Genomic DNA, 124,420 nt, shown 5'->3' on the forward strand with positions numbered 1-124,420 from the left:
CCCGATTTTCCTGCAATTGTTTGCGACTGCATTCGCCACGGCATCGACTTGGCCATGAAAAAGTTTAAACACCTCGCCGGCCAGGGAAATGGGCTACCCCCTCCCCACGGACTCTCCTATTATTAGCTAATAGCCCAACGAGTCGGTTGCCGCCAACTGATTAGCCATTGGCGACCACACCCCGTTTTTCGCCACATGAATGCACGAGGAAAAATATATTTTAAAACTAAATGTGCTATTGCCTAGAACTTTCTATGAGATTTAAACAAGTTTTAGAACGATTAAGATGTGCATTTTATCAATAAATATATATATATATTTTCAAAAGTGTTTATACATATAGCTCATACAAATAGATCACTTTCCTTTCCTTTTTCCCAATGTAACCAACTCATAGCCATCAATTCCCCAGGCGTTGACACCAAACAATTTGTCAAAAGATAATTTGTTGTTGCAGCTACATATGTGGCTATGTGGATAGTAACCCTTCCTTTTCGCCCATTGTGATAAGCGGCTAACGAAGTGTCCATTGTTTGCCTTTGAGCCCGGTCAGAACAACGCCACGCCCACTTGCACTCATTTACCGAGTGCAGCCAACAGATTGTGGGCCATTCAACTCACTTGCAGCTGCCTCGTTAGCCAATTTTCACCTGATTCGTTGCAGCTTTTCGGGGGCCAGTTGCATTCGAAAATGCATAAGGCTAATGAATTCAGATTTTCTGCAGAACTCTCTGCCCCCTGGACAAGTGAACACATCGTTTTCCAGGAAAAACCAATGAGCTGACACACAAACGGTCACAAATTAATGACAGCCAATTGACTTTGCGGTCGAAATGCCAAAAGGGTTGACACATAAATTGATGGATGCAAATTGGAAAACCAAAACAATGACACAAGGAAAATAATATTGTATATTATTGAGCAAAATATGTTTTTAGACAAGATTTATTATAATATCTATAAATATTGGATCAAAATGTATTAACTTAGATCGTAAAATCTTAAAGAAATCTCAATGTTGTATCTTCACATCGAATTATTGCCAATCAGAAGATATATGTAATTTCCTAGAAAACTTTTCTGACTCGCTTCGTTTTTTTTTTTTTTAGATGACAGCTGTGACCCCGTCCCTTTTGAACATTCACATTTTTGGGGTACGCAAATTTCGGTCTATTCCCGTAGTTTATAGGCGGCACTTTGATTGCTTTAAGCGCACAAAACCTATGGTCGTAGCAAATTAATAGATTCATAAAAAACGGGACCGAACGCAAAAGAAAAGATTTCCGATACGTGCGTAGAGAATTGTGAAGACCGCAGAAGGGGAATGAAGAAACGGGAAGAAGATTGTGAGCTCGGTCCATTTTAATTTGTTAATTTACCACCATGTCTGCTTTTTCTGATCTCTTAAAAAAGAAAAAAAAAAATAACTCTGCGGATTGTCTAATTTCAAATAGGCAGATGTCTCAAGGGCTCCAAAATGGGGAGACAGTTTTCAAGGTCCCACTTCCAAGGGCGTCGAAAAAAATGATAAAAGGGGGTACTTTAATAACAAGATTAACTTTATTTGAAACAAATACTTGTGTCAGATTTCAATTTTATTAAATTGTAAAAGCAACTTATTTTCTTTCTTCACATTATAGCATTACGCATTCTGGCTGACATTGTTTGCCCCTAGCATCATTCAGCATGTGAATGATTTATGCACCCGAAATTTAGCCTGCGTCCTCGCCTCAACTCGACGCGACTCCAAACCGAACCAAACCAATCCCATTCAATCCGCATGGCAAATGCGTAGTTACGCATGTGGACAGACTTCAGTTTCCCCCAAACGGGAATGGTCTCCTACGAAATCTGCCCCTCGCACACTTGGCCCCTCCAATTAAATAGCAACAATTTGGCTTTCGTTCTATAATGAAATAGACGGAGCTTCTGAAATGGGCGGTTCCTGGAACTTGAGCGGATGCGTTGATTTATGGCATTCGTTTCTTTCGGCTAGGGGCCAGCATTACGTAAGTTCACAATTGAGCCAATTCCGAAACAGAACGCTCAAAAAGGGGTAAACGCAATCCTGTGGGAAAGTTTTCTTAATTAAAGATGAGGCACTTCACACACAAACGACTATCTTTTTTCCATTTCTATAGGACACAAATTACACAAAGCACCAAAGATATTGACAAAAAAATGAGTTTGAAGAAATTACACTGGCCCAGGATCCATTTTATTTGCACCGATGACGGTCATGGTCTAATTGCGCACCCGAAAGGGTTAAGCAGACATGCAAAATGTTTGATCAAAATGCAGAATGGCATGGGGCGTGCAGCTCGAGGGGGCAACTTCGGAGCAGCCAGGCGCATTAATCCAATTCCGATTGTCACAATGCATGCCCCCCACACAAGAGCGCCAGCGGATGTAACGGTCCGCAAGCAAATGACAAAAAATCGCATGACGCGAAGTTCGTGGAAAGTGCAACAAAGGTCCAACTACCCATTTCTCCTCCCGAATCCGCCGATTTTTTTTTAGCCTACTGCATCTTTTTTTTTGCCACAATAAAATTGCATGACAATGGAGGCGGGCCTGGGAGCAGGTTGCCCAAAACTGAGTCAACTGTTGTTTTATGGCCAGTAATTTCTGAACGCAGGGGTATGATGAACTACTACTAAATGGATATATTCCTCAAGAACCATGTAAATCTTAACGAGTAATGGCCTTTACCTCTGAAACATAACATAAATATCGCCAACAAGTTGACGCGAATTCTTCAGCATTCTCGCTAAACGTTCTACAAGAAACAAGAAACGGTATCAGTTAGTCGAATAATCGTTTACTATACCGACTTGTTGCAACTCTGGCTGGAAAATTGTAAATTAGAGCTGGGGGATATCGGGAGGTGTGGTCTGGAGCCATGTAATTAACCTGCTAAACCGCTGTGACGCCAACCGCCCTGATATTCATGTCGCAGACTGTACATATACATATATACCAAAAAGAAAAGATTGGGGGATACAGAACATCGGCCCTAGCAAACATTTTAAATTGCCATAATAAATGACCAAAAATAAATAAATGCAATTTTAAGGCAGAGTTGTGGGCGGACGGACGGGTGGGTGGGGTTTTTTCCCGGTGGGAGGAGCTCCAACATTTTGTGGAGCTCTTTCTGTATACACATGCCATTTTGCTCTGTATTTGGGGGTTGCTTTCGGGTGAGTGTGTGTATTTCGCAGTCAGAACTTTCATTTTCATTTGCAAAAACCGAGAAAATATAGCAAAAACGGAAAAAACAAAGGAAAATCAGCGGCGCGAATGACGTGGCACAGAACAATTTTCGATATATTTTTTAGTTGAGAGGGAGAAATTGGTTTAAAAAATATCTACAAAATTCCTATGGATCCAGTTGGAGTTGGAATTCTAGCATAAAAAAGTCATCCAGGCATACCAACAGATTAAAAAATAATATTTCTATTTATTCCGCCAGCTCTTATTGATTTTGAACATAGCTAAATAACAAATAATAATACATTTTTATATCGTCTAACACCTTGAAAGTTGTGTAATGCCATAGTGTCATTCTGTTTTTTATACTCTAACATCTTGTCACTATTATCCCTCGCTTTTCCTGGCCTTCACTTTCATTTTATGTCCATAAATGATTGTGTTCTTAACTTTATTAAGTCGTGTAAGCGTCTTATGGCAAAGCAAACACGATTTTGTAGCCAACCCCCACCCACCCCAAGAGGAATTTTATGAGTCACTCGGACGAGCGCAGAAATAAATACGAGCATAAATATGAGCATAAGTATGTTGCCGCAAAGATGAAATCTACGCAACAAAATAACAAAATCGCCTAACAAAGTGCGCAGTAAAAATAAACAGAACCAGGCGATATAATATGCCGATAAGTCGGAAGATCCCCACCAGAAGTTTCTAGTTTCCAGCGATAAAGTGCACCGAAAAAATAGGATTGGAATTTTATCCTTTTATCGATTTTATTTCGATTAGTTTAAAAACTTCGATGTATTTCTGTATTTTTTATTATTTAACACTGTATATTTACAATATTAACAAATATTTTATTTAACACTATAGTTTTTAGATGTGGAAAACTCTTAACAAGAAACACCTTGTGTCTCCCACTTTTACTCTTTTCCTTCTCCCACTTTTACTTCTCCCGCCAACTCACTTTTCTTCTACCACCCACACACACACACACCCATGAAAACGCGACCTCGGATAAGGTAGAGAATGTTCTCAACTTCGACAAAACTCCGCAGAAAAGGAAAGAAATGTGGGAGAGGGAAACGGTTGGCTAAGTGGCAGGGGGACGGGGGAAGGGAGCTAGTGAGAACCGAGCGAAGCCAAATGAATGCGATGAAAAGGAAACCCAAGAGGCGGAAAACAACGCAAAAGCCAGCCTAGGAAAATGGAAAAATGTTTTATGTGCAAATATACATACATACACTCATACAAGCAGAAAGCGAGCATACCAATACAGTTGCGGGCAACAGAATATAGTCTATCCTAAAATCAAATTACAAATGCAAAATAAAATAAAGTAAATAAATGAAATAAATATTCCTATTAACTCAAACACCATTGTATTCCAGAATTCTCCACGCACACAAACAAGGCTCCACAGGAACACGGGGATGGGAAGACGGGAGAAGGAAGAAGAGACAGCAGTTTCCATTTGACGTACTGACGTAATGCGGCAAATGCTGCGCCAAACTCCAATTTATCTCTGTCCCTCTCCCGCTCTGCGTGCACACATAAAACCTGCCCACACCGCCCACTCCTCCCGCTCTCTTTCGCTCCACTTCGACTCAATTCGTGGCCACCAACAATTTTTCAAGGTTTCAAGGCCCCAGTAGCATAGAAAATTCACGATCAAGAACATGGAAAGTTCTGCTCTCTCCCTGCCGCTCTCCCCCGCTCCTTCCCCACACTCTCTTTGGAGTTTTTGGAGTCGAGAGAGCGACACGCGCAAAAATGTTTGCTGAAGGGTGGGGAGAGGAGCCAGGGATTGGGTGAGGGAGAGGCGGGGAGCCGACAAGGGGAGTTGCCAATTGCCTGTGGTGGTGTTTTTGTACGGAGCTTGCGCAGAGAGAGGAACAGAAAGAGAGAGCGAAGGAGCGGGAGAGCAGGAGGAGTGGGGACTGTGTGCTAGAGGGAGAAAGATGATGGAGTTGGTCTGGCCATCCTTCTCGCTCGCTCCTTGGAGATATTACTGCCTTTTGTTGTTGCCCCCTTCCAGAAGAATGGGAAAGTGAGGGAGCAGGAGTGGGAGTGGGCAACTCCCTCCCTGTCCGCCAACGGAGTTTCCAGGGTTTCCAGGATTGAGGTTTATTTATGGCCCACGGCTTTTTGGCCAGCATTTTGATACCACGTGTTTTGTTGGAGTTGCCAGCCAAAAAAAAAAAACAAGGAGTTTGGGCCAACAGGAAAACATTGGCATAGATAATGGCCAAGCGAAAGAGGAAGAGCGTGAGAGGAGGAGCACCGAATAGGACGGGGAGAGTGAACAGGACAACAGTTGCTAAAAAAAGGAAAACAAATGACTCATTTGTTCCTGCCAATTCAAAAGGGAGTGCAAAACAAAATGGTCAGAAGGGAAAATCAATTGAATGGAGCATAAAGGAATAGCAGTTAAAAATATAGTGATATGGGGGGAAGTTGTATAGTCGTGTTTTATAATTCATTTGTTATCGAATTGTATAGATAGTTGGCATTTATGGCAATGCTCATGTTATAATAAAGATATAAAAGTTAGAAAACGCATCCTCACAATTTGTTTTAATTCCACTCTTCTTGTGAAATCTTATTCACTTAATTAAATATGAATACGACCTCATTAAAGGTCTTTGTACTAAAATCAAGATAGAAGTTTAAATGCATTTTTTCAAATAACGAATGCCAAATAGTGTTTTTTTTTTGGTAAACAGAGTTGTTGACAACTGGGACTTTATGTAGACAAACCAGCCCCCAAAGTTTTCGCATAAAAATATGTACAAACCTTTGCGCAATATCCCCCATTCGATATTTCTTTTCCCTGCGAAATAAGAGAAAACAAGAGAAATGTCATTCAATTTCGATACATAGAATGCTGTCACAAAAGCCCCAAGTCCCAAACACGTTTTGGGAATTACATAAGCGAATCTTCGAAGCAGAAAGGGATCCCGGGGGAGGGGGAAGAAGATGACGGTAAGAGTGAAGAGGTGGACTTTTGCGGGACAGGATTATGGGTCGAAAACAGGAAAGCAGGCAAAACAAAAACCGGAAGAACAGGAAAAAGTGGGCGAAATGTCAAAAAGTGGGCAGCACAGATGAGAATAGCGAAAATTCAAAGGGGGGAGGGGCGAATATGAGGCCTGTTCTACTCTTCTGCCCACTCAAGTCTAACTCCGCCGCTTCTTCTGTTTCAAACATCGGAATACACTAAAAATATGCCATAACAATCGTACTTTTCATCATTAAATTCAAACCATCAAAAGGGAATAGGATACAAATTAAAGAATTTTAGTGATGAGTGGAATTTAATCTTCAATAAATCGAAGTCTTCTTCTATAAATACCACCAAATCTCAATAATAATCCTGTTGCTTTCAGTGTAGGAGTTGCAGAAGAAGAAGAGCGAGGGAAGCAATTCGAGAATCTGCTTTCAAGGTCTGTTCTGCAGTGGCAGAATCGCGAGAGAGAGAGGATTGCAGAAGAGAGTGCATAGAAGTTGAATAGCTCGTGGGGAGAGGGACGTGGCGCGGGGTGGGGCACACAAGCACCTTGCACTTGAAAACCGAAGTGCGGGCAGCGCTGCTGCCGTCGACGCCGTCGATGCATTTGTTGTTGTTCTAATGCGCGCGCAACTCTCGCTTCTCTCTCTCTCTTACGCTCCTTCTCATCCACGCTCCTTCGCGGTTGCGGTTGTTGCAACTCCAACTCGAACTGCGGCAGCGACGGCGACTGCGACTACGGCAGCGACTGCGTTTCATTTTCGGCATGTTGCAAATTTCGTTTTCATGCAGCAAATTTCAATTTCATGTTATAAAATCGCTCGATTTGCACTGGTATTAGTGGATCAGCGCGTGTGTGTGTGTGTGTGTGTATTTTTAGCTCTCTGTCAATTTGCCACTTCCTTTTCTTTTTTTTCGCTGCCGGGGTCTGCTTCTTCGCCTCTTCTTCCGCTCTCTTCGCAAATTGATGTTGAAGGTCAGCGTGTTAGCGAAAATTGCATTATATTTGCATGTGTTTCTGTGTTTGGCTTATCAAACTTGGTCACATCGCAATTTCAGGGAGTTTTCGGTCAGTCTGGCAAACAAAAAGTTTGCCAAACTCAAATAAGAAAAACGAGTGGCATGAGATCATCGGTATACAAACGCTCAAACGTGCACAGACATGTGCAAGCCATACAAAATATAATTTTCTAAGGATAAAAACCAAAAGTAAAGCCAAAAAATTACTTTATTTTCAAAGAAACATTGTTAAATTTCAACTTTTTCTTTAAACCGCACTAAGAACTTTGTTTATAATGTGTTTTTAATTTAAAGAGCTGTTTTACAAATAATCGTTAATCTAGATATTTTTAAACTTATTTTTTCCTTAAATTCCTTTCATAATCATGAGAAATGGCGAATTCAAATAGTTTAGGCACTGCGGACGCCATTTGTTAAATTTTTTCATTTTCCTTTTTAGCACTTACTTTTCCGACTTCATTTTCCAGTTTACCTGTTCGTTTTTACCTGGTGAAAACATTTGTTTGGTCTAGAGTGGGCGGAGTCTCTCATTCTACTGACGAATTCAGAGCTGAAATTTATGGAATCTTCTTTGCGGAGCACCCTGTATGTTTATTACCCATACATGTCTGTAGTTGTGTGTACCAGCATAAAAAATAACCCCGAAAATGCTGAACCGAAAAGTGCGTGCGCCTCTTCATCCGCCTCTACTCCTTCCTCTTTTCTGGCTCTTCTCTTTTTACCACCCCCTACCGTTATCCTTGTGGTTGCTGCCACAAAGGACAAATGAAATTTCAGCTCGAATATGCCGTCTCGCTCACTTTCACTTGGCGTCACGGAGAAAGATTCACAAAAGGAGGATTCAGGATAAAGTACAAAGTGGGAGGGAACGTAGAAACCCCCTACTCCCCGAAAATGAACTCGAAAACAAATGGAACTGCCCTTAGGAATGGCACCAAACAAATAAAACATATTTGGTATATATCATTTGACTAAAAGCATTTTTGATATTTATTATATTTGATATGTATATGCCATATATACTCCTTGAAGTGCTTTCATACATTCATGATCATTCCTATAAAGCTAAATTTGATAGTTTAGGACTAACCTTCACTCATTATGTTAAAAATTGATTTAATGAGTATAGAAACGGAACTAATACCTTAAATTAGGCTTCTAAGTATGTATTTGTTACTTTCTTTACCCATAAACTTTATTTCATAGATATCAAGAAAACTCTTGAAATATTTTCCAACTACATACTTTGTATGTAGTTTCCTTGGTTGACATAATGGTTTCAATCCGATTGGAGTGTAGCACATCCGTTCGTTAAGTGGGAATATGTATGTCTATAGGGCGAATGCTGACTTCATTTCGCTTATGTAAGCAGAGCTGCGTGAATCAGACCCACATTGAAGCCCCCAGCCGCCCAAAAGAGGCGCAAAAAGGGACGCAGCCGGAGTTCTGGACCCTTCTGCTGCTTGCCTAACGAATCCACCATCATCTGCATCCGTCGACAAGTGGCAACAAAATGGAGTTTGGGTTATTTTTGGCAACGAAACGAAATTACGACACCCTCCGTCGAGTGAAAAACACGACTCTCTCCGCCGTTTTGTCTCTTTTTATGGCTATATATTTGGCATGTATTATGTTTACCGCTATGTACGAAGTTTGAACGGTTTGAGGTTGAGTCGGGTTGCCATGCCAGTTGAATTTCAAACCCTATTTTGGGTTTCAAAGTTGCTTCCGATTGGATAAACGCGGTAGTATGAGTAATTACAAATAATGCTGCTCTGCCAGAGGAGCGGAGTGATGAAGGAGGGTTTGGATGGATGGAGGAGTACGGGTGGGTGTCGAACACATCTGCCCAAAACACCCTCGGGACTTTTGAAGCGAAGGAACGGCGAAAAACACAAGGAAAGGCCTGCACAAATGGATGGCTATGGCTAAAACGTGGGAGGGAGGAGGTAGGGAATTCGCGTTGGGTTTGCCTATCCATCCGAACGAGTATCTTGCAGATACTCTTACGCCACCGCGAAGTTCCTCCTTCGAAGAAACCGCTTTCACACCCTGGTTAGAAGCCAAACAGGAAGCGAAGAAACACGCAGAAAGTTGCAAAGAACACACACACAGGCATCACTTTAATATTTGAAGTTATGGGACATAAATAAGCAGAAGTTTACCCATTAAAATGGCTTAGAGATCGGAACTTAGAGGCAGTAGCCTAATATAGAAATAATTATGAAATTTCATTTCATTTCATACATAGGTTCATACCTAATTCCTAATTTAAAAACATAACTTAACGACCTGGCAACTCTTTTTTCGGCCCCCAGGGTTGCAGTCCTGCATTGCCATTAATTATGCAAATTAAACTTGATGCGTGTCGCCGAAGAATTATGAGCTCAGCTTTTGCCCGCGGCTTCAGACTCTCTCCTCTTCTCTTCTCCCTTTTCGCTTTGAACACATGCCATCTTCTTCTTCTTATTATTATTATTTTTTCGTTATGCATTGGTCATTAAAATTAGGTCAGAGTCGAAGAGAACACAAAGCGAAATCCTTGAGAATTATAAAGCGGCGATGACAACAACAACAAACTAGTTCGCCCCTCCTTTGTTCTTTTACCCTCTCCACCGACGATCCTTTAGCTAGAACAACAAACAACCTATACATACATAATTACATACATGCATACCTAAATATACTCGTACGTACGATCCTATTACGCAATGGCTGCCGATCTGCCTACCTGACTGACTTAATTATTATATCAGAACCCTCTGGTTCTCTCCCTCCTGCTCGCTCTTCTTCTACCCGGCAGGTCAAAATCGAGAGAAAAAAATGGAAACTGCGCAGTTTGACTCGAAAATAAGTGGAATTGGACCTTGACTTTGCACCGCAGTTACCAAAAGAATAGAACCCCGGATCCTGAGATCCTGAGTCCTATAAGAAAACCCCATCTGGTTGCGAGATCCCTTCCCTTTACCACTTTTCGTTCTACACGTGCCTGTTTTTTGCCATTTCTACCGCTTCTTCTTATTCGTTTTCGCATACTTTTTTTTTTTGCAACACAGCGGGAATTTTTATATGTGTGTATGTACATATATACACAAAGGCGAGGATACAATAAAAAGGCTCTACGTTTGAAAGCTTATTTGGGTTTTGGTGGCAACTTTAATACCCTACAGTCAAAACACAAATAAGTAGTCATAATACAAAAGTTACCTGCGATATTCGTAATCTTAGGACTAATATCAACAATTTAACTATTACAATTATTCATACATATGTACATACTTGTTTCAATTGAAAGCAGTAATAGGTCTGCGTATTCAAGTTTTAATTGGTTGTTTTAATTCAAGGTAGGGTATCTTCAACTCTTTTTCGTTCAATGTTTTAATTCTCTTCCTTTTTGTCTCTGCCACTTTTATTGCCAGCACTCGCATGCATTCATTGTATTTGTATTTTTGTGCAAATGTGCTTGCGAATATATAGGGGATTATATAGATACGTTTGTATGTAAATATATAACAGCAATCGAAGCGTGCGACAGAGAACGGCAGTTCCGACAGAGGGAGATGGAGACATCGAACGGCATTTCCACTTCCACTGGAATTAAAAGATTAGCCACGGAAAGCAAAAGTGCGCTGCAAGTTCGAGTTCCAGCGACTCGGCAACCCTGTTTTCATGTTGTTTACTTTGCCGGTTTCTGGCACAAACACATATGCACGCTCCATGCATGTGGAACAGAGCCAACGCGCTCGACGTTCGCATGGCAACTGCAGTCGAACATGTTGGAGGGGAAACGACCGGCTTCGAACTTGATTCGAACCAGCTTCGAGCCGCAACGAAAGTGAATTTTGGCGAATCATCGAGAGCTCCTAATTGTAAATGAAATGGATGTAAAATCTAAAAATTCTAATAAATAATTAAATTTAGATTATTTAATAATAATCGAATTCATTTAATTTTGGAACCAAAACATAGGGAGAAATATATATTCCTTTTTGGCTATAAAGTTAGAAACATGTTATTATTATTCTTATTAGTTTAAAGAAAATACGGCTTGATAGAAACATTTTCTATGGAAATGAAGCTTATTAACAAAAGTCTAAACTCCTACATATATTTTTAAGACATTTAATCTAATCAAGTATGTAACTGCTATCAAAAGTTCCGTTGTAAAGTGGGAAAATGTACCAAATTCTGGCCTACAGTGGAAAATTCTAGTGAATTAGACACTTTTTTTGTAGCCCCTTCCGCAATTTTCCCCCACCATTTCTCATTTTAGCGCCAAAAATCTGTTCAGTTTTCCACCGAATGAAAAGCGAGCGGTTGGCGGCGGTGGTGGAAAGTGAAAACCAGCCAACCACCACCCACCAACCCCGAAAAACGGAATGAAGAAGTGCGGAAAATCGGAGTGGAGGAAAACTCCAACTTCGCTGCCAATGCCAAGCAGCGACGCCGGCAGCGATGTTCGACGCGCGATGTTCGAACGCGGCGAGCAAGCACAGACCAAAAACAGTTTGAATTTCGCTTTCGATCTGGTTGGTTGTGTTTTTTGGCTTCTCTCTGCGTGCGCCGCTCGTGGTGGGAAAAAACGGAAAACAGGAGAACTAGCAAAACCGAATAAATCGAAGAGGAACACTCCAGTTTACAATTGTCCTGCGACTAAAAACCAATCGGAAATTTACACTATCCTCTAATCCTTTTTGTTTGCCGGCAAAAAAATAAGAGGCGCAAAGAAATAAACGCAGAAAGCGAAGCAAAATGTGAAAAATTGCCGAACATGGCGCCGCGTGTGTGAATGAGAGCGAACGATCGTGTGAGAGGGAGATAGGGACGAAGCGAAGATAAACAATAAAAAAAAAACAATTTTTGATACTTAAAGTTCTACAACAACAATAAACTCAGCTCAGGTACAACAACAAAACAGAAAATTACGCAAAACACAACAGACTGCATTGACGGGAATTTTTCGAAGTATTTTTGATACACACAGCAAGGAGGTGTACAATTTTTAAAGCAATAAGTGAAAGCAATTACCCATCAAGTTAAAAATAATACCAATCTCGGTAGAAACCCACTCGGAAAATCCAACTGAAAACAATTGAAAAAGGCAACCGAAAAGTTAAAACCTAAACAGACTAAATCGCTAAAATAACAAGCATTTACTATACACAAAAAAATTAAATTCCGTATAAAATCAGACTTTTGTCTGCAAAATTTCTAAAAATTTACAAAAACCCACTAAAATTCACGAAAACTCACTGGATCTGCCAAAACCATCAGTTGAAATATATTCTGGAATCGGTTCAAAAATAAATAAATATATGCCAGCAGCATTTATATAGACCGCAAATCGCACCATAAAATCGCGAAAAAATCAACAAGCAATATTTTGAAATTCATAATCGTTGGCAAAATGCTGATTCGAAATAGAGATTGAGGATTCTCGAGGACAGCCAACCCAGCCAACCAACCAAGTTTTTCGCCGCAACGAGTGCATATTAAGAGGAAAAAACACAAATTTATGGCTCCGCGTCGCAACAGCAACATCAGCAGCAGCGGCAACAGCACCCAGCAGCAGCACCAGCAACAGTTGCAGCAGCAGCACCAGACGCAGCAGCATCAACTGCTGCAGTTCTACGCGGAGAACGTGAATTCTTCAGGCGTCCTAATGGCGCCCATGCAGGGAACCGGTGGCGTTGGCGGCGTTGGCGGCGGGGGCATGGTCCACTGCTGCCTGCCCAGCGGAGACTGTCGCAAACTGGACACCCTGATACACCTGAACGAGCTCTCCCTGGCGGACTGCATCCGTGTGCTGTGCAACAACGAGAACTGCAGCGCAGGCCAGTACATGCATCGCGAGTGCTTCGAGTGGTGGGAGGCGAGCGTGCTGCAGGCACTGAAGGCCAACGGTCGTGCTCGATCCTGGTCGGAGCGGCAGCGTCTGCAGCACCTGTGGACCAAGAAGGGCTACGAGCTGGTCCAGAAGGCCTGCAGCTGCAAGTGCGGCAGGGGACAATTGCGCAAGGACCTCGACTGGGTGCCGCCGAGCAGCCAGGGCGTCATATACCTCAACGGGTCTGGCAACCGGCCCACTCTGGCCAATGGCAGCCTCAGCGAGGACGACGACAAGAAGAAGGCCAAGAAGAAGAGGAACCGCAACAACAACAACAACAACGGCGGCGGCGGTGGTGGTGGTGCTGGTGTCAATGGCAACACCAAAACCCCCTTGAGCAACAACAACGGCAACAGCTACGCCGGACTCACGCCCAATCCCAATGTGGGCGTCATAGGGTCGGGTTTGCCCCACAACAACGGCAACACCGCCAGCAATGGCAGCAGTGGCAACAACGGCTCCTCCGGCGTTCTGCAGACCAGTGCGCTGGCCACTTTCAGCAACATCCTCAATACGAACAATGTCCTCGGCCTGGACCTGCGCGCCAGGGCTGGCAGCCTATCCTCCAGTGGAGCTGGCAGTGGATCCACCTCGCCCTCGGACTCCCAGTCCAGTGGCGAGATATCCGTGTCGCCGGTGCAGCAATTGCTGCCACAGCAGCAGCAGCAACAGCAGCAGTCGCTGCTGATCCAGCCTCTGGGTCCAGCTTTCGGCAGCAACCTTTTGCAAAATGGATTGGGCTTGTCCAAGAATCTGCTGATTGCTCCCCAGCAGCAGCAGCAGCAGCAGCTGCAACAACAACAGCAGCAGCAGAATAACCTGCCTGCTTTGGCCAATATCAGCAACTTCAAGCCATTGGCCAGCTACGAGCAGCAGCAACTTGTGCAGCAGCAGAAGAACAAGGAGGTCGAACTCTATTCCGATCGAGTGCGGTAAGTACAAGATATCATCATGATAACCATATAGATTATAAGGAGCTATAGTCTTATTGTCTAGAATTTCATCTTAAATACTTGGTTAACTTGTTTAACAAAGCGAAATTTGTGTGGCGAAATTCCCCAGCATGTGGTTGGGGTACATAAGCGTTTCAATATTTATTCACAAAACTTTTATCAATTACACTGAACGACAAGGGGGGCCTTAATATTTCGAATTTATTTACTGCAGTTGTTATAAGTTTTGTTTAGCTTTTCCTTTGATAAAACTTCCAGTGGCTTCAGGTGTTATCAACAAACATGCCAAATAGATACCAGATTGATACTCTCGTTCCTTTATCGTGTTGCACAGTGTTATCAACAATTGAGGCGTTTGTTTGCCCGTTTTTCGTTCGTTTGCCGGTTCCATAGATTATATAACCTTGACGACTGAACAGCTGCGAAATACAGACAATATTTGCAGAAATATTAAATAAAATGCGCTGGTTTATTCGAGAAATTTGCGAATATTTTCCCCTTAAGGAAGTCGACGATTTGCATCAACTCAGAGGGAATGAATAAAATATTATAATCTTTTGTTTTGTTGCTTTCGGTGGGTCAAGGCTTTCTTTCTTTTATTCTGCTGTAGTTCTTCACTCTTCATTGGCATTCTTTTTACTCATAAATCATAGGCAATGAAAAATTATTGAAATTTATATGCTGCCATATAGCAGCGGACATTTATCGTATGGTATGTTTCCCAGATGTGTTCTTGTTCTTATTTATTTTGTGCCTACTTTTAATATTTCCGTTTCCCAGAGCAGCGAATACTATTATTTATTTCATTGCGATCAAAAAAAAAAAAAAATGCGAATAGGAGAACAACACGAAGAGGAATTAGATCGCTTTTTGTGTTTTTTTTTTTTTTAATGTTGTTGTTTTGAACGCGATCTTCAGGTTTTAAGAATCCCAACCCCTCACCCTCTGTCCATCTCTTTCGCGCGGCAGCTTGCCCTCTCTTTCCAAGCTGAGAACTTTGTTTTGCCTTCTATGGCATAATTCCATTCATTCTTCTGGATTTCGCTCTCTATCTCACTCTCTGTTTTGCACACTTTTCAAGGCCACACTTTTTTTTTTGCATGTCTCTTTTTTTTAACCTAAAATGCGGAATTGCTGTTTTAGCGATAAACAGTAAAATCTGCTTTTTTATAAAAGCTTTTAAGTAAAAGCTATATTTAGTTCGGCCGATCCTTTTCTATTTAAACTATATTAGGGTATCCAAGTTTCGGTGTTCTCTCAATTTCAAATGCAATTTCTTGCCTCTTGCATTCTTTTTTGGTTCCTGCTTATCAGCATTTTTGTGATGATTTGCGTTTAATTCAAAAATAAACGTCCATAAAATTGTTTATCGCCTCTCGTTTTTTTGTATTTCCATTTCTCATTTCTTGTTTTGTTTGCATTTACTGGCGTTTATTTTTAGCGCCACACGCGGCCCATTTTTATTTTATTTAATTTTTGTTGTTGCTGCCATGATAAACAAACTTTGCTGATTCAAAAAGGTGAGCAAAAAAAAATAAGAAAAGAGGAAAGCCAAAAGTTCTTGCCTTTCCCTTTAAATTTGCCGTCTCTGTTTAATGAATGAATGTGTTCGGCTCGTCCCCTCTCTTTCTTACGCTCTTTTAACTTGTTTTGTCTGCCGGCATATTTGTGTTTTCCTCTTTTTTTTTTGTATTTAGCGTCCAATGTCAAGGTTAAGACACATTTTATGTATTCATTTTCGGTGGGTGAATGAGGCGGAAGTCTGTTTGTTTTTGTGCCTCTTCCAGTTTCCCGTCTTTTTTGCAGAAAGCTCTTCCTGCTTGCCTCTCTCTCTCTCTCTATCTCTCATTCTGTCTTTCGTTAGCTGTCTGCAAATACTTTGCCATTCGTAGGCCCAAAACTCTCACGTGGGCGTAGCATTCCACCCCCCTGATTACTTGGATTTTCATCCAATCTGCAAAAAATGCCGCAATACTTTCCCGAAAGTTCGAAAACGCAACAGCAGCGCGCACAACTGCAAATAAATTGCGAAAGGCACGCCGGGAATAGAATAACTACAACAATTTGTGCAACTACAGACTATAAAAACAAAGTAGCAACAAAGTCGGCGTCCTGCATTTGCATACCAAACGCAACGGGTGTCTAAAGGGTGTGACTAGCTGGCTGGCAATTTGAGATGTAACGGAGTAAATTGAGATACATTTAGTTGCTATTTTTAGATACATACATATGTTACCATATCGCAGATACAATGTGATTCTATCAACTAGGTGAAATCATCATCACTAATTATCATAACATAGGAAGGCAGAGGTTCATATTTCTCAGACTGTATCATCAGAACTTAGGGTATTCCGATAGTCGTGTCACCTTAAACCCTCTCTCTATAGTTTTGTTTTGAAAGCCTCAGACAATATGCGCCAATCCCCCTGTTATAAGTGCGGTGATATGGTGTGAAAAACAAAACTATAGCGAAAATTAACAACTTTCGCACGACTTTTGTTGTTCTGACTAAGGCTGCGAGAGTGAGACAGCTGGATGCCGGAAGATTTGAAGGAGCGAGAAAGAGGTAGCGATATAGCCATATCGGTGCATAGTTTATCTGTGGGCCCCGGGGTTTCTGTATTCCGTAGTAAATATGAGTGAATTATAGTCATGAGGCAGAGCGAAAATTTAATTTTAAATTCTGTGTTTGTTTTTCTCGATAGTTCACCCCCCCCCCCCCTCTCGTTTCCATACTCCCCACAGCTGAGTACTAATTGAGCACGTTCCAAAAACTGTCGTCTAGACTTAAAGCATAAAGTTGTTCTGCACTGTAAAATTTTTATTAACGCGGAACCCCATTACACATCCATATCGATGACGTTTGTTTTTCTGTTGTTTTCTGCTGATTGGTGGGCCCCGCGTATTGGAATAGGTTCTGTCTGATTTCTGAATATACTTTTCTATATAGATATGTAAGTAACATACACTGTGTGAGGTTAGGTTTCACTTTTCGCTCGGCGTTGATAAATAAACAAAAGACGACGTCAGCCGAGCATGAAATGAAATGGTGCGACTTGGATCTCGATGGCTATATGTGGGCACATGGCTATGTGGGCACATGTAGGAGGTTACGGGGTTACAAAAGGCACGGGGAAAAATCACTTGGGGTTTTTGGGGATCGTTTAATGGGAGTAGCTTAGAAAGATTATAATAGCAAAGTATACAACATAAAGTTATGGTTCTAAGATGGAAATAAACATTTTCGTAAAGTGTAGTTAATGTATTATATTTACATAGGGGATCCATAAAAGAACGGCGCGGGGAAGGGGCGGCTCAGCAATTAACGACCTTTTTTTTTTTTTGGCAGTCAAATTGAGGAAACATTAAAAGTCGCGCCACATCAGGCACTTTTTGTTCGGCAAAGCTTTGTTTCGGACACGCTGAGTAGTTCCATCGCAACGGGTGACCACTGTGGCAGACTCCCCCACAGAATTCGTAACCGCAACCAAATCTGCAAAACCATTTGCAAATTAAAGCGCATAACGATGTGTGGGCAGATAGAAGAGAAATGTAGGAGAAATGGCGAAGGGTGTGGGGGTGGGTTTGTATGAAAAAGCCACCTAGGGAAAAGGAGTTGTGCAAAAAAGAGTGGGTGGGGGTAGAGAGAACCGGGGAACTACACACCTTTTGTTGAATATCAAATCAAGTATGCATTGCTTACTCGTTTTCCACTTGGTCCTCCGCCCTCACAACCGCAAAAGCTATTAATGAAATCTTTGCCGAAACGACACGCACACTGAAACTTAAATAAACATATGCGCAACACAGGGTAGCGCCTGCACAGTGGTTGCAAACAGATTGGTCACGATATTCATAAATTGATTATATTTAAAATTGAGTATTATAGCTTGGCTGATGTTGAATCAAAATCAGAAAAGTAAATAAAATTCATATGTTTTTAAATTCCATATATTCCTTAAACATACTAGTAGATGTTTTAATATCCACTGTAACTGGTGCATTGCAGCAGTCCGCACACCCACACCTTCTATGGGCGCCCGTCTATCGAACGGCGCATGACTCTCCGGCGGAAAGTTCCCTCGACGTCATTATTGTCGTATTTTCATTGCCAACAGACAATGCCAGGGCAACTCCATCTCCGCCTCTTCCTTTTCGCTCGTTTTTCCCTGGAACCTCCTGCTGTACTTGCCACCCACATCCGTAGCCACATCCATCTGTATGTGGCGCACATGTGTGTGGCTCCATCCGCAGGCTTTTTGCCAACTTTAAAGGCTTCGTTGGCTCAGCAGTTTCCGTCCCTCTCCGCTGCGTTCGCTCTTTCACTCACTCTGTTATGCAGAACTTAAATCTACACGGGAAAATATCGGTGAACCCAAGTTGAAGAAGAAAATTCTGAAGCAATTCACTTCTTCGAAATATTGAAATGAAGGCTATGAAACTTTAAGTCCGTATGTACTATAACTAGTTAAATGCTAAAATTAGTTTTAGATTTGCGTTGAAGTTTGTTAACATGTGATAATCACTCATGTTACCTTTGCCGTTATCTCAGGAACCAGACTCCTTCGTTCAGTGCACTGCTTGCTGCACTGCTTCCCCATTTCAGCCAGCATGATGTCGTCTGTTTGTTCATAAGCCAAGCTTTGGGCGTGTGTGAGTGTTTATCTGTCTGCCTTTTGAATGTGTGTGTGTGTGTGTGTGCTTTTAGGCTTTTGTGTTGGGCCATTCAGCGAAATGAGAAAGAGAACCCCAACTCCTTCTCCCCCCCCGCACTCCGTCGCACTCCACTCGTTGCCACTGCAGGCTGAAATTGCAATCAATATTGTTGTTGTTGTCGAGCAGCTGCCAGACACAAAAATAAAACGCAACGTGCAAAAAATTGCAAAAAGAAGAGTGGAAACAGTAAAAACGAGCCTGGCGAAATGAAAGAGCAAGGAGGATGAAAGGCATGGTAGGGAGTGGGCGGAGGGGGCGTGGATGAACAAGTTGAAAAGCGAAAAGAAAAACAGAAAACAGAACAGGAACGGAGCACAAAACATGAAATGTTTGTGCAAATGAAACAAAACTGTTGTCCTGCTCCTCCTTCTCCCCTCTCACTCGCGCCTTATCTGTTGGTCTCTTTCGGCCCCAGCTGGAGTTCTGATTGGAACGCTCCTGCTGCAGTTGGGATCCTATCGGAGTACACTGTAGGAAAACAATGGCAATGTTTTTCATTTGGGCAATAAAACATAGTTTATTCCAACTTAATACATATTGTTCTTTGGATATGGAAATACTTTGGAAATACTTTGAATATTTTTGCATTGAACTCAAAGTACTTTTCTCCCAGTGCTGTTATGCATTTGTGTGGGAATGTTTGTTTTGTTTCCTATTTGATATCCATTAAAACGATTCCACATTCGGCGTCTGTCTGCTGCCCCTGACCCTGTCATTGAATAAACTCCCTACTTTCTCCCCTTTCTCTTCAGGTCTCCACTTACCCCTATTATTTTGCCCATTCAATCTGATTGTGAATGCATTCGGGCTTTTGTGGGCGTGGTGGCCCCTGAACTGCATGGGGATTTTGTGTTGCATTTGCAATTTGTGTCGCTTGCAGTTCGTTTTCCTCTGCCATTCCGCCGGTTTGTCTTGTTTATTTGTTTATTAGTTGCAATTTTCATTTGGCAAGCGGCTAGATGGACTAAATGGGTGTCGTGGAAGGGGGGGGGAGTGGGGTGTGGGAGAAATTGAAAATTGACAGTCTGGCAGTTTTTGCAACATTTTAACCCTTGCCATATTTCCCATTTTCCCCATTGCCCATTCAACTTCTGACACCTACTCAATCACAGTCTCCTTGGCTTAGTCAGGGAAAACCCTCAATCACTCTCTTATTTTTTCAACCTCCCCCATTTCTCCCCCCCCCCATTCCCCCCCCCCCCATTTCCCCGCTCGAACAGAAGGAGTCAGACAAGAGCAACAAATGAAGCTTAAATTTTAATCGTCACTCTGACGATAATGTTGATGATTCCCCTGCCCCAACAGCGCTTCGTCTTATTTTTTCACGCTTTTCCCTCCTCCTCTTCTGTTCTTCCTCTTCTGCAGTTTCCTTTTCTTCATCTGTACTCCATGCATCCTGTCAAAGGACAGCGTTTCGACGCCGTTCAAAGTCATTTGGTTTTATGATTATTAGCTTGTTTAGTTCTCTCTCTACCATTTGCAATACCCTGTAGCAGCGGTTCAGGAGGAGGGTATATAAGTCTTCCAAAGTTCTCAACTTAAAGAATTTGGAATTCCTTCTGAAGATGGTTAGTTACAAGTTCTTAGTACTTCGTAGCATATTTTATGGGGCTATAATACATCGCCTGGTCAAAATTCACAACGATTGCAGTTGATTCGCGAGATAATAATGCTTTACAGGATATCTTAAGAGTTGTCATGCAATGTCTTAACTTTTTTCTAGTAGCTCAAGCTGGTATTTTTTTTTTGTGTTTTTTCCTTCGTGGGTGCGTGGCTGAAGGCAAACATATTCTTTATGCTTATATAATATCTATTTAGTTGCACTCAGGCAAGTGCTTACCCCGCCCACTTAGTTTGTCCGTTTGTTGCTTGCTTGTTTGTTTGTTGTCTGTGCCCATTTTCGGTCTCTTTCTTCGGCACTACGACTGTCTCTATCACCATCTTCATCTAGCTCCTGCGACACGACCGATTGCGCTTGTTGTGCGATAACCGTTGCCATTTGTATCTTTTCCATCTTTTGGCCATAACAATTTGACGCTTCATGACTTTGGATTGGGACAATATGCCACAGGCGAGCGAAAGAGACGGCGCTAGCGCAAAGGAAAGAGATGCAGATGTTTCGTGTTAACAACAATTGCGTTTTGTTTAATTGAATAAGTGCCTGGGCGGTGCGGCAAATGTCAATGGCTTTCAGCACACGAAAATAAATAAAAAAAAAAAAAATTCGATGCTTGAGGCGTTGATTTGCGGAATTTTGCAGACCAAGAAAGGGTAAAAATAAAATAATGCGAATTAAAGATGGGGAGCCCAGTGGAGGCACAAAGGTCCCGACTTTAGCAGCATGACGAGGACACAAAACGCATTAAAGTCTCTTATTTTCCTTCCCATTCCCATTTTTGGGCGCATGCAACAGCGGCAACATCATTTGCCCCGTTTTTGGGCAATAAAAGCAAATTATTTTTACGATCAAGCCGCCGCAAATAAATAAATGCATTTTTGTAGGTTTCCTTCTGCTGCTGCGCTCCCCCCCCCTTTTTTTTTTGCCTTTTCTCTTTATTTTATTATTGCGAACGCGACGACACCAAATGCATTTTTATGCGTTCGCCTCGGGGCGTGACAGATCATTAGCAGAGGGCCAAAAAATGTGCTTAAAAAAAACGAAGGAAATGGGGAGCAGAAACGAAGCAAAAGAAGCTCGCCAAATTTCTTAATCGCATCACGGAATGGGAAAAAGTGTGCAAAGGAATTGAGCTAATTGCAGGATAATCGGGCGAAATTCATTTCCTGTTGCACAGAAGAACGAAGCAGCAGTAGGGAAAAAAAGAGTGGAGAGTAAGATCCAAATTTCTTGTTGAATGAGCATAGAGTATAGGGTAACTCGCAAGTCTATCAATGGATGTGCACCCATGGAGTGGCAAAAACTTTCTCACGCCATTACATTTTTGCTGCCGAGCAACCCAATCACCGATATTTGTAATTAACAATATATATATAATGCGTGCAACTGTTTGGGGCAACGATCGCAGCCTTTTGATATCCGATGATCGAAGCGGATCGCAACGAAACGAAAGAAATCGGAAGGGGAATGGCTCCATTTCATTGTGTGGCGGCGGCAATTGCTGAAAGGCCCGTTGCACATGCGAAAAATGCAGCATGCATCATCTATTGCAGCATGCCACATCGATCGGCGGCAACATCATCATCGCTATTGGCACAAGCAAGTGAGACAAGTTTATTGAACTTGGGCAGGCGGCGCCAGTGGCAATTAAAATTAAATGTTAAATGTGGCAACAGGAGTGGGGCCAACTAACTCAGCTGTGCCACAGTGTGTGCAACCTTAAGCGGACAAAATGTTGTCGTTGATTCAATTAAAGCCAAAACTAACCAAACCAAAACTAAAAAAAATTGGGCTCGCAGCAAAAGAAAGAGAGCGAGCAAAAAAAGAAAAAAAGAAACACATGTGTGTGCGCTGCTCTTTGCTTTCTGCCTTAAAAAGCTAACTTTCACTTTCTCGAGTGCAACTCCTTTTCTCCCTTCCTCCTCTCCACCCCTCTCCACCAACCGATGACAGCCCCCCAGCAAATGATAATAAAATTGCAACATTTATTGGGGGCTCGCTGTGGGGGATGGGGGTATTTTATCGACAATACGAGCGTTGTCGCGATCAACTTTACTTTCGTTTCGTTTTATTAAAAATGTGAGTGCAATAAAAAAAAATAAACGGCATTTGCCTGAGATTTAAATCAATAAAAAAACATAAATTGAAAACGGTCAAAAGCGAAAGAAAGTGACACTGCAGCGCCGACGGTAAATGAAGAAACCCAGAAAAGAAGAAAACCTATAAATAAATATTTACAGTTCTCGCCAACCGTTGTCCTCGTTCCTGTTTCCCCGCTGACCTGGAAAATCGAAGGCCCTGAATACTAAATAATAATAAGAGGAGCGCCGATGGTTTTTGTAATTGCTCAGACTGATAAAGCAGCAGCTTCCTTTTCTCATTTTTTTTCCTTCTTCTTTTTTTGCTCGTAATTGTGCTGTTGATGTACGAGTTTCGTGCTAAAATTAAGTTTAATACTCTTCAAAGGGGTTTTGTTGACTGAAGTGCCAGTAGATGGTTTTTACACTTTTAGTTCAGTTTCAAATATGTGTGGCATTTGTAAAGCCATGTTGTTGAAATTATATACAATGCCATATTATGTCGAAATATATTGAATTTCAAAGTTTCATATCAATTGGTTGACAAAATGGTCCTGTTAAGGGTATCCCATTCTTCAGACCCAAAAGCGTATCTCTTGAGCCTTCTTGTGTTTATCTTCTTCACTTTCTTTTGTTGCGACTGTTCGAGCCTTTTGCCGTAAAATAAATAAATGCAAAAAATTGTTTACCCTTTGGCCGTTCGGGCAAATGTCCTGCAATAATTTGCAGCATTCGATTCGACTGACGAGTCTCGAGAGTGGGAGAGAGACGGGCTCTGTTGCTGTTGCACATGACCGTGTTGCATGACTTTGTAGTAAACCTGAAATTCAGTTGGAGTTGACTTCGTTTCGTTGTCTCGTTTTTTTTTTACTTGCACTTCTTTTTTGTTTTAACCCGCATCTTGTTTATGCACGCGATAAAATTGTAGTACAAAGAAACCAAGCAGAAATGTTTAAACGTAAATTCAGGCAATAACAAAAGCCTTGAGCCTCCGTTGTCAAGCTGAAGTCTCTTGGCTATAATCTTAAGGTAGCATCTGCTGGCCAAGCTGACATTTAAGTCTTTTTTAATTACATTTGTGGAGCAGCAGGGTGAGGGTTTCTTATCAACAGTTGAACTTGCCAAGGTTTTGGCCTAGGAGCCTGAGTAAAACGAGTTCTGTGTTTAATTGTATTAAGCAAGGTAAATCCTTGAAAAAAATGTGTATATTTAAAATCATGGTAGTAGGGATAGAGCATTTAATAAACATTCAAGCTAATCCCTAATACTTTCCATCAATTCCCAACTAATCCCAAATATATTTCCACATTTCTTTGCAGGTAAGTGAAGAAGTTCCCTGGACGAGCGAGCCACCTTCTCTCAGTTGCAGAGGCCATAAATCGCGGCAAGTGGCAAACGCAGAACTTTAGCTTTACGACCAGGTGGGAGGGTGATTAATGGTGCTGGGAAAGGGGGTGGTGTTTTCCCGGCGAGCAGCTCCCTCAACTCTGAATTATTTGTCGGCGCTTTAAGTTAAACGCTCCCCGTGGCGCCATAAACAAAAAACAAGCGGCTAGCATTTAAGCGCAGTTAAACGGTTCAATGACATAATGAATTTAAACACTAGGAGAAAATGTTGACTAGTTATGCTTACAAATTTCTGATTGAAGGCTTAAAAATAGCAAACTTGGAAAGCGGGGAATGTAATATTTTCTCTCCGTGCAGCAGATGCCTGCAACAAGAAGCTGGCTAACAAAAGAGGATCCTAGGATCCCAGGACTCGTCTGCTGCTTTGCTAATTAGCTGCATTCATAATTTCGTGCACATTATTTACATGCTAAGCAGGCGCAGACAAAAGGAAGGGCGAAAAGAAGGATATGAGGGGGGGGGGTTGGTGGAATTGAAGCTCAGACAGAAGGCAACCGCAATGTGGTTGCCACGCCCACTGGCGTTAGCCCCCTCTTGGCTCATTTACAGTTATGCAGAGCATTCCCTGGCAACTTGGCAAAAAGAACAGAACTCTTACAACTGCGAAAAGAAACGAAAAGAAGGCTAAAAGGCTGAGGGCCAAGAGGTGCCAGCGTGTTGCAAGTGAAAACTTTTTTAATTGAATACATTTTTCAAGTTTATTTTGTATATTGAACCCAAACTGAGCAGCTGAGCGCAAGTTCCTTTTTAAGTGCGGCAAGGCAACGTTGGCTTGCAGTTTACTCACCCTGGGCGCTTCTTTTTTTTTCAAGTGTAAACGACTGCACTTGGCTTAAAGCTGCCTTAAGCTGAAGTTGGATTTTTTTTGTCATTCTCGTTTTCCTAAGGTTTCCCTCACAGCGGGTGGCATTCTTGCAACTCTGTTTTTGTTTCTTTGGTTTCGTGTTTTTCTTGACTTTGACTTTGGTTTTGCTGTAAGCCCTATATTAAATGACTTTTAAGCAGTTTCGTTTTAAAACTCAAGGCATAACTATTTTATTTACACAGTTCTTTTTGTTTAATTCTCTGTAAGGATAACCTTAAACTGATTAGCTTTGAAGTCAGCTGGGTGGCACGAAGTGGTCCATTAAGTCGGATCCCCGCAATCGATAAAATATTTAAATGCCGGCAATCAATTTCCATTTCTCGCTACTCAGAGCGAATTATCCTGGCGCCATCTTGGCAGACACTTTCCGAGAGCCATATCAAGTGGCCCTAGAGGTGCCACAACAAAAGCCACCACAGCGCCCCTCTCGCTGCTGTTTTATATGGCAGATAAGAAGGGGCGTGGCTGGAGCGGGCAGAAGGTCAGACACGCTAATTACCCGATCAACTGTCGTCCTTCCTCTTGGCAAGCAAAGCTCAGAGTGCTCAACTCAACTCGAGCCGGGAGAATTCCGAGTTTTCCAGCCAGACATTTCATTCATTCAACTTTATGGCTGGCTGTCGTCGTCTGGCTAATACGTAACTTTTATTTTTCAATTTTGTCGCAACTCTTTCTCTTTTTGCCCTTGCCGCTGGCTGTTTGGTTTTCATGTTTTGTCAACATTTTTCCGCTTTGTTTGTTTCGTCTGGGTTTTCCTTAATTTTCCCCTGTTTTATTTGTTATCCTTTGGCGAGTTTTATGATTACAGTTGCTGTTGTGCGGCCATTGTGCAGTTGTGCAGTCCGCAAATCAATTTTCCCCTAGTCAATTTCAATTATACAATAATTGTTTATTGTCGTCATTAATTTTGGGTTGTCATCCTCGCTGATTTGCATTTTGCCAATGGAAAAACGGCCGATGAAAATCCAAATCGAATGCGCTGCCTCTATATATATATAAAAAAAAAGTCAAAGCTCAAATTCGGTTTTGTGGCCATAAAAAGCTTTGTTTTTGGCCACTTGGCTGCCAGCTGCCATTTTTCAGTTTTCAACTTTTGGTTTTTCTCATTTTTCGTTCATTACGCGGCCTGTCAAATTAAATTTGACTTGCAGTTGCCAAATTCGTAAGCGCTCAGAAAAATAAAAAAAACGAAGTAAAAATAATACAAAAATATCAGCAAATAAACAGCACACACAAAATGAGAAACAAAAGCGTTTGAAATACAATTCGCAACTGGCTGCGCTTTTGATTTAAGCAAAGTTTATCTTTAGATTTTAATCATTTACTAAGAGGTAGCTTGCTTATAGAACTACTTAAATTTGTAACAAGTGATGATTCAACGCTTTCCTTGTAAGCATTCTTATATTTCACCCCATCCTCCTTCATTTGTTACATTCAATTAACTTGCTGGCCGCTTCGAAATATTACTCATACGCCCGGGTATCCGATCCGCTCGATCGCTGAAATTGGCAATAGAAAAACGCGTTTGAAACTAGTTGTTTATTGTAAAAAAAAAAAAAAATCGAGTTGTGTGCGTAGCTACATACTACCTTTCTCTCTTTTTCTTTAGCCAAATTCAAAGCGATTGCACAGAAAAACGTGCCACGCATTCGAGTGAAGTCAATCACACGCTTTTGTTGTTTTTCTTTATTTATTTATTTATTGCACTGCGAGGTAAATGCACTTTACGCCACGCCCCTTTTTTACCACCTTTTTGTTTTTACCTATTTTTCGCATGTTACAACAAAGAGTTTATCGGCAGATTTTTATGAAATATTCACATTGCATTAGGCGACAATTTATGACTTTTAATTAACCCTCCAAAATAAAAATGTCGTTCAATTTTCCTCAAATTTGCATATTGATGAAAATGTTGATAAAACAAAGAGAATAGTAAATTGAAAAAATGCACAGAAAATGAAATTGAATTTTTTTTGGCAAAAAACTATTGAGCCAAAGCACCATCCATTTAGCTGTCAACTTCTAGTTAGCAAATAACCAGTGGCAAGTGTGAAAAATATTCCAAAATCCAACTAGATAAGCCCACTGGGTGGGTTGGGTGGTAGGAGCAACTAGGAAACCTTGAACGTGCCGCGAATGAATAAAAGACGGCAGAGAGAAATACCAAAACAAAGCAGTCGAACTTAGTGGTCTACCGGCAATGGTGGATTCCCCGTTCCTAGAACCATTTTTAAATACAGATACAGTCAAGCCCATTGAAGTGAATGAAACCTTTCAGCATTAAGAGCTAAAAAAAAAAAACAAACATCGAATATTAAATACTGATTTTATTGAGTGATCCAGAGCTGAAATTTATTCTATATTGGCTATATTATTCTCTCTTAAGCGGCGACTGCATTATTTTTACTTTTCTTGCAACCTTGGGGCTTTGTTTTAGCGGGCATTAAACTACGACTGCGACTATGAGAAAGAGGAGTAGCTACCAGTGAGCGAGTGAGTGAGGGAGATGGGACGAGAGACTATGATATCAGTGTCAATATTACGCTCGTATGCCGTGTAATTCTATTAATTATATTTATAAATTACACGCACACAAAGCGGAGAGAGGCATTGGCACACAGATGCACTGAGATTATTAGGTCATGTATTTAAATTATAATTGAATTATATTTAAATTTATATTACTTAAATTAATGTTTAAAACAGAACAAAAATATAGTCCGATAGGTAAATTCACATGTTTTTTTCTCAGTTCTGATAATCAAAATCAAACTACATTTTGAAATTTAAATAATTAGTTATCACTGGTTTTTCTCAGTGTGCTCTGGCGCACCGCTGCACGAGGCAGTCATTGCAACAGTCCGCTGTTGCTGTCGCCTTTTCGCTGCTTCGCGGTTTTTCAATGGATCTGTCCTTGGCAAAGTGCATTGCCGGCAGAGCAGTCGGCGCCAGCAGAGCGTTGCATTGCGTTCATTCGCCTCGAGTGCAGTTGCAGTTGCAATTGCAATTTTGTTTGCAATTTCGCAGTCACAGCGCTGCCGTGAGTTTGTGCCGCCTGCTTTTGCTTAATTTATTGACTTGGCTGCGGCAATTTATTTGCCAAGCGACTAAAACTTCAATTACGCACGCACTTTCTAAAAATACAGTGTCGAAAAAAAATTAAATGTATTAAGGCGGCGCTGGAAAAACGGCCGAAAATTGTACGGATTGCAGCAAATATTTATGAAACAAACTGCATTTCGTGGTCACAAGGGGCTGGCATTGTTGTGTTCGAGGGCTGTGAAAAGGAAAGTACACAAGCACACGCTAAGTGGGTCACTTGAAAAGATCAGCTGTCACATAAACGAGCATATATGTATATGTACATATGTATGTATATGCTTGCAAGTGAAATTGTAGATCATGCACTCGTATGCATTTGCATGCACAATCCTGATTAGAGAACGCTGTAGATCGATCAGAAGTAGGAAATTATCGGCGATCGTTGTGAAATTCGGTATATTGGTGCTAATAACTTAAACACAGCTGTGTGCACATAGCTAAGTTTTCAGGCTCAAGGCTCGAGCTTGCAACTTGATAAGAAAAGGAGAGCGTTTCGAACAAAGGGGGGCCGGACTTTATCGGCAGCTGGCACTTGAGCAAACATCGTGGTCCGTCGGTCTTATCGGGGCTAAACTTTGACTTTCATTTACAAGATTTTGCATTGAAGAGAAGAATGGAGCCCCTTTCATTAGCCAGCCATTAATGGGAAATTATATTGACAATTGTTCTGCGATTGTTCGATCAATGGGTTTTCATTGTTTGCGCCTGGATTTGCCTGGCTGGCGCCATCTTCTGGTCATTTGGCCTAACCTTTCGCCACGCCCACACGCCCACGCCTATGTCCGCAGAAAATTCGATTATTCACATGAGATAAAGTGACGCGAACAAGTTTTCGGTCAACTTGGCCATTTCAAAATTAATATTCTCACGGCGCCAAGTTTTTGGGTTTCTCTCTGATTTCTGCAGTTTCGTTTTCAATTGCATTTAGCTGTCCGTTGATTTCCTGCTCTGTTTTAAAAGTTCGCTCTCTTGACTTTTTAGTATTTAAACACTGAAAGAAAAAATGGCTTGGATCTTTTCTTTTTTGAATCAATCTGGCGAAACAAAAGAATATGTTTAAAAAGAGGGTTTAATATCATTATATCTATATTAATATATCATTATATATATATATTTTTTTTTTTAATATAATAATTTTTTTCCTTTTACTACTTTATTTTTTGTGTGCACAACAGTTGTTTCTTGTTTATGGCCATCGTCGATTTTTCTCAGTTGATCTTTGACACATTTTGGGGTGCGGCTCCTCCAGCTCCTCCTGTGATATTATTTTGTTGATTTTCTGCTTTTTCGGCTGCTTCGATTTGTTTTTTCCTGCTTGTTTTATTTAATTTTTTTTTTTTGGGGCTGTGAGTAGGTGACTTTTCAGCTGTTTCAGATGTTTATCGCGGCTCTTCATCTTCTTCGAGCGACATGTGCACGTACAACAATTGTATTTATTTTTTTGTGATTTTTCGCCGTGTTTTGTTTGTATTGGCAGCGTGTTGTTCCTTTGTGATGGGCGATTAATTGCATATTAATTTTGTTTATTTTCAAGGGGCTGAGGCAGCGCCGATCTTGGCACGTTTCCTGCGGCAAGTGGGTGAAAAGCAAAAAATTTTAAAAAGGCAAACAAAATCCACATAATAATAGCTAGCATATGAAATCTGCTTAAAATTTCGTGCGCGTGTTGGTAACTTTTTTAAAATTTTATTTTTCGGGCATATCCCCCACAGCGTGAGAACAAAAAACGAAACGACGCTGTCTTGGGTTTTTTAATTAGTTTTTTTTTTTTAGTTCGCCGCACTGCACACCTGTCACCCTGAAACTAAAGTTAATTTCAAAACTGCAGCGCGGCTAAAATGGAAAGCAAATTCGCTTTCAATTTCGAATGCAATCGCCCTGTTGCCATCTCTTTTTGCTTTTGTTCGCCACGCCCACTTTTATGTTCAGTTGGCAGCTGGCAACGACCGTTATTTTTCTATTACCCGTGTTACTTTTTTTCTTTTTGCAACATCATCTTCATTAGCGATCGGTAGCAAAGGCACAGTGGTGCAAGAATTGCAAAATTGGTCATCAATGTTGACTAAGCTCGAGCTACATTTTATGTAGCAATTAACAATTCTCTTTAATTTGCTTAGACTGATTTGTTATAAATTTATTTTTATTTTTATGTACTAAAATATACTTTGTTTTCAATTGGTTTTAGCCCACTGTGCACGTCACTTTTGCTGCTGCTGCTGCTGCTTCTTTTGATCATCTGCTGCTGCTGCAATGGCAAATAAATTCGTTTTTTGTGCCTCTGTTACACGTTACTTAAACAATTGCCTAGTTGTGGTGGCCACTTTTGTTGTTTACTTTGTTTGCTTTGCGCTTTTTGCACAATTCTGCGTTTGTTGAACCTCGTTTGCTGTGTGGCTTTTGCTTTTGCTTTTTGTCTTTCGCTCTGTGTGTGATTGTTGCAAAATTAATTTTTAAGTGTACGAAGTAGAAAGCTCAACAAGTGGGCGTGGACTTTTGCGGGCAATTTGTCCATATGCTGGTTGCTTTTGCCGGCGTCTAATTTGAGTAATTATATTCAAATTTAAGTCGATGTAAATTTCTTACAAAATTATTTGCATTTAAATTGCCTCAGCGGGCATCGCGCGAACTGTACGTCATTGTTAACAATTATTGCGAATTATCTACATCTACATATACATGTGTATATACTAAAATAGGATTTGCTTTTGTATACTATACATATCTCTATATTTTCCTCTTTCTCGAGCTTTAAATGAAACCAAATTAAACTTGTCGCCCACACAATGAAAACGCGTTCTCTTTCCCGCAACCACCCACCCCCACAGCGGATCTCTCTTTCTCTCTATTGATACTGACTCTGAATTGCTGACATCATACTATTATTATGGTTATTGTTGTTGCTGCGTTTAGCTGGAAATTGCAATGCACTTTTAAGTCAACTTGTTGTAGCTCTAACAGTAAAATGGCAAATAGCAATAAAACCAACAACGAATAAAGCTGCTCTATCAAACGAACGAACCATTCGAATGATTCACTCGACAACTTGCTCAACATTTGTGCACAGAAAAATGGGAATTTGAATAATTAGTCAGTTCTAGTATGGAATAACACAGTTATTACAGCAAACAACCAAATCGAACCTTTGGTTAACCGAAGCTTTAAAATTGTATTGGCATTTGTAAATAAAATTTCACTTCTTTGCCAAACGAATTAATGATCCAGTAAAATTAATTACAGTGCATTTGCATCACGTTCTCAAGCGCAAGAAAGCAGCAAATTAGCCGTAATTAATAAAATGTCACTATTCATATCCATAGGATCGATAAACGATCGATCGCAAATGAATCTGAATAGATAGATGGCTTTAATTGAATACCGCAGTAATTAAAAAATATATTCTAGTTGGCGGTGAATTCATCTCATTTGCTTAAATAACAATTAAACGCTCTATAATTTATATGGTTTGCATTAAGTGAGGTCTATTTTTACACCATGCACTTAATAATACATAGGCTATGATGATGATGACATTGTCTGGTGCTCTTGACACTGGTGCCACTAATAGAATCGAATCGATATGCATGGGCGTTTTCCTAGTGTTTAGAATCATTTTCCCCAGATCTCCATTTCTCAATTAGTCATGTCAAGCGGTGCCAGCGAGGTTTATTTACTTATTTATTAATGTTTTATTTTTGTTTTTTTTTTTTTGCCCCAGCCAAGTGTAATAATTTATTAAATATCGCCCTGCCCACTCCTTTGTTTGAGCTCTGCGCATATTCGTTATCTTTTTCCCAGCGGGTTTACTTTCTTATCGCCGGCATACGCGGCGTATGCTTAATGTGAGTGCACTCGGAAATGTTTCCATTGAATGTTCTGTTCCTTTGCGATGGCTTATGTCATTCACGATCTGAGAAGAGATTTCCGCTACATTCCCCAAGGAAATAATTGTTTGTTTCCCATTCGCAGTCTCGACTCGGCCGGCAGCTGTTTTCTGGGCAATTTCTTGTAGCGTTTTATACCCCAAAAAGTAACCCTTTTGTTGTCATAAGTCTGAGCCACATTTATTATGGCCCTAACAGGTAGAGAGAACAGTTCGGTGAAGAAGGAAAGCGAGCTTATAGTCTAGCCCTATCTTAATAAGAAATCTCCCGACCGCATAAATAACACTTAACATGTTGTGGTCTCAACACATTTGGCCCTTAGTAGTCCCTTTCTGTTGTCTCACTGCCCCCCTCGTTCTCCCTCGTTTTTGACCATATTTCATATGAAATTTGTGTGCTTTTTTTTTGGTACCTATTTATATATTTTTTTTACTCTTACAAAAAGGTTGCTGTAATTTGGTTAGAAAGTTGGTCGTGCTCTGCAGATATCTTAGTTGCCAGATCTGCTGTTAGCTTCTAAGGCTTAAATATGTTTTTAGTTAGATTCTGTATCAATAACTAATTTAAACACACCAGAATCTAGTAACTAAGTGGAAAGTTGGAATACCTATTTGTATTCATATTGTGGTGGTTGCTCTCCCCCATTCTATTCTCCCCCATCAAAGTTTGTCAACAGAATGGTGTAAAAAGCCGCCTTTGTAGTTTTGGCAGCAAACATGTTTGGTTTTGGTCTAATTATGCTGCCATGTGGGTTTCGTTGCTGTTGTTGCGTTGTTAAGTGAATTGCCTTTGCCTTGTGACTCGACTAATTTCGTTTGTTTTTACTTTTGGCCGTCCGCTTGCTAATGAATTTTAATTGCAATCTAGCTGGCGGAGGGTATAGTAAATGCACTGTGACCCCTGCGAAAGGGAATTCCCACAATTTTCCGCTGACACGCTGACATTTTCCGCCGTATTTTAGCCCAGAATTTTCACGCCAACGCCCACGTAACAAATTGCGTGGCGATGAGGTGCTGCTGATGATGACTCAGCCCAAAAAGGGGGAGGTGGTTGCTGTTGCCTTATTTTATATACCATGCTTCAATACAATATGCGTTGGCTGACCACAGACAACAATTACACAATTATGCGCGAGAAGCGCGGGGAATGTGCCGTAAAAACCTTGAATTAATTAAAAATCTAAGCCTAAGCTTGGCGGTCATAAATAAGCCCAGACGGTCGGTTGGTCGGTGGCAGTAATATAACAATGCCACTGGCCTGGCCAACAATAATGTTGTTTGCCGTGTTTGCTAGCCACAAGAAGAAAGGCACATGAAAACGATTTTGTAACACACATATGTACATAAGTACGAAACATGATTCAGAAAATATGAGCACATTTTAAGGAGTTTGTCTATTGGATAATTGCAATTAAAGTTTAAGACCGATTTGCTTGGAATGGCGCTGTTTCGTACAGTGCGAGACATGGCTATAAAAACGTTTATGGCTTGCTGATTGACAGTGTGGGCAAACATATCCACCATATTATCTAAAGGATTTCGTTTCACAACACGTTTTTAAGAGGAATAAACTTGTGTACACTTAATTTTTATAATTGAAATATGTTTTTTAAGTTTAACGATAAGAAAGTGCAACAATAACGCTCCATGATGGCTAACAAGGTAAATATGGCGTTTCGAAACCGCTTACAGTTTTCCTACGCACTGTAGTCGTGCTTAATTGAATGCATAAATCAAACGAGTGCATTCATTTAGAGTCCTCAATCCCGCCCCTCGTTGGCATGTCAAGTGTCAGTTGCACAAAACTCTGAAAATGTGGATTGAAAATGGGTGGAGTTCGAATCACCTCGAATCGTGCCTTTGTCTATCGGCATCGGCGTCCCAAAGAAATAGTTAGGCGCACAAAAAACTCAAAAACACACAAAGAAAATAAAAAACAACAAACGTAAATCGACGGAGAACTGAAAAAATATTGCCAATTAGAATTAATGTGGGCACTCGCGATGAGATTTCAGCTTCGCAGACAGACATGTTTCCAATTATTTTTGAATATTTCTCTGCTATTTGCACTTGGCGGTACTCACAGCTAAAAGTAACGAAAAATACATTGATTTATCGAGGAAGTTTGCCGGTCTCAAAGAGTCGCCGCTGACAGCTCAATTTGTCATGAGATACAGATACTGCAGACACGTATCTCAAAGATACACATCGAATCGGTGGCTTTGCGAGCTTGGGCTCGACCTTCTCCCTGGTTGCTATATGCCCAAAGATCTTCCAACTGGTCTTACGCATGGGAGTCTCCCCGAGCATTCCCAGATATTTGCTATCCCCTATTTGAGCCACTCAAATATTTATTGATCACGAATTCCGCGAAGTGCAAACAAACTTCAAAAATTTGACAGATTTGCTGGCAAATTCAGTCAAGGAGAACAGGCTACTCTAATGCCCAAATATTGGGCTTACAGTTTAGATGGCAAAGAAATGATCGTGGATTGTTCTTAAATTAAATACTAAATACCTTACCAACTTACCTACTTACCCTTGTAACTCCAGTAAATACATACATTAGTATGCAAATGTTTTTCTTTCTCACGAAGTTCTTGGGTGTAATTACATGAGTTTGCTCAACGAACTAAGAAAGGCATTAATTTTGCAGAAAATAATATTCAAATGTGTCGTCTGGGCCTGGCTTACACATGTTGTCCATCGATCTGTTCGTCCCTTGCCCCGCTCCTCTATTGAAACATTTGAATACGAAATAAAATGTTAGTGGCTGGCAAAAGTTGGGGCAATTAATTTGACGCCTCTGGAAAAAATGTGTCCCCACATGTGCTGTGTGCTGTGTGTTGTATGTTGTATGTTGTGTGCTGTCTTGCAAAAGAGCCAGCAAATCCATTTTAATTGCAAAAACTGTGCGTGTGGCATGAGAAGCAGTGAAAAGGGATCAAGTCACAGTTGCCGCCTGGCCGGCCTGCTCCACATACATACATATGTATGTATCTGTATGTGCAATGCTACATATGCAGATAGATACTGTGGCAGATCTATGAACTTGCCACCGCAAAACACGCGAACTGCTGCGGTCTAGTTGCTGCTGCCCTCTCCGTTTAGTTTGGCCCCCCGAAACTTGGCAACTTTGCACATTTGCCCCAACAACCAACACTGCATATTTGTCCAAAGTAATGAGACTTTTCACAGCTCTTTTTTCGGTTTTTTTTTTAGTTTTTTTTTGTGTAGCGCAGCGTGAAGTCAAAGTTGTCTCCTAGACAGCCTCGAAATGCATTATGGGAATTTTGTGGCATTTTCATTACCAGCTAACTGCCCTCTCCTCCTCGTTTGCCTCATTTCTCATATGAGTCTGGCTTGTGCAGTATTAGTTTTAATTTGTTTGCGATTAACACGCGAGTGTAGAAAATATTTACAAGTATTATACGTTTATTTTTGTGATTCATATTTGGGTGAGGCTTTAAAACTGGGAGGTGCACGATTAGGTAAGATTAAGAAAGGATTAGATATAGTCTGATTAGCAACCATGACGGTTTTGGGTTAAAATTAAGTCTACAAACATTGACTTGCCATTCAAGCAAAGGGGCGTGAGATATTTTGCCTTTCATCGGTTCGTCTTGATTTTGTTCCAGCTGGAGGAGCCCTAAATTCCTGACCAGCAGCTGCTGACGCTTGCCATTTTTATATGGGGTGCCCCTATCACAATCGCCCTTCCATTCCATGGCTAGACTTTGTTTTATTTCAGTTTCAGTTTCTGCAAACACCTCTTTTTGTGGGCCCCGCCTGACCGCTCGCAATTAATTAGCGGCAATGAGCTGTTGCCTCTGCTGCCTCCAAAGTTTCGGTTTCAGTTCCAGAATTGTAGACTCTACATATATATATATATATCTATCGACTAATGTGCGTCGTTGTTTGTGTTGCTGGCGTTGTTATGTTGTTGTTATGGCTCTCTTTATGCCGCTGCAACATCCACATTATTTGTTCGCTTCTTGTGCTTTTGCTGCTCGGCTGGCCAATGTCTGGCTAATTTTCTATTTATTTGACCACAAACTCAGATGGAGCACCATCCCATTCCACAGCACAGTGCCGCACACACATGGATAAGGCACACTCCGGCTAATTTATGGGTTTCTTGCACTCTTTGCAATGGTCGGGAAAGGCATTAAAGCCTCTATATTCCCCCGACTGTTGGCCCAATGCATTTTGGCCCGGCTTAAAGTTTTAGTTCGTGCCGGAAAGGAGACCGACCGACCAGCGCACCCAGAAGGTGCTGCCCTGTTGCTCTTTCGGAGCTGCAAGATCCTAGAACTAGTTTACTTTCTAGCCACTGTGTTCAACGCTCATCAACCTGATTTACCTATTAAATCATGACTGTGTGCACTGCGAAAAATTACTAATTACTATAAAATAAGATGTCTAGATGTATTATATCAATTTTCATCTGGAAAATACCAAAGTGTATCTCAAATTATAATTTATTACGTACCGTGCATTCAGATTTTGCCATTTGTTTAGTGGCCGTCGACTGTTGGCACACGCCCTCCCCCAACAATTGCTACTGGGCTTAAAGTTCAGGTGGCCAGGTTCAGACCGAGTTCATGCGTTCCACCCCGCTTACTTGGCCTTTGCGGTGGATTCCGATTTGGAATTGCCGTAAAATGACTTTTTGCCATGATTTATGTTACCACGTTGCGCTTCAAGTGCAACAGTTTCTATTTTATTATTGTGAGTTCGTGGTAGTGGTAGTGGGTGATCGAGAAGGTCTGATGCCGTGCAAAAAGCCAGCATGTAACACGATTATACTTATAAACAATTATGGTTTTTATTTAATCTTCATTTCACTACTGAGTATTTCTATGTTCGATCATAACCGAAATCGAAAATGAAAATGATTAGCTTTTGATGTGGGTCGGTCTAGCCTGGCATTTGCTGTTGCTGGGCTGCTGCTTTTTTAATTAGCTCAGCATTGTTTATGCTTATTTCGATTTGTTTCATTTTTCTCCATTACTTTTGCTCCCCCGGTTTTGTATTTTGTATTTTATTAATTAATTTGCCCGCTTCGTACTTGGAACAAAGGCGAATGTGTGGCAAGCAATGGGCTCGTACATATATCGCATCTGTCTGTCTGTTTGTGCAAGATTCAAGCCACAAGACACACAAGACACAACCCACATGATTAACATTTGCTATTTCCATGGATTAAATCAGAGCCTCTTGGCTAAATTTGCGCAATTAAGCGAAGCTAAAGTTTGTTTCCATTTTCCACTGCAATTTGAGATCGTTTGCTAAGATCGAACCGATGCGATAGTCATTTTGGCCGGGTTCAGTTTGCTTTTGCTTTGCTTTGCTGGTTCAACTAAACTGGTTACCGTTTTAAGGCATAAACTACAACAATTAATAACAGCAACAAACGCAGCGGCAGCTTTTCATGGTTTCGCTTAACACAGGCAACTGGAAAATGTTTTAAATATTTAGCATCCATTAATCAATTTGCACTCGCCGCTGATCTTGCGTTGCGATGCGGTCAGTATTTTGCCTGGCTCAGATTTCAGTACAGTAGGCAGTCGTTAAAACGGACTGATTGAGGAAGCAGTTGAACGTAGAAAACAGGGGTTTTTAAATATGCTCACACATAAATAATATCGTTTAGTTTGATAATTTTTTGATTCACCAACTTTATGATGCTTTCTATTACAGGAGAGATTGCATATTATTGCATTGCATTTCATATATGTTTTGTAGTTTTTTTTTTATGTTCACTACATGGAAATGCGCTATATCTTCTCTCTGAAAAATTCGATTTAAATGTTAATAAATTGCTGTGTGATTTTATTTATTTTATTTTATTTATTTATTGGGGGTGCGTGTTTAAAGCCTGGGAAAATATATAAAAAAGTCAAACCGCACCCCCAAGCTAACAAGGTAAAATGAAAAATCATAAAAAAAGGGGAAAATTTGGTAACAGAGAAATGAAAGTCAAATTCGTTTTCTTATTTAATTTGATTTGCCTTTTCGGCGATTTTCATTTCGATTTTGATTCGACTCTTGCGGTGCCAACTTTGCCATTTGAAGTGCTATTTTTTTTTTTTTTTAGCAATTCCAATCTCCTGCTTTGCATTGATTTATCTTTGTTTGGCCTACTGCAGTTTTCGAATATCTACCTCGCTTAGGAAAAAGTTCAATCAAATAAAGGGGCGTGGCCCAAGAAGAAGGAGGGCGGTGGGTTGGCCAGACTTAATCAATAACCAGAAGCAGCAGCAGCAGCTCCAAACAAAGAAATACATATTTATTGCTTTTTATATTTAAAATCGAAATGCAGGTGAGAAGAGGGGCTGGGCTGTGGCCCACAGCCAGTTGTTTATGGGAAAAACGTGAGAAGCGGCTAGTGCACGAAAACTGTGTACGTCGCTCGTCTATTTACATTTGCCATTATTATTATTATTTTTGTTTTCATTTTTTGCATTGGTTGCGCATTTTGGGCAGTGTCTAATTTATCGAGAGGTGTGGTCGCTCCAAAAGGCAACAAATAACAGCAATCGCAATCAAATTATCAAATGTACAAATCTCAACGACAATTTGAAGCGCTTGAAAGAATCGCACGGACAGGTACTGGGGAAATAAAAACATTAAAGATAGACTAGCAATTCTGGCGGCGCCCAGAATTTGGCAATTTATCGATCAATTGCCATGTCGCAGCTGTGACATTTGCTTGGAGGCCACAAAACCCATCGGAAGAAAGAGCTGACCCAAAGAAGCTCCCATCTCCATGCAAATGAAGTTCGAAGATTGTGTTGCTATGGTTAAAACGGCGAAAATAAGATCAGTTCCAATCGCAGAGCAGAGCAAATTTTGGACCGGCGAAACATGGACAAACATGAAAGCCATTAAATTCGACGAGGGCAGCTGCTTGGAGACACGTCTAAATTTAGCGCGGGTCTCGAGATATGAGTATCACATAGAGGGACAGTTGGTATCACAAATATAAGGCTAAAACCATATCAGTGAATGTAATTGATGGGAAAACGTTTTTAATACGATATAAACAGAAGGATGTATACACAATTGTAAATCAATCCATTCAGTACGTTTTCAATATGACTAAATTTCGTACAAAAAATTATCGCCCTCTCACAAATTCGATTTACCCAAATTAAACGATTCTCCATAATCGATTAAGGGCATTTTCGAGTGGTAAATTAAACACTTTCGGCCTTTAAATTATCCAATCACCCGATTATCGATTATGGCCACCGCAGGCTCTCCACATCCGTTGACTTATATTTTTGCCACGCACTGTCAGTGGCCCGCGTTGTATTTGCATAAATTAAACTAATTGGGCGCCAAAGCAAAGTCACCGCAAATGAATTTACATAAACCAATGTATGGAGTGGTGGGGGAGGGGGGGCTTACAGTGGAGCGGGGGATCCACAATCGAAGTTTAAGTGGAGCTCGCTGGCCGTTGTTTTTGTTTTGTGTGCGAGGCAATCCCCGAGACCCGAGACAGAAATTGAAACATTTCACATTTTTAATTTGTACGTGATAGGGCAAATAGTTTTGCCACTTGATGGGCACCCTCCCCCCCTCCCCCCTCTCACTTTGTGGCACGGAAAATTATGCAGCACACAAATCAGCTCCAGTTTTTCCTCCAATTTTTCGAGTTTTCCCCTCTCGACTTGCATTGCATGCTAACGTGGCTGGGCAGACAAATCGACTCTTTTTCTGTCTGGCAGCACTTAGCACGTGATTGAAAATTGCCCGGGAATGAAGTGATTGGGTTTCCACTCCTCCGAGAAGGAAAACAGTGGAATAGTATTCCCTTCTGCAATTCCGATTGCCTGCAATTCATTTACTGCTCTTCCATCGTAGTGATGAATACAAAATATATTTCTCTGTACAAACAATTTGCGGAACTTTGCTCTTTTCGTTTTTCTCTTTGTCTTTGGCATTAAAGGCAAATTTACAAATTAGTGTGAAATTAGGGCCAAAACAGAAAATAGCGTACATAGCGCAAAAACCAACACAAGAGCGCAGAATAAACACTCAAGATCCAGAATTAACGATACCCCTTCGCCTCAGTCGTCGTTTTCGGGATTGTGTTCCCAGAGAAGGCGTCGCCAGTAGAAAAATGCCACTATCCAAAAATAAAGGCTAAAAGCTGAAGGAAATAATTGGTTTGTCAATTGAATTGAATTGGTCAAACAAAACAATCACTTACCTAGGGTGAAGAATACAGGAATCGATTCTAGAGTGCAGAAGCTACAACTTAACGCATAATTGATTATAAAGGGGCTACAAAAGATCAGGTGGATTATATCTGTTACCAGATAGATGATCACCAGAAATTCGATCTGCTGTAAGAGATGATATGGGATCAGAGAGTGGACTTGCGGAAGTGATCACATACCAAGATACTGCTCATCATCAGAAAAATCGATCCAAAAAAGTGCACCATATAGGCAGCTCTGCTAATTACTAACAGACGACCATCTGTTTGTGGGAATATTATAACCAATATATTAACCAATTTATATTCTCTAAATTAGAAGAGAATAAAAGCAGAGCTTACCTCTGCTTACCTTCGCCAACAAAGAACCCCAGGATCGATGCGAAAATCTCGAAAAGCGCCATGAAAAAGCATCCCGCCCGCAGATTCACACAGCAGCAACAGGATTTGAGCCAGGTTCCCCGACATTTCATCTCTTGTTTGACAGCAGGCCAAAGGCCTCGTCAGATCAAAGATCCCATACTAGAAAAGTGCATGTTGCAAAGCGGAAGGTCACACTGCAGCAAAGACTGCTTCAAAGTGCGCCATGGTCACTCTATTTTAGCCACTCCATTTGGCTAGAAAATAGCTTATATGGCACTTCAGTTTCGCTTGTGTATCATTTTTTGTTTTATTTTTTTTTTGTCGGCCATTCAAGGTCAGAGTCAGCTGCTCGCAACATGTGATAATGTTTGGTATTCTAATTTGAAACGCCTTTGTCTTGGCTGCTCAACTCATTTGGCTCATTCAATTTGACAGGCGACGGAAGCGACGCCGCCTATAAATTACAGCGTATTCATGGCTCTCGAATTTTGTTGGTTGGGACCTGGTTTCTGATTCCGCCACTCGGACTTCGCCCAGCTGTGTCTGCACATCACTTTCAGCTCAATTCAAGTCCAAAAATTTCAGACAGGAAGAACCGGCCAGCCCCCAAAATCCAATGCCCATTGATTGTTCCAATGACAGCTATATGCTATAAGCTATATAGCTGGAGCTGACAGGAGGCGGATCTGACTCATGTAGATCTCGAAATGAATGCAAAATTCGTAAAATAATATAGTATCGAAATATGAAACAATCTTACACTCTGCTAAATGAGATGCTTGATTGGAAAAACCGGGGCTGGCTATGAAGTTAACAGTCGAAGTCATTGTAATCAGTCGTGTTGCAAAGTGCTTGTCACTAGCTAGATGATTATTTATTCTACTTACTTGCTTGCCTATTAAAAAACCATTGAATTCGCCTTTGCCAGTGTGATTATAATCCATAATTCGCTGACCAAATTCATGGGCCATCCAAATACGATATTCGATTTTATTCTGGCACGTTGTGCGCCCCAATAAAGAAAGGGGTACACTCATAAAAATTAAGATCGCTCTGATTGGGAGCTCTTGCTAAAGAAAGAGCAGAAAGAGCGCACGTGTTCGGGCCAAAAATGTACAATAATAGGCGGTGAGAAGGCCAGAGCAACGCATTTGGGCCATTAAAATTCATTAGCCGTGCACATCTCGATCTGGAGTGCGAGATCCGATCAATAAAATAAGCAAACAATAAAGAGACCGGGTCGAGCACATTCATTCAATATGAATAGCGATCTGAACGATCTGAACTGACCAGCAGCTGTGTGTGTTTTTTTTTTTCGATTCGAATTAAAATTCATATTGCCCAAATTAGCAGAAATCGCTCGAGGGGCGAAAGTTGTGGGTGGCTTGGTTGGCTGAGGAGTGGAACGCTTGGCTTAATTAACCTTTCGAAATTGAATTTCCTCACCGCTTGTAATTGTTTTAAAAATAAATTACAAATTTGCAGCGCTCTGTTGATTAGCACAAGTCGATGACTAACTCGAAAATGACGCGACATTCGGTCTGCTTTGTTTATGTTATATAATCGAAGTCAAGGTGTAAATAAACAAACAGCGTATTATAGCATTTCTAATGGCTCAGCTTTCGCCTGTTCCAACAAGCAGATAAGGTAGTTTTTGTTGTTGTAGATAAGTTGAAATTCCACACGAGCTAAGTGGGGGGGCCCACCTCCCCCACCCCCCCACGCAAGCTGATAAGAGCTGTAGAAATAAAATTAAAATTTAAATAAACCGAAGGGGGTAAAAAACAAAAAACAAAAAACAAAAAACGAAAAAAAACGAGACAAAGCTAAACGAAATCTATTCAATGTCAAGGTCAACAAATGAATTCGAATGTTTGTCCCATGTCGTTTCTTCTCTCACTGCTTTTGCACATTTTCTGTTTGCTTTCGTTTTTGTTTTTCTTGTTAATTTTATTGTATATTTCTGTATATTTCTGTAGATTTTTTCTTTTTTTTGCCTTATATTGGCCATTGTTGATAACTTTATTTGCGTTTGCTTTTGCTTTGGCCGTAGGCCATATAAAACAAGCTGAAAGAAAAATATGGCAAAAATTCCCAGCGCGCCCCCCCGAAAAAGCTAGAGGGATTTAAAAATAATTTTATTTGTTTTAATTTTATAATGTCATTCCTAAGCTTTTAAGGCCATTTGAGCAACATTTGTTTTTGTTTTTGTTTTTATTTTTCTGACGTCAGTAAAAGTGGGCAAAGTAAATGAAAAGAAATTTCATTATACATGTAGACTATTAGAGAGTCACGTAGCATTCGATTAGTCAGAATAATGCCAAGTTACGTGGCTTGCGGCCAATATAAATATATATATATACAGCAATATTTACATAAGCGCATAGTTTGGCGAGGGAAATCCTTATCGCCATCGCATCCGGCTTGAATTCGAGTTCGAATTCGAATTCGCATTCGAATTGGAGACTGGAGGAATTTCCGCTCGCCTGTCATATTTGCAATTTTCCAGCTGTCAGTGAATTTACATTTTTATTTAGAGGAATTTGTGCATTCACATTTATATGCGCTTATCTATATTTTTTTTCTGATTTATGCATATATTTCTCTACGATTCTTTCCAGCTCCACATCTGGCTGCAATGGGATCTTTTCGCGTCGCCTGGACTTTTCGTCGTTCAATTTGCTGCCAAAGACTCGTTTGAATTCTTATCAAGTCAAGGTGAGTTATGTCCATGAATAAATATGTTTGTATGTAATGCACCAGTCGAATACCTAGGGTATTTACTCGCACACTCATTGACAACGTTGCTTACACACTCATATTGAGAAACCGCAAAGTTGGCTCAACTTGAATCGAATCCGCCCGCTTTCTTGGAAGGACAGGCAAACAAATTTGTATCTGCCTGACTTGACAAACTTGCAATTGGATATGCCTCGGTTTAGAAGTGCAAGTAGATGGTTCTCGACTTGACGGCTTATATTTTCATTGGATTAGATCATTTCCAGCTGGTCAGCAGCAGAGGCTGTCAAGCTGAGCTAGAATTCCCGGAAAATGCAGCGTAGAAATATAGAAATATTCATTGTCTAAGCTGTTTTTTTTTTTTTGCAGTCACATGAGTAGCTAGTGCGACAAAAACAACTCAGAAGCAGTGGACAGAATGGGCTCTAGTACTGTGTATTATTTAAACTATATATATTAATCGAAACAGCGCTATTCTATTTTCTCAGTGCACATCATCTTCGATTGTCAATGAGTGCATTGAAAGTCAATCAAGGGGAAAAGTCTTTGGGCCTGCTGCTTATATTTCAATCTGCGCCGCCCCTCTCATTCAGCTTTTCCAAACCCCCTTCAATCCGAACCCCCCCCCCCCCACATTCTGCTGCATTATTCCCTTCTGTATAGGCTCCTATATTACCCCGATTCCCCTGTGGAATTGTTTCGGATTTCTGTTTACACTCGGTGTAATGCCCAGCCAAACAATTTGATGGTCGTGTGGGAGTAAGGGAGATGAGATGAGATGGTTGGCTCAAGTGTAAGTTGATTTCAATTGTACGCCACTGGCCACTGCACTGAGAAAATTACCACACACAAAAAAAAAAAGAAACAAAAACAGATGTAATAATATCTAGTTCGAAATAAAGTAATGAAATATATTACATTTCTTTCGGTGCCCCCGCCAGTCATTGGATTTCGAGATACCCAAACCCTTCGACGAACTGCACATTGTTGTGGATTATGCTCGGTTGAATCCCATTGTTGGTTGCTGCTGCTCCCTCCGATTGATATATATGATTGGGCTTGTGGTTGAGGCGGGCACACGGCTATTGAACCGAGTAAAACCGATTTGGAGCCGCAGTTCTGGACTGGGAATTGCTTGAAGTGGCAATTAGCGAGCCTCCAAGGCGAGCTGCACCATTTGCGGTTGTCAAACCGAAGCGAACCCATCTCCATCCTGGTCAGAACTCATGAAATCATAGCATATATGTATGTATGTACGTGGCTGCACAAGTCCTTGGAGTGCGCCTTGAATATTTCATAAGCAGCAAGGGCGAATTTGCAGCAGGACAATTGGGGGGAAAATCCTGGAATACACAGCTACCTCCTCACCTGTCTTTTTCGGTTTTCTGCCACCCGGGAGAGCTTTGAATACGTTTTGCGTAGCCAAAAATTGTTGTATCTGGCGAATGTATCTGTATATCTGTATCTGTGCAGCTGGTCTCGCCATTTCCCTTTTGGCCAACTTATGCGATGTCTGCACGCAGCAGCCAAAATGCAGAAAGAGAAGGCATTGTCTGGCAGCGAATTGCTTTTAAAAACTTTACAATTCAATCTCTGGCTGCTCCTTTTTGGCATGCATTCCGAATTGCATTTCGTATTGAATTTATAAATATTTAATGCCATTCAAAACGCCATGCACAAACCGCCGCAGTGAATTTCGTTTTTGTTTAAACAAAGTGTGTCTAGGATTTGACGGTTAGAAGTTTTTAGCCGGGTTTAAAGTACCGAGAAACAGAAATAGAAAACGAAAATTTCAAGTTCGCCCGGCAAAGTTTTTCCTGTTTGCCCAAAGGATTTAGGATCGAGTAATAATCCCCAAGTCAAACAAAACGGATCAGAATCACAAAAAAAATAGTAAAACCGGTTCGCGGTTCGTCATAATTAAGACAAGTCAACTTGTTAATCATCCAGCAATTTGCTGTGCCACTCAATGATTCCCGAAAGGGTTGTTGCAACGCCTCGCTGATTTTTTAATCAGCATATCATAGACTTCTGGGGCTGGGGACTTAACCTTTTTTTTTCCCAATCAGCTGTCGACATTTTGGCTGTCAAGGGATTTGCGTCAGAAAAGAGCGTAAAAAAGCGAGGCAGCAGCTATAATTATAATTAACACACAGCTCCGGGGATTGAACTTCAATTCGAACTGTGCACATCTGCTAATTGTTTCGGTTCTTCCTTAATCCTTTGCTTTCTTTCGCTCTTATATAAATTCATATTTATTTTAGAGGGGCGTGTCCGATGATTCAGGCGAGATCTGCTCTGTTTTCTGCGCGCTTTTTTTTTTTAATATGCCAATCAATCTTTGTCTCTGGCGAACTTTAAGCAAGAAAATAAGTTTTTATATAAATGATTGATGAGCGAGCGCTCCGCCATGTGTGTCTGTCTGTGCTTTTTGCTCCAAAATCGCAATCGCAGTCGGAGTATTTTTTCTTTTTTCAAATTTGAATAGAAATAAATAAATGTTCGTTGCCTGTTTGCGATCATTTTTTTTTCTATTCGCCTTCCTATTGCAAACTGACACCACACATCACGGCATTTCCTTTTGGCTTCTGGCTGGCGGAAATTTTCCCGAGCTGTTGTCAAATTCAAAATTTGAAGGGAAACGACAGGCACTTAATGGTATGGTACACCACTTTTGGATGCTCTTAACAGGAAATTATATACGATGTTTGAAGACTATTGCCAAGTTTCGTTTAAAAGGGGAAATAGTACGGGAATTTAAGGACACATCATTTGGAAATAGTTTGGAAAAAGGGTATCAACTTTGTCTTGTTTTTTTGGTGTGGCGACACTTTTCCAGATTGATGACTGCACATTCTGTGCACCAAGAGTTTTCCGCTGGCAGTTCTTTACCAGTGTCAGCGAATTTTGAACCGAATTCCAGCGGAGGCAAAAATTTCAGTTGATGGGGCGCCACTGGACAGGCCCGAAATTTATGCAGTCTGCCACATAAAAACGCGCTCTCTCAAAGGAGTGCAAAAAATTTGGCATATGCTATTTGGCGGCTGCTACGACCGTCCGTTGTGCAATGTGCAAATTCTGCTCGGAATTAAATTTTATTAAAGCCGGCAAATTTATGCAAAAGTTCTACTCCATCTCAGACATGTCTACGCCCACTCAGGTGCGAGTGGAATTGCTTCGGGCCATGTTTGCCAAAGTTGTTGCCATTGTTGAATTGTGCGCGGATGTTGCTGATGGAGTTTGATGTGCGTCGCTTGACTGCCTTAAACATGACATTTATTGTAACTGTCTTGCGGGGGGCTACGCCACTTTTCCCGCTTTTCCCGCATTTCTGCCCCCACCATAGTTGATGCCACTGCCGCAGTGCACAGAGCGGAAAATTGGAGGAAAGTAATGATTCAAGGTGGCCCCTTTTTGAAGGACAATCTTGTTCGAGTTGAAATTATTGCAGCCTGACTCTATCTTGTTTTGAATAGCACTTTTGTGCATTGGTTTTACTAAGTATCCAACTCCTATTTTCTCAGTGCATTCGCCGATGTTGCTGTTGTCATTTAAGCATTTGATATGCATTGTGTTGTGTCTGTCTGCGTTCGGTTGACTCTGTGTGTGTGTGTGTGTGTGTTTGCCAGACGGCGCCAAACGTCGACAGTCATTGTCATGGCAACATGTTGCAGACACCGCTGCAGTTGCTGCTTGCATTGCTGCTGCAGCGGCCAGACAAACATTGAGTACTCCACTTCATTTATGCCCCACTCACCACCCACCAGCATCCCCTTGATACCCCTGCTTCAGCAACTTGCCCCCTTTTGCTTATCATCCATTTATTTCAATTTCTGCACTTTTGCGTGGTGCAAATTGCACAAAATTTGCTCAAGTGCCTCCAAAGTGCACAATGAAAATGAATAATTATGTGTACGAGTTTTCCTCCTTGTTGCTTCTTATTATCCCCTCTTGTCGTTTGGTATGCTTAATTAAATGCCTTCGAGGCAGTGACAAAAACATATTTCTAATAACTGAGTATACAAATTTACAATTGTGGGCAAGAAAATAATGGTGCTGGCAGAAATTCACTTAGTGAATTATCGTTCGATAATCGAATTTAATGAAAATGATATCGTGATTATTAATCATAATGATTCCTTATGATTATCATTTAACAGGTTTTTTTTTTTTAATTATTGATGAACCTTTATTTCTTATTCCAAAAGAAGCAGTTCATCGACCCAACAGCTTATGGTCTTTTTTCGGTAGTCACTTTTGAATGACATTTTGTGGGGAAAATTTAATTTCAATTTTCCTCATCAACTTATTGCGGTTATGTCTCTTTCGCTCGCCCTCAGGCCATCTCTTTCTGTCGCGCAGCTGTGGTGTGTGTAGGTGATTTGGGCATTTCCCGTCGTTAGGTTTGTCGCCTGGATGAGGCAGGCACAGGATAATGTCTCGGCGCCGTCCTTGTTGCTCTGCAAAAAGGAGACGCAAGGACAAACGGACGGACAGGGACGAAGACATGTACTGACAGACATTGAGAATGATTGAATGAGAGGGGCCCAGAAGACAGAAAGCAGAAGATAGTGAAGACCCAGCGACCGACATTGAAATGTTGTTGAACTTGCCTCGGTTTTCTGCCTCCATAAACAGAGATATGCCAAATGTCAACCCAGGTGGATGTGGATGTGGATGTGGATGTGGATTATGGGAAAGGTGAGGCTGATGAGCAGCGCTCAATGGAGACATCAAGGCTGGCAGTCTGTCCACTGCGTCATCTCGTATTGAATATTTGCCTTATCACTTCGATTAGCTAAAAAAAAAAACACTGAAAATATTTCCAAAATATATGGAAGCAAATGATTCATTCCTTTTCCTAGGAATTTTTTAAATAATAATTGCAGAATTTTCAGAAATGTTCACTTAAGTTGTCATCGATATAATTACAAGCTAATTAGAGTTTTTAAGCCAAGCGATGAGGAAGTTTGCAACAATTACTTAAACAAGTACTTAAATACTTTATACATTTGAAAGCTTAAATGATATTTTATTGAAATCATTTCGAAGCGGACTTGTTCCACAGTGAACTCTCGTTGGCTGCGCTAATTACAACCGCAAATGCTAAAAAGGCGCGCATTAAACAAATTTAAAATGCATTGACTTGCGATGTTAACGAGCACGCACACAGACGCACATTTATTTAACCTAAAAAACGCAAAAACACTTCAAAGTCTGCTGCCCACACATTCAAAACAAAAAAAAAAAAAAAAAAAGCACAAAAAACAAAAAGAAAAAAAAAGCACACATGTCAGCGTCATTTGCATTCGACAATTAAGCATTTGTTTACAATCCACAACAGCAACAATAAAAACAATAACACCAGAGTGAGAAAACCACCAGAAACAACAAAATGTATATATTTTTTTTTTTTATTTATTTTTTAATGTTCATTCCTCGCTTGAGTTAATCTCACACCCACAAAACTTCGACGTTGTCTCGTCTCAATTTTTATGATTTCATTTAGATTTATCGCACACACACACGAAAAGTTGTGCAAATAAAACAACAAAAGCCCGTCTTTGTTTATAACAATTGCACAAATGTTTTTGTAAGTGTATATATTTAGCTCGAGGAGGTGTTGGAATTTTCGTGGCCTTTAAAATCATATAAATTCGAAAATGGTTAAAAGTGCAGCAAGGTCGCTTGACTGACATTTCAATCGAGCTTCCACTTAAATGTATACTTACGTTTTTAAAATATATTCAATATTCGCAGAAAATCAAATTAAAACAATTATCTCTGGCAAGGAAACCGTTTTATTGAATTAATAAAATATTGCATTATTCACTGCAATCAAATTGTTCAGCGAGGCCTTTTTCAACAGACTTTAAATATTTCATATATTTATCACTTGTTTCTTCTGCAATTTTCCGCATTTCTTGTGCATTGTTTTCCCCACTGGAAAGTTAATTGAAATTTTTAAGGCTCGGCCTGGAATTGCAGTTGCAGTTGCAGTTGGAAATTGCAGCTGCCGTCTGAGCCACTGAACCACAACGGGTTGCAATTTTGTTTGATGTTTTTTCGCTGTGTTTTTTAACGCTTCATTTGCCTCGAAGAGCTGGCGAACTGGAGAAATTGGCCAAAATGAGGGGGGAAATGCAATGAGGATGAGGTGCAGTGTCTGCAAATGTAATTTATATGTACGCCACTTTTATTCCTCCTTACTCTCTGCACTGCACTTCACTTCACATCACTTTATTCCACATTTCATTTGTTGTTCGAGTGAATTTCGGGGATTGTTTGCCTTCAAGTCCCGGCAATTGTATGACAGCTGGCTGACTGACATAATGTCCGATTGGCCCGATGCTAATGACGATCATCAGCACTGCAATCATCCTCGTCATTATCATCATCATCATCATCATCATCATCATCATCATCATCATCATCATCATCATCGTGTCGAGCGTTTTCAAGTGTCAGAGATGTCGAGTCGAGCAACTGCAACTGTAGAGCTGAAGCTTATTGAAAATTATTGTAATTCGCCGGAACGTCTGGCCCCAGATTCAATGTATACTATACTCTACTGTGACCATCCTCCCCCCTTGGATCGTCCAGAAAATAAAGAAAATAAAGAAAAAAACATTTTAATTGAATCGATTTCAGCACTGGCGATGACATAATTCCTATGGAGCCACCCTCAGCCAAAGTCGTCGAGTCACCTACATACTACATACATGTCCCCCTTCTTTTGAGCTCTATAAATCTACTAAGTTTGGCGCTAGTTTTAATGCGCCATGTTTTCGATTTTCTAGCTGACTTTGATTTATGCTACATTTTTCTCTTAATTGTTAGCTGGTTTTTCACGCTGGCGAAAATGTGGGGGGGAATGTCAACCGTCAACATATGTGAGCGAAATTCAATTAACATTTTCCTCCTCGACTCGATCACAATTTTGTAGACACAGACAGACACACACAAATGCGATTCGCTTGAGGGCTGCAGTCTTTAGTTTTATTTGCGTTAATGAAAATAAATTGCTTAATTTGTTTAGTAGTATTTGTTTGGTAATGTTTTTTTGCAGCTGCGAAAATAAATTTAAATGTTTTTCGGCTGACATGAGCAGCAGCAACAACAAGAACAAGGCCAGTTGGTGCATAAACAAAAGTAAATGTAAAATGTTAATTATGTTCTTTTTTTTTCTAAGTGCCCAAATTGCAATGACATTCAGCGGTTTTTATTTAACGCCCATAAGTTTTATGTCATAGGTCCTTGGAAAACTTTGTTGCCAAAGATCGCGTTGACTGGCTTTAGCTGATGGCCAAATAATCGAACGATATTTCTGAGCTGCTCTAAGCCGGGCCAAATGCTTTTTATGACCAATTCGCATGCAGCACGACAGGGACAACGTCATTATCCTTGCTCGCCTCATCTGCTTTTATCCATCCAATGTGCGTTGAAATTACCAATTTCTGGCCATAAAATCAAAGAGAGAACAAGTTGGCCATTGTGGCAACCATCCCTGAAACGCTCGCTTTTTATCCCACCAGTTTGCTTGCAACATTTGCAGCACACTTTGGTGTTGCAGTCATAACGATTCTTAAGCTGGCTTTATGCTGGCCATTATCGAAGGATCCTGGTTAAGGGTGCATCCTTGTTGGCTTTCGTTTCAATTTCCTATTTTGTTGACTTTTTTTGTGAATGCTTTTGAAGAGGCCATTATGGTTTTTTTTTTCGGTTTTATTTTAATAATTTGTGTTTAAATTTGTGCGGTTCTTTTGGCAGTTTTTCGATGCTCGTCTGTCTACAAAGTTGCCAATTAGGCGAAAACTTTTTAATAACAGCAGCTGCAGCGGCGACCTGAACTTCTACGCTCCATTTCACTGCCACTTGAAGTTCCCTTTTCCTTGCAACATCGTTTTGCTTTCGTCCAGCCAGTGACCTCGTTCAATTGAGCAATTTTTGTTGCTGCTTTTTTTATTGTATATATATATATGTATATATTTCCTCTTTTTTGCTACTTCGCTTCGCTGAGCAGATCCAACACCTGTCAGCCTCGAAAAAGTAGCAAAAAAAAAAAAGCGCTTTGAACCTGAAAAATGGAAGAAGAAAGTCAGAAAGGGCGATGTTCACACATGAACACGAATATATTTAAAGACTTACAATTTTGGGCTCCGTTCATATCTTATGTAAATGAATCGAGAGCGATAAATTATATTTAGGATTTTGTTATCTAAGGCGACATGGGTGCATTGCTCAAAAACATGTAATTTAAGTGCACACTACATGAGTCAGTCACTTGAGATCGTTCCCCGCCTCCTAAAATAGTCCCTTAGTGGGAGACCACAGATAAGGTCCTCGCCGCTCAAGATAGGCAGATGTGCCCGAGCGTGGGACCTCGATAAGGCGGGGACTATTTACGTAGGCCTCTGCGTAGGCCATTTACTTTAAGATGCGATTCTCATGTCACCTATTTAAACCGAAGATATTTCCAAATAAAATCAGTTTTCTTACAAAAACTCAACGAGTAAAGTCTTCTTATTTGGGATTTTACATTTGGTCAATCGAGCCTTTAATCGACTCTGCAGTTTCCCCCTACCAAAGGTAAGGGACTCAGAGAAAGGCCAGCTCCTTTAAGCATTGCTAAGCTAATCTTGCAGCTAAAGGTAGCAAAAATAAGTGACTCTTGTTTCCCCCTACCAAAGGTAAGGAACAGAGTATAAATATAAAAAGCAAAAAGATACAAAAGAATCTTTTATGTTTTAAAACAAGCACCTTATAGTCTATAGCTAAAGGTTGCTTTGTGTACCATTATAAATTGTGGTAAGGCGTGCTTGAGGCCATACATCAGCAATTGTGAAATTAAAAAGTGCATAACAAAAGTGCCTTATAAATGCTCTAATAGCATTAAATCAGCTCATAAATAGAGTGCAGTGTATATGCCATAAGAGCATAAATTAAATAAAAAGTGCCTGAAAACAGTGCCTTATAAATGCTCTAATAGCATTAAATCAGCTCATAAATAGAGTGCAGTGTATATGCCAAAAGAGCATAAATGCCGAAATAAATGGCTAAAAAACAAAAAATCTGACTGGACTACAAAAATAATAAAACGTGCCAAAAAAAAAAAAAAAAAAATCATCTTTAAACATCGACGGAGCCTTAAAGAAGAGAAGGAAGTCAAATTCAAAGGAGCCTCTACCAGCAGCAGAAGCAGCAACAACAGCAGCAGCAGAAGCAGCAACAACAGCAGCAACAGCAGCAGCAACAACAACGACATCAGCTAAGTCAAAACAAGAATTTTCTGTTTATCCAAACACACATATATATATAAATACATATAAAATACATATACACGTACTATATATATTAAGAAATTACAAAAAATTTTCAAAATGATGTCAGAAAAGACTATTCAATTCCTTAAGAAGCAGTCCGAAATTATTTTGGAAATTAGAAAGTTGGAAGTAAAACCAACATTAACAGATGTAGAAATTCTAAAATTAAATGAGCTTCAAAAATGTTTCATTGCTAATCATAGCAATTTGTTAAAGATCGGCGTTGTCGATCATGAATATTTTAACGCGAAGCAGTATGATTTAATAATGATGGTGTTAGAAAAAATTAAAAATAAAAATGAAAAAATTAAGGGCGAGTCGGTAGAAAACACTTTCCCTAAATCAAACACTGTCCCTAAATCAAACCCTCCCCCTACATTAAACCTTGAAATGCGTGGTCACCCTGAAAAAGAGGGTATAGCACAAAACAACGCTTTAAAAGTAGAGCAGGCATTTCGTAATAATGTTGGCCAATTTCGAGTATATCTAGAAGATACGTCTAAACTAATAGACAGTAGTCCAGATTTCCTTAAAATAAGGAAAAATAAAATTGAATTTTTATGGCATAAAATAGATAACCTGATTGAACAGGTGAATAGTCATTTTGAGAGTTCGCTATTCGAAGAAGAAATTAGCGAACTTGAATTTGACAAACAAAATATTCTTACAGCCATTAATAGTCGACTCAGTGGCACAATAAATAAAGCTGAAATGTCGACGGTTGTTAAGGCGGAGGAGTTACCAACCCTGCCTAAAATACAGATTCCCACCTTCTTTGGTGATTCCAAAGAATGGGATCTTTTTAATGAACTCTTTACAGAGCTCATACATGTGAGAGAGGATCTCAGTCCTTCTCTCAAATTTAATTATCTAAAGTCAGCATTAAAAGGAGAAGCCAGAAATGTGGTTACTCATTTACTGCTCGGCTCTGGAGAAAATTATGAAGCCACTTGGGAGTTTTTGACCAAGCGATATGAGAATAAAAGAAACATATTCTCAGATCATATGAATAGGCTTATGGATATGCCAAATTTAAATTTAGAATCCAATAAGCAAATAAAGACATTTATTGACACGATTAACGAGTCAATTTATATTATAAAATTAAAGGCACAATTACCAGAAGATGTGGATGCAATTTTCGCTCACATAATTCTTCGGAAATTCAATAAAGAATCACTCAATTTATATGAAAGCCATGTTAAAAAGACAAAAGAAATACAGGCACTTTCTGATGTCATGGACTTTTTAGAGCAAAGGCTCAATTCTATATCATCATTCTCACAGGAAGTAAAACCTGTAAAGAAAATGATTAATAATAACAAGAATAAAAATTATAGTGACAATTGTGCATATTGCAAACTACCAGGGCATTATTTAATTCAATGCCATAAATTTAAAATAATGAATCCAGCAGAACGGTCTGACTGGGTAAGAAAAAATGGGATTTGCCTAAGATGTCTGAGGCATCCGTTTGGTAAAAAATGTATAAGCGAGCAGCTTTGTTCGACTTGTCGTAAACCTCACCACACGTTACTTCACTTTGCAGGTCATAATCCAGAAAAAGTGAATACGTGTAGAACAACAGGTCAAGCCTTGTTGGCCACGGCCTTGATTCAAGTAAAGTCGAGGTATGGAGGCTTTGAACAATTAAGAGCATTGATTGATAGTGGCTCTCAAAGCACAATTATTTCAGAAGAGTCTGCACAGATTCTAAAATTGAAAAAATTTCGGTCTCATACTGAAATAAGTGGAGTATCTTCCACAGGAACGTGCATCTCCAAGCACAAAGCGGTTATTTCGATAAGAAATTCTCCGAAAAATTTAGAAATTGAAGCAATTATTCTCCCAAAACTTATGAAGGCACTTCCAGTCAACACGATTAATGTTGATCAGAAAAAATGGAAGAACTTTAAATTAGCCGACCCCGATTTTAATAAACCGGGTCGCATTGATTTAATCATTGGAGCAGACGTATATACTCACATTCTGCAAAATGGAGTTATAAAAATAGACGGTCTCCTTGGGCAAAAAACTGATTTCGGGTGGATAGTTTCTGGATGTAAAAAATCCAAAGGAAAAGAAACCATTGTAGCCACAACAATAGAAATAAAAGAGTTAGATCGCTACTGGGAAGTGGAAGAAGAAGAAAAAGATGATATCGAGTCTGAAATCTGTGAAAATAAATTTATCAAAACGACAAAAAAAGATTCAGATGGGCGATACATTGTGTCAATTCCATTCAAGGAGGATGTCACCTTAGGAGATTCAAAGAAACAAGCGATAGCTCGTTACATGAATCTGGAGAAAAAACTAAAAAGAAATGAAAAACTTAAGGTTGACTACACTAAATTCATGAATGAATACATGGATTTAGGACACATGATTGAAGTGAGTGATGAAGGCAAATATTTTTTACCGCACCAGGCAGTGATTAGAGATTCAAGCCTTACGACCAAATTGAGAGTAGTTTTTGATGCTTCAGCAAAAACTACGAATAACAAAAGTTTGAACGACATAATGTGGGTTGGGCCACGAGTTCAAAAAGATATTTTTGACATTATTATTAAATGGAGAAAATGGGAATTTGTTGTTTCGGCAGACATTGAAAAGATGTACCGACAAATTAAAATAGATAATAATGATCAAAAATATCAATATATTTTATGGAGAAATTCTCCAAAAGAAAAAATTAAAACATATAAATTAACCACAGTCACTTACGGAACTGCATCTGCACCATATTTGGCTACCAGGGTTCTGGTAGATATTGCAGATAAATGTAAAAACCAAGTTATTAGTGCAATAATTAGGAATGATTTCTATATGGATGACCTAATGACTGGAGCTGATTCGGTAGAAGAAGCTAATAAATTAATAACATTAATTCCCCATGAATTGCAGAAAGTTGGATTCAACTTAAGGAAATGGATTTCCAACAATTCCAAAATATTAACCACTGTGGAGGACACAGGGGACAATAAGGTTCTCAATATTATCGAAAATGAATGTGTTAAAACTTTAGGACTAAAATGGGAACCTCAAAAGGATTTATTTAAGTTCAGCGTAAATTGTAATGATGAATCAAAAAATATAAATAAGCGCGTTGTGTTATCAACGCTAGCAAAAATATTTGATCTGTTAGGATGGTTGGCACCAGTCACCGTTTCAGGAAAACTTTTTATTCAAAAACTTTGGATGAATAAAAGTGAATGGGGGCAGGAATTATCCATAGAAGATAAAAATTATTGGGAAAAATATAAAGAAAATTTATTATTGTTAGAGAATATTCGAATCCCAAGGTGGATTAATTCAAACAGTTCTTCAGTCATTCAGATTCACGGATTTGCGGACGCCTCCGAAAAAGCATATGCTGCAGTAGTCTATGCTAAAGTAGGACCTCATGTTAATATAATAGCTAGCAAAAGTAGAGTCAACCCTATAAAAAATAGGAAGACAATTCCCAAACTCGAGCTGTGTGCAGCTCACCTGCTTAGTGAATTAATCCAAAGACTAAAAGGATCAATTGACAATATAATGGAGATCTATGCTTGGAGTGATTCCACGATTACCTTAGCATGGATTAACAGTGGTCAAAGTAAGATCAAATTTATAAAAAGAAGAACGGATGACATTCGAAAATTACAAAATACTGAATGGAATCATGTTAAGTCAGAGGATAATCCAGCAGATTTAGCATCCAGGGGAGTGGATTCTAACCAGTTGATCAACTGTGATCTTTGGGGGAAAGGTGCGAAATGGCTAGCCGACCCAAAAGAACTTTGGCCTCGGCAGCAGTCTGTAGAAGAACCTGTCTTAATAAATACGGTATTACATGACAAAATAGATGATCCTATTTACGAATTGATAGAAAGGTATTCCAGTATAGAAAAACTTATACGTATAATAGCATACATAAATAGATTCGTGCAGATGAAAACAAAAAATAAAGCCTATTCATCAATTATTTCAGTAAAGGAGATAAGAATAGCGGAAACAGTTGTTATTAAGAAACAACAAGAATACCAGTTTAGGCAAGAGATAAAGTGCCTTAAAATCAAAAAGGAAATCAAGACAAATAATAAAATATTGTCATTGAATCCATTTTTGGACAAGGATGGGGTTCTAAGAGTTGGAGGAAGATTGCAAAACTCCAATGCAGAATTTAATGTTAAACATCCAATCATTTTAGAAAAATGCCACCTAACAAGCTTATTAATAAAAAATGCTCATAAGGAAACATTGCATGGAGGGATAAACCTTATGCGAAACTATATCCAAAGAAAGTATTGGATTTTCGGGTTGAAAAATTCGTTGAAAAAGTATTTAAGAGAATGTGTAAAGTGTGCAAGGTATAAACAAAATACAGCTCAGCAAATAATGGGTAACTTGCCAAAATATAGAGTGACGATGACATTCCCGTTTCTTAATACTGGAATAGATTACGCAGGTCCTTATTATGTTAAATGTTCAAAAAATCGTGGCCAAAAAACATTTAAAGGATACGTTGCCGTATTCGTTTCCATGGCCACCAAAGCCATACACTTAGAAATGGTAAGCGATCTAACTTCTGACGCATTTTTAGCAGCACTCAGAAGATTTATTGCTAGACGGGGAAAATGTTCCAATATCTATTCAGACAACGAAACAAATTTTGTAGGAGCTGCAAGAAAATTAGATCAAGAGTTATTTAATGCAATACAAGAAAATATAACGATTACAGCGCAGCTTGAAAAGGACAGGATTGATTGGCATTTTATTCCCCCGGCAGGACCTCACTTCGGAGGTATTTGGGAAGCTGGGGTTAAGTCAATGAAATACCATTTAAAGCGTATAATCGGCGACACTATTTTGACTTACGAAGAAATGTCAACTCTTTTATGTCAAATAGAAGCATGCTTAAATTCAAGGCCATTATACACTATAGTTAGTGAGATGGACCAACAAGAGGTTTTAACACCAGGTCTTTTTTTAATTGGAAGACCACCTTTAGAAATAGTCGAACCAATGGAAGATGAAAAAATCGGAAATTTGGATAGGTGGAGACTTATCCAGAAAATGAGGAAAGATTTCTGGGTTAAGTGGAAAAGTGAATATTTGCATACGCTCCAGCAAAGGAATAAGGTTCCTGTGAATTCAAAAGTCCGTCTGCAATGTACTGGCTCTCAAATTGAATTGTTTGATTTGCCTCAGCAAGGAGTTTTAAGCATTGCGCCATATTGTACGGCAAGAACCGACGATAAAATTCTAGTTGCCCACCATAACATTCAGTCCGAAAGTGAAGAATTATTATCAACACCTTATATAGGAGAAGTTAGTGGAGTGCCGAAGATTATTTGGGATCCGCTGAAACTATCAATATTAAATCATACTGAGGAATTTGAACGATTGAATAATGAAATTAAATTTATGAAAGAGAACCATCAAAAATTGAAAGATTTACATTTCCATCATATTTCCGGACATGCTGGATTAATTATTGCTTTAATACTAATGATAGTATTAATAATATATTTCATACGGAAATGTGCTGTGCAACAAAGAATGCAAGCAATAACCTTTGCAGGTCCGTTGCCAGTACTATAAATATCAATAGTAAATAAACAATAAAATAATATAACAAATAAAAATATACAGTCCACTAATAGAAAATGTACTTCTACATAGAAAAAGCAAAATGTTTAAAATAAGTTAATTGAGTACAAATTGTTGAATTAAAAATAATATAAACCATAATTGTAATCCAATAAAATTAAAAGCCAGAAAAACTAGGCCCATTGAAATCTTAGTTGCAAAATAAATGAACATATATCAAATAAATACAGTCCACTACTGTTATAAATGCAACTAATATACTAATGTACATCTCAGCTTTGCTGGCCCTTTGGCAGAATGTTCACACATGAACACGAATATATTTAAAGACTTACAATTTTGGGCTCCGTTCATATCTTATGTAAATGAATCGAGAGCGATAAATTATATTTAGGATTTTGTTATCTAAGGCGACATGGGTGCATTGCTCAAAAACATGTAATTTAAGTGCACACTACATGAGTCAGTCACTTGAGATCGTTCCCCGCCTCCTAAAATAGTCCCTTAGTGGGAGACCACAGATAAGGTCCTCGCCGCTCAAGATAGGCAGATGTGCCCGAGCGTGGGACCTCGATAAGGCGGGGACTATTTACGTAGGCCTCTGCGTAGGCCATTTACTTTAAGATGCGATTCTCATGTCACCTATTTAAACCGAAGATATTTCCAAATAAAATCAGTTTTCTTACAAAAACTCAACGAGTAAAGTCTTCTTATTTGGGATTTTACAGGCGACCAATCAATTTTATGACAAAGCTACGCCCGTTCCACACTTTTTGGCTTCATTCCGAAATTCCGAATTTAAATATCAAATATTTACAGTTATGGGTATCAGCAGCAGAGGAGGGGCGTGGTGGGGCAAAAAAGGAATATCAACTTTTATTGCCCAGGACCCCGGCTATTTATTGTCTGCCAGTTCAGACACCTTACACCGTATTTACTTTTTATTCTCCCTTTTGATATTAAATTGTGTCTACAGCGAAATGCCATAAAAATCCCACTTAAAGCTCCGACCCCCCGACGCCCTTCGAGCTCCAAAAACTCAGATTTTCCCACGCATATATATATATATATATATAAATAGGGGGCGGCTTTTCTCCCCATCGAATTCGACCTTCGCCTTGAATAATATATAAATGCGTCAGTCTGCTTTTTTGGGGGGTCAGAAAGTCTGCGTGCCGCACACATTTGCCAAATAACTACCCCAGGAGGCGGAAGGGGCGTGCCAGGGGGCGGGAGATAGGTGCAAGGACAAGGTCAAAGCACCCGGCAAAGCTTGGATTCTTTCGTTTCGGGGCAAGGGGACTTTTCGGAGGCATAGGCCTGCGCACGCCCTCAAGTGTGTAGGCACGGTTTATTAACATTCACAAGGAGGTTCTTACACCGTGAGAAAAAGTTGCATCGTCAGCTATTAGGTGAAATGAAAATATGACTACAAACATATATTATTTTCTTATTTTTTTTTACACATTGTATGTATCAATGGGAAAATGTATATTATTTCCTAAAAGAAAACTCTCGCCGGGTTTTTTCAGCGCTGCTTCCTTTTTTCCCACGAAAACAGCCTGTGAGCTTGAGCATTAAAAACGAAAAGCCTGTGCGAGGGGGGGGTTTCCATTGAGAAGGGGCCGGGGTTTCCCGTTCTGCGCCTACGCAAGGGCAAGTGCAAGGACAACCATTTGGTGGGCCAAATGTGGGTGGCGATGCCGGTGGCACTTCAATGCCAGGGCCATTGTCACGGCCATGGCCATGAGAGGAAAAGCCGCAGCCGAAGCCGGCCGGCTTTTCTCTCTCGCCGGGAAAAGCTCACGAGTGGAGGAGCCTTGCGGCTGACTGGATGCCTATGGCGCCTGCGTGGGAACCTATCTATCTCACTTCGCTCGCCTCTCCCGATTGATTTCCCACACTCTCCGAGTCGGGTTTAATGTCCTTTGCAGAGCCGTGTAGAGACAACCGCTGTGCTGCATATTTCAGCGAGGCTCCCAGGGTTTTTCCCAACTTGGAAAATCGAGAAAGTTTCCCGCGAGCGTGTGTGTGTTTGCCTTGGAGCCTCCCGAAAATCCCCCGTGACTAATGTGGCGACTAATGGCGTGCCGCCTGGCGGGTCGCGTTTCGTCCTTTTGGGCCTATCCTTGTCTATTTTTGAAATACTTGGCTTTTTATGGCATACTTTATGGCGTTGGAATTGCTGCGCTTAACATCACCGGCTGACGGCGTGGAGAGGAGAGCAGGTCGCCTGAATTCCCAATGAGTTTCGACTTTCGACTGGGTTTGACCCATGAATCGCATTTTCTAATGCCATTGGGGCGGATTTTTCGTCTGGGCATCTGAGAAATCTTTCACTTTTCAGGAATGTTCGACAAAGATATTTTAATTGCAAAATCAGGGCGTTTGGGGTATTAATTTATGTGATATTTATAGATTGTAAATAATAAATAGACTAGTATTACGTGGAGTACTTCAATTCCTGCTCTTGTAACTGATACTTTCCCATTTCTTCTACCCGACTTTTTGCCATATGGCTGGCTAGAGAAATAAAAAAACAAAATGAAACTACACACGCGACAATCTATCTGCCAGCTTTTTTTCTTCTCATTTCCTTGCAACGTTTGCTCTTTGTCTGCGCTTGTAATGATTAATGTCAAGTTTTTGCTCCTCTTTTTATTATTATTTTTTTTTTTTTATTTTCCTCTCGGCTGGTTGGCAGTTCTGTGTTTGCTGTTTGAGTTTTCATTTTTCAATGTTTGCGTTTTATTTGCACTCGCCGTCTGCAGTTTAATTTCGCTTAATGAAATATTGGGTGACTCATACGGGGACGAAGACGACTACTCATTTAATTGCCTGACATTGGCGAGGAAAGTGAGAGTTACTTGAAGTTGGAGTAATGCATATAAATGTGTTGCACCCCTCGAAAGGAGAAAAAAAAACACAGTTTCTGTGACAAGTCCGCTTACATTTGGCGATGATTAATGGTGCACGTTCGCGTCAGGCGGGATTGCCATTGCGGTTTAAAATAACAGAAAATACTTGGGGAAAAAAAGCGTAAATGATTTTTCACACAAAAAAAAAAAGGGAAAAACAATGGGTTTTCACACCCCCAACCCCTCCAAAGCGTTTTTAAATTAATGAACGCTTGGGCGCAGTTCACATTTCCAGTCTAAACCATTTATTTCGCGGTCACAAAAGTTATTAAAAAAGCATTCGAAGCGATTTCTTTATTATTTTAATATTCCTTTTTGGGGTGTTTATAATTATTTATGAGTTTTTTGTGTGATCACTTAATGATTTTGTCAAACATTTTTGTCATTACTATAAATCGAGGTGAGGATTTGATGACTCGTTGCCGCCGCCTGCTGCACACTGGCAAAAAGGTGGTTGGCCAGAACAATTAATCATTTTGGTCAGTGACCGACCATGTCACAGCCATGTCGGACCTCTTCCTGGGCCCACTTTTATGCGATTTTAATGACTTTTTCCTCCGGCACGGGTTTTCCACGGGTCTCCCTTCCGCCGCTTCCACTTGAGCGACGTCTTCCACTTTGATGCATTTGCAGCTTGTGCAGCTTGTGCCTCTCACCTGAAAGTGCATCCATCATGAATGAATGAATGAATGAGTGAGTGAGTGAGTGAATGAATGTGGAATGAGCTGGGTGGAATCTTAAATGATGAGGGAAGAGGCGTTGGACTGTAAACGTAAAGATTTCCGCCGTTTCTGCTCCAATCTCGTTCTACTTATCGATGGTCTGTGGAATTGCTTTTATGCCCTTCGTTCGTATATTGGAATTATATAGATTGATTTTATTCGATGGAAAAAAATGTGAAGATCATTTGGCCTTAAGTTCCATTATCTTTAAAGTAAATATTTCATAAGAATGAGTACTTCAACGAGTCTCGAATGATAACCCCTTATTATTGTTGTTCATCTGCTGCCTCGGCTGCTCCTTTTGTGTTGTTTGAATATTTCGTGCGATTCGTGTGTTTGGTTCCTTTGGCATTTTGGATGGGAATGTGTTTGCCTTTGAGCTTTTATCCTGGCATCTGGCAAACAGTCGCCTACCCTCCGCCGGGGAACCCCTATCTGCACTTCAAGTCGACAGTCACTTAAATTGCCATTTCAGCAGCTCATTTCTTTGCTTCGGGTTCGTTGTCTCCTGTTTCTCGGTTCACACGTGCAAATCAACAAACGGAATAAAATCGAGGCGCAGTGGCAGGAGCAGTTGGAGGAGCAGCTGGAGGAGCTGCTTCGGTAGTTCAACTGCCATTCATCATACGCACTGTTGTGTTCGAGCAAGCATATAAAAATGTTTTCTTTTTTTTCGGAGGGATTTGGGTAGCTAGCTATTGAAGGCTTTCGTTGCCTTCAAAGATAACAAACGGCAAAAAAGTTGGGATAGAAGTGAACAACAGTCAGGAACTTTAAAGGAAAAACTCGGAAAGACCAGGCTCTGACCACATGCTGTTCTCCATGTTTTTGCCGATGCCTTTTAGTTGTTATCTGCCACAATTTAGTGGCACTTCCTTGCAACATCGTCGCCGGTCACAACAACACAGAAGTTGTAACAAAAACGGGTGCACTGAAAAATGTGAGTTTTGCTATATATTATAAAAAGGATATTTACTTTGGGATTCAGAAACAATTAAGAATGTTAGATACCATGATGAGATCTTCGCCATCTTCAATGATATTTGAACATACTGAATACTGAGATAGTGAGTCCTGATTTCTTCCTGTGCCAAACTACAACAAGCTCATCAAGAACAGGCAGCTACAACAAACCGAGTTCATTGCTCGTTAAGTTATTGTCACCTTTATAGCCGCTCGACCCGACTCAAGTGTCTGGGCCATAGACTCGCCAAGTGCTCACCTTTCCCCATTTCCCATTCTTTTTTTGTTAGTTTTGTGTGCATAAGAAATTTGAAGGACCACCCAGTCTGACCTTTCACTGATAAAGTGCTTGCGGGAAAATTCGATTTTGCAGTGAGTTCTGGAAGTCCACTTCCGCTGGCTGAGAAGCATTTATGTGGCAGCACCTGGACCGGACCGCCACTAAATACAACTAATCCCCAATGTAAACGAAACTAATTCGATTTGGCCAACTCCACAGACCAACTTTGTTCCCCTAATTACATTCTGTTTACTTTGGCAATTAAACTCGGGGATTTACCTCTTTTTTTCCCCATTATTCGAGCAACACACTCGCTACACACTCGTGTGTGCCCATGTGGTGGTGTGCACTCGTTTTTAAGCCACTCGACTCCAACTTTTATTTAATATGCCGGGTATCAACTTGCAAATCAATTTCAATTTCGGCTCCATAAGAAGAACATTGGGCGAATGTCGTTGACATACGCGATTCGGTGGTTCTCCCTCCGATTTATTTTCCTGTCTGCTGGCTTTTTAGTTCACGCGGCACGTAGAAGAAGCGGCGACTCCACTTGACTTGGCCTCGGAATAAATAGTTCAATAATAAATGTGCTGCTCCTGCTCCTCCCACTGCCAGGGATTATTGTTTCAAGCACTGCTTTCGCCAGGAGTGGTGGGTGGGGGTAGAGAATATATATGTATATAAATTGCACCTGTGCCTGACGTGCGTTTTTCACTCAAATTAATTAAAGCTGCCCCTCGGCTTCACTTCACTTTAAGCTCGTGGCAATGACGGGGCAAACGGTGGTGTAGGGAAAACATCGCGGGGGTCGGGAATGCAACTTCCTTTGGCGTGTTTCCGATTGCTTGTTAGACACACTCCAGAGTGCCAGACATGCATTTTTCTACTTAGTTTGCGCGACGACCAGAGGACTTTACACAGAGAGAAAATAGCACATAGTCATGGGACTTAACTAGCTGGGAGAATTATAAGTATTCTGGCTTGTTGCAAGTGCAACTTTGATCCATTACTTAAATAGCATTGAGATATATTTGTTTGCTGTGTAGTTTTCCTTTTCGCTGAATGGTGTTCACATGTCTATAGCTATTTTTATGGCAAACTTTTTATTTGCACCTCATAAAATGCGGTAAATGCGCCGTGCTGTATGCAACACAATGCCAAATAAGTTTTTAGCCATATCCCTGAGCACAAATACACACACATGGCTTTTATGCACATGTGGGTGTATGGGTTTTTGTGTTTCGTGTCGATGTGTGTGGATGTGTGTCTGCCGCAAATGTGATATTTATGACGCTCGCCCAGACAAAGAATCCTTGCCAGCTGCAGGTGCTCCGCTCCTCCGGGGAGGATGAACTGGTATCCGAACGGACCAGAATGAATGGCCAGGGCAAGAACATTTATGGCGAAAAAAATAGAGAAGTTTTCGTTAGTTACGAGGCCAGCCTGGAAAAACTTTCACTGAGCTCTGCTTCATTCTTATTCGTTTATTTCCCGCCGACCTTTGTGGTGGCCTTCGTCGTCGTCTGGACGCTGGTGTAATTAAATTTTAATTTTCCCTCGCCCAGCAAAACAAGCAAATCCCATTTAATTGATATTAATTTCATATGTTTTCTCTCTCGTTGCAGGTAAGTTTATGATTTTACTTCTACCAAATGTTGGTAATGGTCGGTAATCCGTGGTGAGTTGGCCTGTTGCACTGAGTGCTGAAATTTCTAGTTGTTATGCATTTTTTTTTGTATGTAATAAATGCTTATCTCGCATTGGGCATAAATCACTTTTTTTTCCCCCATTATTGGCCTAATCCCCAACGGACGCATTAATTATGATAAAAATTTTGATATTTTTTATAGTTCGAACTTTAAATCTCACAAATAATGGCCTGCGAAATGCCGCACTCAGAGTTAAAGCATTGCTTTTATGCGTTTCGATGTAAAATTAGTTAGTATTCCCAAGAGTTAAGCAAGCACACCTTTTGAAAGGTTTGCACACGTAGCGGGCATTCAAAACTTTTATGGACCGAATTGTGTCACTCTTCGTTTAACCCTCTAGTGCCCCGTCTATGCCACGTTCTTTCGATGTCTTCAATGCGAAATGCAATTTCCTGAGCGCGTAATTTTGGCTTTTTATTTACAACGCATAAATGCGCTTAATAAACACGCTGCACATGGCGAATGTGGCACGTTGCACTGCTGTTTTTGCACATTTGCTGCACTGAAAGAGTTGTAAAACACGGCGAAATGGCCGAGGCGAAGTTCCGCTGCATTAAGTTGGCCAACAATTTGGCCGGAGGGAATGGCAAAAAGTTTATTAGTTGCCTTGCCAGTCAGCCAGCTAGCAGTTTCTTCTAGTTGGTACCTCTGCTCATCGCTCATACGACGTGTTGTCTGTCCTGCGGGCTTGCATACCCTTTCTTTGGGTAGTTTGGACTTAACGTATTGGATAAATGTATCTTAAGGCAAATAAGGTTTGCATCACAATTTGCACAGTTTGCATGGACTTATTTAATAAAATATTCAACAACATTTGTTATTTTTTTTTCTTTTCACTACTTACCTGAAATAGTTTATATATATACAGATTCGCTAGGAACAATATACCCCCATTCAAACCTCCCATTTCCCCAACCATTTAACTTTTAATGCAGCTTCTGTTTTTGCTGCTGGTTTATGTTTGGCGGAGCAAATTTTATTAGCTGCGATGGCCAACACAATGGCTGAATTTGTATGCTTTTATTGCCGCTGTTTGTTTGCGCAGTTCGCTGGAGCTGAAGAGGTGAACAAACCGTTCGTTTTGACTCTGTCCTTACCTGTCCATATATGTATGTATGTGTTCCCTTTGTGGCACCACCTTTTCTGTTTCTAATCCCACTGCTCAGTGTCGCTAACCATTTGCGTCTCGATTCAATTGTTTTCGTCCTTGGGCCTCGGCTTATCTGCGGTGTCGAGTCCTTTATGAAGCTGTCACTTTGATGCCCGCGAACGAACTACGCACTTTTCGAACACCTTCCTCCTTAGAAATCGGAATGTGCTGTCAATCCAACGAACTGCGCATTCAACTTACTGCGAGGAATCCCTTTTCCGAACTGACGACGCAATTTGCCAACTGCGCAGGTTCAGCCTGCTCAAGTTGTACGAAAGTACCCCTATAACTCCAGCCCTATCGTTCAAGAAGTCAGGATCTGGTTGGACAAAAAAACGGGAAACAAAAAAGCGAACAAATAAGGCAAGATCATCGAATAGAAACGGACAAAAGGAATCTGACAAAGGGAATTACATAAGTCTTTTCCAGCTGCCTAAATCCTTTGTCGCAATTGTATTGCAAATCTGTCGTTTCACGGAATGGTATTATTATTTATTACATTATAAATATTGAGAATGTTTGGTTTTTAAATAAAAAACTAACCACAAAAAAGCTACTGTAACTATGGATAGTTATACTATCTATACTTTGAATATTTCATGTTCTATGCTTCAGATGCAAATTCTGTCCAGCTCACTGCATTTTTTTTAGGGGTTGCAACCCTTTTGTGGTTGCACAGTTGCAGTTGCATTCGTCCTTTGCGATGATCCTGTCTGCGTCTGCTTTAATTTGTTACGTTTGAATTGCTGGCAACTCGTTTTTAATTGCCGCACGAGTGGCTGTGTGCAAGTGTTGCAAGTAGTTTGCCTAATTAGTACGGTGCATATTATTCCAGACGTCTGCCACACGATTCCGCATCCGTATAGAAGTATGAAAATAGAATGCAAATATCGATATGGCAGCTTGTGCAGTTTTTCGAGGCTGCCAATTATGGGACTAAGCTGCATTTTGCGGACCAGACAGACGTCGTTCTGGGATTAGCCGTCTGCAATAACAAACCCACCCATCCCTTTCAGTTCTCTAGTTCCTTTGGTTGTATTTTTACTTATTTTTGCCCAACTGCAATCCTGGAAACTTCCCTGAAATTATGAATTTAAATTGCGGCTAATAAATCGCCGCAAATAATCATATTTTTGCCCATTTTTCTTTTACTTTTGCGGTCTTTTCAGAGCCCGGCAACGAGAACGGAATAGGTTGCAAGAAGCCAGGACATCCTTCTGCAAGATTGCAAGTAGTTGATAAAGTGCATTTTATGCTGCTGAAGCTCTGATGCAAATGACACAAACGACAACATTTCAACTTGGTCTGCTTCCTTGGGGACTCCCTACTCCCGACTTAGTACTCCTTTCGTTTTTCCCATTCCGCAGTTTTGCAGTCAAAATAAGTAAAAATGGCCAACGGAGCTACCATCGTTTGGCTTTATGCAAATGCAAAATGGATTTAAATTGGCCAGACAAAGTCCGCTGGGCGATGGCAAAACAAACAAGCAGACTTGCTTTAACTTTTGGCCATTGAAATTGTAGTTTTCAACTGCGAAGCGCTAAAAATGCAATTAAAAGCGAATTATTCCGCCAGGCAGGGAGTCGCCACCAACTCACAAAAACGCCTCTTGCCACTTTAATAATTTCCGAATAACTCTGCCGGGTTTAAAGCGCATTTTTGCCCAATTATGCAGTTTTATTTTTATGTTTTCCAACTACGCAAAAAATATACAATTTCAATTAATTTTAAGCTCTTCTCGCAATCGTTTACCTTTTTTTTCGGATATGAAAATTTGATTTATCAATGGTTTTTGGAGGGATTTAAAGTGAAAGGGTTTGCCTGCCGGGCTCATAATTTGGGTTTAGAGAACATTAGATGGGGATTAAGTTCAGGGTAGCGTGAGTTATTTCCACTAGATGCGACGCCAACCGACTGGAAGAAGAGACAAAAGCAGCAGATACTTAGAGAAATTATTTTATAACCCCCATTTATTCAATTTTCTTTTTTTTTTACTGCGGGAAGTTATTACCACATCCATAAATTCGAATTATATACTTCTGTAATGTCCTTAACGATGCCTAATCCTTTTGAATGGTTAGAAAAGAGCGCATTTGGCGGATGGGTTTGATAATTTTCTTAATGTTTTCCACATCCTCTAGCTGAGTTTCCTCCAGCTCAAGTTTCAGCGATAACTTTGCACGCATATATATGGTATTACCTTTAATTATCCCCCTTTTTTTTCCCCGATTTCTCCACCTCATTGACAATGCACGCCCCCAAAAACCCGAGTCTACCGATCTCAACTGATCCCATTGCCATTTATACTGATAACCACAGCGAATATCTGCCGGGTATCGTTGTAATTCAGACCGAAATTATATGGCCCGAATTCGTTCGGTTTGTCGTCTTAAATTTCCTTCGATTCGGCGGGCGGGCTTCTTTTCGATGAATGAAAAGAGCAAAGACAAAAGCCAAATCCTGATTGTGCAGCTAAAGCTGGAACTGAATGCGAATCCGATTCCAAGTGCCATCTCGGGGAAATAACACTACAAGAAATCTTGCCCATTTTTTCCCATAAACGAGAGCTGAAAATCAACATCCACAATATTCGTATATGAGCGTAATCCACTTAATGTTAATATCTTTGAGTTTTTTAATCTCTCACATCCCGATTTGATTATGTTTTTTCCCCTACGATTAATTGCTATTTTCCCAGTGCAACACAGTTCGCCTTCGGAGATAAAATATCTGAAAGAGTCGAAGAGGCGGAATCGGAATCGGAATCTTTTGCCTCTGTGTGTCCGTTCTACCTGAAGAAGAAGAAGAACTGGTATTCGTGCCGCAGTTGTTTTTCCCCACCTTTTTCGGATCCCAGTTCGCATTTCCCATTGTTCATTGATCTGTCTGCCACCACTCCTTCCAGTTTTTTGTGAAAAGGGTCGTCGGGTTTGGGATGCGTTGACAACCACCAGGCATTCGGCGGCAACCGCAACGAAGATGATGATCAGATTACATAATGTTTTTTTTTTTAAAAGCAAAGTAAAATAAAAAAAAAAAAAAAAAAAAAAAAAAAAAAATCTAGCTGTTAGCGATTAGCTAGTTAGTTGGAGAGCGCTTTTTTTTTTTAGGGCTCCCAATCGGATTTGGGTCATCGAAGACACACGTGTAGGCACGTCGTCCAAATTCCAGCTAATTTCCGCTATCTTCAGCGAGAAGATCGCGTTCTTGTATCTGCCAGATACTTTTTTCACTTCATTTTACATGGGCTGTAACTCATTTCAGCGTATTTATTCTTTCGTCGTCGTGTTGTATCTGCCCGAATATAAATCAAGCAATTGCCCTGGTCACCAGAGACAGAACACATATGTCGTCTTGCCCCTACCGAAAGTTGAGGCGGCACCTTAAGGTCGCCCAGCTTTGTCTGCTATCTGTTATAATTTTATTTTATTTATCGCTGAAATTGAATCGTCTGCAGCAACGGAGACAATGAGACATTAACCCAATAAGCAGGGCGAACAGATGGAAAGGCGAATACTTCTCGATGTGCAAACTCTGTGATTCAGTGCGCGGAGAAAATTGAAAATTCAAGTTGAGCGACTCAGAAATGCGGCAACATTTAAGATGGAAACATGTTTAATTACACCTAAATAGCTAGATACTTGTTGCAAAAATAAAACAATTGCCGTAATATTCGTTATCTGGTTATGTAATCCACTGTCATCAACATTTCATTTTCTTTGTTTCGCATGACAACTTCGCATTAGGGAAGTGCATTATCCAGCCGTCCAATTCTATATGGTCAAAAGTACACAAAAATCTCAATTGAGATGCAAATGAACAGAGAGCCATGTTATTTGCAGTTGTTTTTGTGTTTATTGTTTTAACAATTCAATTTGCATAAAAATTCAGACGAAAATAGAGAGAGATTGAGCCAAATTGCGTCATGGTATTGTTTAATTTATTATATACACGGTGGAAATCACTCTCCCCCTTTCTCGATGAGCTGTGTAGTACGACCCAATTTGCAGCGAACCGCAAATTCCTTGGGGGGATTTCGCAGCTATTTCTACTTGTTGATGGCTCCTCCTTTGCCCCCCCCCCCCGCCCCCACACCAACCCTCCGACTTATTGCTGTTCGGACCGATAAGGTTCAATCAGCTACAACTTGAGCTGCTCAAGGATGCGAGTGCCATAAAATCCCCAACAATATTTACCATAAGTAATAAAAATGCGAGTAAATTGCTTTTTTAAGCTCAAGTAAATCAGAGACTGTGGCCGTACTCGAGAGTCTGGTCTTGCCTTGTCTGGAAGAAAGTTGAGAGACTTGTAAATACCCTATACTCTAGGACTAACAGTGTTAAAGTACATACCTTTCTTTTTTGTGATCCTGACCATGTTAAGCCATGTTAATGAACTAAAAGTTGACATATGGATAGATACATTCGATCATTCGATATCAAGTAAATATTAACGTTTCTATTAGTGTATATACCCAGTACAAATGCCGAGCAAAACCAACAAAAACTCTAAATGGAACAACGCAGCGGCGGCAACAAAGTATTATATGTGTTCGATAAGGGGGCAGTTCGCAAACCCTGAAGGTTGTTCGGACTCAAATATATGTGCTTGCTGTTGCTTATTATATGATATTGTATTGTACTCTACAGTGGGGCACATATCACTAGGCGCACATATGTTTGGCCAGAGTCGTAGTACTCGGTGTAATTTGAATTAGTGGCCATAAACAAACGCGGACGGATGCCATTTGCGATTGTTCATGTGCGGATCGGATCTGCAAGTACTATAGCTATAGCTATGCATATAGCTACATTATGTTGGCCCAGGACGTGACTTATGCGCTTTTCGTATGTACTCGTAGTTGTTTGTTGTTGTGCGGGGGATCGAAAACAAAACCATAAACCTTGTCTGGGGCACATAAAAACATCAAGTTTTCCGCCTGCCAGGGGCGTGGGTGTTTTTCGCGGAAGCGGGGATCTATCTGAATGCGATATATAACACTTAATTTTGGTTTTATGCACTTCTCGCAATTATTGAGTTAGATAATCTGGTTAATTTATTTAAAACCATAAACATGGCAGGCGAGAAAGTGGTTTTCCAGCATCGTTTAATTGTGTCTTTAATGTTGTTAGCATAATTGTTTAGTACCCATATAGTGTGAATATCTATAGAATTTGTGGCATCGTTAAACTAAAATTGTTGTAGTTTTCGTTGCGTTTTTGCATTTCCCGTTCGCTCGCAATAGCAAAACACGCGAGTTCATCGCTCCAATTCAATGAAATGGACTGAACTGCGAAACGGTGGAGGTTACATACCTGTGGATATCTCAACGCAAATATACATGCAAATGATATAAAAAATATATATATGTATATATATTCTGATCTTTGCGATAGTTTGTGCTATTGACTCTTGGCCGAGCTAGCGAATCAGATAGCGAAAACATCATCATCTTCAGTATCCGAAGTGCAGCATTCATTCAGCTGTCTATGTGGATCTTCAGACTTATAGTGCAGGTTATACAAATATGACATAGATATTGTGCAAATCAAAAAAAGTAAATGCAAAACGCAACTATTACCTTTATTTTTAAAACCAAAACAAAGGCCGTGAATCAGCTATTCGATAGATGTATTTACTTAATTATGTCTTAATTATCTAATGATTGGGTGATGACTTCATTACAAAGCACTTAATCGAATAATTAATTAAGCGGTAATTCATTAATCATCTTTTGTGGCGTTAACGATTTAAACTGGCATTCACCCACCCTCAGTGGGAACTATTCGAATGGCCAGCGGTGTTTTTGTTTTTCGGCACATTTTATCGAATTCGAATTTACAATTTTTTCGGTGTGCCAGATCTTTCCATTCAATGCCTCTCTTTCTCCCACATACGAAAAAAAAAAAAACGATGCCAAACATCCGCTGTGCGAAATAAAAAAGGGAATAAAAAGCAGATAAATAGATTAAAAAGGAGAAAAACAATGCAAATTTATGTGAAAAGCATTAGGCATTAAATACATTACAAGTCAGGCAACTAGCGACTAATTACAAATTGTGCCGGCATGTTGCACATTAAAAGCAACAACAATCAGCGAAAAACATCAAAAGCAGCTAGAGAAGCAACAACAACAACATCGCTCTACTCAATGCAATTAGTCAAATTCAGCAGCAGCAGCAGCGGCAACAAAAACAACAGATGACGAATGCTGCGCCGTGTTGTTGTTGCTGCCATTGTTGTTGCACTATTTGATTTGCCATGCGAGCAGCGCTGCCGACGTCGCAGTGGAGCGCAGAGCAGAGGAATGAGTGCAATGCACTCGGTCAGCGTGCGAGAGCGGGACGGGTGGAGCGAGAGAGCGCCAATAGTGTGCGATGGAGCGGGCGATAGATGAAACAGCGATAGTGGGAGGTGAAGGTGGGAGAGCAGCGGCGGAGCTGCGCAGCTAGCTAGTTTACAGCTAGCAAATATACGTGGCTATTATGAATAAAATAATAAGAATAAGAATAATAAGAACTGTGCGAATTCATTGGGACTTTCGCCAGCTACCTAATGAGAAAATGTATTTGTGAGATACATTTAATCTAAGTCTGAATGAAAAGTATCTTCTAGCAGCTCCCCTTCAATTAAGTGGCCACTTTAGCTACTTTTGTAATATATGACAAGAGTGCGGGCAGACCTGCTGTAGTTATAAAACAAAAAGCTAAATTGTTAAGCGCTCTTTTCTCTCGCCTTCTGTGATAATGGCAGCAAAAAAAAAAAAAAATGAGCACAAACGTAGCAACAAAACATTTGACGAGGCGACTGCCCAATAGGAAAAAATGTGCGATAGGTCGGAGTTTTCATGTGTGTGCCGCGTATTTTCCGCTGTCTTTTTTTTTCAGTTTTCAGCTTTGTGCTTCTTTTTTGCATGTTTCTGCTGTTGCTAATTGTTTGCGCTGACTGCAATTTGCATGTGTCGCGATTCGCGAAGTTTATTGACCGCTCGGCGTGGGCAGCTCAGCGGCAGCGACACGGCGACGTTAGCGGCATCGCCTCTGGCAGCACGCCCAACTATTTATAGATAAGAAAATGTGGCAAGCGCAGGCAAAAACAACTGAAAATACACGAAAACTAAAAAATACGAAATACACAAACTCATGAAAAGCGACTAAAACTAAGCTAGTTGCGCAAGCCATTAAAACACTACAAAAAAATTGCATTCGCACGAAGAATTTCACTTGAACAATTCGGGGAAATACGAAATAGAATTCCTAGGAAATCTCTCGCACTTTGCCTGAATTAACATTCCTAATTAATTTTCCACTTTAAATTGTGGAATTACAAATTGTAACAATGAGAAATATAGCAATGCAATTATACAGTATGCGAATTCTTCAGCTATTCGCGATTTCTTAAGTCTTATATTTATGCACTTCTTATGAACTAATACGAATAGTTTTAAAATTTAACGAATTTAAAGACAAAATAAATGTTTTTCTTTTACCAAATTTGGTTACTTTCCGTTGAGAACGATGACATCGTTGAATAAAGTGAAGAAGCTGCAACATGAAATGTTGCTGACCGGATGTTGCACATTGCAGCACGCAGCTGTTGCTCCTCGTTGCTGTTGTTGCAATCATAGCGCAAATGAAGCAAATATTTGCTGTTAACAACTTAATGCGCTTGTCGCCGCCGCCCGCCCCGCCCCCTTTTCCGCTGATTATGCGCCTCAATCAACAGCAGCAGCAGCAGCAACAACTACAAGAACAGCAACATCAGCACTGCTGCTGCTGCACTTCATAATTTCTGCTATCTTGAGCTTCGCTTTTTATTTCAGTTTTAATGCAATTAACTTGGCACTTGTCTGACTTTCCGTCTCTGTCTCACTATGGCTGTCTATCTGTCTGTCTGTCGCCTGTCTATATATATATATATATATATATCTACCTTTTTCCCGCACAGACATCGGTTGACAATATTTCCCCCCTTTTTCAGCCATGTCGAGTGGGCCGGCTGCTTTATGGCCAGCTAATGCTGTTTTTATCTCTTTTTCTTGGCCAAGATTTATTTTATTGTTATTGGAACTTTCAATAAAAGTTGCCCGTCGCCGTGGGCTTTTGCGCGCGAAAGAGAGAGGGCAGCTGTGGCGCAGAAAGAGACAGCGTATGGGAATCTGAGCTGCTTCGCCAGCTGAAGCTGTTTGTCTGATTAATTCGCCATTAAACTGTGATTAATGTTGTTTATTCTGCGCCAACTTATTAGCTAAATGTGTTAATTATGAGTGTCGATTGTTGGGATTACAGCATTAGCGCTTTTTGTTTTGTGTACAATGCAATAGTTTAGTCACGTCAATAATTACAGTTGAATTAGTTTAATGGGCATTTGAGGTATTTTAAAATATATTTATGTAACCTAAACTCCTCTTACAAGACTACATTTATCAGTTTTCAATGCCATTTTCATACTTGCTTCAAATTCTTGCTGTTCAAACCTTAGAGTGTCCACTGTATTTGGCGCTGTAATGTCATAATTAACCGCCAATTATTATTCATATTTGTCGTGTTCGCGATTTTCCCGCCCGCAATCGACAGCAATTATCGCCGTCTGGGAGATCAATGATCAGCATATCACCATATCTCACCCCCGCAGTTAAAATAAAAAAACACGCATTCTGGCAAATGAATTCATGAATAAATCAGACTCATGCTCGAAACTCAGACGCAAATCGTCCTTCACAGCTTGCTGGCAATTTGCATTTGCCTTTTTTGTCGCCGTCGTCGTCGCATTTTCATCACTTTTCACACCAAACATTTAAATGCGAAAATCAATTAAAAATGTTTGCTGCGGGTAAAATGCCATTGAGGGAGGGGGTGTCACACTATCTGTTCTCGAGGTTTTCGTGGTAATGACCGACGAGCGGAGTGTCCATGGCAAAAATGCATAAATAACAAAGGCAAACAGCGGCAAACAAAACGACAGACGATCGAAAGAGATGGCACTACGGGCGGGTGAAAGAGACAGAAATAAACCAAATTGATGAACGTCGAATGTATCATTTTTATAATTTAGTTAAGAAGGATAGAGGTTTTTTTACTTATCACTTCCATTCAAAGTAGTTTGAGGCAAACCCATGCACTATGCACTCGCAATAAGTAATTAAATATTTTAATTAATACATTCCTGAATACACTTGGCAGGGCAGTTATCAGCTATTGGATATATACCCATCTATTGGCAGCATTGAGTTCGGTCACGACTTGGGCGACATGTGACACCCACGGTGAATATAGAGATCGGAGCAGATCGGAGTGCAGCAAATTGCACTTTTTATGTGCTCAGTGTTCTGCTTTTTAGCATTTGTTCTTGAAAAGTTTGCAATGTCTGGCGGCAAATTAATTGCCAGCGTGCTTCGCTTGTGCACTGTACTTATGTTTTTAGCAAGGGGGCGAGGGGGCGTGGCTGCATACATAATTACAGGCGCTGACAAATGGACAGACGACGAGACGGCGAGCAGACGACCAGCAAAGCGAGGCTTGACTGTAATTTGACCTTAATGAGGCTGGTCGCTCGAAATGCATTTTAATTACAAGACACGAATTAATGGCACCTTGTTGTGGGTAATATATTAACTAATGTATTCAGCATTTTACTTATATGGGCAAATATTTAAAAGTTTTTTTATTCAGGAGATAAACTTGGTTGTTTTTAGCTCTTTATAATTTGTACCTAACATACACAAATTTGCATTATAACCTCAAGTGTTTTGTTAATATTATTTCCTTGTTGAAGGAACTGGGTCAATGTCGCGAAATTCCCATCACCGAAGACACTCTTTTAATTTAGACATTTGCCGACATTTATGAGGTGGCCATTAAAATGCTTGCCCGTGTTTGGCCAGCTGATCTGCGATGTAAGCGTTGAATTTATGACGCGCACTGTACGCGCAGCCAAAACAAAACAATTGGCCACAAAATGTGTGTTTACGACGTTCGCTCGGCTAGCAGTTCACTTCTTTTTGGGGTCCTAGACCTATAAAAGTTGGCCATTGGCCATTGGCCATTTGGGTTTCTGGCTATCTCTCGCTGGCCATCTCGCTGCCATGTAGGCTCTGCACATTTGTCAAATTGATTGCGAAATAAATTCGAGTGTGCGATTTCTTCATTAGTCGCCGCCAACTGCAGTTGACATTGTCCAAAGATGATGCATGTGGCAAGTGCCTAGTGGATTGTGGATTGTGGCACACACACGCACACTGAACAGCACGGATAATCTGCATAATTTAATGCTGAATTATAGACTTTGTGTATTCATCGGGGATCCGATAGAGAAGAGGACACTTCACAATTAATGGATAAATAAATTCTGTGCCTATTCAGCCAGCGATTCCTTAAAAGGAGTTTCGCTTTTGTGGGTTAAGCCTTGAATGCTGGCCATGACTATCAGTTTAAAGATGTAATTCGATAGAACTCGGTGGCTTTTAGTAATTCGTTAAGTTTAGCCAGCTAGCAAAGCATACCAAATGTGGAATATATATATATATTTGGGTGGAATGAGCTTATCTTACATACATATAACTAAACTTACCTAATCCCCACAATATGACTTTGAATTAATCACCTTTTTCCCCTTCCCATCTCATTGCAGGTATGTGCCACCACTTCCTATATCGATATCTATAAACTCAATGCAATCGTGAGTATAAAAAAAACGGCGCTTGGTGATAAAACGATGAATCGAGACCGGCTCGTTCGACTTTTAGTATAGTTTTTGTTACCAACACAATAATTCTGGTTCCCATCTGCGGCTAATTTGCATAATAAGCGCACAGCTGTTAATTAATAACGGGCAGCTGGCCGAAAAACAACAATCGTGGACCTTCGGTAGCGGGCAGATCAAAGACAGCGACTTCGAATCGAAATTATGAGAGATTTTCTCTTTAGGCCGCTCATGGGTTAATGCGAACCAATTTGTGTAGGTGGAGTCGCTCCATTAAGCTAAAAACAAAACCAAAAAACCGAGGCATTTCCGTCTTGGGTGAAATAAACGTGGTATTCCTGTGGCAAATCACTTAGCTGACTGCAGACATGCCACGCCCCCCGCCCCGGCAACAGTTTACAAGCTGTAAATTTGGCCAAGCGGCCGTACCAGCTAAACTGGCAATTTTCAAATTTGCGATCATCGACAGGCGCCACCAACGCGCAACATCAACTAGGCACTGAAAAAAATAACTACTAAAAATAGTTAAAAGTATAATATAATAATCTATTAGAGAAGTTGATGAACCAGTTGTTTTAAGTAGGTGTTATATTGAATAACCTTGTAAGTTTTTACTATTTTAATTTTTCCTGAAAGTGCAACATCGCTAGTTGCACGTTGCCGCTGTGCAGTTGCTGCTGCCACCAAAAGCGGCAAATGGCAACATGTTTTGCAATTTTCGCTGCATTTGCAGACAATAAATTGCTGGGCATTTAATTTGGCCATCGCACAAGGTGGAGCTTTTGTGTTGGCTAAAGGGAGCTGAAGGGGAGTGGGAGTGCCCCAAGCCGAGTGGCATGTGCAACAAGCATCGGCTATCTCTGCCTCTCTGTTTGCGCCGAGTAAATTGATTTGTTGCGGCTGCAAAGGCACGCAGTCAATCAAGCGCGAGTGCTACAATCTCTATGAAAAATCTCAGAGCTCCAACCCCAACTTCCCCCCCTATTGCCACCAAGAGAGCTGATTGAAAGGATTGGTGGTGGGGGGGCAAGATGCCACCGGCGCGATAAGAAAATGTTGAGCAACATTGTTGCCAATCGACAAGAAATTGCACTTAAAATTCGCGCGAAAAACTAAATAGAAATAAAACGCTTGTTCAGCGCTTTTTTTGATCCGCTGTCTCGCTAAAAATGTCGAGTGCTGAATGCCAAAGTGAGCTAAGCAGCTGAGTGAATGCTGTGCGATGAAGATTGGGGGTATGTATCTTTATTCATGAGGTTTGCCGGTTTTTTGGGGTCAAAGGTAGGAAAAGATAGAGGCAAATATATTGTAGTAGTATATCAAACTTATAAGTATAGAGTATAAGTATAGTCGAGTATGATAGTTGTATGCCATAAGTAGCCCCATTCATTCTTTGCACTCATTATATATTATAAATAAAATATATACGCGATAGCAGCACTCAGAGTATCTGAATGCCTTAACCCACTCGCTGTTGCAGTTGTCACAGTTATTACGCACAGTTGTAAAGTAAAGTTGGCTCGAAGCCATGAGGCTCTTCATGCTCTTAACCCCCCGCGGCCACCATTAACCCATGAGATCCCCGTGAGTTTTTGGCATCGTGCGGTGTCATAATCGCCCATCGACTCTCTCTCTTCTTTTCTTATTCTCCATCTCGCTCACACACGCAAGTGCATACGCGCCAAACGCCAACACATGCAATTTAGTTGCGCTTGCATTCGCTGCCCCTGCCTCTGCCGCAGTCGACGTCGGCTGTTGTCGTTTGGCCGCCATCGCAGTAATCTAATGTCAGATAGTTTTGCGGTCGCTAACCCGCCTCGCTTCGCCAGCGACGTCGACTGCGGCAGCGACTGCAATTGCAATGGCACACTCAAATTTACGGTTGTGTGTGTGAGGAGAGCGGCAGAAATCGAGAAGTAGCGCAATGCACGCACTCGCATAACGGCATCTCGCTCGCACTCGCGCGTTGTGCAATTAGATGGTGAGCTGATGAATGCAAATTAGAATGAAAAGCGCACAGTGGAGCCAAAAATAAAATATAATATATATCATTGCTAAGTACTATAGTACTTGACATATTAAAGTAACGGAAAGGAAATTAATGAAACTAATGCTGATAACATGGAGGATACTTAATATTTTATGCAACTCAATGTTGCAGGCTGAAATATACTTAAATACTTAATTAAATATATAAGAAATGCGAGCCACTGTGGCATGTCTTGGCTCTCGTGTAAACGATATTTAATCTGCCATTTGGTTGCGCCTGAGCGTCGCTTCGTAAGAATGTGGCTCTAAACCGAAGCCTGGCCATAAAAGCAAACAATTGTTGACATCTGCCACACGCTGCTCTATGGCTCTATGGCATACGTTACGTATGTACCTCTCGAGGAGACCGCCCCTTCCACCCGCTTCCTTTCCGTTTGTCAGCTTGTCAATCAAGTGGTCGTCTTCCACAATTATCCATTCTAATGACAGCGAAAGACAGAGACAGCCAGTTCAAAAGATGGCTTGCACATGTTCGCTTTGACAAAATGCCAACAAAAATGCCAGCCCAGCAGCAGCATATGCGGCACTTAAATAATTCTCGAAAAAGCAGAAACCCGAAAAAAGAAAACTTACAAAAAAAGATGTCAAGATGTTAAAAAAGCTGGGAGAAACAGCAGGAAAAGTCCAGAAGATGTCGACCTACACGCACATTATTTGGTTATTGGCCAATGTGGCCCGTTGTTTGTGTGAAAATATGTCTAAAATAAATAACCAAACAAACAGTGCACAGTGAATAACAGTTTCTAGGGTCTGTAAATATGATGTTCATACAAAAAAAAATCCGTTCCACTATGGGGATTTATTCTCTATTATTAAGCGAATTTATCATGTCGCTCTGATGACAGCAAAAGCGTATCATTTGAGTTTCGAACTGCACACAGCAACCATAAAATAAAAATACATTTTCTGCTTGTGAGGGCCATAAACGCGCAGCAACACCTACTTTTGCTTTCAGCCTTTTTCAGTTAACGTTTTCATAGCTGCCTACACTAACCTATGACAATAATTAGCTGAGTAAACAAAATACAGGGAGATATGGCGCACAAGTAGATATATATATATATATATATTTCTAAAGAGAGATAGAGAAAAGAGCTTTGTTTGTTTAATTTGTGATATTTCGGCAGGACAGCCGCAAAGTAGGCAATGGTAAGGCATTAATTTAAATTGCAGTTCGTTGACTTTCATGCCGCCTGTTTGACTTTGTGCATTTGAATCGACTCTCGGCGCTTTTCCATTTTCATTTTCCATTATCTTGGCCCGCAAAAAAGGTTGTGCAATTTTTCCCCCGGGGACTCAACACCTACCACTTTGAGCTAAGTAAACGTTGGCTGCCGTTGCCATGGCTCGCTGATGAATGGTGTTTGGCCAAGAGCGAAATTATCATCATCAGCGTGGCTCTTAAAGCTTCAAGATGAGCCAGCCGGCCCACGGGACGTATGCGTAATATTTCTCTAAATCGCCTCTAATTAATAATGCAAATCGCTGCCGATCAGCGATAACTTACAGCCAGCTAGTTGCAACAACTCAATTACCCACAGCTGCTGCAGTTTCTTTTCCTCGATTTTTACTTGGGGGCACGAGCGTGTGGCAAGCGTTTTTTATCGCGAAAAGCCGATCGGAAACAACGCCCATAAAGGAGGAGAAAAATACCAAACATTATTTACGATCTCAGCTGAAAATGGTATGTTTGCTGATTTTTTTCAGGCATTGAATGAACTGCATTCGTAAGCACAATACAACTTAATAATATTTTTACATACATTTGCACACACATCTATTATTACAACTTTTATGTTTGTCATGAAACACGTCAATTTCGTTGAATACCAAAACAGCACATGGCTATATCTGCCATCATTATTGCATTTAAGTGAGTGCATTTCCCTTTCTGCTCCAATCAAAAGTGCTTACTCGCTAAATTATGAGGCGTTTTTAATGGCTTCCTTCATTTGCAGTTGCAGATTTTCGCTTTCAGCTCGTAAAGATCGCAACCAATGCCTTTAAATAGCAGGAAGAATAGCAACTGCGGAGTTGCAAGGAGGAGGCGGGATATGGATGTGGGGTAGGGAAATCGCCTCGCAGTCTGCCAAAAGCCAAAAACTTGCACTTCAAGTGAGTCTGCCGATGAGTTGCGTTGAGTTGAGTTCGTCGACGGAGTGTTTTGTGGGCATTTGGCCTTATATTTTGTTCATTCATAAGCGAGCGAGCCGAGCCGGCTGTCGAAACATGCTGATGATGCTGATGTTTGAAGTGCCTTTGATGCTCATTTCGTTGGCGTTGGAGAAATGTAAAATGTATTTTAAAACTGGCAACTGCAGGGTCCGCCTATTGATTTTTACGACCAAGCCAAAGGTAAAGTTCATCGAACTTTCGGCACACACACACACACACACACACACACACACACACACACACACACACAAACACACATGGTTTTGAGTACGAGTTGCTCCTACCTGAAAAAAACGGAAAACGGAAAAAAGCGAACCCTCACATGCATATTTTTTCATTAATTTTGGCCTCGAGTTTAGCGGCAATTAGTCGCATCCGTTGGCTCGCATAAGTAAATAAATTTCGTTTAATTTTATTTTATTTGCTCGTGTTCGTTGGCAAATCTTCAACTCCAGACTTTGTAGAGTCATTGACCAACTTCAGTGGGGTTCAGTGTGGTGTAGCCCAGTCCAGTCCAGTCCATTCCCTGATATATGCCCGTCCCTCTCCCTGCCAAGCTACCCGTCTCTCTTTCTCTAGTGTCCACTTTCTGTTTTTTCATCGGTTTGTAGGGACAGAGGAGCCTTTCATGTCTGTTTAACTTATTTGACATGGGTCGAAAGAACTTCGCGCGTAGAGAGGGAGTTTCTACCCAGTGTCGCTATCTCTTTCTAGACGTCGCACGGCATACCCATCTCTTTCTATTGGTCTCTGTCTCGTGCTTTCTCTTTCCAAAGCCATCCTGGGGCAGTCCATTATGTGCCGGCTTATTTGTTTTAATATTCGCTGCTCGTTTTCTTGCTAGTTTTTGGCCAAAGTCCTTTGCATATCGGGGATAATGGGGTATATATATATATATATATATATAGTATATACTCTGCTGCTGCTCCTTCTTCTTTTGCTCGGCTTATCGTTAACAGCACATTAAAGGATTTCAATGCCTTGGGCTGGTGGCAAACATTTTGTGCACCACAAACATTTTGCTTATTGACTTTGTTGCCACTTTGACGCCTTATCGCCCATCTACATGGCTATATCTTGTAGCTGCTGTCTGGATTTCTGGATGCCCGATGCCAGACAGTGAAGAGGGGGTATTCTATGGGGTGTTGGATGTGGAGGCACCAGGAGAAAACCAGTGGCAGACAAACATTTCCGCTCTGCTGGCCGCCTATGGTCACGTGCCTCTGTCGGATTTAACTTGAGCTTCGATTTAGCTTGTCGGGGTTTTGGTCCCGATTTCACTTCCTTTCGGCCACCAAGGACACGAGTTTCCTGCCGCAAATCAATAAGCTTAAACCTAGAAAGGGAAATATTTTCTAAACTTGATTGATAACTAATTTAATTGTAAGTCAAATGAATTAAAATCTAGTTTAGTTTAGTTCCTCAATTTATAATTTAATCATATACTAGCTTGGTTTAATGGGAAAATCTAGACCATCTACCTCATTCAAGATATTTCTATGGACGCTTAAATTTCATCAAACTAATCCATCAGCAGTTCTATGATGGATCCCGAATACCACCTCCCTCAAACCCCCGTCATTATCTCTTTTGTCTGCAATTCAATCAAAAATTTGCCTTGGCTTTGCGCAAAAACAATTGAGTTTGTCTCGGCTTGAGTGGGCGATGAATTGGCGGCTGGGTTGCCGCTTAAGGATTCTCCTGGCCATCTCCGCAACCTTCCCTCACCCTCACCACCTAAATCCTGGTCACGCCCCAATTGTGTTTTTGGCATTGTCGCGGGCTGTGTCTGACAACAACTCTCGGCAGACGCCACTTGTCACGGGTCCCCCTTTCCGGTTGCTTTCTCTAAAGTTCGGCGGGAGTTTGCTCTGCAAGGATATTCGTCCCCATAGGAAGGTGTCTCTGGTGCACGCAGAAAAATAGAAAGCTTTAAGATATCCCATAGAGTTCTTATCAAGTGCATCTGTTGCATAATAAGTTCGTATTTTCTTCAGTGTAGTTTAGTCCTGCATTTTAAGTGCTGGCAGTGGCTCCTTCTAGGCCACCTTCAGATCCTTAACTTCAATCTGCCCAAACCCATCGCCTGTGTTAATGTCACTTGGCAAACTTTCGCTGCATCGTCGTCGTAGTCGCCGTCATTGTCTCATGTGCCTCCTCTCCTGGAGACATCCGACGTCCTGCCACCCAAAAGCACCCCACCCCCCCTCGATTTGTCCTGGTCGTTATCTATTGCTGGCAACGACAGGCAGCATTGATTTAATGACATTGATGGGGCGCCACTCCCGGCAGACCCGCGTTTGCCCCTACATTACTGCTCTCCTCGGATGCTTTATTTATTGATTTAACTTTGCAATATCGCTGGCATATCCTTTCTATCGTTTTTTCTCTTTCGATTTTTTTTTTTTTTATTTGGCGCACTTAACGCGTTTTTGTATCCTTGAATGGATTTCCTTTTTTATTTCTGCAGCGCCGGCAAAATTTATGCGCTGCCTTTGCTATCAGCCAGCAGCTCCTCTCCTTTGATCCCTAAGCTTCTTTTAAATAAATATCAAAAAAATGGAAAAAGTGCTCAGTTGAGTAGTGCATTGAACTCGTCCTTGCAGCACTCGCTTCTATTGCCTTTTATTGGTTTTTGATTTGTCTTTACCTTCTTGTGAATTTTCCCTTGGCCATTGTTGTGTTGTTTTCTGTTCATTAGCCATAAGCAGCTCAAGTCGAATCATTGCGAATCTCAGCCGGCAAGTGATTGCAAAAATTAATTAACAAAGGGCCACGCCCCATCGACGACGACTGCCTTTGAAAATGCCATGATACGCCCTTTTCATGTCTCGTGTCTGCTGAATTTTTTTGTATGCCCTTTTATTTATTTATTTATTTCGGTATTTCGGGATTCATTTAGGGATTCACTTACTGTCTATCACTGTGTGCTTGTGTAATGAAATTATCCTGCGTGCTTGAAATTCTCTCGTATCCTTATCATCCCACCCCATCCAAGCAAGTTCAAAATTCGTCCTTCAATCCGGTGACTGAGCCTTATGAAAAAATAAAACCCACAGACGAGAGTCGACTGCAATTTAATTACTCTGCGGTTTGCTGTTTGAAAACAGTTAGCGTATATACGAGCTTGTGCGTGTGGCGGGTGTGCTCCTTGGCATACCTGGAAAGCCAGGAATTTGCTTTTCACCAAGGAGTCAAGCACCTGAGAACTCAAACTCAACTGACTGGCCACACACACACACACATGACGTCTGACCAAACAGTGCAATTTGTAAGCATTTTGCCCCAGCTCAACGCAGCTCAAACGTTCATTAGTTTGATTACCCCAAAATGGAGTTGCGAACGGAGGTGAGGAGAACTGGCGGAGTAGAGTCCTGCGGTCCGCCCAAGTATATGCAATGAAAAATTCAGAAACGCAATCAAAAAATTTAGACCGAGTAGCATAGCACTTTGAACTTTAAGTCATTACGAAAAAAAGGACATGAAGGAACAACTTGACAAAAGCTGTGGGCCAGCAAACCAGCGAAAGTTTGGTGCAGAAGCTGTGGAAAATGAGATTTCACTGGAAAATATACTATCTATCTTGAATCCATGAGATTGGGATTGCTTCACCCTTTAATAGAATTTTCTTTGAGTGCATTGCTAACGTTCGTGTTTCTAGCCATGTGCTTTAAATCATTTTCATTTTCAGCTGAGCGCTGTCAGCAGCTGTGGCTGTGTTGTTCCGTTTGGATCCTCTCTTCTGAGGACCTCCGTCTCCATCTGTTCCTTGGTCATTGTCCTGTGCTGATTTCTGTTTTTGGCTGTTCAACTTGGCTGTTCTCCTGCCGTCTGAGACAAGCACTTATCGCACCTTGTTTAGTCAGTTAAACTGTCAACTTGGACGAGCGCAGCTTTTCAACCCCCCAGCCTTTTCACCATTTCCACGCTTTTCTTGATTAATTGCAATTTGTGTGCGCTGTGTTGTTGATGAAGTTTTTAGTGTCCGACAAAGTGCTGTACGTTTAAGGGGAGAGAGGAGGTCCTGGCTAATTATTAATGTAAATGTTTTCACTTTTAATAGAAGTTCAGCCGCGCCCTCTGTCTGGGTCAGTTTTTCTTTCGGGGGGCGGCGTGAAAATGCTGGGTGGCACGCTCTTAATTGCCCCCAAATATGCAGCTTACATGGCCATTGGCCAGCTTTAAATAGTGAATGGTGGAGGGGGGGGGGGGGGGAGACTTTCCATTTCGCTGAAAACCACCTTCGTTTTTCCGTCTGAATTGTGGCGGGTGTCATTATCCTTGCGGCTCATATGCGAGACGACGAGCTTGTGCTCGTGCTCCTTAATTAGAAATGCTAATGAGCCAAAGCTCCCAGCCAAAGCTACTTAGCGATGTTAGTGACACCTTCAAAAGTGATTCAACCGCATGCGAAAGTGAGGATTTTTCGGATTTCGGTGGCACATATAGAGTATAGAGAGCATTGTCTCGGCATTCGTTCCTTTGTGGCACGATTAGCGCTCTTGATGAGCAGCAGAAAAGTTGATATCATCGTCATATCATCACATGAGCTGGAAGCACAGAGATGGGAAGTCTTCGATGCAATTGGGAACTGGAAACAGGGAACTAGGAACTAGGAACTAGGAACTAGAAACTAGGTACTCGGTACTCCAAACTTGGTACTTTATGTTCAGGCATGTGTTATAATTGTAACTACTCCTTATTACGGTTACTCACCTTTGAACTGTAACCAACAGCTTGTGATGCTAACTAAGCCCAGATTGATTAGGTCTTGTGGCAGTAGCTTACCCAAAAATATTTTTGGAACCTAAGCCGCACGTCTTAGTGCCTTTGGAACTGGTTCTCCTTGGTAAAAGTCCTCCAGATCCTCCAGAGTGCCAAATAAGCCCTCATTGAGGTGCAGCCACAAGGACCCTTGTCATTTATTGGCCTTTAAAGCGGCGTCGAGTGCAGTGGCTTCTATCCCTATCTCCGTCTGTCTGTCTGTCCGATTGTTAGCCCGTCTCTTTCTCACGCCCGCCGTCTATCTCTTTCACTTTTGGTTTGTGTGTGTGTGTGTGTGTTATTTTCTGGCTAAAGGACAAAGTGGAATGGGTGTGTGGTGTCGGGGATTGGAGGTTTTTAATGTCGTGTTTATTTTGACATTTTCATTATGTGCGTATCTTGTTTGTGGCAGCGTGACTGTGTGTGTGTGTGTGTGTGTGTGTGTATTCGTTCATTGTCTGCGTCTGGCTGCGTTTTTTATAGTTGCCCCCCCCTCCCCAACACCCGCGCCCATCTTCTTGGTCTTCAACTGAGCTTTTGTTTGGTGTCAAAACCCCCTTTTTAATTATATTATTTGAACCTTTAACCTGGAAATGTTAAAGTTTTCCCGGCGGAGTTGAGTGCATTTGCTTTTTCGGGTGGCTGAGACTTGCATTTGAAATGAAATTCTTAAAACTTTCCTTTCGGAGTTGCCTATCGAGTGTCCTTTTTGGCCAAGAAAGGAACAAGTTTTCCGACTCTTTTGTTTTAATCAAACTTTGGCCGCTTCTCCTTGTTTATTTTTTTGTCGTTGGCAGCTTATAACTTTTCCCTGAGGTTAGAATTTCCACGCTTTTCCTCTTTTGTATTGTAATTAAAATGCAGACGGCTGTCTTTGCTCCTTTTTTTTTTTCTTTATTCCTTTAGTTACTATTTTTGCATTTTTTTTTTGTTAGCCAGCATGGCTGTGTGGCAATTATAAAGATATGCTCCAAATGAGTTCCATTCCGAGCCATTTCTCAGTGCGGCGATAAAAATTACAGCCAATGGATGAAAGGGGGGAAAAACGTTGGAAAAAGTAGGAAAAACGCCCGGAAAAAAGGCAAATTTAATTAGGTTCAACTGCGCTATGCACCCCTTTCTGCGATCAATTGGTGGGCAAATGCAACCGTCTCAGTTTGTTGACTCCCACTTGTCCCTGCTCTTATCTGCTTTCCCATTTTCCCCTTCATTTCCCGCAACTATTTGCACTTCCAAATGGAGGCCTGTCCACGGGCCCGACTATTTCTGTTGTTGACAGCACTTATCGCCTCGAGTTGGAAGAAGTTTAGTTCGGTTGAGGTTCATTGATCCATGGGTGTGATAAGGCACCAGGGAGCTGCATGTGGTGCTTAACCATAGAACTATAGCGATTGCAATAGAAATTGTAAAATAACCTGGTTCTAGTTTTTTTTTTTTTTAATATTAGTTAGTTAAAGGTGTGTGAGAAAGTTAAAAATCCCTTCTTACATTGAGACACCATTCATATATATATACAAACTGCTTTCTTTAATCTTAAACAAGCTTAAATGTAGCAAAACATAACGCATACGCACCGTTGCCAAGTTGATAAGCAGCTAACAAGCGAACTAAAGCAAATAGAAGACCCTCGTCTTTGCAATTATATAAGTGAAGGAGTGAGTTGCATCGCCACGCCAGTCGCAGCGATACATATGTTTGTTTGTTTGCCGTATAGCATCGTGGGGATTAAGTTAAGTGGAAGAAATTACACCGAAGAGGATACACTTGCTCTTTCTCCGCACTCCGCATTTTGCCATGGCTTTCCCCCGGGGAGAAATGGCTTTCAGTTCGTTTAGTTTTGGCTGCTAATGTCGTGGGGATTAAGTTCGAATCAAAGCAATGTACTGTGACTTCGTAAAATGCAGCAGCAGAGAACGGAAGGGAAAAAAAAAACCCAAAACACAGTGCCTTAAAAAATAATTAAACAATTAAGTTAAGCAATAGGGCACCGCCATCATAAAACTATTAACTGCCACCGAATGCATTTAAATTGCCTGCTTAGCGGGAAAAGTGCGGAGGCGTGGAGTACTCGGATCCAATAACCATCAATGTCTGGCGAATGTCTGGGAGATGCCTTTGAAATTTGCTTTTCATATAAAAATAATTGTTATGCCCGAGAATAAAGTTTAAACTGGAGGAGAGCAGCCAACGAAAAGTAAAAAGGGAAGAAAAAAGGGAAAGCAGCCTCGCGGCAGGATGCAGTTCAATAAACTGCGAGAAAAGGCAAAAGTATGCTTCAAGGCGCCAGCTTTTCAGATTGGAAATTGCATTTGTTTTTGCTCTTGCCCTATTCCTTTTCCTTTTCCTTTTGTGGCCCATACATAAACCTCCTCATCTGCTCTCTTAGCCAATCGAAGAAAGCCATTATGCCATAGCACATTGAACGCACGATAAATAACGGCGGACCCCAAGTCCAGTCTATGCCAACAAAAACCATTCGCAGCAAGGACCAATACAATTTATTTGCAAATTGATATTTAAAGGTCAAAAGGATGCTAACCGGCCAAGAGCAGCTTAGGGCCATCCCGAGCACTCGGCTAATGGCTAATGGCGAATGCAAAAGATGCAAAAATCCGTATATCTGGAGGGCAGAGAAATTAAAATTTGTTTTCGAGAGCTTCCAGTGAAAGGAAAATTTTTGCTTATGACGGACGCGGACGGAGGACATCAAAAACTTGGCACAGGATATGTCTTGGAGTTTAAAATGGTGGGGGGGGGGGTTGCGGCCGCAAAAGTTTCTTGAACTCGCAAAAGCGAAGGCAGCTTATCAAAAAAACATTTCGACTGCGCCGCCTAATGAAGTTATAACCCAGACAAACCCTGACTAGATATGCAAAGCCCTTTTCCTCCTCCTCGTTTTTTTTTTACTTTTTTTTTTTTTTTGGTTCTGTGTACTTTTATTTTGCAATTGTGTCGCGCATTTGAATTAAGTGCAAATGACATGAGATTTTCAGGGGAAAACAATGCGGATAGCAGCTGCCTCTTCGGCGCTGCCGCCCCTCGACAAGCTTTTAAGCCACTTCACAGTTGTACAACAGTGAGTGGAGTGGAGTGGAGTGAAGTGCATTTCCACCGACTTTCCACCAACTTCGCTTTTCCCTTCGACTTGGCACTCCTTTTGCTTGTTTTCCCTTCGTTTCAGTTGTGCAGTTTTCATTGTCTGGCTTCGTACTTTTTGAATTTATTGAAATGTTTGTTTGTCTGCCATGCTTTTGGATGTACAGCAAGAAAAAACTTGCATTGATATACTTTAAAATTCAATCTTAATTCAAGTAGATATTTAATGCATTTTGATAGCCAAAATCAATGCTTCTTGATTTTTCTAATTGTATTGTATTGTAATTTCTCGCTGTGTATTTGTTGCTTGGCTGCATTGTTGTTCACCACGCCTCCTCCTTCGTTTTCCCTGAGTCCTGCACAGCTGCGCCTGGCGTTATGCTACGTTTTTTGCTGTTGCATTTGTTGTCGCAAAATATTATTACTCCATTTCATTTACAAAAGTGGCACTGCACCAACTCCCCCATCCACGTAATTCAGCAACTGCAATTCCATTTCATTGTCAGTGTCTTGTGTTTGTTGTCTGTTGTCTGTTTGCCTGGCTGGTTGGTTGATTGGTTTGGGGCAAGTCGTTGGTGGCATTGTTGCTGGCTTGTCATTGGCTTTAGCTCCTAATCCACAGGTCACATCTGGGCCATTGATCAAAGTGTCTTTCTGGGGAGACAGCCAAGTTATTCCACACACTGCTTAAATTAAGCACCTAGCACCACGCCCACCTCGCCAAACAACCAGCCCACCAGCCCACGAGGACCAAGACTCTGGCTGTCAGTTTTGCCGATGACAATTTTCAAATTTATTCTGCCATTTCTTTTGTCTCTGCGATGAAAAACGCCTACGGTTCTTCGCGGGGATAACCATTTAAAGCGCAGACAATTTTTCAATTTCCCCACTCACACGCGCGATTGACAATTGAGAATAAACAGTTTTTCCGGGTTAATAAAATAGTTTTTCCTCGCAGTTACGCCCACAGTGTCTAATGAGGAATTTTCGAGCTCTGAAAATGGTAACTACTGAGGCGATGGAGGCTCACATGTTTGCTTACTGTCTGCACAAACAGGCGGCGAAACACGTTTATTAACTTTTGCATAAAGCTTAAAGGAGCCAAAAAAAAAAATAATCGAGAAAAACAAACAGGAGGGGCGGGAAAGATTCGTCGAGTGAAATATTTATGGGTGGCATTTTTAATGGATTAAGAGCAGTAGTTGCTCCATCGACTTACGTCGGCACTAAGCCAAGAAATGCCATTTAATTTAATGTGTTTATGAAAAGCCCAGCACTAAGGAGGCCCAAACTACTAAGGAGAATCGAAACCGAATTCAATTGAATTGTAGTAGTTTTCTGTGGCCATTGTCTCTGCCTTTTGGGTTTTCGGGGTGTGGCGAGAAAACCCTATTTGATTTGTGGCCCCAGTGAGAGTTTGGGTGTCGGTATTTATGGTCGGGAGGAAGTGCTGCCTTCTGATTTATGCGTCCGAAGGAAGTGACAACTCAATGGCTTCATTAGTGTCCTTCGACGAGGTCTGAACGAAACCCGCGCGAACCGAGGAAAGTGACGTGAGTTTATTGCACTTCGACTTTTGACTTCTGTCAAGAGCTCCATGAAAAGTTGTTGCGCTCTCGCCGCAATAATCTCAAATTCAGCAATAATAATTTCATGCTTATAATTTGTTGGAGTCGCCCGATGCGGTTTTGCCAAAACTTTGCACACGCGATACTCATAAATTATGAAGAGGAGAGGCGAAGGTCCTCAATCCTTTGGCCTCGTCTCTGAGTTCATTCCCTGTTTTTGGCCAACGACCGTCAGCGCAGAAGGAACTCAACTTTACTGCAGGCGGCGGATGAAATTAGCAAATCGTCACGTAGCCAACATGGAGCTGCGGAATGTTTATGGCTTCGGCGGAGAAAAGTTGAGGGATATAACTTAAAATAATATGGAATGGTTAACAAAGCTATGCACAATGTTGATATTAATTATGATTAAAGCTATAGTATCAAGTATTGGTTTAAATCGAAAGGAGTTTGATAAATTTCTCGCTGTGTAGAAGAAAGCCAGGCCAACGTTTTGATGGAATGTGCGCTACATGTGCGTCTGCATCCTTTTTATTCCATTTTTTTTGGCCGTGTTAAGAGCAATAGCAAGGATAAAGATTATTGCTGCAGTTGGCTTTGCTATCTGGTGGGTTATTGTTATTGTTGTCCGTAATCCCAGACGAGCACCATTCACCCACAGATACACGCACATTCTCCTTGAGCAATCAACTTAATTGCTTTAGCAACTCACCCCGAAGATTTTTCGCTGGCTTTCTTTTGTTTAATGAGTGAAAATTGTGCCTCGTATCGCTTACGCTTACGCGACGAATTTCCCCCAATTTCCCCCGACCCAACCGGCAAACAAACACTCATTAATCGAAGCCGTTGTTCTGAAACAATGTTGGGAGTTGATTTTATTGTTGCCAAGATTTATGAGCTCCGTTTCTACCGGGGCCCCCAAGAACTTGACAAACAAACATTGCATTGTGGGCCCCGTGCAAATATTAATTTGTTGATTATTTAGCTTGAGAAAAGAGTGTCATCTTGAATGGAAGTGGGCAGGGAACACAAGTTCTCAACAAATATTGGCATTGGATTCCAAGAGGTTTTAGCGACTGCTCCTTATTATTAAAAGTGCATTAAACCTGTCCCAGAAACAGAAACATTCCTCAGCTGCAATTGATTGGTTCTACGTGTCCTTTGCCTTAATTCCGATACATTCCAATGCCATTCCACTGAATTATTCAACCTGGTCTGGTCTGGTCACAGCCCTGAGTCTGAGTGCTGTTATTCCGTCTGGTCAGGTGCCGGACCATCGTCAATTACCCAAAGAGAGTCACAAATATTCACATTGGGTTAGTTGGCTCTGATTGGCGGCGATGGTGGTGGCTGCAACTATTCCCACCTTAGCCATATTTCGTGGATCCTTTCAACACCTTTTGCCTTTTTGACGGCTTTATTACCAGCCGGTGGAAAATGAAGCGTGCCAGCGTGGGTGGGTTCCTCTGCCGGCTCGCCATATTGATTATCGATTTGGGAATTGGCCTGGACTGTTTGGCTGACTGGCTGACTGGCTGACTTAACATACAGGCCAGGCCAAGACAGACCAGTCAGTCCACACACCTGGCTAGCTGGCTGTGTGTGTGTGTATGTGTGTGTTCATTCAATTTGGGCAACGTGTTAGCCACTTTGGCTTAGACAACACGGAGCGCTATCCGCTCTGTTTTCCCCGGCACGTTTGGATTTTATGGTTCATTTGTTGGCGCTTAGACGCTGGCTGGTTGCTTCGTTTAGTCCCTCGGCAGACATATATTGGGAATGCTCATTGGACACCACCTTCGCGTTGACAGTGGTGGTAACAGCGGTGTCGGGGTAAACGAACCTTGTTTCTAAATTCAATATTTTTGCAGCTGGGCAACATTTAAATTGGGAATAGTCCGTTTAGTCCGTTTCATTGAATCTAGCCTACTAATACACTTTGATTTCCATTTTCCTATATCTTTCAGATTGAGGACGAGGGCAACCACGGCAACGATGAGACGCGCCTGTTCATCCTCTCATCGCTGGCCCAATCCCAGATGAGCCGGGTGGCCTGCATTCTGTGCGAGGAGCCGCTGCTCGTATTCGATCGCTATCCACTGGTTGATGGCTCCTTCTTTCTGAGTCCCAAGCAGCATTCCAGCGGCTGCATCGAGGTGAGTAACGATCCACCAAGTATATACTGTATCTACACTGTCCCACACGCTGGAATTATAATGATTTACTCTTCGCCTTGACACTTGGAGTGGAGCAAGATAAATGTGAACATATATTCCAGCTGCATTTCTTTCTGTGCAGCCATCATTTATGAAACGTCAAATGTGGCGTGGCAACCTCTAGCACACCCACGACCACGACGCAGCTTTCACTCGCCCACGTGCCCCCGAGAACTTTCAGCTGCAATTAGCGGGCGAACTACTCCATCGGCCGCCACTCCCATTTTGCTCATTTTTCCGGCGACCGGGAACTGCAGACAGACCCCGCAATTTATGACCCATTTAAGTCAGCGTAATTACGCCAGCGCCCAAAGACGAGCCGGGAAAAACTGCAGTTTGCAGTTAGCAGTTAGCAGTATGCAGTTTGCCATTTTGCATTTCATATGGAGGGACTGCACGCACGACCTACGCTTCCATGGGCTTTCCCTGGTTTCCCTACGAGAGCTCTGCCTGTCAGTCAGCCAACCAGCCAGTCAGTCGCGCCCCTTTTTTCCCCAACTTCTGGGGGCTTTAAATTAAGCCTGGATTTATAATTCATTGCCAGCTGCCGCTGCTGCTGCCGCTGCTGCTGCTGCTGCAATCGGAATTGGCTCCTTTGTATATGCCTCTTTTCCCTTGACTTTGACTCCAGTGCTCGGCGTGGTCTTCTGTTCATGGGCGGCAGCAGCAATCTCCTGGGCAAGTTTATGCATTTTGCATTTTATTTGAAATTATTATGTCGCGTCGCAGTGGCAGCTCCACTTCCTCGTCCTCGTCCTCCCCCTCTGCTGCCCACGAGTCCTTGGCCCTTTGTTGGAAGGGGGGGGGGGGGGGGCATGCAAGAATGCGCTCAATTCTACGGCCCCTAAGCCCCTCGCTTCCTCGCGCTTTGACAAAAGTGGAAAGTTGATACCCTAACAAAGGGAGCTGTTTGCTAACTGGCGGTTTATTTGACTTGCCAAGCCTTTTGAAGGCCATTTAAATGGAAAAAGTACGTCTAATTTCCTTGCAAGTTTGTTCGCATAAAGAGAGCTGTGTAAAAATGGATCTCTGACAGTCTGTTTGCCTTGAGATATTTGAAGGTATTACTCATGCATAAAACTCCTTTATGTATTCTATATCTTACAAATGCTATTTGTAGAACGTTTACTATTTATTTATTTGGGTTAACTTCTCTAATAGATTCCGTTGCTACATTCAAGTAACTCTAATAAAGCAAATAATTTATTCAAAGTCTTTTCGCAATCGCAAGCGTGCATCCCAACTTTTTGCATAGTGTATTCAGGGGCTTAGAAGCCGCCGTTGCAATTCATTCTTTTCCTGCCATAATTTTTCATTGTTGGTGTGTCTGCTTGGGGGCCCCTGGCCCCTGGGCTCCTGCCTGACTTATGCGGCTGGATCCTGGCCCTTTTTTTGTTGTCCTTTTGTCTGCACCCTTTTCACCGTTTCCGCTTTCTCACACCAGCTCTAACTCCAATCCTCCTTACATTTCCAGGTTAAATACGAGGGACGCACTCTCTACTTGACCTGTGTTTGCATGAGCTGCCTGGACGGAACCTCCAGCAGCCGGGCCATCAACTGCAGGTGAGCATCTGGGAAAGGGGAAATTGTGAAAGGGAAGTCATAAATTAATGATGCATTTGTGCCTTTTGCATCGTTTGCAGATTCTGCAAGGAGCCGTGGGATGGCTCCAGCCTGGTTTTGGGCACCATGTACGCCTACGACATCTTTGCGGCCATGCCCTGTTGCGCCGAGCGGTTCAAGGTGAGTTAATGGCCCAATAATGTTATATTAGTGTTATATTGCAATGGCTTTAAAGGATATATGAATGTGCATGGCAATCGTTTTAATTTTCACCCATTTTCGTCTTCTCCCTCCTCCCATTGCAGTGCAATAACTGCTTCAAGATGCTAATGCATCCGCAGCAGCGTCTGAGCTTCTACAGTGACTACTCGCACGGAGTGACCTGTCCGTATTGCAACACGCAGGACACGCACTTCGTTAAGCCGCTGACCTTCTGCTACGCCAAGACCACGGCGACGCGGCTGCCGACGCTCGCATAACATGAGGCCCCGTTGGAGTCGCCCGTGGGAACAGGTGCCACCACCACTCAGGTGCCAAATGCCCAGGGCTCTCCAACGGCCTCCGGCTGCAGCAGCAACACCATCGCCAGCAAGCAGCCACCGAAGCAGCCGCTCTACAATGCCGCCATCGATTACTCGGCACCGCTGCAGCAGCAAATTAATCCGGACTTGATTGGAGCCCATCCGCATGCCCAGCAGCATCAGCAGCAGGTGCGGCAGCAGCAACAGCAGCAGCAGCAGCAGCAACCACAGCAGCAACAACAACAGCAGCAGCAACAGACACAACAACAACAGTCACAACAACAACAGCAGCAGCAGCAGCAGCAACATCAGCCTGTGGTCAGCACTTTTCAGAGGGGCAACTTCCCTCAACAGTCCCATAAAACCATGAACATGATGGCCATGGCGGATGTGATGAGCAAGTACCAGCAGCAGCAGCACCAACAGCAGCAGCAACAGCGCCAGCAGCAACACAACCTGCAGCCACAGCAGCAACATGCAACGCAGAAAGGACTCGAGGGCCTTCTATTGACCAACACAAACACAAGCAACAACAATAGCAGCAGCAGCAGCAGCAGCAGTATTAGTAACTTAATCATTAGCCATAATTCAGCCAGCAATACAGGCAACAAAATGCAGCCCACTTGGGGCCAGAGTGATGCCATCTCGGCATTGTGGGGCTGCTCCAGCAGCAGCAGCGGCTGCTCCTCGGGCAGTGGATCGCAGCCCTCGTTGAGTCCGACGGCCAGCAGCAATGGCAACGATGGCTCCAAGATGATGTTGTGGGCGGCCCAAAGTTCGCCACAAAATGCTGCAACACTCAGGGATGGATTCAAGGAGTTGCAGCGCCAGCAGCCACCGCAGCAGCAGGTGCCACAGCAACAGCCACATGCAGCCTCGCCCACAGCTTCGCTGACCAGTTCCAGTTCCTCCTCGAACGGATGGAGCGCCTCGCATTATGGCAAGCCCAACATCTGGGAGCTGCCAGGATCCACCGGGCAAAGGACACCGGCCAGCAGCCACGACATCTTCACCGATCTCCTGTGCAACCTGAGCATCAGTCAGGACAACAGCAGCCAGCAGGCCAGCAGCAAGGCTGATGCCTCCGACGTCAGCTCGAATTCCTCCTCGTCGGCCGGGGAACTCCTGGAGGCGGCCAATATCTGGAGGTTTCCAGAGTACGCCAGTAGTCAGCTCTACATGGAGGAGCCAACTGGCGGCGCAGCTGCCTGCATGCAGCTCTTCAACGACTATCTCAACATGAACTAAAACGAAGAATTGGGAGCCACAACAGCCTGCCGCATTTGTTACTCTAGCTAAATTGAAAAACAAAAATTGAGGAAAAAGGAGTAAGCAGGCGGAGGAGAGGCCGTATACGAGCCAACTCTCCTGAAGCGAGTGTTTTAGTTTTTTAAAATCATTTGATTTTTTTTATATACACACACACAACACACATCTAAAACCGAGAGAAAACAAAGCAAACTAAAAACGAATTTCTTGTTATTTTTGTTGAGTTTTTTAGTTCTTTGTTTACACACACCTACCTAAACGAAAAAAAAAGCAATTTTTAGTTTTATTTTATAAAGCAAATTTTTTATACATTTTACCAAAAAAAAAAAAACAAACCGAAACGTAAAACAAAAAAAAAAAAGGAAAAAACGAGTAGAGATATGAAGGGTCAAAAAAAGAAACATTTACATCACGATTGAGGGAAAAGTTTTATTTAGCAAAAATTGAAGGCAGGGCATTAAATTGTTTAAACAAATCATGATAATTGCTGTGCTGCTCAATAACACAAAAAATCATTAAAATAAAAGGAGAAGGAGTAGAGTAGGAGAGTAAAACAGGAAGAGAGATGGGGAGATCATGAAGAAACATTTGCTACAATTTATGAAACGTAAAATTACAAAACCTAAATTTAAAAACAACATAATCGATAAGTTGCACATCTTTACCTAAGCGATTGGTAATTATTCCTAGTTTTAGTAAGCGAAAGGAGAACCTCTGGAACCGATTTAGTTTCTCGCTCCAGTTCATAAAAAAAAGTTCAGTTAGTCCTCAGAGTAATTCAATACACCCTGCAAAGCACCCACCCACCCATAGCAGCCAGGCGGCACATGCAACAAGGTCACCAACACCAACACCACCCCCTTTCAGGAGTATTTCAAGCAGGCGACCCACACCCACGCCCCCAAACTCTTAGTTAAGTCCTCGAAAAAACAAAAATGAAAAGAAAACAAAATATAATACAAATACTTTTGGCGCAGCGTGATCATTAATTATTAAGTCTAAGTGTTAGGTTATAGCGATCTTCTTGTATATGTCTAGGGTTCTTCTCTTTGTCTAAATAGCAGAGCAGCCGTATGTGATGGATCTCTAAAGGTAGAGTGAGGACCCCGCAGGTGCGAGCAAACCACATGCAGGCACTCACTATCGATTTAGTTTAGTAAGTTGTTGTAAGGTCGATTTTTCTAAATTTTAAATATGGTATGCAAGCAAACATCCAACAATTTATAGAGCGGTTCAATGTTTCCTGTTTTGTGTTTATTCCGTGCTTAGAAAAGTCACCAAAATCCTGGGGTATAAGTCCTTCCCAATCTCTCAGTCCCCCCCCAAACCCCCAACCACGAACTCGAAATTGTGAGTATTTAATCGAATTAAAATAAAAAGTCCCCTTTTGTGAAACTGCTTTGGCAGATTAAACCCTAAAATAACTTTCCCGTCTGTGAAATTTTTAATAAAATTGAAAATTAAAAACCAATTGATATGTTCCCGTCTGTGACAAAACTATGCAAGGCAATTCAAATCTTCAGTTTTTCTTCAACATCAATCAACTGTGAATGGAACTCTTAGGTTACCTAAATCTTAAATATTCTGTGAACACTTGAATGTAATTGAAAGTAAAAACCATTTGATATTTACCAACTGTGAAATGTTTAATGAAATTGAAATTAAAACACCTTGATATTACCCTGTGAAGAGAAGTTTAGGCCAGCTAAACCTTAAACAAGATCAGCAGAAACTGTGTTAGATTATCCAGCTTTGGTTCTCTTAATTTCCCGTTTAAAAATGTCGTGAAATTTTAATAAAATTAAAAGTAAAACCCCTTTTGATATGTAGCCCACTGTGAGAAAATGTTTAGGCAGCCTAAACTCAAAATCGATCAGCAGCCGGAGCTGTGTTACCCCATTCCCTGAATCCCTCGAGTTCGTTACGAACTCTTAAATTTAGATCCTCTAAGTTTCGTCAAATCATCTGTGAGCAGAGTGACGGGTCTTTCCCAAACAGCATTCCATTTCGGAATGATGTCGTTGAGAAGACTCGGCACTCTTAAAGAACCTTCACTGTGAGCGTTCGAAAGGACAAAATTTTTGAGAAAAATTCTAAACCCACACAAAATTGTGACTAGGCCAGGCCCAACGAAATCCTTGTGACGCCGGTTGAGAACAAACATTTTCAGAAAATGTCTAAACCACGACCCCAAACCAAAATTGCCTCCACTAAGACAGCCAAAACTGTGACATCCCCAATTTGCTCATACCCTGTGAACATTGAAAATGTATTTGTATCCCTGTGTGTGTTGACCTTCGGAAGGAATACGATTTTTGTGAAAAATGTAAAACCCCAACCCCGAAAGCACTTGTGAATGCTCCTAGAATAAGCGGTAATCTTTCGTTTCAGATTATTTCGGATATTTCTCAGCAGTGTCTGGAATTTTCTTTGAAAAATAATTTGAAAAACCTCCTCGAATAACTGTGAAATCCCCTTCCTTAGATTCCCAACCTCGAACCCTTTTATTATCCCCCTTTGGTGACTTTTGGTGTGGGATCTGCTTGAAATACGAAACCCTGGGGATCGGGAATGGAATCCCAACTTGCATGTGCTGCAGTAATCTTCAGTAATCACAAATCGAACGCCTCCTTTTTGGGCATTTAGCATTGCCGCCATTTTACATACCAAATATAATACACGTTAATTAAACGACAATTTTTTCAGAACGCATGAAGGGACAAACTGAGTGATAGTAAATTTTTTTTTGTAAACAAAACCTACGATAACGAGATGTCTTCGTTATTCCTACTTATATAGAGCTACCTACCGTTAAGTTTATAAGTACATACCCTATACCATATACCCTATACCGTATAAAACGTACACCTAACTAACCTAAATTGATAGAAACTACACTTTTTGGCATTTACTTGAGAGGATTATATATAAGTTTGGCACAGTTATATATAATTTTCGTCTAAATTTAAGGTTTTTAATCTAGCATACATCTACGCGCAGGAGGAAAGAGAGGAAGTGAACTTATTTATAGGCAAGACCCACACACACAAAACATGACACACGACACACAGATACAGATACAGCATATAGTTATATAGATATTTAATTGGAGTAACCCCTAGCCCTACGCTAAACTACACTACAAATTGTATTGGTATAAGTTCTACGCAAGCTAAGCTGCCTTGCACCAAAGGCAGTGGCACCCGCACCACCAACTACTTCGTAAGTCAGCCCGTGTTTTAGTTTGATTCAGTGTTTGTTTTAGTTAAATGTGCTAGGACGGCGCCTCGATCGCGTCCAGTCGAGAGATAAAACCACAAACTTATGCCCACCTCAGCCACCAAGAAAGGATAGAACGAATATAAAGAGAGAGAGCCCCAAACATTAATAGTCAGACTTCCGATCACAACTAACTCTAATGAATCGCAACCACTAGACGGCGAATGAATAACATAGTAGAGGTCTTGAGTCTTTAATGAGGAAGAGAAGGCGATTGAGCGAGAGTAAAACACATTAAAATGTAATTTATATTACCTCCTTAGCAAAAATCAATAACAAATAACGAGTAACAATTAACAAATAACAAATAACAATGTTTTCTTAATGCATATAAACGAACTATGATAAATCAAGGCGAAGTAAAACAAAATATGTACGTTTAAATCAAGTAATCAATTCATAAACAATTAAAAGCAGTTTTTGTTTAGTTCATAATTTGTACTCAAAAAAAAAAAACCAGCACTTTTCATATTTTATGTTCAACAAATGAAATATTTGCGCGCCTTTCCCTTTTGAATCTTTTCGTGATCTTCAGTTACTGAAACATGCCAAAATCCGTGTGTAGAGCCCAGCAGAAGCAGCAGCAAAATGTTTAAACTTTAACCGAAATTCTTAAAAACCAATTTTTGATGGCTCCCTCCGAGCTTTCTCAGATCATCTGATGACGAAATGTACAAATTGGTGAAGTTTAGGCACTTTCAACCGCAGTCCTCATCCGAATTCCCAAGGTCAAGGCAATATAGCGCAGCAGATATTTCCTACAACTACACTACCCAGAGTAATCCCCCCACTTTGTATGCCCCCGCCCCAACCGCCAAATTTTACTGATTGATTTTTTTTTTTTTTTTGTCCATCCGAATGTAATTTTTGTTTATTTTAAATATACACACTTAGCACACTTTTGTTTATGCCTAATTCGTAATGTGTAATATATGTATACTTTGTACCTTTTTATGTTATACACAAGTCCCCATGATGAGAGCCCCATCCATCCCCCCAAGGAATCCACCCCTCGCCCAGTGTTTAATCCCCCTCCCCTCACCAACCCCTACGCTCCTACTCTCCTACACATTTTGGCAATTCAACTTGAATGTCTACTTTTAATGTAATTTAGTTGAATATTTTAGTTGATTTTTATTATTATTATTCGTACTCCGTATGGAAACTAAATAAATTTAATTGTATTTGAATAAAAGAAACGAAACGAAAAAGGAATAAAATTACATTACTTTCTGCTATTATTATTACTACGATTAATATTGAATTTTTGTTGAATTTTCAAATGATTAAATGAAATATTTTTAATAATTTCCATTTCGTTTTATTTTGTCCCCGCCCCTCTTTCATTTGTTTGGTACCCATTCTTTTCGGTTGCAACTGCATTGATAAAGCCCATAAGTGGATAATATAACTAAGTGCCGGACGACAAAACTGCCGACTAGAAGGAGCAGAAACCTTTACCGAAATGTATTGCTTAGCATCTGGTAGGAAAAGCATTCCCGATCCAGTTTCCTCCGATCGCGACTTAGTTTAGCAGCTACCTCAGTTTAGTCACATCGATAGAGTCTTAATTAAACCACACAGTACATAGTTTACTCGACGTAGGAACATGTTAATCGCAGCTTTTAAACAGATAGCTTAGAACGAACACCCAGGGTTGCATGGGAAGAATGCAACGGTTTATTTAGAGACGACCCCACTCCAGTTTCCCGAGTTTGGATTTATACCCCTTCCTTTGCGTTGTTCTTTAGCTAACTTGCTTACTGAGTTACCTGCGTCCCCTGATGCACTAAATCAATTTCTTAGTTGAATTTTGAGTTGAAAGCGCAGAAAGCTGAGATGAGAATGATGATGGTCAATGTTGTAGTCGAATTTTTGTTCACGTTTGTTCTCGTTAAGTTGAAGATTTCATGCCAAAGTACAAACCTTAAATCAATTCTTCGTAATTCCTATCTTCCTATTACCTATCGTAATACATACCTACCTACCTACCCCTACCCCAACCCCTCTACCCAAGGTCCCCACTTTCTTTGAAGTTATACCAAACTGAGTTCGCTTGAGGTCGTCTGCCTCACATCCCAATTGGGCTGCATTTGTTTAGCGTCTAAGTGTATTTTGTATATTATATATATGCTAGCCATATACCATATATTTTATATGGTGGTCAAGAAGATACATATACGCAGGAATACGATCCCCGAGGAAAATTTAGTTGCATTTTTGGCATTTTGCACAGGTTTTGCTAGAAACGAATTTGGTTTACTTACTATAATTCGTATCCGTATTTGCTATTGGCATTGTATTTGAATATTGTATTGGAATTATCCCTAGGGTTACGTAGCATTTAAGCAGCAGCGAGTGCGAGCAGTATAACGAACCGATGTGTGACGAACCGCTGGTTAAGTGGACCAACAGTCGGTTGATCAGATCTTTGGGTCCCCCCAGAGATTCACTATTACTAGGCGTGGGTCCCTCTTAGTGGTGACCCAACGCAAACTGGAGTGTTGAGCAAGCAATACGAGCGAAGGCCCCCAATGGCAGCCAATCTGCGGAAACTGCAAAAGCCCCAACTCGCCGCCTCTGGGCTTTTTGATTTAGCTAATAGGTTATGTAGGAAACACTAACACACACACCACTCCCACTACACTAGACACCACACTATATCTACAACATACAAATATATTATACATCTTTTTTGAGGCGCACTAGTGCTGATGTGGAGTATGAATTGTCGAACAATCGTTGCCATTTATTTCGCTATAAGTCACCAGTCCAAGTCGTGTCTATGTGTTGTACTTAGGTTTTAGCAGTGCCCACGATTCGTTTTTAAACTTATAATCCTCGATGTTGTGTTTTGTTCTCTGTAGGATCATGTATTACCTAGACTAGCACTAAAGCATAGCCTAAGCTTCATGAGCATATAGCATATAGGATATAGCATATGTATGAATGTATATGAGTATTTAATGGGTATAGGGATAAAGCTTAAGATAAAGATACAGATAAAGATAGAAGGCGAAACCGAAGGACTGATCCTGTGCGCGTGTCGTGTGTCGATATTTGAAATGTGATCCAAGACTGACTGACTAAAAACAAACTCCAAGCAAGGCAAGATGAATAACGATAAAGCATAAGTACTATATAGAACATCCAGGCAATTCAGGTATGCGAACTAATCAAGAATTCAAGGACTTCCAGCGAACACAGAGACTAACTACGAAGCAACAAAAGCAAACAGAACTTTCTACCTCATTGTTGAAACGTTTGTAGCCGAGTGTGTGGCTCTTTAGCACCCGACAATACCTCAGATGCAGAACCAAAAAAGATTGAAGATTTGAAGATTGAAATGGGAGAAGAAAGCAGAAGATAGGAGAGAAGGATTCCGAAGTAGAGATGAAGGACTTTCAGTGTAAATTTAATACGTATTACGGTGTAGTAACCATCATCTCCATCTCTATGTCATATACGATATATACGATGTATCTCATCGCCAGTCACGTCAGTCATCACAAACACATACAGAGACAAACGCCACACACACACACACACACACACTGCCACAGTCTCAGGACCTCAATCGTCTCATCGCATTCCATTATCTTAGGGATATATAGTCACACAGTCACGCGTAAGAAGACAACACCAAGGCAAATCAAATCATTCCAATCGAATCATTCGAAACGAATCATTTAGGCTAAGCGAAAGGACGAAGCAGGACAGCCACAAAATAGTTGATAAGCACTACAATTGGCATCATTAACAAACTTAACAATCATTTTGCAACACACTTTTGTTTGGATTCGTATATGCACTTGCATTTGCATTTGGATTCACTTGATTTCCGATTGAAAAGAGCTCCCCGATATGTGATATTTAATTGGTAATTGCAAAATTGAATTTGAAATCGATAGGGAAGAGATGAGATCGCGAAGGAAACTCAACATCTGTGAGCATTGGCTTAGCACTTAAGTTCGAAAGAGATTAAGGATTATATATACGTGTACTTAGATTCGTAAATTCGGATTTGGATTCGGAACACCAACTGTGAGCGCATTAAAGATGAACGAGATCTGAAATCAAATGAACTTTAAGAAAATCATATGTGGTATATTTTTTGGCTTGAAATTTGTAAAATTCGCATAGGAATCGAATTCGATCGTCTATTTTGGATATTGTACGAGTACTTCGGTAAGCTTAGGTTTAGTTCTTCCACAAAATTGAAAAAAAAAAAAACAAAAACAAAGAGAAAATAAAACAAAAAAATACACTTTGAGTCTGCATCACATCTGCTAGGAAACGAAACAATCATGCACTTTTCGATAACTCATAACTGTGACGAAATTTACACGCAATCCAGCATTCGAGACAAGATTACCCTAAGTTAATCAAAATTGACAAGAAACGTTTTTGTGGCTGCCTCGAATAAAAAAGTAAAGTAATCACTCGCTAAGTAGACCGCTTCGGGTCCCCTAAGGACCCCCAGGCATAGATATCTAAGCTCTAGGCTAAGCACGCTTCCCAACTAACTGCCATTGTCCTAAAAAAAGGACAATGGGGTACCAATATTATACTCACTCTCTTAACACACACTCACACACACACACGAATACAAATTAATGGAATAATTACCTCAGATTAGAATTTTTCTAGTTTAATTCTTACAAATATACATATAAATGTTAAATGACGAAAAACCAAATGCAAACTAACGAAAATATTATGAAAATCACTTATACACTCCACAAAAACAAAAAGAAAAAAACGAAAGAGCAAAACGAAACGAGCATTTTTTTAATGGCGAGTTATGAGAAATTTTAATAGTAAAATTCAAGAGCAATTTATTATACAAAGGCAAAGGAAATAAGAAATAATTACCTAAGCAAATACCATACATACATCAAAATGCATGCAATCTCAACTAAACTAAACCAAAAATCAAGTAAACTAAACTAAAGTAAATTAATGCAAACTTTTAATGTTTCCCCGATTAAATATTATAGAGCATACACATATATAAATACTCATTAACATATAGACCAAGAAGAACGCTGCCAAAAAAAAGAATATCAAAGCTGCCACTCCCGCGACTCCCAAAAAAATATTGAAAACCCAGCTCAAAAAAAAAAAAAAACTAAAATATATTCGCTAAAACGAGAGGAGTACCATATTGTAGGGACTTTAGACATGTATATCTTTTAACGTATATTGATCTTGGCTATTATTATTGCATTATTACGCATTACGCACTGCGAGTATCGTATATCGAGTATCTATTATATATGGCATATATTGTATATGAAGTTTTCATTGTACTATTTAATAATCTATTGGAGATTGATCCTTGTATGTTTCGTTATAAGTACTTCATACTCACACCAACATACACTCACTCATACTCACTCACCCACACACACACACACATACATACACGTACACACACCAACACACTGGCACTGGTCATCTCGAAGATCCTTTTCATAATGAAGGGGGGCGGGACGGGAGTCCTGAAACCGCGGCTGGGCGTGGTCGCGCCTACTCACATAGAAGAATTTCTGCTGCTCAGGTAAAGGCGTTGACCACGCCCCGCCCGGCCCAGAACACGCCCACCACCCCCGCCCCTTACCCGAAGGATTACTCGAGGATGCATCGTGCCAAGGATTTTGTGTTAAATTCCGTTTATTTAGTTAAAACTAGTATTCCGTCTCTTTCAAACTTCGAGGCTCAGGAGAAGAAAGTTGGAGGATTGAAGAAAGTGAGATGAGGAGCAGAAAGAGAGCGAGAAGGAGTAGTAGAGCCATAGTGGAATTTTGTTTAAGTTTTTTGTTTCGTTTCTATTATTGAAAAGGAAATTTATGCAAATAATAAGATAATAATATTAATGAAAGTACACTTTACCTTATTTAGATGCAATGAAACTTTAATTCCTTGAATTAGTCAAATTTGATTTTGGACCTGAACAAAAACAAAATACAAAAACCACAAAAAAAAAAATGCAATTACATGTGTAAAGAAATCAAATAAAATACTTACTTAAAATAGACAAATGTGCCGCAGGACGGGGATTTGAGTAGGCTCATCCCGAAAGCGAAGTATCGATACTGAAAATAGATCCCCCTCCTGTTTTGGCACTCCTCCATTTTGGGTTTTGCCTGGAAAGCGATTGTAAAACGAATATTTATTGTGTATCTCTTACTAAGCAAAAAGCGAGCATCCTTTGATTTCCTTGTTGAAAACTAAAGCAAATATACAAAGCGAAGAGCGAGCGGAGAGAAATTACAAAGTAACATTGAACGATACAAAAAACATGAACCTCAGCACTCCTGCATCCTACACAAATGTAACAAAATGCAAAAAAGATAACCCTAAACAAATCCTAGCGAATCAAACGAAGAAAGCGAAGAAGGCAGAGAGCGGAGAAAGCGAAGAGAGCCAGTGAGAAAGCAGAGAAAGCAGTCAGCGAAAGCAAAAAGCAGAAGCAAAAGCAAAAGCGCCCCTCCCCCTTTTCGAAAGTACAAATTGTTTTTATTGTGAGATGATCTTTTATCGAAACAAAGTTGAAATGGCAAACTGATCGATAATTATCGATTGGCGTCGATAGGCAAGCAGAGTCTGAGGACCACACCACGAATTCTGTTCGATCCATAGTTTCAGCCCAACTTTGCTTCCGAAAAACCAACCGAAAAAAAACCAAACCAAAAACCTAAAAAATATGTAAAATTAATATTAACTCAGAGAACGTTATCCCGTAGTAGCTTATCGAATATCGTCTATCGATACCAGCAGCAATAATCCTTTGCCAGCCTCTCTCTAAGCTAACACACACACGCACACAAGCAAACACACTCATCTAGACACTCACACCCTCATCCACATTCACTCATCGACATTCATCATTGGCATTAAATCATCAAACTAAAAAAAAAATATGAAAAAAAATACGAGAAAAACTAATTCTAGAATCACACATACAAGCATATATTGTACTCCCACATTTAGCACTTAACACATTCATACATAAATCACTCATGATATGCGTATTTGTCTCTATTTATAATAATAAAATAATAATCTACGGAATATGTAACATTTACTATGTACTACCTTATGAATCGATTACACTTCTAATTATATACCTAAATATATATATTTTGTATAAGCGATCGGGTTGGATCGATCCAGCAGACTCTCAAAGAAACACAAATGAATCTTTCAATAAAGCGCGACCATTGTCGCTTATAATCATCAAGAACCTAAAACCACTTGAATTCTTTATGCCACTCAATGGATGGGCTTGTGTCACAGGATAAGGAAAAGGAATTAGTGAACTATTAACTGATGTGCGTCAAACGATATTGGCCCTGAGAATGGCTTTTGTTTTTGGCTGCTTAATCTGGGGATGGGGTCAATCCCTTTAGCCGATAATCGCAGCTCAGGTCCAGCTGTGGCAGTTCAATTAGCGTCCTTCAAGCAGCTGCAAGTACCTGCCCGGCTTTCTAATTAACTCTGCCGGAGGATGTGGTTGGGGCTTAGTTCTGAGCGGGGGCGATTAAGCCACATCTGTGAGATGTTCGCTGAGTGGCAATATGGAATCCAATTTCAGCTCGGCAACAAAATTGCACTCGAAAGGAGTCTGGTGCTCGCTCGGCAGGCACACACACAATGTACAAATTCAATTGCAACTAATGCACTTCATGCGTCTTCTCTGTGTTGAGTCCCCGTGTTCCCTGCAAAATATATCCTTGCACCACCAACTTGCCACTTTCCCGCAGACGTGTCTGCGTGTGAAGTTTAAGTTGTTTGGCCGCGTGGGCGGAGTGAAAGAAAGGACTGCTTCGCCCCAAGACGCCCAAGGATGTGTGTGTGGCGAGTCAAGGAGCTGAAAGCGGAAATCAAACACGAGGCGAGGATTGCTCGCTTCTTAGCCCGCAGATGAGCGTTTGGGTCCTTGGTTGGGCGCTCCTTGGTCCGATTAGCAGAAAAGGTACACTGAGGCATACAAACTACAAAAAAATGGTCTCAACTCAACTAGATGTATTTAAATGGGTTAAAAACCGGTGAGGTAAAATTATAAAATGTTGGCAGAAATGCAATTCAAGAACTCCAAGCTGCTGCATTGCAGTGAGAATTCTCTCAGTGTAGAAACGTTTCCTTCTCCCGTCTAGAGCCCCATGTCACGCTGACTTTCCGTGGTTGGGCACGGGGAGTTCGTGGTGCTGGTTCAGGTTCAGACCACTGCCTTTCAGCCCGGAGCTCTTGGTTGCAGCTGTGGCTGGCTTTGGCTCCGCCGGGTCCTGGCTGTGCGAAATGGTCTAGGTGGGTTTGGCCAGAGGGGGTGGATGGTAACGTGGCCGGCATGGCAAATATTTAACGCAAACAATGCGCTTAAATCAAAAGCGAGCCATGTCTGCGGCATAACTGCGCGTGAGGCAGACAGGCGGGGCGCTTTCTCCAGCCATGTCCTTGCGCCAAATCTATTTAACCTCACACGTTGCAGGTCCTTTTTTATGTCCTGCTGCTGATGCTGCTCTTTAGTTTTAATGCTCCGGCTTGGAGCATGCAAATCAGCTTTTTATTCGACTGGCCTCCCAGTCGAATGACTCCTCTATTCAGATCCCGATCCCGATCCCAAGCCACCGATGCCAACCTGGGTGCATAAGTTCGCCACGGAATGACCCTCTGGGGAAATTCATAGTTGATACTTGTGGCCATTGAACTGTTCGGGGGTAAAAAGTCAGAGGCAGCGACAATAAACACTACAGACGATAACCAAAGGTGCAGCACTGCCAAAAAGTTGTTATTTATTGGATAAATTAAACTCGAACTAATATTCTTAAAATAAACTTACAAGTAGACAACCCCAAAATGTAATTAACGAATAAAACATGTAATAATTAAATTTTTTAAATATTTTGTTCATATTTGAGGGGTATAGCCTCCCAAGTTTCTTTCTCAGTGAATGCGACAGAACCTAATCTTTATCTCAGTCATGTCAAGCCAAAGTTTGTGGCCCAAAACTTTGGCAGTTCCCTTGTGCCAATGAAAGTGGTCAGTTAAAAAATGTCAACTCCCCTTTGAAGATGCCCGACTGAGACAAAAAAGATGGGAGGTTCAGCGAAAGTAATATGTCTGGGCCATGCATAATTACCAAACTTTGCGGCCGAGTTCACATAAGTCATTCTCCGTCTGACCATTTGGACAAGAGTCCTGTGCCAGGATTTATGAATGTAAATAGCTGGGTTGGGGGAGTAGGTGGGCTGCAAATTAAACACGACACTGCGTCGTTATCTTTATAAATCAAAGGGAATTACATGTCCATATCGCAACCCTCCTGAAGGTCCCAGCCCACATGTGAAGGCCGCAAATTCTGGAAATTGTTGCAAACCCTTTCGGCAAACAGCTCAAAGGATTCCGCCACCCCTGCTCTGCGTCCTTTGTGGACATATTTTTAATGATTTATTCCCAATTTAGGCAAGATTTCGTACTTAAGACGCTCTGCCTAATGGCCGTTTGGCACCCACCATACCCCGGACACGAGGTCAGTGGTGGTCACCCGAGATCTTTCCCATTGGAATTTCCTTTCCTTCAGACGAAAGGGTGCAGCCTCTATGTAGCTCCAGGCTTGCTATCCTGCTAGTGTGCTAATATGCAAATCCAATTTATTGCACTCCCCTTCCACGACTCCAGATTTCCATGCTACACTGAAAAAATCGAATCATCATTAGTCTTAGCTACTTTCAAGACATCCCAAGAGAAAGACATCAAAAAAGGTATAATATGTATATCAAATAGGTGTTCATTTTTCTCAGTGCTGTTATCCTGGGTGTCCTTTCGCTGGGCGTGAGTTATACGAATCCTTTTTATCTCGACTGTCGCCTGGCGTGCGTCGGGCGCATAAATCTTGTATAAGTTCGCTCCTTGGCAAGGAGTCAATATGCTAAATCAGCAGAATCCTTTGCTTCCCTGCAAGGATTCAGCGCGGAAGGATGTTTGGACAGCTGCTAAGACATTTCAATAACGCTGTGGGGCGGAGCTGGAGATTGCTCCGTGCTTGGATGCTCCACCAGAGCTCTCCTGACCGATGTTTGTTGAATTTTAATCATTTGCGTGATGCAGCCTCCAGTGTGGAGTGTGGTACTTTTAGCTACCTACAACTTTATCGAGAGCGAGAGTGTGGAAAAGTGAAGGTGGATGGATTATGTTTGAGTTTGCAAGCCAGGAAAGTGCAAGGACCTCAAGGATATGCTCGCACGGTTTCCATTTTTTTTTTTCAAAAGAGTTATCCAAACAAACTGATTGAGTGAATGCAAATTGACTGGGAAGCACAATAAACAAGAAGAAGAAGTACGTTGCATGCTAGTTCGGATGGTTATAATAGTTAATAATATCTCAGAAAATAAGGTTTAGTTGAAAACAAACTTTATCAGCGCATTGTTAGCAAATATAAATATTAATAAATATAATAGTGTAGTATGTGCCTATGCAATATTAAGAACAATTAAATAAAATAGCATATTAACTTATGGCAGCACTTTGTTGCTATGTTTATGTTTATGTTTATGCACGCAGTTAGGCCAGGGCGGATGTAACATGATCACCCACTCGAAGGCCACAAAGTATAAGTGCATTGCCCACTCGAAGGCAAAAAGTATAAGTGCATGGTCAGCATTCACACGCCGACCAAATACATATTACATACGTACATACATATCTCGCTCTCCCGATAAGCCTAGATATATAAGATATACATAAGAACGCCGCTCCGCTGCTGGCGTACCCGGCAGCGCAGCTACGCGGATTAGCCTAAGTCCAAATATATAAAAAACTGTAAAATCGGAGAGACTCTGTAGACGTTGAGCTGACAGAACCATTTCTGCCTACTCTAAAATCAAAAGAAGAAATTGAATAAATATATGTCAGCCCGACGGCTGCCTTCAACTTAAAACGGACTTGTGTTCTTAATTGGAGTTCATCATTACATGGCGACCGTGACAGTCGTCCAACGCTGGACGAATTGACCAAAGCTGGTGAAAACAAAGGAACAAAGGAACACTGGACTGGAAGAAGACTGGACTAATTAAATGGAACTGCAAAAACCAAGGAAAAATCTGAGTGAGTAGAGTTCTATTGAGTATGGGCAAACACCGTGGCGGTTTGAAAACTAAGCTGAATAAACGTATAGCCCACGTAAGGTGGCTAATATACGGTCAGCAAACGCCACCGGTTTGGTCGAAAGCTCTAAAGCTACATGCAGAGCTAGACCACTTGTTGCAATATCAGCAAGAATTAAAGACCCATAAGCTCGAGAAAACTCACTCAGATAATATTAAAAATATACCCACAATTAATGAAGTTCCAAAATACCAGGCATGTCCAGCACCAGCACCAGCATTAACAAAACCAAAGAAGTCCTGCCCCCCTGGCTGCGAAGGAATCTGGAGTCCCCACTGCCTGGGGACTTGTGAGCGACCATCGACGTCTTCAGCGGCAAAGAAATAGACAGCAGCGAGGGAGTGTCAGCGTGCCACCCCCGGCGACGCCCAGCTGACACCCAACAAATAGACAGCAGCGAGGGAGTGTCAGCGTGCCACCCCCGGCGACGCCCAGCTGACACCTGATGAGCATCATCAACAGCAGAATATAATAATAAATATATATAAATATAAAGTAAATATAAAATATATATAGATAAGAAAAATTGTAAGAAATATTGTAAAACGGAGCATATACTATTATGCCCTGTTAACCCAATATGGCCCGTGAAGCCATAGCTAGAATCAGGCAGGCAACAATGTAAAATACAATTTTTTTTTTACTCTTGCGAATATTGAAAGATTTTATAAATAGATAATTCCAAACATAAATGTCTATAGAGACAAATGAAATAAGTAAAACTGAAAATAAAAGTATATACAAAGGAAATTTTCTATTCTATTCTCCAAAATATAAAATTAGTATACCCAAAATGGGTCTAATAGACACTAAAACTGTGGACTCTACAGCCAATGTAATAAATAAAGTAGAAGTCCAAAATGCAGACTTGTTCTGGATAACCATAATACTAATTGTAATTGCATTAATTATGGTATCCAATGCATTAATAAAAATATACAAACTGCATAACAAGTGTCTTAAGAAACGATACCGTAGCACTGCTAACGGTATAGATAATATTTAAGGAAGATCTTTAATAAAGTCAATTATGAATGAAAATATGAGAAAAATTATATGAAAAAAAAAATAATAAATAAAAAAAAATATAAAACGTAATATTGAATTTATCTACATTAAAAAAAAAAATATATACAAATGAATAAATTTGAAGTTATGAGTATACCACAGCATGGACTGGGAAAAGCTTGTTGATCAGATAAAAGATCAAAATGAAAATTTCAGAAAATCCTATAAGTGCTTAACGCAAAACAGATCAACACAAGCTGTAACAATCAATAGGAATGCCCAAGTCTTGGTAAATAGTTATAATGAAATCAGAGAGTTGATCCAACAAAATAGAAAGAATTTGGAACGCAAACAGTGTGCTAAGGCTTTGAACCTACTGGTGACATTAAGAGAAAAATTAATATTTATAAAAAATAAATTCAGTCTCCAGATAGAAATTCCAACCATAGTAAACACCCCACTAAGAATAAATTTGAATGAAGACAGCACTAACTCTGACGAGGAAGATAGGACTATAGTCAAGGAAGACATTAAAGAGGAAGATCTTCACGATCTAACTATACCAGCAAAATTAATGCTGAAGAACGACGATAAAACAAATAACGCAGCCGACTCCGAAAATAACTTAACCATGGCAGAAGAAGCAGCTGCCATTAGGTCTTACATTAGGGAAGTCGCCTGCACAGTGCCAGAATTTGATGGGCAAAAGATCCATTTACAAAGATTCATTAAGGCAATCAAATTGGTAGACCTAGCTAAGGGACCATTTGAAGACATTGCAGTTGAGGTCATTAAGTCAAAAATAGTTGGCACAATTTTGAACTCAGTTGACAATGAAACGACAATTCCAGCAATTATAAACAAATTGCAGAAAGTAGTTGTCGGTGAGACATCCAGTAATGTCAAAGCAAAGCTAGCAACAGTTCAGCAGAGAGGTAAAACTGCAACGCAATTTACCGCTGAAGTTGATAGCCTGAGAAAACTTTTAGAAGCTTCCTATATCGATGAGGGTATACCTCTAGAACATGCCACTGGTCTAAGCACCAAAGAGGCAATTGAAACCATGATACATCGTGCTGAGCACGAAAGTATCAAAACAGTACTGGAAGCAGGGACTTGCACCACTATGGATGCAGCGATAAGCGCATACATAAGAACGAGTACAAGAGTTACCGGTGACATCAATAAAGTGATGTACTTTAGAGGTAACAGACCCAATAGAGGATACGGAAATGCCAATAGAGGTAGTAACCGCGGTAGAGGCTTTAATAACAATAGTATTAGAGGCAACTACCATAACGGTTACCAAAATAACGGTTACCAAAATAACGGTTACCAGAATAACGGTTATCAAAACCGCTATAATGGAAATAATAACCGTTATAATGGCTATAACAGAGGCCGTTATAATGGAAACAGAGGCCGTAACAACAGTCAGAACAACTACAACAGAAACAATGCCAATGTACGAGTAATCCAAGAACAGGGAAACTCGCAACAGCCTTTAGGTACTCAGTAGAAGAAGATCGTAGAGTATACACCATCAATTATAATCTCAACATATTTTCTACATTCATTCATGCCAAAACAGGCGTAAAACTAGTTTTTCTACTTGATACAGGTGCAGATATCTCTATTCTCAAAGAGAACTCTGACAAATTTTCTAATATTCAAATAACCAATAAAATAAACATTCAAGGCATAGGCCAACAGAAAATTCAGTCTCGAGGACAGACTTTTATTGAGATACAGACAGGTAAATACGTTATCCCACACGATTTTCATTTAGTAGATAAAAACTTTCCAATACCGTGTGATGGAATAATCGGAATAGATTTCATAAAAAAATATAATTGCCAAATCGATTTAAACCAAGAAGAAGATTGGTTTATAATTAGACCAAACAATTTGAAATTTCCAATATATATTCCCATAGCATACAGCTCTGGTATTAACACAACGTTATTACCAGCAAGATCCCAAGTTGTCCGAAGATTAATAGTATCATCAAAAGATGATAACATTTTAATTCCAAACCAGGAAATTCAAACTGGTATTTATGTTGCAAATACAATCGCAACATCAAGTAATACATTTGTCCGAATTTTAAATACAACCGATTCCGACCAATTAGTCAATATGGACACTCTAAAATATGAGCCACTTTCGAACTACAATGTAGTTCAGGCAAATAGTGAACACAGAAATAAAACTGTCTTATCTCAATTAAAGAAAAATTTCCCCGAATTGTTTAAATCACAATTAGAAAATATATGCAGCGAATATATAGATATATTTGCATTAGAATCAGAACCTATAACAGTTAATAATTTGTATAAACAACAGTTGAGATTAAAAGATGATGAGCCAGTATACACGAAAAATTATAGAAGTCCTCATAGTCAAGTGGAAGAAATACAAGCCCAAGTTCAGAAATTAATAAAAGATAAAATAGTTGAACCATCAGTTTCACAGTACAATAGCCCTTTGCTATTAGTACCCAAAAAGTCAAGCCCGAATTCTGATAAAAAGAAATGGAGATTAGTAATAGACTATCGCCAAATTAATAAGAAACTTTTAGCTGACAAATTTCCACTACCGAGAATAGATGATATTTTGGACCAACTTGGTCGAGCAAAATATTTCTCCTGCCTTGATTTAATGTCAGGTTTTCATCAAATCGAACTGGATGAAGGCTCGAGAGATATAACATCTTTCTCAACCAGCAATGGCTCATATCGTTTCACGCGATTGCCATTTGGCTTAAAAATAGCGCCTAATTCATTCCAAAGAATGATGACTATAGCATTCTCCGGAATAGAACCGTCTCAAGCATTCCTTTATATGGATGACTTAATAGTCATAGGTTGTTCCGAAAAACATATGCTTAAAAACCTCACTGAAGTTTTTGGTAAATGCAGGGAATACAACCTAAAGTTACATCCTGAAAAATGTTCATTTTTCATGCATGAAGTCACATTTTTGGGACACAAATGCACAGACAAAGGAATTTTGCCGGATGACAAAAAATATGATGTCATTCAGAACTACCCAGTTCCACATGATGCGGACAGCGCTAGACGTTTTGTAGCATTTTGCAATTACTACAGACGTTTTATCAAAAATTTCGCCGACTATTCGCGGCACATAACAAGATTATGTAAAAAGAATGTTCCATTCGAGTGGACAGATGAATGTCAAAAAGCATTCATACATTTAAAATCTCAGCTAATTAACCCAACACTCTTGCAGTACCCAGACTTCAGCAAAGAATTTTGCATAACAACAGATGCAAGCAAGCAAGCGTGTGGCGCAGTTTTAACTCAAAACCATAATGGCCACCAACTCCCAGTTGCTTATGCATCCAGAGCTTTTACGAAAGGTGAAAGCAATAAGAGTACAACAGAACAAGAGTTAGCAGCAATTCATTGGGCAATAATACATTTCAGACCATACATTTACGGAAAACATTTCACTGTGAAAACAGACCATAGACCATTGACATATTTATTCTCGATGGTGAACCCCAGCTCTAAATTAACTAGAATAAGGCTTGAACTAGAGGAATATAATTTTACAGTAGAGTATCTAAAGGGCAAGGACAATCATGTAGCAGATGCGTTATCAAGAATAACCATCAAAGAGCTAAAAGATATAACTGGAAATATATTAAAAGTCACTACAAGATTTCAAAGTAGACAAAAATCCTGCGCAGGAAAAGAACAATTGGATTTGCAAAAGCAAACCAAAGAAATAGCTTCAGAGCCCAACGTATACGAAGTCATAACAAATGACGAGGTACGAAAAGTAGTGACATTACAATTGAATGACTCGATATGTTTATTTAAACATGGAAAGAAAATTATTGCAAGATATGATGTTGGTGATCTTTATACTAATGGAATTCTTGATTTAGATCAATTTCTCCAAAGGCTTGAATTGCAGGCCGGTATATATGATATCAGCCAAATCAAAATGGCACCGTGGGAAAAAATCTTTGAACACGTTTCAATAGATAAATTTAAAAATATGGGCAATAAAATATTAAAGAATTTAAAAGTAGCGCTACTTAACCCGGTGACCCAAATAAATAATGAAAAAGAAAAAGAAGCTATATTGTCTACATTACATGATGATCCAATACAAGGAGGGCATACAGGCATTACAAAAACCTTGGCCAAGGTCAAAAGACATTATTACTGGAAAAATATGAGTAAATACATAAAAGAGTACGTAAGGAAATGTCAAAAATGCCAAAAAGCAAAAACAACAAAGCACACAAAGACTCCAATGACGATAACTGAAACACCAGAACATGCTTTCGATAGAGTTGTTGTGGACACAATTGGTCCACTACCCAAGTCAGAAAATGGTAACGAGTACGCAGTCACTCTCATATGTGATTTAACCAAGTACTTAGTTGCCATACCAATAGCAAATAAAAGCGCAAAAACAGTCGCAAAAGCTATATTTGAATCTTTTATTCTAAAGTACGGTCCAATGAAGACGTTCATAACGGACATGGGAACAGAGTATAAGAATTCAATAATTACTGACCTGTGTAAATATTTGAAAATAAAAAATATAACATCAACAGCTCATCACCACCAGACAGTTGGAGTAGTAGAAAGAAGTCATAGAACTTTAAACGAGTATATACGATCCTACATATCGACGGACAAAACCGATTGGGACGTATGGCTTCAATATTTCGTATACTGCTTCAACACGACCCAATCTATGGTACATAATTATTGTCCATATGAATTAGTTTTCGGTAGAACAAGTAATTTACCAAAACATTTTAATAAACTACATAGCATAGAACCAATATATAACATAGATGATTACGCTAAGGAGAGTAAATATAGGTTAGAGGTAGCATATGCTCGAGCAAGAAAACTTCTTGAAGCACACAAAGAAAAAAATAAAGAAAATTATGACTTAAAAGTAAAAGACATAGAATTAGAAGTAGGAGATAAAGTTTTACTAAGAAATGAGGTAGGTCATAAATTAGACTTTAAATATACGGGGCCCTATAAGATAGAAAGCATAGGAGATAATAACAATATTACGCTACTTACTAATAAAAACAAAAAACAAATAGTTCATAAAGATAGATTAAAGAAATTTCATTCATGATTGAATTTAAACTTATATTTTCCTTAATCATTTATACAAATTTTCCATACACTACGTATATTTTTATCTTTGCATTATAAAATCAACTATTGTTGTTCAAACAAAAACACAAACAAAATAAAAATAAAAATAAAATAATTTGCATTTAATAATCAAAATAACTTCACTAGGTTACGTTATTTTTCAAAAGGAGGGAGATGTAGTATGTGCCTATGCAATATTAAGAACAATTAAATAAAATAGCATATTAACTTATGGCAGCACTTTGTTGCTATGTTTATGTTTATGTTTATGCACGCAGTTAGGCCAGGGCGGATGTAACATGATCACCCACTCGAAGGCCACAAAGTATAAGTGCATTGCCCACTCGAAGGCAAAAAGTATAAGTGCATGGTCAGCATTCACACGCCGACCAAATACATATTACATACGTACATACATATCTCGCTCTCCCGATAAGCCTAGATATATAAGATATACATAAGAACGCCGCTCCGCTGCTGGCGTACCCGGCAGCGCAGCTACGCGGATTAGCCTAAGTCCAAATATATAAAAAACTGTAAAATCGGAGAGACTCTGTAGACGTTGAGCTGACAGAACCATTTCTGCCTACTCTAAAATCAAAAGAAGAAATTGAATAAATATATGTCAGCCCGACGGCTGCCTTCAACTTAAAACGGACTTGTGTTCTTAATTGGAGTTCATCATTACAATAGCTATATAAGCTATATATAGGAGTGTTCGATCCTATAGCTCTCTACCAACCCATTTTCGCCGCTTGACTTTTTCAACCGGTTTTAAAAGGATTTCCCGGGGGCTATGGCTGTCACTCCTAAATGGGCGCCCAGAGATTTATGGTGAGAACAGCAAACAAGCGGAGAAAGTGGCAAGTAATCGAAGTGAGGGCAGTGCAGTTCAGATGAGCGAAAGACAAAGGAACTATTCGGACATAAATCATCTCCTGGCGGCAGGCGGCGGATGTCCTGCGGCGCTGGCTGCTGCCACTTGAATTCAGAACCGGTTCTGTTCGGTTCGGTTCGCTTAGGTTCGGTTCGGCTTGACGCAGGATCCTTCAGTGGACAGGACTCACTTCCCGATTTCCATTTCTATTTCCATTTCATGCCTATTGTTCTGGCCGGCGTTGCAAATTTGTCAGCGAACGAGGAGCAGGACAAATGTCAGCGCGATAAGCGTGCAGGCACTTTTATCTGAAGGATATGCGCAGGATGAATCACTCGCACGTCCCTGTCCAGAATATTTCACTGCCAAATTGGCTGGCTATCTGTGTAACTAAAAAAATATGCAAAAAAAAGTTATTTTCTATCGATACGACTTTAAGATACCCTGTAGTCAAAGGACATTGCAAGAATACAAGTGCTTCTGCTTGTAAATAAATATTGAGATCATATGCAGGGTACTAAGAAACAACATTTATAAAAAAGGCAATAAAAATCATTGGCAAATTGGTCGAAAGGCATGAACAATAGTTTGTCTCCTTTGGCCAAGATTGATAGTGGGTCCAAAGGTCATGGGCCATTTGTATGCTGGACACACCACCCGAAAAACTCCGCCCCTTCTTTTTGGTCAATCGAACGAATTGCGCTTAAATATTTGCGGCGCTTATCGAAAAATTTGCGGCCCATTGTCGAGAGGATTGATGCAATTTTAAATCCGCAACGAACAAGGACATCTGCTCAAATATTAGCTTATGAAATTGTTTAAAATGCCACGCACTAACCCATTCACTTCGGTCACGCTCCGGAAAACGGAAAATCTGGTCGAAGATGGCGGTGGTGGGCGGGAAACCCGAGCTCAGCCTTTTGACAGTTGCCACAATTTATCATAATTCAATGCATGGCATGACCTGTCAATCACTCGAATCGACATGGACGTGGACATGGACATCGAAGGGGTGAATCGAGCACACATTAGCCGCAGGGCAGGGGGTGGATAAGGCCGATGTGTTTGTGGACATTTTTACAAGTGACTTATGAATTATTCCGTGCACTTGCTCCTGTCCATCTGCAAGTAGCACACTGAAAACTAAATACTAGTTTATTACTTATAACAATATTTGAGCAAAGGGGAAGAAATTACTATAAGAACCTCGTGATATATAGTAAAAGTGAATACAATTTTTTGCAGTGCAGTTAGCGTCTCGCTTTACTTCCTCTTTATGGTTGGCTTTTTGTGTTTTCCAATCAGATTAGCATGGTAAGGGGTTAAGAGTACGGGGTTACCACCGCTGGGAGGGGACCACATGAAAGGGTCAATAATGGGACTCGAGACGAAGATGCTGACATTTATCAAACGGAATATGCGATGCGTACAACCATTAGACACTGCCCACTGATGGACGTCGGACGATGGACAGGCGAGACGTGATCCCAGATACGGCTCATCAAGTGCATTGTCGTGGGACAATAAAGGGTTAATCGGCTAACAGAGAGATTGCAATATTATCTTCTGAGCAAATTGGAGTTGGGAAGACAGCAAAAATTAGCGAAAGTAGATCCAAATATTAAGTGTATCAATTGTAAGGCGTATCACTTGATTCCGCACTCTACTCAACTCTCCAAGGACCTCTGTAATCTGATAGGCTTACTGAACCAACAGAGAGTAGAAACAAAGTTTTGCTTTATTGTGATTTTACGAAATAACCTACAACTTCACCATTCCCAAAAACACAATTTCTTTTTCCTTAAACATTCCAGTTTTAAACACCTTTTTTACAGTTTTTTCGTTGTAAGTTGGCCAAAATATGTCACAAGGCTGAAAAACGCACTTTTTTAGTCAGCTGGGGTCCTCAGCTAAAGACCCATATCAATATTTGCTTTAATTTGGAAAAATAATTTTTCGGCCAAATTTCGCATTTTTTGTAAGGGGTAACATCATAAAAAATCGAAAAAATTTTCAAACCAAAAATTTCTCTAAATGAGTTACCCGTCGTTTAGGAATATTTTTACAAGTTCAACGAGGTATTCCACTCCACAATTGGACGTGTCTTTCCCAAGATATAGCACTTTTTCTGTGAAATCCCCATCGAAAATTATCAACAAGAATAAAATCACCCTCGTTTTCCATCTGAAAAAACTCCCTCAAAAACAAACGCATATACAGTTTATTTCGTTACATATATATTGTTATTTATTTAAGAACTTGCTCGTCTAATTGACAGAAAAATATAAAGATATAGGATGTATTGAATGGGTTGTGCTGAGTGTCTTACTATGCGAATGAGCGATTCCACTTAAGCCTAGGCGAAATCTCGGCGATTGCATAATGTGGAGCCCCCTCCCGAGGTGTACGGAAATCACAAGTGGTTGATAAGAAAGAACAGACGTGGAATTTTGCTGTGCTGGTTTGAGGATCGCAGTCGAACGGATAATTTATTGGCCAGTCGCCGACTTGGCTGGTGATGATTTAATAGCGGACCCTCGGGAAGGCTCTCTGGGCTGACAGATAACAGATAACTCGACTGGCTGATAATTTTGATGCGTGACTGGGCGCTGCGCCTTCTCTATCTCCACCTCCTTACAGGGTCTTGTCGAACAGGAACTCGCCCAGTTCGCCGTTGGTGTCCATCATCTTCTTGAGAGTGGTCAGCTTGCCGGCGAGCTCGCGCTGTCCGTGGAGCTGCTCCTCCAGATAGACACCGGTCAGGTAGTCCACCAGGTGGTAGTGGTTGTAGGGCTTGTTCTCGCAGGTCTGGATCAGCTTGCGGATGGACTTGGTCACCTTGATCTCCAGGTCGAGGGCGTCGGACAGGGCGGCGGCACCATCGGTCCACTCCTGCTTGGCCACAGTCTGTGGGGGATTCGCCAGGATTAGCTGGGCTTTTGGGTTTTCTAGGCGAGTCGTCGACTTACCGGCACATTGATCAGATCGCTGACTCCCTCGGTCAGTTGACCGCGCATGGACAGGTACTCCACCAGCTTGGATCCGTGCTCACGTTCCTCCTTGGCGGCCTTGAAGAAGTGCTCGGCGAATCCAGGGCGGTTGACGGTGTCGCGGGAGAAGTAGGCGCCCATGGCCAAGTACTGGTAGGAGGCGTTGATCTCCTCCTGGATCTGATTGCGCATGCCCTTTATGCAGGCATCCTTCATGTCCACCCAGTCCTTGGTAATCTCAGGAACAGCCAGGGAGCCTGCAATGGGATAAGGTTGGGTTAAGTCGGGGGACCACGATAACAATATATGGCTAGTATTCAGCTTTAAAAAATTTATTTTTGTAATCAGAACTTAGGTAAATTTTAATATTTTAAAAACCTTTGCACTCTTGGTCTTGACCTTCATGGCTTAGGTTTTGTTTTTCTTTTAGTTGATGCTCTTCTCGCTCCCTTTGAAGCTCTCTCACGAAACTCTTGCTTTCTTGCTTGGCTGAGGGGTAGGGCGTTGTTGGTTATTGCATTTAAGAGGGCGTAATTGCATAAACCTTTGAAATTGCGCTTGAAATGCCGCTATTCTAGGGCACAAAAACCGTGTGCAAAACTGTAATGGCCTACTCTCCCACTCTCTCTCTCTGTTTTTGTAACTGCATTGGTAACGTGCGCAGCTCTCGCCGCCATAGTAACGGCATTTGTTTTCGTGTAGTGCCGTGTGCAAAAAGCATGGTTCACCATGCTAGCTCACTCGGCCCGTAAAAGCCGTGTGCAAAGAGCGCCTTGAAATGTAACAACAAAAAGTCAAGCTTATTTATACCGCAATATTCATGGAAATGAAAGCGAAATTCGCATTATTTAATTATGAAAATTTATGTATAAAAACTGGTTATCATTTCCCCAAAGCGCAACGGAAGTATCAATAACTTTTAAATCAACTGGTTTGGTAACTTCACTTCATTGACGAAAGAGAGTGAAAGAGCGTCAAAGAGAAACGGCGCATGCTCTTTTCAACGCATTACAAATGTTTTGCTTCTCTTTGCGTATTGCGTCGAAATTTATTGTTTTTTTTCCGATGACCTGCCTTTGTTTTGTTTGAAATTCTGATGAATAAAACGTAACATTAGTACTTACACTTGAAATCTCCATAGGCCTGGGCCACCACGGCCAACAGGAGCAGGCTAGCAATTAGTTTCACCATCTTTGATCGTCGAACGTAGTCTTTACACAAAATCACAGAACAAAAATTTGTTTTTCACTTTAGTTTGATTTGCTTGAAATGCACAAATGAGAATGAGGCGACTCGAGTTGAGCTACAATGTTAAATAGGCGTTGAAATTGAAAATCTAGCTGCCTTTACACACACTGGCGCAGAAGGCGTCGCCTGCTTCAATTTGATGGGCTTGATTGGGATTATTTTCGACTTCTCGAATGCTTTCCAGTACCTTCTGCTGACAGCTTTAATCTGATTTTTCAGTGGAGCTAAGGCCTTTCTACGTTGTGTTTTAGCGAACTCGAAAGCGAACTGTCGCTCCGAACGGCGCACAAAACACTTTTAAGCGCGCGCGCTCTCGGTTTTTCTTCGTGTGTGTGTGAGTGATGGGAGAGTGTGCACTGTTATCTTTTCAACATGTCGCCCGTTCTTTGTTAACCGTTTAAATGGCTGATAATTGAATATTCCCGATAATTGCCGCACTCAATGTGATACACACGTCCTCAATATGGGTATACTTTGTATAAAGTCGGGTTTCCTAGTCAGATAATCCCCACTTACTAAGAAGTAAATTTATCAAATGCAATATGGCCGCTCTTTTGAGATGCGCATCAGCTGTTCTTTGTTTTTGTTTTGGCCGTGGGAGAGCACCACGTCATGTGTTGCCAGGCGGTTTAATTATTGCTGACAATTTAATTCACATTTTGTCAAGTTGATTTGCACGTTCGAAGGGGGGATCAGTCACCCACTTTGATAACTGCTAATATGGCGACGGCTCTTTTTTACGTGTCGCTTGCAGAGCTCCAAGAATGACACTTGATAAGAAGGATACATGGTGGGAAAACTTACAAATTACATAATTTGTTTGTTGATTGGGGAAACCCTACATTATCTCCGAACCCAGCAATAATATGTATTGTAAATAGCAACAGTCTCAAGCTCGATGCTGCTGTGAATTACCAATATATCAAAACTTAAAACATTATCTTAGGAGGTAGATGGTTTATCTGCAGTTTATTTTCAATTCTCATCGTTAGCTGATAAAACTCTCAGGAAACCACTTGAAATCCAAAGTGCAGCGTCCATATTTTGCACACGCTGACAACCCTGTCGTGAGTCACCTTCCAGCAGGCGCAGCAACAACAGCACTGGCAGCGGCCATATTTGAATGACACCGAAATCCCGCACTGAGCGCAAAACAACACATGCCCATGCACGCTCTCCAAAACCACACACACACAGCCATATCGATCGCATAGAAAGAGACGTACGCGACGCTATAAACAGCAGTTGATTTTCAGAGTTTCACCAAGAAGCACATAAAGCGATTGAATTATTAATAAAAGCACAGGCACTGGAAGTGAGTTTTAATATTACTAACTAACTACTTTGTGAGTGTTTAGTTACGAAAACTAGAAAATAATATTCTGGAAACTGTGTTTTTAAACCGACCACCATATAAATTTAAAAACCAAAACATTCCATTGGTGGTGGTTTTGTTGTTAAAAAAGAGCACAGAAAATTCAAGAAAACGCTACGACGCAAAACGAAAAAACTCGCCCAAAATGAAAACAAAAGTGTCTGTTTTCCAATTGTCAATTGTTGTGAAACTAATTTCCTTTGTTTTCGCCTCTCGAATTTGATTTTAATTTACAGTAAACCGTCGACATGAAATTTTTCGTTGCACTCGCTCTCTTTGCGTGCCTCGGCTCTCTTGCCTTGGCCAAGGATGATGAATATTGCCAGAACACTGTAATCACCGCATGCTCTACGTCAGCCTTTTCGGGTGAGTAAAGAGAGCGCCTCTAAGAGAGAGTGGCTAATCTGTGTTGTTGCTTTTTGTATCTTTGTAAAACATAATAATAAAAACAAGCGCTCACGGGCTTTTTCACAGGCAAGAGTAAGTGAAATATAGATTGGATGTATTTCTGCACTATCTCAGATTTCGTGAAAATGAACACTTTCCAATTCTTACTGCATTACGGCCCTTACATTATTATTTTAAAGATACAAATACAAATTCAAAATTCTATTGCCTTGTTTAGTATGGCACTACCTAGTTAGGAACCATTAAGACTATGTCATTACTATTGGATGTGCTTCTGCTCTCCTATTCTAAGAGTGTGATCTTTATTATTTGCTTTTTCCCCGTAGCCAACTCCATTTGTAATGCCCGTTTTGCTGGCATTGACCATATTGAGCCCGAGATCCAGTCCTACATCAACGCCAACTTGGCCAAGTCGTACGACTACCTCCTGCTGGCCACCCACTTCAACTCCTACCAGAAGAACCGCCCCGGCTTCCAGAAGCTGTACCAGGGACTCTCGGACCGCTCCTTCGAGGACAGCATTGCCCTGATCAAGCAGGTGACCCGTCGCGGAGGAATCGTTGACTTCAACACCCGCCACGAGTCTTCCGGCTCCGTGAGCACCAAGCGCGGCACTCTTGAGGTCGACGAACTGCACTCCCTGGCTCTGGCTCTGGACACCGAGAAGCAGCTGGCCACCGGAGCCACTCACGTGCACTCCCGTGCCACCCACGCCACCGACGCCGAGAGGGATCCCGAGCTGGCCCACTACTTCGAGGAGAACTTCCTGGGCAAGCAGGCCGAGAGCGTGCGCAAGCTGTCCGGCTATGCCAACGACCTCGCCAAGCTGATGAAGGTCCCCGACCCATCCCTGTCCGTCTACCTGTTCGACGAGTATCTGCAGAAGCAGTAAGGAGTGGAGACCACCTCCTTTTCCTCCTTCTTTTTCTAACACGCTCCTACACTGTCTCCTCAAAATTGCTCTCATAATTCCCTTATAAATTTGTTTCCTTGGATTGTTCATCAATAAATCGCAGTGCAGCAGCAGCATTATCAAAGCAGCCACAAGTGAATAATTTACACCGCGAAATTCACCTTGATTTACCAGCACACCAGATTGTGATAATGTTATCATAAATAAGTTAGCAAGTTCGCCCCAGCAAATGTATCTTTAGTATGTACGTTACCGCTTGAACAAATAATAAACACATCAAAGAACCTAATTATCAACTAGTAAAACAGCAGCATTTTTGCCTCTC

At 40.8% G+C, this 124,420-nt stretch overlaps 4 protein-coding genes and 2 long non-coding RNA genes across 22 annotated transcripts, besides 2 other annotated features; 2 read left to right on the top strand and 4 right to left on the bottom strand.

The window, feature by feature from the left end:
- Positions 1 to 6,573: 6,573 nt before the first annotated feature.
- On the bottom strand, positions 6,574 to 7,367 carry lncRNA:CR46113 (long non-coding RNA:CR46113). The gene has a single exon (NR_133485.1). It is a non-coding gene; the product is annotated as a long non-coding RNA:CR46113 (long non-coding RNA).
- A 4,376-nt stretch (positions 7,368 to 11,743) lies between these two features.
- On the top strand, positions 11,744 to 106,194 carry heca (headcase). Of its 4 annotated transcripts, none has more exons than NM_079853.4 (6): positions 11,744 to 14,059; positions 42,964 to 43,060; positions 92,062 to 92,250; positions 93,785 to 93,873; positions 93,954 to 94,053; positions 94,179 to 95,905. In NM_079853.4, the coding sequence occupies exons 1-6, from the start codon at positions 12,756 to 12,758 to the stop codon at positions 94,350 to 94,352; spliced, it is 1,953 nt and encodes a 650-aa protein (NP_524592.2). In that variant the 5' UTR covers positions 11,744 to 12,755; the 3' UTR covers positions 94,353 to 95,905. The 4 variants fall into 3 exon arrangements, with proteins under 4 accessions (NP_001263103.1, NP_524592.2, NP_788768.1 ...); NM_001276174.1 differs by having other exon boundaries at positions 94,179 to 106,194; NM_170478.3 differs by lacking the exons at positions 11,744 to 14,059; positions 42,964 to 43,060 and adding an exon at positions 91,672 to 91,927.
- Positions 39,620 to 40,452, bottom strand: CG34300 (uncharacterized protein; the record flags this gene model as incomplete). Of its 2 annotated transcripts, none has more annotated exons than NM_001104510.2 (4): positions 39,620 to 39,910; positions 39,971 to 40,106; positions 40,160 to 40,242; positions 40,332 to 40,452. In NM_001104510.2, 4 exons carry the CDS (start codon positions 40,450 to 40,452, stop codon positions 39,828 to 39,830), a joined length of 423 nt encoding a protein of 140 aa, NP_001097980.1. In that variant the 3' UTR covers positions 39,620 to 39,827. The 2 variants fall into 2 exon arrangements, with proteins under 2 accessions (NP_001097980.1, NP_001247365.1); NM_001260436.1 differs by having other exon boundaries at positions 39,971 to 40,103; positions 40,322 to 40,449.
- Positions 51,193 to 58,726: a mobile genetic element.
- lncRNA:CR46114 (long non-coding RNA:CR46114) lies at positions 91,067 to 91,950 on the bottom strand. Its single transcript, NR_133486.1, has one exon. It is a non-coding gene; the product is annotated as a long non-coding RNA:CR46114 (long non-coding RNA).
- A 3,211-nt stretch (positions 106,195 to 109,405) lies between the features above and the next one.
- Positions 109,406 to 116,973: a mobile genetic element.
- Positions 116,974 to 119,384: 2,411 nt separating this feature from the next.
- On the bottom strand, positions 119,385 to 121,990 carry Fer1HCH (Ferritin 1 heavy chain homologue). 9 transcript variants are annotated; one of them, NM_001260438.2, is made up of 5 exons: positions 121,587 to 121,672; positions 121,276 to 121,362; positions 120,530 to 120,640; positions 120,131 to 120,408; positions 119,385 to 120,068 (listed from the first exon to the last, which is right to left on the bottom strand). In NM_001260438.2, the coding sequence occupies exons 2-5, from the start codon at positions 121,340 to 121,342 to the stop codon at positions 119,796 to 119,798; spliced, it is 729 nt and encodes a 242-aa protein (NP_001247367.1). In that variant the 5' UTR covers positions 121,343 to 121,362; positions 121,587 to 121,672; the 3' UTR covers positions 119,385 to 119,795. The 9 variants fall into 9 exon arrangements, with proteins under 9 accessions (NP_001247367.1, NP_733358.1, NP_733360.1 ...); NM_001276175.2 differs by lacking the exon at positions 121,587 to 121,672 and adding an exon at positions 120,915 to 120,923 and having other exon boundaries at positions 119,614 to 120,068; positions 121,276 to 121,431; NM_001300679.1 differs by lacking the exon at positions 121,587 to 121,672 and adding an exon at positions 120,696 to 121,221 and having other exon boundaries at positions 119,614 to 120,068; positions 121,276 to 121,431.
- Positions 121,616 to 124,396, top strand: Fer2LCH (Ferritin 2 light chain homologue). 5 transcript variants are annotated; one of them, NM_080063.4, is made up of 4 exons: positions 121,616 to 121,733; positions 122,392 to 122,714; positions 123,011 to 123,140; positions 123,509 to 124,221. In NM_080063.4, exons 3-4 carry the CDS (start codon positions 123,023 to 123,025, stop codon positions 124,072 to 124,074), a joined length of 684 nt encoding a protein of 227 aa, NP_524802.2. In that variant the 5' UTR covers positions 121,616 to 121,733; positions 122,392 to 122,714; positions 123,011 to 123,022; the 3' UTR covers positions 124,075 to 124,221. The 5 variants fall into 5 exon arrangements, with proteins under 5 accessions (NP_524802.2, NP_733362.1, NP_001263106.1 ...); NM_170483.1 differs by lacking the exon at positions 121,616 to 121,733 and adding an exon at positions 122,088 to 122,189 and having other exon boundaries at positions 123,509 to 124,396; NM_001276177.1 differs by lacking the exon at positions 121,616 to 121,733 and adding an exon at positions 123,228 to 123,254 and having other exon boundaries at positions 122,642 to 122,714; positions 123,509 to 124,396.
- Positions 124,397 to 124,420: the final 24 nt, after the last annotated feature.

The sequence above is a fragment of the Drosophila melanogaster genome, chromosome 3R, assembly GCF_000001215.4.
Source record: "Drosophila melanogaster chromosome 3R".
Lineage (NCBI taxonomy): Eukaryota > Metazoa > Arthropoda > Insecta > Diptera > Drosophilidae > Drosophila > Drosophila melanogaster.

Excerpts from the sequence above, each read along its gene's own strand:
- heca (NM_001276174.1), top strand. The coding sequence starts at position 12,756 with ATGGCTCCGCGTCGCAACAGCAACATCAGCAGCAGCGGCAACAGCACC. Across the intron at positions 14,060-42,963 it reads CTCTATTCCGATCGAGTGCG|CTCCACATCTGGCTGCAATG; the intron begins GTAAGTACAAGA and ends GATTCTTTCCAG. Across the intron at positions 92,251-93,784 it reads ATTCCAGCGGCTGCATCGAG|GTTAAATACGAGGGACGCAC; the intron begins GTGAGTAACGAT and ends TTACATTTCCAG.
- Fer1HCH (NM_001276175.2), bottom strand. The coding sequence starts at position 121,342 with ATGGTGAAACTAATTGCTAGCCTGCTCCTGTTGGCCGTGGTGGCCCAG. Across the intron at positions 120,409-120,529 it reads TCAAGACCAAGAGTGCAAAG|GCTCCCTGGCTGTTCCTGAG; the intron begins GTTTTTAAAATA and ends ATCCCATTGCAG. Across the intron at positions 120,069-120,130 it reads GCGATCTGATCAATGTGCCG|ACTGTGGCCAAGCAGGAGTG; the intron begins GTAAGTCGACGA and ends AATCCCCCACAG.
- Fer2LCH (NM_001276177.1), top strand. The coding sequence starts at position 123,023 with ATGAAATTTTTCGTTGCACTCGCTCTCTTTGCGTGCCTCGGCTCTCTT. Across the intron at positions 123,141-123,227 it reads CTCTACGTCAGCCTTTTCGG|CGCTCACGGGCTTTTTCACA; the intron begins GTGAGTAAAGAG and ends AATAAAAACAAG. Across the intron at positions 123,255-123,508 it reads GGGCTTTTTCACAGGCAAGA|CCAACTCCATTTGTAATGCC; the intron begins GTAAGTGAAATA and ends TTTTCCCCGTAG.